At 36.1% G+C, this 144179-nt stretch overlaps 1 protein-coding gene and 1 long non-coding RNA gene across 2 annotated transcripts; both read left to right on the forward strand.

Annotated features, from left to right (window-relative positions):
* The first annotated feature begins 17824 nt into the window (after window positions 1–17824).
* Window positions 17825–23855, forward strand: LOC149784907 (uncharacterized). The gene is made up of 3 exons (XR_016413470.1): window positions 17825–17978; window positions 22776–22805; window positions 23761–23855. It is a non-coding gene; the product is annotated as an uncharacterized LOC149784907 (long non-coding RNA).
* A 16067-nt stretch (window positions 23856–39922) lies between these two features.
* LOC149784908 (uncharacterized) lies at window positions 39923–107573 on the forward strand. Its single transcript, XM_089931264.1, has 14 exons — window positions 39923–39945; window positions 40925–41059; window positions 48062–48204; window positions 51997–52119; window positions 57669–57818; window positions 58517–58648; window positions 69092–69217; window positions 69689–69761; window positions 73203–73404; window positions 78435–80652; window positions 82248–82370; window positions 87547–87833; window positions 90202–90408; window positions 107457–107573. Exons 1-14 carry the CDS (start codon window positions 39923–39925, stop codon window positions 107508–107510), a joined length of 3996 nt encoding a protein of 1331 aa, XP_089787390.1. The 3' UTR covers window positions 107511–107573.
* The last annotated feature ends 36606 nt before the right edge of the window (window positions 107574–144179 follow it).

Genomic DNA, 144179 nt, shown 5'->3' on the forward strand with positions numbered 1-144179 from the left:
TCCTGGGAGATGACTGTCGTCCGTGTTGATCACGTAAGCTTGATGGTCTTTAGGTTTGCGATGAGGGAGTTCATCTTTAGCACAGACGACAGGATTCCAAGAAGCCGTATACGAACTATGGTTCAAAAGGTAATAAAGTTCCCAGGTATCCATTGATTTGTGTTTTTTTCTTCTTCACAGGTAATAATAAGTCGTCAATTCGATCCTGACTTTTTGCTTGAAAATGTCTGACGAATAAACGGTTATTCGTTCTGTTTCCTCACTCTGATTCAGGAGAGCTTCGATACGATGGATCTCTTGAGTGGTTAATGGTGGACAAGAATGTTCACGCAAGTCTTTATACCACTGGTGCAACACGTCTTTGTTCGAGATGAGACTCCAAGCTTCGTCCAGATACTCGTCCAATTTTTCTTCTTGACTCAACATCAGGCATTTATCGTGTTGAATTTGACTGGGATGATCGTTTTGACATCCATAACAATTTTTCTTGATCAATTCCGTCATTTTGTCGACCAAGTGTTTGGCAAAACAGGAGACTAAATGGGCTTCTTGTTCTGGCCATCTTGACTTCATCATGATCACTTCTTCTTCCACAGTCTCCTCACATTTCATGTCCAAAGTTTCTCCACTTTGTAAAGAGGGATAGCAGTCTTCCATGGCTTCTAATAATCTAGAATGACTTCTCTCAAACTGTTGATTTCTATGGTATTATCGAATTCTGCATACAGGATGACGTTCACCGTTTCATCAGGGATTCGGTTTGCAAATTGAATTTCCACACGAATCTGGCCAGATTTTATAGGGTGGAAATGTCCCTCGTCGCTGCCTTGGTCTGGAGTGAAATCGAAAGCCCACAAAGTGTAGCCTCCGGCATAATCCTCGTACGTAATGCCGTGACTGGTGTTGGTTCCTAACTGACCCGTGGCTTCGTACAGGGACAAGTACGATCTCAAGTAATTCTTCTTGGCAAAGTCAGGTTCAAAAGGTCGGGTACACAAGGTCTTGCCGTCGCGACTGACTTCGATCTTGGACACGCCAAAGTGTCGAAAGTAGAAAGGATTTTTACCCAAATCTCCGTTGAAGGCTGTATTCTCGACGATACCAACGATCAAACGTTTCGGTAGCTGTCCTTGGAACAGATGATCTTCGATCATGGATCGCTGTCCCTTGGGAATGGTGAACGTTTTCACTTCCACGCGTCGTATGGGATACTTGGCGGTCGTTCTGCTCAATGTTTGACTGATGTCGTTACCCACTTTAGGTAACACTTCCACGCGTCGTACGTAGAGCCTGGCTTCCTCGATGACAGTTTTGCAAGCAGTACTGCCTATCAAATGGAAAGTGGCACTGCTCCGATTCAGTCTCAGGCGGACATTCACCCCGTTCAGCAAATACTTGTCTTGCAACCACATGTCCAAATGCAAACGATCCATCAGTTCTAAACTATCTCCACTTTTGATTCTGTTTCTTCGTTCTATAAATCCATCATTTGTTGATTTAGTTTTATCCTTTGTATCAATTTCTAATTCTTCAAACTGGCCTGCTTCGTCAGCTTCCCATAGCACACAGGCATTGAGATGAGTGTTCTTGGCGTCTATTCCGTACGTCAAGAGATTTTCCAGGTACGCTCGATAAGGGTAAGTATCGATGCTGCTGCTGACCAGTTTGTTGTTCAAGTACAATTCCACTCCGCTAAACAAGGAATGCATGAAATTGTTGACGGGAGCTATTACCTCATCGCCATCTAGGGGTGAATTGTCCTCATCGACAACTTTAACTTTCAAGTACAAGTAACTGCTATTCAGATCGATGTAATCTTCGGGCTGTCCTTTGATTTCAAACTCGATGGGAGCTGAGGCTGTCAATGAGGAGACGGGGTGAAATTCCACCCATTGGGATTCTTGCATGGTCATCATCGTGGGGGGCATGGCAAACAGATCCAGTTCCGTCTTGGAACAAGCGCAAGACTCTCGGTGCATCATTTTTTGGCTCTTTTCTCAATAATCGAAAACGTCTAAGTCTCGAACGGTTCTTCTTTTCTTGGCCTTTCTAGCTTGAAGTCTGGTGAAAGGGTGTTTTCTTCGTCGTCGTCGTTTTCTGCCTTGTCCTTGCTGAATGCTTGATTCGGTAGCGTGCATGGCATTTATAGGTGTGTCTCGTCGGCCCAAAATGTCTTTGCCCGTTTGCAGCAAGACATTTTTGCCTGCCCTCATGAAGGCTTCTTTAGGGTTTTGTTTGTCGATGATGACATTTTGGAGAAATTCTTTGCCTTGCGTCAGTGCCGCATCTTTCAAGGCGTGCAATCCGCGTGTCACCATCGGTTTCAACACTGGGGCCACAGAACGAAAGGCCGATTTCAGCATATCTCCTAAACCGTGTCCTCGTTGTCGAGCCACCCCTTGGTACACTGGATACATGACTTACTTACGAGTCGTGAGAGAACCGTTTTCGAAAATGGAGTTTCACCGTGACTTTTCCTTTGGTGAATGGAATATTTTGTCCCAAATCTCCTTTTATAGCAATGTTGACCGTGTCCAAATACGACTTGCTGACAGGCAAATAATGAGGATGGACAAATTCGCGGTGGACGTGGTAAGTGTTTCCACCTTCCTGGTCACTGGCCGTGGTATTATCCACTTTGAAAGGAATGACACGCAGTAACGGTACAGAGGTGTGTCCCACCACGTTGTACTCCACCACATCGGAGTACACGAACATTAAATTCAGTCCTTGATTCAGTTCTACAGGGAATCGAAAATACTTGTAAAATTCCGTATTGCTGTTGATCTTCGGATTAAAATTTGGAGCCATGTTTGTGTCTCCACCTAAAATATCAAACAAGTCACGATTGAAACTGATGGACATCGTTTGGGTATCCTGAAATTTCATCAGTAAGCGACGAGCCACTTTATGGTACTCCAGGGTGACACTTTTTTTGGCTCTGTTCAGGGCTTTGCCAAAGGCGAACTCGAACCTGTCCACAATAGTGTCCACCAAATGTTGGCCGCTAAAATAAAACCCTGGTGGAATTTTCACGGTGTAGATTTTGAAGGCTGGATTGCTGGTGGATGTTGTTGTGATCCCTGAAAACCCGATGTAAGTCATGGCTTCTTGTAATTGTTGGTTCAGGATTTCGACCTCAAAAAAGTTTTGCTTTTCGGTGATGTTTTTGATTTGTGTAGGGTGAATCATTTCTACTAAAGCCACTTCCCAATGGGCTTCGTGATCTAAGGGGATGGCTTGAGGTAATTTGGCCGTGTAACAGCACAATGTGTTATTGGGAAACACCTCCATGGAACTGTCACTGGGTAAGGTTAAGTAAAATTGGTTTTGGTGACTCATAATTCCAGAGTTCTGTGGCTGTCCGAGGGGATATTACTGGACGTCAGAGGTGTGTCTCCGCCCAAAATGGGGTTCTGGTTGTGGTTGTTGTTGGAGTGGTGACTGGCACTGGCACTGGACACAACGTTCCCGTTCGAGGAGAATTTCAGGGAGGGATTGGGAAGCAGGTAACCGATGCAACTGCTCAATAAAATGGTCCACAATTGTTTGTCTCCTTGTTGCAAACTCAAATTGGCGATGGCTGCCCCGATGACACAATACACCACGAAGATTTGGCAGAAAAAGACGATTTGCGTTTTAGGCACACGTTCTCCACACCACACCCACAAGGGTTGTTTTTGTAAATCTTGCACAGAAGAACTAGGTGAAGGAGGATTGGTCGACGTAGCTGCGTCTGATGTGTGAAAGGGCATGATGGTCACTTCTTTTTATAGTCGATGACTTGCGAAGCGTCGATCCAAGAATCGAAACTGGGTGGATATCCTTTCCAACGTACTTTGACTTCTTTGACACGTCGTTTGCCCACTTTACGGGTTCTGCGTTCGAGAATGCTTTCGATGTCGTACACGTCGTCTTCTTTTTTGGTGACACGTTGTAACTCGGGCAAATAAAACGTTCCTTTGAGCACTTCTCCGTTCATGTCTTCCAATTTATAGACGGCAGGATGACGGCCATGCACTCGTCCAGTGACGCGAAACAATTCGGTCGTCCAGTTAGGTAAGTAACCTTTGTCGAAAGTGCGTTTGGTTTTGCCAATGCGCACCCAATCTCCTACGGCCAACTCTCCACTTTTCTTGGGGACAGCCCTCGTCGGGGACGTACCGAACAGACGCTCGAACACCAACACTTCATTGTCGGGAGTCACGTCTTGCGGGGCACGTCCGATGCTTCGATGGTAAGATTGGTTGTACGCTTGCACCAGGTGCGGTAAGATGTCGATGTACTTCAGAGTGTGATGATGCGTAAAATATTTCCACATGCGTTCTTTCAAAGTGCGTTGAAAACGCTCCACGATGCTGGCTTTGGTTTCGGGATTCTCGGTGGTAAAAAAATGAATGTCACGTTTCTTTAATTCTTTTTGGAAAGCTTGGTTCAGAAATTCGGTGCCTTTGTCCGTTTGCCATCGAAGAGGGTGACGGCCACTTTGTTTCAACACTCGTTGCAGGGCTCGCACTAACTCGCTGCTGGATTTGGAAGTCAAGGGCACGACCCAGGCAAATTTGGAAAAGACGTCGATGACACAAAACAGATATTTGTAGCCACGATTGTAGCTGGCCAAATGAGAGACATCGGCTAAATCGGCTTGCCATTGATGATCGATGCCTTCCACTCGGGTGCGACTTCTGGCAAACTTGCGTCGAATGGGTTTGTGCAAAGTGTAGGTAGCTTGTTCTTGTAACCATCGTTGCACTTGAGGTAAACGGAGACTTTTCATTCGCGTTTTGGCAGCACGATACAATTTTTGAACTCCTGCGTAACCTGCAGGATGCGAGGGATCGTAGTAAATGCTAGCTAAGACTTTTTCCATTTTTTTGTGTTGATTGGTGTCTTAATAAGGCACCCACTCTTGGAAGAGGCTACTCTTTTTCTCTTGGGGTATTTTCTTGGATTGCAAGGCTTTGCGTGTGCGACCGGCAATAGGTGTCGAAGAGGAGGATGTCTGAGCAGGGGATATCGGTTCTTGTTTCACTTCTGTCTTCACTTTCTTTTTCTCTTGTGAGGAAGAAGGGGTGGCCATCATCTTTTTAATCCATCCAATTCTGGAGGTAGGTGGTGTTGTTAACTTGCGTACTTTTTCTGGTGGAGTTTGAAACCCTTCTTCTTCTTCTTCTTTTCCTTTTTCTGTCTTGACCACTGGTACCGGTACTGGTACTGGTACTGGTGATGGTGCTGGACTTTTCATCAAGGTCTTAAAATCTTTCAAAGTGGGTAGAGCTGTTTCGTCTAAAGCTTTCTGGTGAAAGAGTTGCAGTCGTTGCAAGAGTTGACCGTACTTTTGCGATTTTTCTGTTTCGGACAAATCTTGGCGATCCATCAAGGATTGCAATTCGTGTTGTAACTGGGACATCTCGCTCAAATGGGGATTGGGAGGTAAATGCGGGGTGCGTTGTTCTTGCCACCGATGGTATTCCATCCATCGTTTGTAAGGCACTAAAGCTAGTTTTCGTCCTTCCATGGGGTTGTCAGGGGTCGATTCTGAGATCTTGTAACTTCCGAGGCCTTTTTATCTTGCTCCCACCAGTCCTCCCAACATGGTTCCCAAGACTCCTTTCAGTATGGGGCCTAACAAGAGAGGTAAAATGCCTCCACGTTGGACCAACATCTTCTTTTTTTGACGAATGGGAATTTTCTTTTGAACCATTTGGCGAAGAACGTGACGATGTTTGCCTAAGCATTGTTTCTGGTGTTTGGACAAAGGGATCGTGCCTTTCAAAACGTTCAAACAACATTCGCACACGGTATCGATGACCTCTTTGGAGGCCGTTTGAATGAGTTTTTTTCGTAGGGGTGAAGAAGCTTTGGACAGGACAGATAACAGGTCCCCATGTTTAGCTAAACGTGGTGGCAGTCCTTTCCTTTTCTTTCCTTGGGGTTTTCTGGAGGGTGACATTTTTTGCTTGTGGTTCCGGGACATTCACCGAACAGACACTAACGTCGATGACTTAACGCACACCCTTTTATCTTTTTTTTGGGACTATCGCTTTGTCATAAAGGTGACAATGTTTTTCCCAAAATCACCAAGGAATCCTCCCCTTTGTTGACGCCTCTTTTTCTTGGAACGACTGTGTCTTTTCTTAGGGTAATGTCGATGTTTGGCTAAGCGCTTTGTCGGATGACGCGTCTGCCTTTGTCTCTTTCTTTTGTGGCTTCTTGGAGGTGACATCTTTTTTACAAGTTCACTGATACCCCGACTTGGTCACAGGCTCTTTTTATACTGGAACGCGTCGCCACTGATTGTCTTTACGTTTTATCAGTTTGAGGACAGGCATGACACGTCGTGCAGGGGTACGCAACGGACTAAATCGAGCCAGTTCTTGCTTGGACAAATCCAGTAAACTTTGTAACATGCCCGATCTTTCTTGGACTTTGATTTTGGGAGAAGGTACTTTGTGAGCAGCAGCCACTGCCACTAAATTGGAGGGTCCTGCCACTGGGGAAGTTCTTTTGGGGGTCATCAACGGAGATGTTCTTGGTGTGATCAACGTCTCCAAGTACTCTTCAGTTCTGGGTGTCATCAACGGAGAAGTGGATGAACGTGAGGATGCCGGAGACGCAGTCACTGCCGTGGCAGGTCGTGGTTTGCGAGTGTAAGGTTGCGTCCTGGCCGAAGTGCCTCTCTTGCGACTAGTTTTCTTCTGTGGACTTTTCTTTTTCTGGGGACTTTTTCTCTGTTTCTTTTTCTGGGGGCTTCTTTTCTTTTTCCGGGGTGGTGGTGTCTGGTAAGAGGAGGGTCCTGCCACTGGAGAAGTTATTCTTCTTGGGGACCTGGTCTTTTTCTTTTTCTTCTTGGGGCTTCGTTGGACTTTTGTCTTGGGGATAACTTTGGGGGCATTAGGATCCCATCTTAAGAGTGAGCGAATGATGACCCCTCCTAGAGTACCGCTCCCTCCAGGTTTCAAAATGATTTGTTTTTTGGTTTGAGTGTCGATGCGGGGATCGGCCAGTTGGACCAAAGCGACTTTGTTTCGATCGAAAAAGCGTTGGGTTTGATGAGGAATCTGAATGATTCCTTGGAGTAATTGACGTGCCGTCACCGTGAACCATCGTAAGACTTCTTTGAGACTAGCTTCTAAGACACGAGCTCGTGTTTGTGGATCTTTTTCTCGACTGATGCCATACAAGGCACGAATCAATTTGACGGGAAGATGCGACTGAAGGGACGTCATGTTCACACTGTGTGAGACAGACGAAAAAGGGTCTGAGGTTTTTATAGATTTTTTGATGGGGAGTGAAATGAAGTCGAGGACGGAGACGTGTACAGGACAGGCCCTCCGTCTTGGCACCAGTGGTGAAACAAGTGGGTACGAAATCGCAAATCCTCGGGGGTCGTAGGTTTCAAATCGACGAGTAAATAGGCGTGTGGCGTTTGAGTGGCATCGTCGTACGCCTGAGTCAGCCAAGGCGTTCCTAACTGTTTGGCTAAGACTTGCACTTGCGATTTATCTCGAGGGCTTTTAAACAAGACCACGTAATGCGCATTGAGACTGATGGTGCGATGGGCTTTACTTTGTTGAAACAAATTTTGGGTGATGTAAATGACACTGGCATTACGGTGATGCCCTTTGCGCGTGAACCACAATTTAATTTCTTCTTCGTCTTCTCCTAACATGTCGTCGAAAATGACCAAATGGGTTTGACGGGAGTCAGAGACGATGCCGTCGTCTTCTTTAGGAATGCCTTCCACAAACACGATGGAATCGCCTTGACTTTCTCGCAAGAGGCTGTACGCCGATTGCCACTCTTTGTAACACCACACGATCCGTTGAGGTGGCCGATCGATCAAATGATGTTTATGTTCGATCAAACGTTTGACGAATTCGGTTTTGCCTGAACCGCTACGTCCAGCAATGAGCATGTTAAAGGGATGGCGAAGATACAAAGCCTCCCAACTGGCACGATCTAAGTGTTCGTCGATGACTTTGACAGTAGAGGAAGAGGGAGCAGAGACAGCAGAGGTAGCCATGGTGTGAGAAATGTCACTTGTGACACGAAAACGAACAAGACAAGAGTTTATATACTTTTTCAGAACACGTTTATTGAATGTTTTTTATCAAACATGAATACGAAAGACAAAAATACATAAAAGCCAAAGGCTTAAGTACAAGGATAAAAGGCACATGATAACGATGAACGTGGAATAAACACAAGTGTCTGTACAACAATCACATCTTTTGGGTAATGTTCTAACCAGTTCAACAGGGGGTAAGGTCACACAAGTGTCCTCCCGAAAGGGTCTTTCAGGTCTGTCCACGACAGTCCTGTCCTGGGTGACGGGTTCTTCTGGCACCGTCACTAACACGGGTTGAAAAGTAACTTTTTTCCTTGAACAACTCTCGTGCATACTGGGCCACTTCTTGGGTCCAAGCCTCAAAATCCCATTCTTTCCAGGCACGGACATCTGTCCAATGGGGATGTAAGTCACAAGCTACACACATATCGTCATACACGTCTTGGGTAGCTAAAAGTTGACGAATCTTTTTTTCCCGTAGAGGTCGAGAAGTATCCAGATGAAAACGCAAGGCTTTGAGCAAAAGGAGTTTTTCGTGACCATTTAAGGCCATGGAGGTGGTAAGTACTGATCGTAAAGAGTCCACAAAGAATCGGCTGGTAAACGAAATCCCAAAAAACAAGTCACTAAGACACACACCACTTGTCGTCCCAAATTGAATGGATACAGTTCTTGTAATAATCGATGGTAATGATCCACGGTTTGAATATGGTCATTGAGTTCCTTCCACGGAATCTGTTGGATGACATGTGACATAAGTCGTGGCATGGCAGCCTGTTTTTATAGTCTCTTTGTTTCGGAAACAATACACGTACTTTCTAGCCAGAGATCTTCGTTCTCCAGTAGGGAATCTAAATCTTGCATACTGTAACCGAAACTTCAGAGTTCGTTTAGAAGTTTCCTCTTCCTCTAAGTAGATTCCACGTAAAATATGTTGATAATCCTTTAACTTGTCTTCCTCAATGTATTGCTGTAGGTGAATCTCGAAGTAACCAAAATAATGAACATTTCCATCATTCACTAACTCAAAGTGTTGAACAAGGTGTGACCACTGAAACAATTTCTGACGAATCAGTTCTCTTATACCATTCAGGTACCAGTGGTTAAAGATCTGGTGACGTAACGGATGCAATTGTTCTTTACGTTTGACTTGTATTTTCACCAGCTCTCGGTAAATGCGTTCTCTCAACTCCACAGGCAAAGCACGAATGTTCTCTAGCAAAGTATCCATGAATAGGTCATACTAAATCCTCTTCGGTCTGACACAAGAAATGTACTGTTTGCACAAACATGGTTTTAATTCTTTGTCGAATCTAAATCGTTTCACCACTAATCTACACATGACAATTCGTTCAGAAGTTTCCTCTTTCACTAAGTTGACATTGTGTTCAAGATGTTGGTAATTCGTTAACTCTTCCTCTGGAATTCGATGCAGTACGTTTACAATGTAGTAGGTAGAATCGTCCATACCAAACCATTCCTTTTTATAACCAGGAGGTCGTTGATCAATGTCTGTCCAATGGAACACTTTCAACTCAATCAGTCCTTGTATAGCCTGAAGGTACCAGTGGTTCAAACACCGGTGACGTAACGGATGCAATTGTTCTTTACGTTTCACTTGTATTTTGACCAGCTCTCGATAAATGCGTTCTCTCAACTCCACAGGCAAAGCACGAATGTTCTCTTGTAAAGTATCCATGAACAGATTATTATTATGGTAAGAAGTTACTTCAATGTCTCGGTCCCACTAAGGGTAAGTAATGACAATTCGGTGACCATCGAGCATGTTCTACGTAGGCCGAATCTTGCGGTTCCCAGTGGTGAAGTGTCACATCGCAACTGAAGCACCTGACTTTATCTCCTTCGCCCAAGTAGAAAAATCCGGCTCTGGCTAATTCTTCAGGGGTCGGTCCTCCCAGATACTTAGGCCATTTTCCTTTGAACGATTGAAGACGATTTTCAAAGTCGCAGTATTCCGACAAACGCACAGGAAACGAATATTCGTTTTTCACAGGTTCGTTTCGATGAGGGTTGAGTGACATGGGTAGGAGTTTGCTCAAGGCTGGATGACATCCGTAGGGGGGTAGACGTGAAGGTGAACATTCCCCTTTAAAACGAAACCCAGTAAAATGTCCAAGAGGACGAGCGGCATCACTTTCGCATCCGACAGGTTTGACACGCACAGCATCACTTTCCATGATAGGGGTAGGGGCACTAAAGTTCCCATGATGCTTTACGGCATCGCTCAGGTCACAACGTACAGCATCGTATCCATCGCAAGGCTCACAATCGCACTCGTCTGCAAACTCCGTTACGCAATTACAATGGTAACCACATGGACAATCGCAGTTTCCTTCCGGACATTTTCCGTCGCAATGCCTGGGTCTTATCCATCCAGTATTAGTCACACTAGAGGAAGATACAACTTTTTTACAATCCCCAAACTGGAACGATGTCTCTTTCAAAGTATTCATCTTGTTTGCTCGGTCTTGGTAGTCACAATGAACTATCGATCTTGCCTAGGGTTCCTTTTTATATACAGACCAATACCGACGTGACCGTACGGTAAGGTGAAATGATTGGGAAGTCGAACTCGCTTCTGGTACACGATTTGATAAACTTTTTCCAAAGGTCGACTGACGATGTGGTGAGTGGGTAAACGTACAATCTTGTTCGGTTGGTAAGTGGTCACTTTAAAGTTTCCATCCTCTTCCGATTGCAAGGCTTCTTTCAATACCCCAAAGTTGACCACACGACTGGTACGATGATTCAGAGTCAGTCCTTTCACTTTGCACGTTGTGTGCACTTCTCCTTGTTTGTCCCGGTATTCGTAGCCGTAATTTTTGGGACCGCCACTGACGAAACTTAGAATCTTGTCGTCGGGATGCTCGTCTGTCCAGGCTCCTAAACGGTCTCCTTCGATGTCAGGGTGATGTTGAATCGGGTGATGGATGTAAATGCAACTGTCCGTGTCAAAGTACAGGACGCGTTCTTCTAACAGTTCTAAAGCTTCGTACAATTTTAAGCGAGCATGAGCTGTCACGTAAGCCGCAATGATGACATTTCCAAAGGGGTCGTCTTGTACAAAGTCCAGATCTTCTTCGTAATTGACTAAGATCAAATCCTCGCGAACGACGTCCACGTGTTTCATGAATTTGGTTTTGTCGTGAATCATCTGAAAGTAGCGGGAAGGTTCTGTCAAATATTCCGTCTTGGGTAAACACGGGCGTTGTGCCATTTTACCCCACAAGCAATTTAACATCACTTTGGCAAACGATCGCCTGCCTTTGTTTTTCTCGATGTGGTCTAAAGTGATGCCTTCTTGTTCGTAGTATTTCTCTTTGAATTGTATTTGGTCTTCGGGAGTGTGACACCAGGAAGGATAGCCGCTGGCTTCTTGCTTCAGTTTCAAAAAGGCATCCACGTAGTCTGCGAAAATGCTTTTCTGAGTGGGGTCACCCTTGTGGTATTGTTGTGTCTTGGGAAAGTGGCAAATTTCGTACACTTCTAACAGTTGGTATCCCATGTCCATAGCTTTGAACAATTCTACGCTGACCCAGGTTCCCGTCAAGACCCGTTCTTCCTGGCTGTGATGACAAGGCTGGTCTTGGTTGCACGTTTCGGCACAAGTACGGCACAAAGGAAACATCAGTTTGCCTTGACAATGGTGAGGTAAGACGGGATGGTATAGGTTCGTGGGAGGCAAAACTTTACACTTGATCAAGCCTTCGTATTGTCGAATGTTGACCAGGTCGATGTGTTCCGTGAACAATTGCGGGTGCCCTACAGGAAAGCGACAATATTTGCACACGTAGGGATACAGCGAACACACGTCCAAGTATTTGATTTCTTCTCCGTTCTCTTCGTCGGCTTGGTACAGCAAACAGGTGGCATTGGTCCTTCCTCCGTACAAACTATCCCTCGGGTTCAGCGGGTCCATGAACTGGTAACTTTCCACGAGGCGTTTAAACTCGGGATCGGTTTTCATACGGTGATCGTACTCGTGTTCCCACATTTCCACCACTTGGTATCCTTGCTGTTCTAACTTTAGGCGTCGCTGACAAGTGTCCTGGTACAAGTCTTCCATGGTTCGTTGCAAAAACTGATTTTTAGTGCCACGGTCAGGATAACAAACGGGACATCCGTGAAATAAGCAACCGTTAAACTCGTACACGATCTTGGGGTTTTCTAAGTCCCAGCCATCGACCGAATACGTTCCGATGGTCTTTTCGCCCCCTCCGTTGCGGGCATGCTGAATCCACTTGTCTTCCTTGTCGCACAAGTAATGTAACCAACGTAGGGCTTTGACCGAGTATTGACGCTTGACATAGTGGGTCGTTTGAGGACTGATGACAGCCACGGTGTTTTCAGGCATGAATCGTTGTCGATACACTAAGGAACACGCTTTGGCAATGGTGCAAGCTTCTTTCAAAGGATCGACCCCTCCGTGTTCCATGAACAGTTCTCGAAATTTTCCACAGCAACGCCGTAAAATGTCCACGTCGGAACGACAATACTTTAGCATTTCTTCCTGAAAGTCGAAGGGGTCAGAGGCATGAGCCTGGTACCAAGCGTAGAAAGCTTCTCGTTGTTCGGTACGCATGTTGTCGGGGTCGTAATAGTGAGCCTCAGGTAAATGGGGTAGAACGGCGTGTTGATTGGCTTCCGTATTGAAAAAGTGTGGAAAGTACCCTTTAGCCATTTCTGTCATTCCAAACGTTTTAGGCATTCGACTCAAAGGCATGGCCAAATAGCTCATCGAATCTTTAAACTGTACTTGTCCCACTTGCATGAAAATGATTTTGGCTCCGTTCAAAGTCACTTTAGGACGTTCGGTGCCATGTTCCGTATAGTATCTGAGAAGAAACTGTCCATCGTATCCGGAGAAATTGTGAGCCATCACCGTGGCATGACGATGACAATCTCCGTAAAGTCCGATGTCCTCTTGGCTCCACGTCTTGTCGATGGGGTCTAAGACCCATTGGGCAAAATCGGCTAACGTGTTTGGCCCCCGAAAGATTTTTTCACGCCCTCCAGGAATCTTGCTGCAGTGAGGGCAATGACTGAAGATAGGTTCTTGAATGCACTTCTCGCACGCTCGATGAGCCACGCAGAAATTAGGAATGTGAATGCCAGTCTCTTGCATGCATTCGAAATCGAAAAAGATGAAATTGCCTTTCTTCTTGTGACCGTCCTCTTTCTCTGGTGGGGGTTGGTATTTTTGCACGTAACATTGGTGTTCCTAGTCCACGATGTGGTGACAAATGTGACATTTCTTTTTTCCTGAACATACGTGTGCCTTGGTACTATTGGTACGTATGCCTTGTCCACACGTAGGGCACAATCTCAGGAGTTGACAAGCACATTTCTGCTGTGAACCTTGCGTTTTCAGATGTTGTTGGTAACAGGTAGGGCTGACAAACGTGCGCAGACAAGTGGAACAAGGCACTGGTTCTTCGCTCAGACAGGGTGAAGAGGCCAAACATCCTGAGCATTTCGATCCACAATGCTTGTGTTGCTCTCGATTATTATAACCATGGTCACATTTCTCACAGTAATAACCGTATCCCAGGAATCCGGTGATACTGGTAATGGTATCGAAATGGTCATCGTGATGATAAACATGAATGTATTTTCCGTCCTTAAAATCTTGCCCTCGAAACAACAGAGACCCGCGCACTTCTTGAGGGTGCACTTTCAAAGTGTATCGTGGAGCTAGGGCATCTTGCAATTTTTGCATCTCAGGAATGCCACAGGGTGTGTCTTTGGACATGCCAGCTTTTCGTAACAGGAGTTCTGCTTCACTTCGTTGTTTGGCTCGGTCCGATTGTCGAATGTTCTCCCAGTCTCTTTTCCATTCTACCGTGTCGTTCTTGTTGGCATAGGTTCGTCCCACCACGATGGCACGGGCTAAACACATCTGGTCATGAGGATTGTGAATTTGGACAAGGCTACGCTTAATGCTGCGAAGGTCGTTCACCAATAACATCTTTTTGCGTCCGGTCCCTTGAGGAGGAGAGACGTGGGTCATGTCCAATGTGGCTTTTCCATCGGTGATGTCAAACTGGTCATTAGATTGTTGCACGTGTTGAATCTTGTCCATGACTTTGGAAGCGGTCAATTCTGCAGGGGTGCTAAACTCGATCCAAACAGGGGATTTCAAACCGTCGTGTTGTATGGAAAGTCTCAAGCGATCGTCTTCTTTGGGTTGACATTGTCGTTTGAGTGCAGTGAGCAGAGAATCCCACACTCCGGTGATGAACCCTTCTGCTTTCTCTAACGGTACTTCGGACTTGAAATCTTTAAACTTCACCGTGTATTTGTAAGCCGTGGTTCTAAATTTTCTAGAGGAGCGCTTTTCCGTCTCTCGAATGGAATAGTACTTTTCAGGGTTGACAAAGGGTGGTGGACTTGGTTTAGAGGGTTCGGATTCTGGTTCACTCATGTCCTCTTCAAAATCACTGGCATGAATTTGTGCCAATATTTCAGCCCTGGTACGAGGCGATAGATCACGTTTCTGCCTCTTACTTTCTTCTTCTTTCTTCTCGAATGAATGGGATCGTTTCATCTTGAAAGCAAAAAGTCAAATGACTCAAGTTCAAACACCATGAACTACTTTATAGTCATAGCAGACCAGTGTATATAAAAGGGTGTGTGTCTTGTCCTTTCACTATTCATTTCACTCTCAAGCCGAGCACAACGATGGAAGAGACTAACCAGATGGAACGTTTCGTCAGAGCTTTGCGAGGGGTCATTAGAAAATTCTCTTCAGACCATCCTACGGACTACTCTCCTTCCTTTCGAGATAAAAGTCAAGATACTTGCTATATCTGTCAGAAGAAAGGGCATTGGTCTTCAGAGTGTCCAGACCGTCAAAAAACAGGAGCTAAAAAAGACAAAAGTAAAGATACCTGTTATTATTGTAAAGAAAAAGGACATTGGTCTCCAGATTGCCCAAAAAAGAAACAAGAGGAGTCAGAAGAAAAGAAGGATTCTTCAGAAGAAGAGAGGGATTCTTCAGAGGAAGAAAGCAGACAGGTGAAGAAAAAGAAACAGGAGACGAAAAAAAGAAGGGAAGAAAGCGAGGAGGAAGAAGAGGAAAAGAGTGTGACGGTGAAGAAATTCAAAAAACAGAGAGACTAAACAAGGAGAAAAGAAGAAATCAATGAACTTTTTATTAAAGTGTTGTGTTGTGAATTGTGAATTGGATTGTAAAAAATGGAGAAAAGAATAAATGAATGATATAAGGTAAGAGTCTTTGAGTTTTGATTTTAAAATAAGAAGCTACACTCACGCACTCATACACAGACACGTACTATAAGGGTAAAATGGGTGGGTTATTTTTTTTTTAGTTATTGGCAAAATTGAAATTGTATTTCTTTTCGAGATATGTGGGTGGCCCTGAAAAGGGCCTTTTTTCTTTACGATGTAGGGGTGAGTTTAAGCAATCAACTTTAACTGCCTTATGCCTTTGCCACGGCCAAGGCCTACTTCTGGACTGCGTAATGTTGATGATGATGATGATAATGATTGGCTTGAAATCACTAAGGGTGGTACGGTAGGCTTAGTCACAGGGTTGACGTGTTTAGCTCGGGAAGGTCGTATTCTCTTCGGTCGTGATAAAGAAGTCTGATACATTTGTTTCAGACTTCTTAACTCCGCTAAAATATCCAACAGTACCGTGACCGTTTGATTCTCACCCTCTTGTTTCTTTGCTGCTACTTCTTCTTGCTGTTGTTTTTTTCTTACCTCTTCTTCTTGTTGCTGTTGCTGTAGGAGAAAAGCCTGTTCCGCTTCTTTTTGTCGTTGCATAAATTTCTCCAATTCTTCTTTCTGTCTCTGTCTAAAATTCTCCACTTGCGGTAATGAAGAAGGTAACGAAGGTTCCGGAACAAATTCTTGCGAGGAGAGAAAATCCACAAAATCCCAATTCACCTCTTCTGAAAGTAAGTCCGGGTTCCCTTGGGCGGTCTCCGCTGCTGGTGCACCCCATTGGATCGTTTTCTGAGTTTCCGTCATGTTGAATAACTGTCGCATAGATTGACTGCACACAAGCGCTAGCAGATCTATATTGACTACGTGACGTCACAGACTGCTCTCTTCGGATTGGATGCGGCTGGCTGAATTTTGTAACGCGTGTTCGGATTGGTGAATGAACTCAATCCGTTTCAATCCTACCTGTCCCTATAAATAAGCGCAGTTCAGTGCATTGATTCACCTATTCTCGGAGCCTCAACATGTGGACCGACGTTGAATCTTCAACCCTTGTGTCAACAATGATGTTCAGGACGGACATGCTCATGTATGTCCGATCCAAGTGGACCGTTGTCCACAGGACCAGCAGCAGCCTGTGGATAAGAAGAGTCTATATAGAGAGACAAGGTTGCCTCAAGAGGACTCTGATGTATGGCCCTGCTGTAAGACGAAGTTTGAGGAAAAGAAGATGTCGCAAATGCCCTTTATGTTAAGGGCATATTAACATAAACCAAAGGCCCTTTTCAGGGCCAGCCATATTTCTCGAAAAGAGATAGTCTTTGAATTGCCTACCCCTTTTTTATTTTATTTTTTTTTAAAAAAAATAGAGACCCTCCCTGTTTCAATTTTACATAGACCCTATACAGTCCCAAGGGTTTATGTCCATGTTAAATTTACATAGACCCTATATTGTCCCAGGGTTTTTGGCCATGTTAATTCCCATAGACCCTATATGTTCCCACGATTTTTCTCCATGTTAAATTTACATAGACCCTATATTGTCCCAGGGTTTTTGGCCATGTTAATTCCCATAGACCCTATATGTTCCCACGATTTTTCTCCATGTTAAATTTACATAGACCCTATATGTTCCCAAGGGGGTCTGTAATGATAAATCCCATAGACCCTATAAGATCCCCATTAACTACTTACTTTATTTTTTCAGCTACTATTTCAAACTGAGGTTTTATTAGTACAATCGTCCATTACAGAAATAAAACATCTCAAGGAAAAGTTCATTTGTAAAATCTTGACCTTTCTACGAGATGATTTATTTGTTTGTTTTATTTGTTTTGTCGGAATTCTATGGTCTGTTCACCCTCTCTGCTGCTACCATACATGAAAAGTGTAGTGAAACATATGCTTTGTAATAAATCTGTTAAATACCAAACTGGTCACACCTTCACAGGATACCAGCTGGAAACATCAGAATGTGAAAAAGTGATTTTGGTGGATTGTGTTAAAATCAATTTAGGTATAAAAAAATCTGAACTACAGTACCTTACCAATTTGTTTCTGATATTTTCATCAAATACATGGTACCCAATGAAATGCAGATTTTGGTGTATTTGGGGTATATTTATGCAGACTCAAAACCACACAAATATACCTTTATCTTTAATACCTTTGGTATGCTATATGAACAAGATACTTGTTTTTTTTGGCATCATATAATGAAAAAAAAAGAATGAATTCTAGATATTGAATTTGCTATGTCATTATAAACAATATAAAACAAAATAAAATAGAACTTTTAAACTTTTAACGAAATTTTATATGTATCTGTATATAAGAAAATATACGTTGTATATTACGCATATAAAATGCATATCTGGGTACATTTAGTGTGTATTTTGAGTGGTGTTTCATGCAACCGCAAATAGCCATATCCTAGCGACATTGTTCCATCCGGGAGGAAATATGCCTGCGAGAAAATCTGTCTTTGCAATAGCGCACTGCGCTAGTTCAGACATCGTCTGCAAAAGTTACTATGTGACAGCAATGCTGCGTTTTTCTCTTTTTTTTTGTGTGTCTGGCTCTGTGTGCGAGCATTGAGCAGTGAATGGATCGTAAAATGAAAAAAGATTAATATATGAAGGACCCTTAAGGTTTAAAAATACAAGAACAACACAATAAAGACAGTCTTGTAGCGGTACAGTACAGTAGGCTCAGTTTTCGAGCAGTCAGATGGATTTTAATAACCGATCGTCACTGTTTTGTTCAATACATTCATTTCCTCTTTCCTAAGGACTGACCCAGCGTATCCGGCTGGTTTCTGTATTTCTAACTTGTCGCTAATAAGCTAATGCAATTTTTTTTAAATATATTTTTTTCCCCAGAAAGAAATGGGAGTAGGTATACTGTGTACCCATTAGATCAGCAAGTAAATCTCCGCTTTTGTTTCTGACATCACCGCTGCCAGTAATGTAAGAAGAAAAAAAAATAGCGGAGATCTACTTGTTGGTCTAGTATAGCCACCAGATAGAACTGTGTTGTCGTCTTTTACCGCTGCTTTTTTTTAAAAAAAACCACACCATACTATATGCTTGCTCTATCATTGAATAATTAAAGGCTGATGATCAAAAAGAAATCTTTATTTATACACAACAGTTTTTTTTAATTATAAAAACAACACCCCCAACAAACAACAAAAAACTATGACACATGGTTTTGGCACAGTTTTCAGACTATATGTCATAAATTAAATCCATCTGAGATGCATCAGCTCAATTTGCAAATATCTTTCAGTTGATGCCACTAAAACACTTGTGTGTTCATTAGTACTTTCAAGACTGGACTATTGTAACTCAATTCTGTCTGGTTCATCTCAATATCTGCTCCAGAAACTTCAAAAAGTTCAAAACACAGCTGCTTGGATCATACTTAGAGTACCACAATCAGAGCACTCCTCCCCTCTGATCTGTACCCTACACTGGCTATCCATTCGATCCAGAATCAAACACAAAATTTGTTCTCTGTGCTACGTTTCACTGTCGGACTCTAGTCCAACATACCTATCCGACCTCACCCATGTGTACACACCAACAATATACTTACGCTCCTCTTCTGACAATCGTATGCTCATTATTCCCACTATGAAAACAAAGTCATATAGACAGCATTCTTTTGCATACCAGGGCCCAGCAACGTGGAATGAATTGCCCACTGAACTTAGACACAAAGACACAGTGATCCCATTCAAGAGTGCTCTCAAAATTCACTTATTTCGACTGCAAGAACAAACTTAAAGACTTAATAATGTTTCCTACCTGAAATATTCTCAGCATGTTTTTTTGTTTTCTAATTTCATGGTGTTTGTTTTTGTAATCATATCATTATATGTTTTTTATCTTATAGGTGTTGTCTAATGTTGTAAAGCGCTTAGAGCTTCTAAAGATTAGGCGCTATACAAAGTCCTCATTATTATTATTATCTGCCTGATACATCAATCTCTCTTTATAGAACAATTTGGAGTGCACTCTCAGATGCATATGAAGAGATCATATTTTATTTAGAAAATAATTGCAGGCCATTAATTGAAAATATGTCATTGCTGGAATTTGAATTGCATTTTAAGTGATAGAAACAATAAAGTGGGAATTGAGATAAAGGATGCTTCAATAATATGGACTGTGTATTCCATAAAATTTAAAGTAACAGGCAAAGATTTTAAAGTTACAGAAAGGTCTGCAGGTACTTTCCAGCTGGTTTACAGTGGACAACAAAAATAGCTGGTTGCTTTGTTGGACCAAGGTTGGTACATTACCTGGCTAGAGAATGCCGTGATGGAAGAGCACATGGATAAATTATATGAAAGATGAATGATCCCATGAAGTAAATGTATCAGAGTTGGATGATTGCAGACTAGCCTTGAAAGTTGCAAGTCTGGTCTGTGCAGGAAGTTAGCTGGTCCAGATTTTAGCAGTTATAGGGTAGATAGACCATTTGTAAAAACCTGTTTTAGAGGAGGGAATAATATCTTACCAACCAGGCTATTGCCGAGTTAGTTGCCTTGGTGTCTTGTTGGGGAAGACGCCTGTTTCCCATTTCCATGGCATCATATAACCATTTATGTGTCAAAAGTGCCATTACAAAATGTTTGGTATAATGGATGTTGTTTTGGTTTTAATGCCATTTTTCAGTGCAATATAGGCTATACATGGCAGCCAGTATAACTGGAGGAGGAAGAACCTGGGAAACCCTGGTAAGAACCACTGACCCAAGGTAGACTGCCTGCAAGCTTTATCACATACCCACATTGGCTGAAGCAGAGACTTGAACCCACATACACAGTAGTGAGATGGCAATGATTGGTTAACATCAGTGCTTTACACCACTTGGCCGTCCGGAGCCCCTATATAGATGTACAGTATAGGAAGAAGCTTAGTTTTGACTTGTTTGTTCTTAATTTGTAGAACATGCAAATGCAAAGACAGTTTGCTTCTGTCCTTGAGTGTTAGAAAGTTTTGTTTGTCTAGCATTACATATGGTGTTAATTTTAGTTGTTTAAGAAAATATGTCTGATGGCCCTATTTTCAATCATTTTGATTTGTTTGATGTATTTTATTTGCCCGAGTTCCTCAACAGCGGAGGAATACAATTAAGGAAGTCTTACATATGTTTTGTATAGTGTTACTCTTTTGTATGTATGTTAATGTTCTTTTGATAAATGATTGCATGCTGTTCAATCCATTGGTTGTAATATTGTGTTTTTCTAAGATGGGTTTTTTGAACAGGTGAAATAGTTATTCCCTAAATACATTACTGAGTCAGATATCAGGCAAGTATGGTTTATTTTTTTTAATTAAATATGAATAATTTCCTCTGTTTTGTAATTTTGATAACCTCCAATTTGTCAGTATTGATAGACATTAAGCAGTCAGATTCCAATTTTTCTAATTTTTGTTGATCAGTTTGTAAGCATTTGCCATCACTGCCAATTAATTTCACTGGCTGAGTGAAATGTCTTAATAATTATTTTAATTAGCATGGGTACCATTTAAAAACACTGTTCAGACATTAAACAGTGTGTCTAATTTGCCAAAAATTCCTGCAAGCCTATAGGACCAGTAACTTGGAAATGTTACTAGTCCTATCCATAACCAACTTGTCCTGCATTTCTTCATGTTAGAAGACAAAATGTAGTGAATGACTCAGTGGTGACATAAATATCAGCCTTTAGCACAACGATTTAGATAGAAAAACAGGGAAAATAAAGAAAAACAAAAAAGACATTTACATCACATAGATTTATTAAATTTATTAAATTCTGCTTAGCATGGCCCTGTTTACTGACCAGGAAAATGATGTTTATTGTCCAGCTGATCTAAAATCACACATAACTCATTTATAGGCTGTGCATCAGAATCAATTGCTGCCTTTGGCAATGAGTCTGAATCCTGTTCAGATAAAGAAACACCTCCGGAGATAAGGCTTTTCTATCTAAAGTGTAGCTGCTCAAGAAATTAAATTTGTGGAACAATGAGTTCCAGCAGTGTATTGCTGGAACTGTTTCAAATGCATCCACATCAGCTGAACAGTTAACAGCATTGTCATGGCCTTAACATACATCCTATTTCTATATTCCACTTGAATTTTGTGCCCCTGTTTTTTGTGTGTAAACATATCTTTCATTTCATTGTATTGTATTCCTTTTGAATAGTTCTGTTTTCTTTGATTCTTAGTAGGGATGGACAGATAGGGATATTTTGCTTGGTACCATGTTTGGTTGGGTTGGATTGTACTGGGTCAGGTTTCTCCACTCCTATTTTTGTTCGGTTGCACCCCTCTCCTTTTTTTAGAAATTACTGCTGGAGGTGGGCTGAGTATTTCCGAGTAGTGCAACACTGGGGTGGCCTGGCCTGGTACCCATCTATCTCAAATTTGTATCCTCTGGTGGCTTCAAGGCATCCAAATACCTCTACCTGTCCACTTTGATTTTAACTAAATGTGACATTTTCCCAGAAATTCCAGCTGGAAATTATTGCTTCATTTCAATTTGAAGGTTGTTCCAGTACATCTTATTTTAAAGGCCAATCTCTTTAGGTTTTTGGTTATTCTTTTCTGACTGGTTTCTGAGTTGTGATGGACAATAGCAAGCAATGTTACTCAAAGATGGGAGAATGTGTATACATGTATTAGAAACTAATGAGGGCTGATTTAATAGGAGAAGGTTTGGACTTTTGAAAGCGAACATTTGGTTGAATATTTAGTTGACATTTGTTTCATTTTCTTTTTCGTTTTCTAAACTTCTTGATGGATTTTGTTTGTACATTGGATAAGTCATTATATGGTTAAGACAGTTCATTTAGCAACATGCTCTTTCTCCCTATGTGACCTTGTTAAGGTCACATGTTTGACACCAGTGCTTTAATCATGGGTTCATTATGCAGACCCAGGCCTTCTAGTTTTGGCAATAAACACAATACATAATATCAGATATAGAACATATTATTGAATTAATGACTTGGAAAAGATAGGTTTGGTAAGACGACACCATAATTTTTATAGTCTGTGAGAAAAACAATGATGACAGATTGTGTCAGTGTTGGACTGCAATGAGTTTGGATGTTGAGTGGCTGCATCCCACATGATATGTTCTCGGTCTTGCAACCTTTACAGTATGAAATTACTTTCAGAACTGGACCCCATTTTGGTTTTTTTAATCCACAGAAAATCTTCATTCAGCCCAATCATTCTGCAGTATGAGCTTATTATAATTATGAACATGGTGCCTTATCATTGTTATTTTATTGAAAAATACTAAATTTAAGGTCTGTACATTTTTGCTTCCTAACTATATTTTGGTTTTTGTTGATGACCAAAAATAGAAATAAACACCAGTATTAGCTCATCTTGTATTGTACTAGTACCATAGTTGCAGTCTATTATACTCTAGATTTATGTGTATGGTTTCTGACATTGTTTTTTTCTTTTCTTCATATTCTAGAAAGGGAAATGGATAAGCAGAAATTACGTGGTGAGAATATTTTTCTTTGTATATTACTAGAGCAGTAATTTACTATTTGTTATCTTGCTTCTCATGAAGGATGATCCTTGGAAAGACAGAAATTGCCTCAAAGATGCAAAAAACAATAACTCAGCAGTTGCTTTTTAGTTTGGTTTTAGTATAACTTGGCAGGAACCTGCTCCAATCACCAAAGGGAACAAATTATTACCGACAAAAATACCTGTAATCACTAAACCTGACAAAGAACCAACATTTTTAGTCAATATTTAACTTTTAGAAGATAATGGTGTATGTTAAACTTCTTAACATGGACAAAATTTGGTGCATAAGCAGATATGTTTTTTGGTTAAAGGCACTTCTCAACACATTCTTTAATGTGGCATACCAAAGAGTGGGAGCTATGTTTTTCCCAAGGACACACTGAAGCACAGGGGTTCGTTACAAAGAAAATTGGGAGTCTAACCTGTAACAATATTGTTTCAGGTTAGACTGGTAATTGTTTTAGTAGTGAATCCCTGTGCACTGTGAGGCATGATACTTCAGCTGCATCCTTTTGATCATGAATCCAATGTTCTACTAACAGAGCTCCTGCAACTCCTGACAAAGGCAAATGACAGTTGCAAGTGTATGTTAAATCAGTAGCACTAAGTTTTAAGATATTTGTAGTATAGATTTTGCCAGAAAGAGATGATGCAGATTTATATTTTGGATGAAAAATTAATAATATTTTACTAATTCTGAAATTAATTGTTTCTTTCAACAATATCATCAAAAAATTATTTTACAACCTTATGACTTGTCAAGTTAATCATCATACTGTTTATGTAATTATACTAATCCAATTATTAATTTTGATTCCTGAGAAATTGAATATGAACATTAAAATGACAAGTTTACAAACAATTAGCTGTACATAATTTTTGGCCCAGATTTGTGGTCTAATGTGGGAGTTTTTCTATTTCAGAGCTGAAGACAGACATCAGTCTTCTTGTGGACTGTATGAAATTTCAAATTGACAACCCAGATGCTTTAAAACAAGCACTCATCACTCTTTCATCCATTCTTTCAAGTTATTGTAAGTGCATTTATCAAAAAAATTTCTTTTGTTTTAAACTCTTAAGCTTATGTGACATATAAATGCTGTTCTTCAAATTAGCTTTTGAGAAATGATGATCACTGGCCACATTTGATAAATTCTGAAATGATGTTTTATAGTTTCCTTGCTTCCACCCATCTGTCCTTCTGATATGAAACTTTAAACCTGTATGAGATTAATGGATGAGCCTTTTGGTATATTTATATATCAGTACTAGAAGATGTATTGCATATCACCCTGTGATCCTGTCATGAAGGTCATGGACCAGTATTTTACATTTTCCATCACACTTTCCTTTTGCTTTCTAACTTTATAGTCTGTTGAGATTAAGAGATGAAACTTGGTATACTTGTAATTCAACACTAGAACGTGTGTCACATATTACTTTGGTGTGTGCTACTTTTAAGGTCAAGGTCTTAGCTCAATATTTTTTATTTTCCATTGCTCTTTCCATTCACTTTCTAACCTTAAAGCTGCTTGAGATAAGGTGATGAACCTTGTTGTACATCATCACTAGAAGGTATCTCATGTACCACATTGGGACTTCTCTGTTCAAGGTCAAGGTCACAACTGAGAGTTTAACATTTACCATGATACTTTCCCTTCCGCTCTGTAACTGTAAAGATGTTTGAGAATAAGGGTTGTATGGCACAATGGGGGTTCTGTTATAAAGGTCAAAGTAGTGGCTAAATATTAAAATTTTCATCAGTTTTTTTTTTGTGTAATTTGCTATATAATTTTTAAGCCATTTGAGATTAAGGCATGAAACTTGGTATGCTTATACACCATCACATGTTGTGTACCACATTGAATTCCTGTCTTCAAGGTCAGTCACCGCTTAGTCTTGTATGGTTTCCATCACGTTGTCTTTTCCACTCTGTATGTTTAGGGCTGTTTGAGATTATTCAGTACAGCATGATATACATATGCCGTATATACTCTTGTATAAGCCAAATAATTTAGGAAAAAATAAAGGCCTGGAAGAAGGGGGGGGGGGCTTGTCTGTGGGCCAATGTCTAAACTAAATTTTAGTCTTACATAAACAATCAAGAAAGCAAGCACGACTATTAAAAGTTAATCCTTATCGATGCAACTATTTTGTGAAAATGACTGGCCCTCCGTCATAATGCAGAGAAATCATGTTCTACACTACTGTGTGTTAGGCAATCACCAGCAATTGATTGGAAAATAAATGATTCCCAATTTTTTAAAAATAAAAGTTACCTAAATAGTCAGCCTCACGGTACTGTATATGTGGCAACTATTTTTCCCACATATATCCGACCATATTCCCTTATTGTCAACTCATGAGGCATTTAGTATTGTTTACTATAAAACATATTTACTCTGAATTAGTTTTTTTGAAGCCACATTTGTTTTGTGGTATGTATGTACTTTCATTCCTTCTTTTAATTTAACGATGGTAATTAATGTTGGTATATACAGTATAATAATGCCAGGTGTTCACTCTTGTAAGTTTCTTGGGTGGGAATGGCGCTGTAGCATATGGAGTTACAGCTTTCGTAGTGACCATTCTTGGGATTGAAATTAGCTGTCGACAATTTTATTGTTTTGGTTTATTTTTTGTTCTGGTTTAATTTTGTATTTTTTTAATTATTTTTGTAGAAGTAAAAATGATAAATTTATGAGAATAATGTTTAAACTTAACAATCTATTTAGTGAAGAAGCTAATTCCTTCTAGTAAAGAAATTATTTTGTCACAACAATATTCACAGTTGATACAACAGAACATGTAGGACTTTTCTTTTTTAGGAGAAATGAAAATAGAAGACATAACATAATAATCAAGAGTTCTCTGCAAAAATCAGGAGATATTATAAAATTGAGAATTAGGCATGGAGCAACCCCCAAAATCAGGAGATTTTTTTTTCTTCCTCCTAGCGTGAAAGTTGACAGGTATGGTGTAAGGTCGTTTACATCAAAGCAAGCTGCAACTCAGCTTTTACAGCATTAGCATAATTGTCAAAGCATTATTTCTGAAACTTCATTACTGTATTTTGGAGATATCATTAAAGTTTAGCACAGTCGTACCCATGATTTGACTCCAAGGTATGTACTTCATTCAGCAGATTGTGCTTCATTCAGTGCGTGTTCAAACTTACAGTGTACATGTGGTGGCACTATTATGTAAATACGTTCAGTAGTGTGAGTGTTGACACAAACTGTATTGTTGTTCATTGTGTTGTCATACTGGGATCACATTTTAATGAGTTAATTATTTACGATTTCAAGGCAAAATAAAAACGTAATTACTGGTGCACTGATATAATTGTCCAATGCAAAAAAAACCACAATAATTAAGTCAAATGGGAGAGGTAGTGTTACAGCAACTTGTGATTGCTAAATTCTTGTCATTGTTTGATCAAATTATACACAAATGTAGATTATGCAGAGACAATAAGAAAACAGAAAATTAAGTATATTTTCAAATAAGTTTATACCAATTCTTTTTCATCCATGCCAGCCCCGAGATAAGTATATGTGTAATTTTTGTTAATATAATTTTGTCTAAATAAACGCATTTAGATCTTACATCATGCATCTTGTGATGTATCAGAATTGTGGGTCAGCTTATATGAGGGTCATGCACTTTTTAGTGTTTATACCTGTTCTGTTTGGGGGTCAGCTTATATGCAACCGGGCTTATGTGCGAGTATATACGATATGTCATAATTAGGAATCTTTAAATCAAGGTCAGTGTCATGATGATATCAGCTACATTTCTCTATTTCACTTTCCTTACCACTCCATAATTTTAGAGTTATTTCAAATGAAGGGATGAAACTTGTATAACTATATGTCATCACTAAAAGGTATGTAGCATACCACATTGATGTCAAGGTCACATTAGTATTTTAGGCTTCATTCACATTTGCTGTTCTGCTTTTATACTTAACAGCCTTTTAAGATCAATGGATGAAGCTTGGTATAATTATATTGTGTAAATAGAAGAGGTGTTCCATTGCATGTTTGAGATCTCATCCTGAAGGTCAATGTCACAGTTCAGCTTAGTATTATATAGTTCTTTTTTTTCTGCTTTATATCATAAAAGCTGTTGGATGAATGTTGATTAACCGTGGTACACTTATGCTTCTCAGTAAAATGCAGTCTCATGTATCACATTTAAGGTTTTTTCTCTCAAGGTCAAGGGCACATATCAGTTTATTTTCTGCACTTTTCCTCTAATGATCTTTAAAGCCCTTATGCCGTTGTTATGTGCAAAATGTTGCATGTGCCAAATCATTTGAATAACACTGAATCTTGAAAGATATTGGTTCTAAACATCATTGACTTCCATTAAAACCAGACAGTATGGATGTTTCATCACATTATGAGCTATGTCATTTCTTCCTTGAACACAAGATTTGTTAACATAAGAAGCTAATACCATTCATTCTGTGTCAAATTGTCTTCAACCCAAGTTTGCCCTTCAGATTATTCCAGCACCCCACCTGATTACCAGTATTTACCCAACTCTTATTTTTATCTAATGCATACTATTTCTTCTCAGATCTGCTTAAAAAAGCAAGCCTGCCTCTCTTCATTCCCTCTTGAATCAATTCGTGTACCACATGCAAATGTTGTTATTATTAGATTAGTCACTAATGGAATTTTGAATGTACCACATCACTACTTTGGAGCACTCTAGAAAAAGAACGGAATTAAGAGCAACTTCTGTAACTGAATTAATGGGTGGCACCTATTAATTCTAAAATGAAAATTTGTACATCGTTTAAACCTTACATATTATTTCAAAGAACTGTTTATTTCAGATAGCTTATTTAATAAATCATTTCCTTCCGTCCAAACTTTAGTTAGATTGGAAGAATGGTGTAATTTATGATAAATAACTGCACTGAGGTTTTAATACATTAATCACTGGTGATGAGTTAACGTGGCAGTAGGTTGTAGCCTACTGCCGAGCTCTATAGTGTCATGGTCATGCATGATACACTAAAGTGAGTGGTATTATAGAAAGGTAGACAGATGTAGCTCCACAATGATACCAATGAATCTGGAATTTCTAGTTGCACTACAACATACAGAGGGAAAAACCTCGCTTTTTGGACCCAATTTTTTTCTACCCAAAATTCGCCCATGGTCGGAATCCAATTTTGTGTCCGAATTTTAGATTTTTTGGTCTCAGATCTAAGGCAAACCGGCCTGAACTGCAAACAGACAGATGAACCTTTGCAAAAAGTAGGATAAGATGGGTATTTGGAATAAAGAGTGGTCTCGATACAAAAATAATGGCTCCATTTAGCAAAAAAAGGGAAAAGAACTTTTACCCTTCTGCTCATGCACGAGACAAATAGCCAGTGAAAAACAATGTTTCTAACACAACTAGTCAGTATGTTATTGGATGATCACCTGGAAGTTGGTGTTTTTGGATGTATTCAGAAATAGCTATCAAAATGTGTTTCCTACTCCAATTTCAGGCGAAAATGACAAAACCTCCAGGGGTTAATGTGTTAAGATCGAGCATTGTGGATTAGTTACTTTCAGTGTCTGCCTGGTAACTTTAGAGGTCATTGTCAGATTTCAGGATTGTGAACTTTTATGACCTCACCATGGTAAACAGGGACAAAAATTCACAAACTTTGCATGTTTGAATATGGGTGTAACTATTTTTAGCATATCAGTTCATGGGAGCAGAATATAAAACTAAACTAAACCTAGGTTACTCTAACAATATTAGCTCATATGTTCCATTCTGTTATTTATTTCTATCATGCCTATTGGTGTATCTTGAATGGATGAATGGTGCAACACAGTGCATTTTTATATTTGAGTACTGCACTTCCAGCAGTAAAATCTATTGCAGAAAAGTTATAATTTGCATCAATTACATATTTATGGGAAAATAATTACTTCTTTTAGCAGTACTTTTAAACCTAAATGTGTCAGTATTATTTTTCTATTGTTTTGTGATCTCATTATAACTTGGCTTAAAAGCTTTAGTTCACCTTTGATACAATATTGACATCTAGTGAATAGAACCAGATTTGCTGGCTCATATTCAGTAGATCAATTTTTACATTGTTCACTTTAAATTGTATCCAGAATTATCAGCATAGACCCTGACATGTGTAAAATTATGTGACGGCAGATCTGTATCTGTGCTGTTTGTAATTTGATGTACATCATCAATGAGCAACAACAGTATTGTTCTCTTTAAAACTGATTAGAATTTACACAATTTAAAATTTGCAGTTTCTTTTTGCAGCTGAGATCAAAGACTATTTCAGAGAGTCTCAGAGTCTACAGTATGTCTTTGACATGCTCACATCCACCAAGTATGGAGATATCAGGGAAGCTGCCTTATTCTGCTTGGCAAGTGCTGTGGAATCAAATGGTAATTGAAATTACCTTGAGTTTCTTTATGCAAAGACACAAATTTCTTGTCTTAGGTACAGTGATGTAGAATTATTAGTTTCAGAGTTTCTGTAGTTTTAGATGTGAATTTCATGGTAACTACAAATTATGAATTTAAACATTAAAAACAAATTTATTCTTCTGTGGAAATAATATCGCCAATCTGTTAATTTAAGTGCAAACAAAAATGTCATTTTAAGCTAAACTACAAAAATTGATATCATGAAAAGGAAATGAATTCAGTTGTTGACATAATTAAAGTGTCCATCACTTCACCATGACACAGCCTTTCCAGCATTTTAAAGTAAAATTATATTACAGCTGATTAAGAAATAATCATCCTAGCACAGACATAGCCTTGTTAGAGTTCCACTTGACAAATTTGGTGGATCCCTATAGTAATTGCCAGTCTGTCCATCTCTCTGTCTACAGATTTGGCTTCTACTTCGATTATGTTCCTGCTACCTCACAAATCCAGCCAAACTAACAGTCAAAAGTTGTCTTATCTTATTTCAAACAGACAAAATGCAGTAAATTTGCCCATTACCTCCACTTGGCACTGCAAGCTGTCGCAAGTGCTTAGCTTTGCTGCTGTACTAAACATGTTGAAACAGTTCATTCTCCATTTTTTGTTCCTATTGGCCCAACCAAGTGAGGATGTATCAATCTGCTGCATGTTGTATTATTTATTATAAAATTTCTGCCAATTTAAGTGATTTTGTCAGGTTTCAGGACTTTGTCTTTTAAGACCCCCATCCCATCATGTTGTCTTGGACCTTCTACAAGGTTGTTATGAGTGAGCACAGCTTAAACTTTTTTCACTTACTCCATCCATTACATAGCTCTTATTAGTGAAATTCTAAAGTACTGCTTAATAATTTTTGCTTGGTTTATTCATATTTCATGCTGATTTGATAGAACTTTGGTTTCATTATTAACTAAGCATTGGGCATAAGTTCATAACATTGCCATAGGTTTTTGATATGACACTTTCACTTTTCTGTTAGTTGCAGCAGTGATTTAGCGAGTTAGTAATTTCAAATACATTACTTGTTTCCACTTTAATTTTCTTTTTTGTCTTTGAAGTGTAAGAAGTTTAAGGCAAGGGAGGATACTCATGACCCCTGCATTGCCTGTACGAAATGTACTTCATCGTCACCATGCAACATATGCAGCATGTGGCAAGAGAACACTTGACAGTAGTGCTTCAGAAAGCAGACAAGGGGAAAAAAGGTCAAAATCAAAGGACATCCTCAGCCTTTACCCCAAATCTACTTATGTTGCATGTCTGGTGGGGGATGCTCAGGTTCCCTTCCCTCCAAAAGATCATCTAGTGCAACCAACAGCTACAGTTACTTTAGCAGCATGGGAAGAAGAGGATGCAGGAAGGGTACAGCTGTTGTTCAAACAAATGCATTATCTGTTGCAGGAGAAGATCATGCAACTTCTTACGTATGGGCAAATTTTGCCTCTTTTTCCATTGCTTGCTTCTGCACCTTTTTCGGATTCACTGGGGGAGTATCCCCCCAGTTTTAAGCAGCCCAGTGGGCATAAGTCCCCCTGCATGTCTGAGCATGGCCTTCAGACCTGTAAATCAGGGCTTATGTTGGATCTTTTGGATCCAGCTCTTAATATTGCTGCAACACCACCAGCCATCCCAACATCACCAGCCATCTAGCCAAACCAGTAGTTCATATGGGGATCGTAGTGATAGATCCGTTCATCTAGCCACACCATTTGCATCTTACCACTACTATAATGGAGATTTCAATGAGAAATCGGTCCGTTCAGCCAACCAGACCATCTTATATCACACCAGCATTCAGCCCAATCACATGCCGTTTACACCAGCTTGCAGTACTTGCTGTGTTGGACTATCGATTGCTCACTGTGTACCCTCATGGGAGAGCTAATGATGTTGCCAAATCCGACTAGCCAAAGTTAAAGATGCCACCCGGCATGAATTATGCAGAGCTACGAGCTGACCTGCAGTGAGTGCATTGAGATTTGGCACATCAATCCTATTCAGATCTGAATATGAAGTTGACAGAATTCAGCTTTCAAGCTGCCATAGAGGAAATATTTTGGGTGCTGGCCAATTATGAATGCCCTCCACCCTGTACAGCTACCAAGGATTATAAAGTCAAGGCATTGTTGACATTATCTACCATTACGGCAGCATACCTGTATGACATCATCCAGAAACACATAAGTTCATCATACTCCAAGGCAGGAAGGTCTCCTGTCTTTTAGATCTTCTTGGATTATTTGTGAACTGGCACAAGTCAGACCTCTGTCCATTTCAGAATTGTGTCCATCTAGGTATGGAGTTCTTAATCAATTGGAATCTGGTGCAGATTCCTCGTGTTCGAGTAACCAGAATTATCAAACTTGTCAATTATATTTACAACAGGACTTGAATTTCAGTGAGACAGTTCTTGGAACTCCTTGGTTTATTCAATGTGGCAGCAGACTTGATCCTGCTTGGCTGTCTTTTTATGCGTTCCTGACAAATGACATTGTTGGCAAAGTGGTGCCCATTTTCAATTCCCCTCAATCAAACGATCATCCACAAGATTTTATCATTCCTGAGTCAGTGGTGCAACCCAGGTTGGCTGACCATGGGAATCCTGCTGGAGAAGCTCCAAGCGGAAATAATGGTATGTACCAATGCCAATGCATATAGTTGGGGTGCCAACATGTTACTGGATTTCAACAGCATGTGGAAGCCAGGAGAGCAGTCTCTTTACATTGACATTCTCGAAATGAAGGCTGTCATCAAAGCCTTTCACTTCTGGGAAGATCAACTCTCAGAAAAACGGGTGCACCAAAACACTCGACCTGTGTGTTCTGATTTGACAGTTTCTATGTTGGTGCGACAATCACCATCTCAGTGTACAAGCAAGACACATTTCCAGATGACTCAATATCTTGGCTACCACTCTGTCCAAGATATGTCAAATCCTTCAAATGGAATGGTCTTTCAATCACTAGGTCTTCACTTTGATCTGTGCAGTTTGGGGACATCCGATATTGAGCTTTTTGCGATGAGGTGCAATGACAAGTTACTGACCTTCATCTCTCCAGTTCCAGACCCAGAAGCATGGGCAGGGGATGCTTTGTCAATCAGTTGGGATGGTTTTTGGTCTACTGCCTACCCTCTCACAGTTCTGATACCAAAATAGTCCAGAAGTTATGGGATCAAAATTGTAAGATGATTCCAATAGTCTCTCTCAGATGGGACAAGTCCTGGGTCACTGATCTACACAATCTAGTGATAGATCTGCCCAGGATGATCCTGGCCAACCAGAATCTTCTGAAACAACCATGGTCTTGGGTGTTCCGTCCCTGCTTGGACCATCATTTTTTGCATGCTTGGATCTTATCAGGATGATCTTGTGAGACAAACAATTTAAATCTTCGACTGTGGAGAGCATCTCAAGCAAGAAGATCCTCCACTCTGAAAGCTTACCAGGGAAAGTGGCATGTTTTCAGGGACTTGTGCAAGGCCAATAACAACAATGTCCCTTTGAGTGCCTCAGTCTCTCAACTGGTGGACCTTTTTATCTCTCTCTTTGAGGAGAAACATTTGGCCTCCATCTCCATCAAAGGCTACTGCTCTATAATATCAGACACATCCCGGCATCATGGCAGACATGACATTGTCATGATCAAGATATATCAGATCTTTTAGTCAATTTTGATCTTGATTTACCAAATCCCTTATTTTCCCAGAATGGAACGTGTCTTGCGTTTTAACATGACTCCGTTCGAGTAAATTTGAGCCTTTAGCCCACAGTTGACAAAAGTTTCTATCATATAGATATGTTACCTGATAGCTTGAGATTCTGCATGCAAGGTAAGCATGCAATATGCCCTTTCCATCAACACAAACTATCTTCAGTTCAGATCAGATGGTTCGTTGGTCCTTTTGAAACAACCTGGCTTTGTAACCAAAACCAGGTATGTCACAGAATTAGGCAAAGAAATAACTTGGTTTTGTCTTAAAACTATTCAACTATTTCTCGTTGTACATGCGTACAACGTTATCTAGGGTGAATGTGTTTTTCCAGGTAAGCGACTGTATTAACATGTACCTAGCCACAGAGATTACTTGTGACGAGGTGACATGACTAACATGATATGCACAGGTATTCTACCCTGACTTGTACTCACTCTCCTATGGATTTAATTAAGACCAATTTCTAAAACCACACTGGTCGTTTTTGGATCACATCAAGGAGTATACACTCTCCATTGCTCTCCAGCCATAGGGGTCAGTGTTAAATTTACATTTTCATTTGATATGCGAAGCTTATTCGGTTTGTAATGTCTTATCGCATAATAATGTATTTATTACAATGCAGATTTAAAGTATTATCATATATCTCGAGATTATACAGAAACTATTATTATGACCAATTTGGTTTTATTGTAGCTGACTGTGTTTGTAGCTGACTGTGTTTGAACCTGATTCTGACTGTTATTGTAGCTGACTGTTATTTTAGCTGATTGTGACTGTCACTGTGATTGTGTCTATGAAGTGTGATTGTCAATGTGACTGTGAATATGACTAGAGCGGTCTGAAGCTGTTCGAAGCTGTCTAAAGTTGCTTAGAGCTGTCTGGAGTTTCCAGAACATTTAATGCTACATGCTGTCGATACGTATGTATGTATGTACGTGTGTCTGTGCCACAGACGTAGACGTAGTAAATTAGAAAAAGTGCTGTATGCTGTCTGTACGTGTAACATATGACTGTACTCATGGTGGATTCATAAAGGGTGCGAGCGGTCGATAAGAGTGTGGACCAACCCAAGGAATCGTGCGACTGTACAAGGGGTCTAGAAGCATACGTTTGGATCAATTGTTGTTCCATTGCATTTTTTATATCCATAAGATTATTTTGAATCTTCGTTATGTTCATAAGATTATTTTGAATCATAGTTGTGTTCTTAAGATTATTTTGAATCTTAATAGAATTCATGTTCGAGATTATGTGAATCTCTTATTGTGTAAAATACTGTTTGAAGCGTATGTGCAGTCCATGAGGTTTCTTGGATCTGTACTTCATTTTGATTTAATATTTTTGGTTTATTTTCAATGTATGAATGTTGTGTAGAGTGATTTGAGTAAATCGTATGTTGAGAGCGTGAGAGATTCATCGTATTTTTACATCATATATTTATCTTTATTAATTCATTCATAAATTTCCATCTTTCTCACATTGTGTTTGTCTTATTCATTTAGTCCAAAAACCCACTCAGTTGCAATTCTGTGACAAGGTAACCGTCCATTGTTAACCAAACAGTCATCTTTCGCTCCCTCTCTCCCATAGACAGGTCGAGAGGAGGAGCCATGCAAGGTCCTGTTTCACACTCTCAAGCACTACTTGAAATGCATCGACAAGTTGTGGCCTGTGCATATGCCTCTACTTCCTGGTGAAAGCTGGGAATCAGGATATCAGCCCTCAAGCCCTTGCTTCATGGCTGACGTGGGTTATACACTTGACATACTCTGAGGTCTCACAAGATCAGAGTTGAATCATGAAGATTACCACTCACAATATTAGAACCATCTCTGTGAGCCTCGTGCTCGAATGTAACAGATCTGAGATATAATAGAAGCTGTTGGCTGGCATGCAAGCAGCCCTCTCAAGTTTCTGTCTGAGATTTAGTGTCACAAAGGAAAACCTTGAATCTGATAGGGCTGGTGGCAGCATCACAGATAGCTACCAGTCCCAAGTAAATCAATCAACACAGCCTGTTAGTTTCGCTGAAGTCACCAGTGAAATTGTGTAGTTAAGATTTTAACAAGATAAGTCACATGTCAGGCAATCCAGGCTGTGTTGCTTATGTAATAGAGAATGGATTATTGTTCACATGGGGAATCCAGCTATTCTTCCCAGAAGGATACCCCAGGTAAAGGTTGGATGCTCAGCATCCCCTCCTTCTATTACTTGTTCTCCTAAGGTATTGTGATTGGGGAATGTATTTGAAGGAGAAAGCAAATTTTAAAATAAATTGTTTATCTGAGAATACTTACCGAATTACATTACTTAAAAACCCTCCCAACTACAACAGCATGCAAGCATCCTGATAGTATCTCACTCAGCTAACAACTATGAATACCTGGCAGTGCCAAGGGGATGTAATGGGCAAGAGTTACTGCCCTTTGTCTATTTTGCAATAGGATAAGACAATTTTCATCAGCAGGTCTGGATTTGCAAGGTAGCAAGCTAATATTCCTAATATAATGAGATTGGGTAAGTGTTCTCAGAGAAACATAACTTAAAAATTTGCTTTTTGCAAGGTATGTTTAGTGGGAATTGTTGCATTTTAATCAGATTTAGCTTAGTTTTTTATAAGGAGGAGATGAGATGGATTTCCTGCCTTTTGTTTCAACCTGTAAAGGATTTATGGCCTCTGATTGCCATGCACCTAACTGAAATTTGTGTGACTTAACTTTATGAACCAAGCTTTGGCATATAGCTCTGTACTAATGAGACCTTGAAACGAGTTTGAATCCCATCCTTCCACAACCTGTACATGATTTATGCCCCCTGATTGTCTATCCTACTCTATCATCTGTACCTAATTTTGCCAGCATTTGCATGAATTATGCCCCCGTTTGCCAATCCTACTAAGTTTGGTTCTGCAGCCTAACTTTTTCAAGGTTGACTTTTAATGAATTTTGTTGGCATTTTATTAATGTGTCCTTGAATAAGTTGCATTTGCAGCATTCTGCTGCATCATTTACAATATTATTTCCCCTTATCATCCATCCATCCACTTTTTCAAGGTTGACTTTTAATGAATTTTGTTGGCATTTTATTGATGTGTCCTTGAATAAGTTGCATTTCCAGCATTCTGCTGCATCATTTACAATATTATTCCCCCATACCATCCATCCTCCTGACTTTGGTTTCTGCAGCATTATTCAACAAGAACTGTTGGATTTTGAACCAAAGTTAGCAAGCTTTATAATGATGATACCTTGAATGAGTTTTATCACCAGTATTCCACACTATAATTAAGAGGAGTTATGGCCCATGAATTCCCATCCTCCTAACTTTGGTTTCTGCAGCAGTTTCACCAAGAATTCTTCCATTTTAACTATATTTAGCCTGCAGCTTTATATTGACAATACCTGGAATAATTTTATCATTCCACACCATTATTTACAGATGTTATGGTCCCAGATTGTCTGTCCTCTTGACTTCAATTTCTTCAAAAGGATTGCTGATTTAAACCAAATTTGGCTTGCAGTTTAATATTGATGAGACCTTAAATGAACTAATATTTTTAGCATTTTACATTATCATTTACATGAGTTATGGCTCTTGATTATCTTCCTAGCTTTGGGTTCTACTAACTTTACTTAGGAATGTTGGATTTCAGTCAAATTTATCATGCACCTTTATACTGATGAGTCCTTGAATGAATTGGATTTCACTTAATCTACATGAACATTTAGGAGAGTTATGACCTGTGAATGCATATTCTAATTTTTCTTTGATAACACAAACTCATGCAGCCAATTATGTGCTTAACAGTCTGTTATAAACCATGAACCAGCTTCTGTTTAAGGCCCTTACAAATACATTGTGTATGAGCTGGGCCTATTACGGTGTATCCAATTCAAGTAGCTGAAGTTAGACATTTTAATTGAATACTGTTTCTGATTTATTACTGATTTGATAATTTAGCATACAAAAATTCAGTGTACAAGATGTGTGCAGTACAGTGGAATAAAATTAAGAACAGTCTGCATTCAGTGATAAAGCAGAAGTTACAACCATTTTCATCTGCTAAAAGATCAGAATTTTCACTTGGCAGATATATTCAGCAAGATATGTTTAAGGTAAATTTCAACGGTTTCTCTATCAGCTAATACATTGTTGGAAATTTCTAGAATGTTTGAATCATGGTCTAGTGGTGGATACTTTAGAAATATAATAAAAATGTTTTCTCTTGCAGTGTTTTCACAGAAGCTTTTGACTTCAGCCAGCACCTTCACATTTCTTCATTCCCTTCTGTCAGCGACCAACAGCCCTGTGCGACTGAAGCAAACAGCTGCATATCTGATTCTTTGTTTAGTCTCCAACAACGGTGATTCTGAATTTTTTTAAACATAAATATTTTGTCTAGAAAGTAATGAATTCAAAAATGCAATCAAAGGCTGATAGTTGGTACTGTACATAACACTTAAGTATCTTGCAGGAGTTGTGTGAGGGTAGTTTTATAAATTTGAAACTTTTAGACTTGAACACTTTGGTCTAAAAATGTATTGATCCATTGACTTTTACAGAAAATCAAAGACAAACTGAGAGGCAGCTAGTATACATTTAGTCTGTCATTTTCATAATTTCTTTTAATTTTTGGCATAGTTAATATAATTGTGCAGTATTTATGGAATACACTTTACGGCCATATGATTTGTTAATGCCTTATACAGGTACTCCACAAGATACATAAGGGTTACATTTCTGGGACCTCTACATATGTCGGTATGTATATTAATTGAGTTTTACTTGGCTTCATATGGATTTGACATTATGGTGAAGGGTAACTTTAACAAAACACAATACAGATTCTTGAGATTATGAAAAAATGTAATGGAAATGATTTACAGATTAAAATGAGAGGAGAAGCTGAACTATATACTGTGGGTGCACTGGATTCGAAGATCAAAAGACTGTGCACATGTTTATGGTTCATTATGTATCCGCGAGTTTACATATGTCACAGTTTACATATCTTGGGAAGTACCCATACTTTTTGCACTTAAAAGTTTGGCCATCATTGCCTTTCATTAATAGTGGTGTCATTTCATCTGCTGATATCACATTTGAAATTCCTTAAACTATTTGTTAGCTTCAGTTTATCTTCCAGCATTTGTTATGCCTTTATTAACATTTTTTTGGTAGCCTTCATGCAGCTAACCATGTCAGTTTAATATAACTTAAGCTAACTAGATTAAACCTTATGTATATACCATTTATAGCTTGGATTATATAAATGAAAATCTTGAAACAAAGATAATATGGTTTCATTGTTCTCTGAGGTTACTGATCACACAGTAAAACAGGCTGACATTTTCATATGTTACATTGCATTTGATGAACTTATATACTTTTCATATAATTTTGTTTATTTCATTATATAGCAAGCAGTAGAATTTTGATGGCCTAATAGCTGTATTATTGTTCAGAACATTGTTGATCTAACTGTAGTAAATATAATTACCAGTGTTTTTTAAAAATTATTTATCTCATTATTTAATTACAGGTCATGGCCAAAACCTTGCCAGAATTTCTTCCTGTTTACATGATTTATTAACACTTATAAGGTAAATAAGAAGATACAATTAATGATATTGATACATTTTGCTTTGGTCTTCACTTGCTTACTAGAATGAATGCTCATAACCAATTAATTGTGTTCTCATACATCTTTTTCTATTCTTATCTTCAATACTATCCCTTTCCCAAATGAATGTCACTGTATGAAAAACATAAGGTATAGATACACTTCTAAGTCATGGTATTATACAGGACAAATGGACCTTTCTGACATATCAGTCAACTTTAGTTAGCAGCTCCTTATCTGACAGTGATTATTTTCCTGTTTTAAACCAGAATTCTTCTGGCCTGAATCAGATTTGTCTCAATTTTATTTATGTTTTCTATCAATTTTGTCCTTGTTTTCTATCAGTTTTCTATCAATTTTGTCTATGTTTTCTATCAGACTGATTAAAATCAGATCTCTACAGTCCTCTGTAGAGGTCTGGCTGACACTGATTAAAGTTCACGTTTTGGTGATCTTTTGAATTCCCAGTTAACTTTTTTCAATAGCCTATCAGATAATACATTACAAATTTGTGTTAGGAAGAGTTATCATCACTTTAAATATGTTTAAATGAGAATGGCTAGACCACAGATTCAGTGGAAACTTAGTTGGTCATAAGAAAATTGAATGTTTTAAACTGTGCATTTTGTTTTGCCAGAAGGATATGAAATACTCCAATTGCAGCAGGAACAGTTTGGAAGTACATTTCCAAAGGAATGATTACAACTGAATTTTAGCATGACAAGTAGATGTGCCAACAAGTAGATGTGTCAAATATTGTTTAAAGTTGGGCATGTTGTGTTGTTTAAAGTTGGGCAAGTTTTTATTTTTTACCACTTGGACCCCCTTATCAGGGCACTGCCTCTTGAAACCCTGCTGGGGGAGGACCTCTAAACCCTCTCTCTTATGACTTTCAGGTTCATTTACAAGCACTGTAAATCACATCTGATCTTGATCTATTTCCCCAAATCCAATGGGAGGGCTACAACTGAGGTCTTTTATGAGTAGTTAGGTAAGGGGCCATCCATTTAGTACTTACTCCTCCCCCCTCCCTTGTACACATGCATACTTTTTTACACCCACCCACCTGCATATGTATGCTTGATGCCCCCTCCCCAATTCTATAGAATGGCCTATATTTAATCCATGCAGAAATGATCAAGGATTAATAATATTAACATGTTTAATAAAACAGTCCACCAACGTTGAATGTCTGGCTGCATCAAAGAAATAAGCTGCGTAACTTTAAAATGTTTGTCTTGTGTCTGCTAAAATTCAAAAGCTGAATGGACCAAGTTGAACAGGTTAAGTATTAGACTAATTATTATCGAGATTTCACCCCTCCCCCCAATTCCTATGTGTATGTACATTATCAGTGGACCCCCCCCCATATGCAAGAGTATGTATTTGGGTAACCCCCTCCCCCCTCCATGCATATTTACTTAATGGACGGCCCCTAATGTTTCAGAATGTGGGACAGTATGTGGGAATATTTTCTACTTACAGATTAAGATATAGGAATATATCATAATTTGAGCAGAAACACCTTGAAAACTAATTCAGTATTTTCTGAAATTTGAGTTATCTGACATGCAATTGAAGATATAAGTCTATAAATTTTGATAGCATAAAAACATTCTTTTGTCTAGGAGAGTGGGAACTGGCTTAAAACAAAATGTCAGAGAGTCTTAGATCTGTTTGTTAAGGCATACATGAAGACTTGTGTGAGGACTGTGATACAATATGGATAAAACTGTCTTTTTCTCTTTTTGTTTGCCAAATAAGGGTTCCCTGAAAGCCTTTTGTCTGATCTGCATGCATTGGCATGGATTATATCCTTCTTCATGATTTTGTGACTTGTTAACATGAACGCTAAGCATTGTTCATGTTGTCATTGCCATAGACCAGTAAATCTGTCCTGACAATGTAATTATTAATCCGACATTTGTTATCAGGACATAAATATATACCTTGACTTTGGCGAAAGTGCTGGAGCAATTTCGCATATGTATCACTTGAACATCATATTCATAGGTACAGGCATAAATAGTAATCCGTTTTCTATTTATTCATTACTAATTTGACACCAAAATCACAATTTTATTTACTTTCTGCAAGCTTTATATTTCCCCCTCGATAGGCAATATATGACTCATTTTTGTGTGTGATTATTTCATCTAGTGAAGAGCCAATCAAATTCTGGATGCATCTTACCTTGGATGTTGATGTCATTTGAAACTATAAACAAAGTCATGTTTTGCTTCCACTTGCTTCTTTTTATCATTCAGATTTACAGAGGTCTCACTTTTTGAGATTTTACAAACTACAAATATTGAGGAGAGAGCCATTGTGGCTCATTGGTTAGGATGTTGTGCTCTTGACCAGAACAGTGCAGTTTTGAATCCTAAAATCAGACCAGCCTGGTCAGCTTCTTTACTCCAATTGCCTTGACACCAAATAACCTATTTCTGTTGCTGTACCTTAAAGCACTAAACAAAACAAAAATTGAAAAAAGCGAAAGTTTTTTCATAAATGGACATTATGTTTAACTTGATAAAGTCTGCACATTTTTTTTGCACTGAATTGAAAGACAACAGGGGAGTGTCACTCATGCTTTAAAGTATTAGCATTACAGGATGCATATGGTCTTGGAAAACCCATTTATTTGATGCCTGGTCTTCAAAAACTCTTGAAAAATAGAAAAAGTGCCAAAAGCTCTTGAAAAGATCATAAATTTTTATTGACAGCTCCTTAAAGCCCATGAATTTTGCTAATATTTGATATAACACTTGTAAGTATTTCATTTTAGCACTATTAATCACAGACCAGAAGAGCTTATGGGATGGCCAGTTGTCTCTATGTCCTTTAGCACAAGTTTCTTATCACCACTCCTGATAAACTACTTGGAGGATTACAATGAGACTTTATACACATGTTCATCCCATGGACCAATTGGTTCTAAATGAAAATAATGTTGCCAAATATATCCATTATAACTACCATTGCAGCCATCTTCAAAATCTTATAATCACTACTCCTTCGTGATGGAAAGTCATAATTGCATGGGGCTTGCAGCAGAAGACTTTTTATGATCATGTCTAGCTGGTTCTGAATGAAAGTTGACATGAACAGAAAATCTAATCAGTATGGCTTTTCACCAGAATCCTTCTTTTGGTGTCTAATTGGTTGTGAAAAATATTGTTCTGATCAGATATATACCTAGGTAGGAAGTCATGATGATGTTGAATTTTCACCAGAAGACTTATGAATTTTCTGGTCAGTGATAGAAAATGATGCAGCTCTGGCATACAGTATAACCATCATGGTGGCTGTCTTTACAATTTTGTTACTGTATCTTCTTTCAAACAGAAAGTTATATTGACCTAGGGGTTTTGCCTGATGATAAATTGTGATATCTAGTTGGTCCTGAATGAAAATGGTGCCAGTCTAATCACAGATATGACCACCATGGCGTGATCTCAGCAATACTCCTACCTGGAAAGTCATATTGATGTAGGAGATTTACTATAAGTCTTAATTGCAGAGTCTACCAATAATTAGTATTCCAGAATTCATGGGCATATCTATGTAGGGTTTCACCAAAAGATTTCTTGTGATTCCTAATTGGTCCTAAAGGAAGTGGTGCCCCACAGACATCAAATGTGGATGCCAAAATGAACATATTAAAAATCTTGTCACTAATTCTCCTTGATGGATGATTTTAGTCGCATTGGATTTTCACCTGAAGTCTTATTATACCTAGTTTGTCCTAAATGAAAACAGTGCCAATTGTACAGCCAATATGGCTTTTATTTTATTACACATTATATTATTTTTGGATACTCTCAGTATTTTTCTTTGTCTTAAGGTCTGATTTTGATACATATTTACTCAAAGCAGTTTTGATGTTACTATTGGTAAACAAGTCAGTGCAAATGGTGGATGAAGTGCAGTGAATGTCAACTTCATGGTCTGCTTTATTGATGGGGAAAATGTAGGTTCAGTCACAAATGGATCACAGATCCCAAATTTATGAATCAGAAAGTTCAAAGGGGATAAATCCATGATAATGTGTAATAAGTTGATTGATTTTGTGAAAAGTAGAAGAATGTGCCATTTTCCGTGCATTTAAGAAGTAAAGATTCACAGAATTTTAATGTACACTTGGGACTCCTTTGACAGTTGGTGAAGATTTCATTTTTAAAACCGATTCTGATAAAAAAGGGTGTCAGTCAGATGCGGATTTTCCTCCAGCTACTGATGCAGTCTGTCAGATCAAAACCTATGTCATGGTCAGATCTCACTCCCTGCAGTCCTAGTTAAAGTTCACAATGAAATGGCATAAACCACAAGGCAACTACCATTCCGTCAAACTGTCTTGCAAATATATTGCAAGAAGAGACCCAGGAATTAAATAATCTGGATAGAAAATCAAATGGTGTGGTAGAATCCCAGAAGTACAATTTAGAGATTTAGAGATGTAGCATAGCTTGAACAATAGAATAAGCTTGCAGGTCCAACTGCCTAGTTGTCTCTGGACAGTAACTATATACATCTTGTCACATATTGTTGTTCTGGAAGTACTGGTTAGTGTTCTGTTGCATGCACTGATGGTGAGAGTGATGCTCTTCATCAGTGTGAGATATCATCAAAATTCACATGACATAGTTACAGTTATTCAGTGATCAATTGTGCATTATTCATTAATTAATATTAATTAGATATGAACAAACACATGCAAGTACATGGGTGTCAGACATCTCAGTGTTCCTGCATAATTCCCTAAGGATAATATAGCAATGCAATTACCAGCTAAAATAACTAATGGGCACCTTTCAAAGATTATTATTTTGATATGCAAATTAATGACTTTATAGACAAAATTGTAACATTATGGAACCGATTTCTCACCATTACTATACTCAATTTTTCTATGTGATAATTGATCTGTAGTTTTTGCTAGCAAGATCATGAAAACTCTACCTGTATGTTACTCAATTTCTTTTGCAAGCTTCTACAAGTTTGCTAGCTCCCACCTAGCCTGCTAGCTAAAGCTGGATCATTGCAAGCTTTAAAGTGAGCTTCCTACTAGCCATCACAGGCTCACACAAACTTGTTTTGGGATCGCATTTATATAAGGGGATGAGAAGAATTGAATTTTCCTACTCTGTTTAAGTTTTCTAAAAAATTTACAAGAAGAAAGAAAATTTCTTTTAAAAAAAACAAACATAGAAGATAACAATTAATAAATTGATTCTATAAAAGAAAGTATTATAAGAGCAACAATAATTTTGATGATGTTTATCATTATTATTAGTATTGTTGTTTTTGTAAAGGATTAGTCACTTGTCTGTTCAGTTAAAGCAGTACATATATGCATGTGAAATGAATGAAGTTTTTATGAGCATGCTTTGTCATTGTCATCATTTTTGTTACTGTTGTTTTTGTAAGTGATTCTAATGCCAATTTTCCAACATAATCATTTTCTAGTTGTTGTTATTATTATTAATATCATTATTATTATTATTTTTATTATTGATGATGGTGGTGCTAAGGCATACATAGAAAGCAAAAGAAGATTCTGTATTAGTAAAACTAATGCAAATTCTCTAAAACACCAGTTGTTTTGTCAGTTTGAGAATTTCTTGTGAAAAATTTACAAGCGTTTTATTTTTAAAAAATTAAACTTTTTGAATAGGTTCAGTAATGCTAATTTTTACATTAATATATAATTAATAATTATAATGTTAAAAAACAATAATTAATCTTGATTTTATTCATTATTATTAGTATTAGTATTGTTGTGGTTGTTGTTGTTAAGGATGGACCCGTTGCCTATTGTAGCAGAACATATATGAAAACAAAATGTTTTTGTAAGAGTTATTTAAATACCAATTATCTGTCATCATCATCATTGTTTCTACTACAGCTGTTGTTGAGGATTGGTCCCTTGACCAGATATAGGCAAAGAAAGTTTGGAAAGAGTAATCTGGTAATGCTAATGCAATTATTTAAATTAACAGTATAGTTATTAACAAAATAAGCGACACCAACACATAAAATCTGTGACCAGTTTAAATAAGGTGACATCATAACTTGAATAGGTCTGAGGAATTCTAGCAACCCACTTCAATGCATAAACATCATGGAAAAATGGTTTATTAAAAGATACAGTGGTCCCATGAACGATCCTCCTGACCAGCAGCCACCCACTCTTTATGGCCAGAATCCCTTGGCACTGACAAGTTTGTGTTCAAAAGCACCCTTCAAGAAAGGCCACCTCTCTAACATGACCAGCGGCCAACATACTAGTGCACATATGTAAAAATTTACCCCTCACAAGCGGCCACATTTATTATTAATATATGTGCAGAACCAATATTTAATTACTGTAAGGTAAGTAATCTGATTATCTTTCCCAATGTCAGTATCCGGATGTCAGGTTTTCGTTACTGAAATAAGTGTTGGCTAAAGTACATATACCACTATGGTTATTGTTATATCATTAAAGCCAACATTTGCTTGATATGGGGTCAGTAATGTTTTGATAGAGCTTTGGGCTTCACACAGCGGATTTTATTTTTTATTGACAATTACGACTGGAAGTAATTGTCAAGACCATAACATGGTCAGATAAAAATGAAGTCACCAATGTTTTGATAGAGCTTTGGGCTTCACACATCGGATTTTATTTTTGAATTGACGATTACAACTGGATGTCATTGTCAAGATCATAACATGGTCAGATAGAAATGGAATCAGCAATGTTTTAATAGTGCTTTGGTCACACAGCGAATTTTTTGTATTTTGTATTGACGATTATGGCCAATGTAATTTTCAAGATCATAGCATAGTCATATAGGCTAAAAATTGATTTTGTGGATTAATACATACACACAGAAACAATTAACTTTGAACAAAACAGGGTACCAGACCAAGACATAAAAATCATGTGACAGTACATGTATCACTTCCTTTATAAAATGGTTTTTCGTGTACAAAAATGTCATCTGCAAAAATAAATTGCAGTACTGTACAATTAGCAACATAGAAATAAATCGTTACAAACTTTAACATGTCATCACGTAAATGAAGAAATAATACTTTAGAAGAAAAAGTAAGTTATTTGACTTGACGACATTGAGGAGAGTTCACTTTCCAAAAGATTTTATGTTGAGAAGACTCAAATAAACAAGATCATAAAAGATAAGGAAAATATTCTCTAGCAGTAGGAAAATGGAGTAAATGGGAAGAGAATAATTTTAACTCATTTGGGCCCAGAGTTTTTTGTTGTTTTTGCCTGAAATGTGCGTAGGAAAGACATTTGGGGGGCTATTTCTGAATACATCATAATACATCGGCTTTCAACAGATTTTCCATGAGACTAAAGACTAGTTGTATTAGAAACATCATTTTCCATTGGTTATTTTGCTTGCGCATGCATGAGCAGAAGGGTAAAAATTGGAGTTCTTTTTTTTTTTTTTTTTGCTTAATGGACCCATCATTTTCGTATGGAGACCGCAGTTTATTCCAAATGCCCACCTTATCCTAGTTTTTGCAAAGAATCATCTGTCTGTGTGCAGTTAAGACCGGTATGTCTTAGTTCTGAGGCCAAAAGTTCTAAAATCCAGACACAAAATCGCATTCCGACCTCGAGCAAATTTTGGGTGAAGAAAAGAATGGGTAAAAAAAAGTGAGGTTTTTCCCTCTGTATTTTGTAGTGCAACTAGAACTTCCAGATTATTTGGTGTCATTTTGTAGCTATATCTGTCTGCTATTTTTAAATACCACCCACGTTGGTGTATCTTAAATGACCTTGATGCTGCAGAGCTTGGAAGTAGGGTACAGCCTCATCACACCTACAGACGGGATCGGGGCCGAATTGGTTAAATACGAAACAACATATTTACCAAGATTTAAATAACGTTTTTCATTGGCTTTGCAATGTGCATGCCAACAATATCCCACTTACATTTCATGCTTAATTTTAAGAACTATTAATTTATGTTACTTGAAATAACATATACATACATGTCTCACAAATATAGTCCCCCTCTGGAAAGGCCACTTGTCTTATAAGACCACTTTCCCAGTGCAGAAAGGGTGGCTGTATATGGGGGGACCACTGTATATAAAACGGGGTCATTATGATCCATATATTTCTATACAAAAATATAACAGTAGAACATGTATGTAGAAAGAGAGATAAGTTGTTTATTTTCCTTTAAATTTGTATAATTTATTAAGTATAAATTTATAAATTAATGAAGATTATAAATAATAATAGATTTAGAACTTTTTAGATAGGTTTGCCTGTAAGCAAATTGTGAACCCAATGTATATATTTTTCTTAAATATATTCCATTTCAGAATTAATGTTGAATTACGTCTCTTTGAACAGTTTTGTACAATGTTTTCAGTATAGTTATAATTCATAAAATTAAATTTACAATAACAAAAAAAATAATATTACTGAAAATTGTTTAATATTATGGTAAATAAATATTTGTAAAAAGTAACTATAGAAAGTAACAAACATTTTTAAGTTGTACACCACTTTTGTTTTTATATTATTGTCTGTTTTGTGCAGATAAAGAAATTATAAAAGTTCAGTTCCCAGTTTAATGGGTTAGGCAAATTTCCTTATATATAAAGCGCTAGGGAAATAATACATAACCAGATATTACCAAATTACTAAATAGTATTCATAATATTGTATAATTTATACATATTTAAAGCTAAATTAAACATGTTATCTCTATTTTTTGTTAAAATAACAGTAACACTCCCATGTTGTTTTATTAGTTTATTGTGAAAGTAACTTTATTGTAGCCTTATTATGTCCATAGATTTAAAAAGCTTTCCTCAATATTAAGTTTGAGAAAATCTCACAAAGTGAGAACTCACTAAATCTGAAGGATACTAAGAATTTAGCACTAGCAGAATGTATGAGTTTGTTGACAGTCTCAAATCACTTGATGTCAACACCAACCATTATTCTGTAAGAGGATGATTGGCTATCTGCTAGAGGGAAGAGCCAGAGTGGAGAATCTTAAGTCTTAAACCATCAGTCAGGGGCTCATGGAAATAAAGCTCATAGAAAGTTAGTAAAACTACCATTTTTAGTCTCAACCATAGTGATGGATGAAAAAAAAAGGACTACTTTTTATGCTTGTGCTGTGAGTGTGATGTTCAAGTGACATGTGAAATTACCCCTAACACTTTGTGAGCCAGATTGGGTCTATCTCCCTACATGCCCATCTCTGTCCCATTAACGTCTATCAGAATAATATTAATTGGACAGAATTATCTTTCTGCTGCTGCTACAGTAGCCCAGCAGCAAGTTTAATACACATTTCACATTTTACATTTCTTGTAATTAATGAAAATTTTCCATGATCAATATTTCTTTGAATTTATTGCAGGACAACATTGCCCAAAAAGCTTCCCCCTAATAGCGACACTGAGAAGGATGAATGGTTTGAAGAGCTTGAGGAGAGTCATAACTTACAGTTGTGGTCTAGTGTCACCAGCACTATTAGTGTGTGTGCCAACAATCCTCAAAATGGTATAGATCTGACAAGTACCCAAAAACTTAAATATATTGATTGTTTGTAACAATTTAATACAGCTGATATGGTAATAAGGACTGTTAATCACTCATCTCTATGACAATTTGTACAGTAACTTTCTGTTTGTTGCTGTACACTCTACTGGTTAAAGTTTACACTCTACTGGTTAAAGTTACACATGCAGGATTTACATATGATAAATCTGTTGGATCTGGAGTATTAAATAACATGTTTGAAGTTGAGTGCAGATTTTAAGGTGAATTGTTTCATCACATTGGAAAATTTAAAAATTGATTGAATCTCTCTATCAGGAATTGGCAACCGTTAGAAATGATGTGGCAAGTCTGTTCATTTGTAGAGTGATGCATGTCAAGTCGTATTCATCCTTTTAATTTAATAATTGTTGTTTGTACATACAATACTGAACTACAACTCATACCACATGCCTTCCAAAATGTTTATGGTGCCACTATTGGCACATGTGCCATTATCAGGATGCCAACACCTGCTTTAAGTAGTTATGCTAGATACATTCATGCATTACCTCCTTCACATTTTTATATATGCAGTGTTGCACCAAAAGTACTGGATTGTGTGTTTCCCACAACTTTTTTTCCTATGTCCCCCATATATTTACCCTAATCACCACTTGGGCATGATTTTTGTTATGAAAAAATAAAAAATCACACCTGTTACGTTTCTCCAGTGCATGTCCATCAATGTGTATGCAGAAGCTAACGATGGCCAAGATCACTAAAGGTGATGAAAACCATATGATGGCAATTAATATCCATTTTATAACAACCTATTTGGCAATCAAGACTTTCAAGGTTTGAGTAGACCTCTGATTCGTAATGTAAACATAATGTATTTTGAAGGTTAAATGAATACCTGTGGTGATGAAGATTGTATTTACAGGTTGAATTATTGACAAAAGGAGTTAAATTTATGCAGCTGCCCAATTTTTCACTTAATCAATGAATTAATTATTTGAAAAGTAATTCAGAAACATCAGAATTACTATAATAAATACTGGTAGATAATAAGTGAACATTAAAGTTAGATGAGAGTAAGATCCAGAACAGGCAATTCCATGGTACAGCTCATTTCAGGTGAACCAGATATTCAAACATGGTAATATTTATACAAGTGACTTGAGCATTTGATAAAACAATTTTTAAAGTAATGCAAATTTCAAAGGAAAAATGGTAGACGAGGTGGCAAAACTTAAATAAGATTATCTACATGTTTGTATTGTCTGTTGTGTGTGTGTGTGTGTGTGTGTATGTGTGTTTGGACTTTTAACATAGCATTAAAAATTTGAGTCTGATTGCTATGATGTCTGCAGTGTGGCAGTTTATAGTAATGTCAAACATTGAGGCATCATGTTGCAGACATGTAACATCATGTCCCAGCCAGTCACATTATCCTGACACCAGGCTAACCAGTCCTAATACTAACTTGATAATGCTGAGTGCCAAGCAAGGGAGCTGCTAGTACAATTTTTAGAAGTAGTTGGTATGACTTGACCAGGGTTTGAACTCCCAAACCCCTGCATCTGTGCCTTTTAAACTTTTTTCTTCCATTTAAGGTTCAGTGTTGTTGGAGTTATTACCCTTTTTGTATCATTATCAAATTTACATCTCCCTTGTAGCTGATTCTTGTAACAGTATAGTAAAGGAACCAGTCAGCATATTTTGAAACAGTTTGGTGTGTGTTGTCCATACGTGCCAACCATTACGCTTTTGTCATAATCATTACAGTTTTTTCACCAAGTTGCATCTTACAGTCAACTGTATATGGATTATGCTTCTCCAGCACATTGAAAAATAAAAATAAAACAATAAAAAGTTGTTTGTCATTTATATTATCATCTCTTTAATTCTGCTCATCATGAAAATATGAGAATATTCTAAACAAGACTGCTGCATAAGAATAGTGTAAGAGCTACATTTGTCCATCAGAGATCTATGTGTACTTTCTCAATTTTCTATTTATATCAACTGTATATGACCCATTTCCAAGATAACAGACAGGTTTCTTTAATTTGAAACATTGGTTTGCAGATTTGTTATATATGAGACCAGTCTGTATTTTTAAAGACAATGGCACCAGATATTTATTTATTTTAAGGTTTAATTTTGGATGAAAATTCTTGGAGTAGATGGGTCTTTCTAAACTTAAAAACTTATCAAATCAGTAAAAAAGACAAATCGACACTGCTTTGCAAATTTGTAAAGAAGAATATGAGAGTTATGCAATACATGACTTAGATTAAGCTCTTCATCAAGAATTTGTTGACTTTATAATCTTCACTAGAAGCTAGATATGTAGATTAGTTTAAGTGACAATTGAATATGAATAATTTTTCAGTATGGCTTGTGATTATATTTTGGTTTTAATCCACATGGATTTTGCTCATTATTGCCAAGTATTTTGACCTGCAAATCCAGGTTATTTTTTTAAAAAAATGTTCATTTTTCATACTGTGTACTGTAATTATGTTATGGAATATATTAACTATGATGCCATAGCCTCAGCAAAATAGGGGTGATAATATTAGTATTAGTAATACATAGATTACACTGTTGTTGCTCCGATTATGCCTTTTTGCCACTTATATTAGCAAAACTTATGTCTATACCTCTCCCAGGGTTGCCATGTATGGTTGTCTCGGCTGTGACTTAGATTTGCCATTTATGTTTATTTGTCTTTCCCATCAACTCCATTTTTAGGTAGAATTATGGCCTTTGACAATTAACTTCACATCTTCACATGGGATGTTGTTTATAACTAATGTTAAATAATTATTCAGAATATTCTGATTCAGTTTGGTATGAACATTATCTCAGAGACCTCGATGTGCTTTTTACATGTTTTGTCACAGCCACATCATCTTAGATTGAGTTATGGACCATGACAATTTACTTCACATTTGATGATGCATGTAACTGGCATAGCTCAAGAACAAGTCAACATGTTCTGATGCAGTTTGGTACAAACATTATCACATAAGCCTTTATTGGTTTAGTCTCGTGTACAGTTTGGATAGTGTTATATTCCTTATCAAGAATATTTTTGTCTTCACACAGAAATCTTGAATGTTGCATGCAATCAGCATTCCTCAAGAACCATTTAGAATATTGTAACTGAATGATAGGAATATTGTCTCTCAGTCATAGATATGCCTTTTATAGGTTTTGTCTGATCTCATCTATATTGACAAGATTTGTTCATAATATTTATGATTATCACTTTTGGATGACTTTCACTTAGGGTAATAAAGAAACCTTTTGATTCTGAGTAACTTTAGTTCAAGACCTTAAACTTGTCCAGGTCATTGAGACCCATTGATTAATAATCTCCAGAATCAACCATGCCCTACTAGTACCAGCATATAGTCCTATACTGTTCATGGTACTCTTGTTGTTAAAAGATTAATTACGGATTAAAACAGACATAGACTATGGATATTTCTTGACAGTATCTGAGACAAGTTCCATAAAATACCAGGTTCAGGGTCAGATTTTTGTATTGCACTTTTTATGTTGACATGTTAATTTAAACACATAAGAAAATATTTTTGTTTTAAAAAATTTGTTATGTTGGAGTTTTGCAAGAATAGATGAAATGTTTTAAATACTCTATTCTTTTCAGCCAGTAGTACATCAGTCCCTTCAAGAGACTTTTGTTTGAAAATCTTTTAAGTTGAAGGAATGAAGCATATTACACAAGTGGAAATGTAGAATTTGATTTAGATGATTTTACTAAATCTTTGCTTATTTTAGAGGAAAATCAGAGGATTTGTGCCACAGTTCTTCCATATGTGTTCAGATTGTTGCAGCAGTACACAGATTTCAGGGTTGTCCGACCAATCCTGTCTCTTACTTGTTTGACTGTAGCCAACAATGGTAAGTGAATTACTTAGATTTGAAATTCCTAATGAACAGACTTAAATTTATACATCAGCACAGCATTAATGGCATCATATCATTCCATCACAAATCCATAACAGCAAAACTAAGTATCATTAAGTAATAAAATTATCTGAATTTAATTATTATTCAACATCACCCATTACTTTGTATTCACAGTCTTACAAATAAGCATAGGGTTTTCACCAGGAGATTAATTATGATATGTAGTTGGTTCTGAATGAAAATGGCACCGATTTCTGACTTCCAATATGTCTGCCATAATAAACATAATCATAATGATGTCACTAGTTCTTCTGAATGGATGGTCATATCAATATGGGATTTTCATCATCAGACTTCTCATGCTGTCCAGTTTGTCCTAAATGATAATGGTGCTATATTACATCCAATATGGTTGCTTCAGTGACTAATTTAAAAATCAAATTGCTCAAGAATATCAAACATGGATTCAGCACTCCCAGTTAAAAATAAGAAATATTCTTGTCTGAAATTCATAGAAATTCTTTACTAGTAGAGCATCAGTCCCTTCAGGATTGAACTCTTGTATGTCAGTAATTGTATAAGCACATCATCATTGATACCAACCTTAAATTATAAACTGAAAAGCCTGAAATGTTTCCAACCAAAATAACATTGATGTTTTTTTCACATGTTTTGACAATGACAGTGAGAGAATTTTGTTTCTGTGTGCTTGTGTGAAATAAAGAGTCAGAAGATGCAATTATGAAAGAATGCATATGTCTTGGTTTGGGACTTTCTGTGCTTGTGTGAAATAAAGAAAGAAGATGCAATTATGAAAGAACGCATGTGTCTTGGTTTGGGACTTGATGTGCTGTGTGAAATAAAGAAAGTAAGAAGATGCAATTATGAAAGAACGCATGTGTCTGTGTTTGGGACTTTCTGTGCTTGTGTGAAATAAAGAAAGAAGATGTAATTATGAAAGAACGCATGTGTCTTGGTTTGGGACTTGATGTGCTGTGTGAAATAAAGAAAGTAAGAAGATGCAATTATGAAAGAACGCATGTGTCTGTGTTTGGGATTTTCAGTTCTGATGCTTAAATATGAAGATAATGGTCCTAATTAGACATACTTGACAAGCTCACTGACCTGGCTGACTCACTGTCAAGAAGGGGCCTAACCCTTCACACCAAATGGTATGTCTATCCATATTCTAACATCAGATGGAACACATCCAATGATAGACCTTTCTGTGACAAGGTGTAATCATAAACTGCCCAACTAAATCATCTCCCCAGTTATGAACCCAAATGTCTAGTACCAAAACTAATATAGAAAATCACAGGTCAGAAATGCAAAGCAGTTCTAATAGCCCTCCTCAGATGTAACAAAACCTTGGTGAAGAATCTGCTAAATCTAGCAACCGACATCCCCAAGTTCAATGCCCAACCTGCTCAAACAGCCTTAGTCACATGTGGTTCATCCCCTGCCAGATAGGCTTCTCCTCCAAATTTGACTCTTTGCCAGGAGAACCTTGCATCAAACGGAAAATTAACATTCTATTTTGAAGATAATCTCATGAGCTAGAAGGTTCTTCACTTAGAAGGAAAGCAGTAGTTTTGTGGGACTGGTGCAGTATCAACGGCATCTGCACACCAAGTGCCTCAGTACTTAAAACTGACAAACTTCATTCTGTTCATTTCTATAGGAGAAAAGGTTAGCACCTGTTATGATCACTTGGTATCACTCCATATCTCTGAAACAATCAGGCATCATGAATGACGAGTAGTTAGAGCACAACAAGAATCTGTCAGACCTGCTATCAAATTGTAGACCAAAAATCTCTTGCTCTGTTTCATAAATAGAATGGCTGAATGCAGATCGGTTTGAGCTTTTAGCCAGGACCTTGCTGAAGCTGCAATCATGCCAAATGTGTTTTTTTATTATAGACTAAGCTGAGGCATGCAGGATGAGCGAGTTGCATGCCCTTTCAGTGGACCCGACATATAACAAGCTCAGATTGGATGGTTCTGTATTCCTAATGACATGGGGTGAAATGATACACCTTTGCCACGTATTGATACGATTCATGATATGCAGCCTGCTATACAATACATATCGATACACATATGAACTTGATGTTCTTTCCATCTTTGTAAAATAGGTGGTGCCCTTTCATGTATGTTGACACATTTGGTTGTATTTCCAGTATGCAGACTACAGATAGACATATAGTTATCATATATTTAAATGCAATTCTCATTGATGAGAAGATAACAACAATACTTTCAAAGAGACTGCCTGTTGGTTGCAGTGAGTTTTATCCAACGTGTTAGGCCATTTAATGGTGGCTCCATTTAACTCCCTTTGTTTGAACAACAAAACATATTATTACCAATTTCTTGTCTTACTTACACTTGGAAGACATTAGGATGCTATTTTCAAAACAGAAGAAATAATGCAGTTTACTTGTGCAAAGAAAATAAATCTCATCTAAGATGAATCCTTGCATGGGAATAATGTTGAATACCAACAAAATCTATCACATTTTATTTCCTGCATACGCAAAAGACTGGTGCAGCCACAGGTACTTGTATTTGCTGTTGAAGAAGGAAAACTATTGACTACACCCAGTCCTTATCTACAATTTTCTTTTAACTTACACAAGGTGAAAAAGTTGAGCAGTTTGAAATCTGCCCCATTGTTCATTCTATGCTGATTTCATTTATTCCATCAGCATCATTCAGTGGTTAAATATCCCTGCATAAAAAGAGAAATTCCAAATTTGTTTCCCATGGACAATTTAAGGAGATATGATGACAGGATTTTATCTTAAGGGAGATTTCCTCCTTTATCAAACAAAGATGAAGGGGTGGAAGAAATGGTCATAGGTCAATATTTATATAAACTTCAGTATCCATCTCTCTCTCTTTCTGCTCCACATGGTTATAGCGCTGCTGAAATCAACATCTTTGGCAGATGTCACCTCTAGTTGTAAAAGCATTAATCTGTTGATTCTGTTCATTCTCTGCTCCTTTTCTTTGTATCAATATTGTTTTATGCTTCTTTCTATATATACATAGCTAGCTTTGTCAGTTTGAATATGTTGGGAAACTGATTTTTGGAATCTTATGTACAGTTTTCCAGAGATCATTATCTTTTGGATACAGCTGCTCCAAAATAGGATTTTTCACTTCCATAAACTTCCTTTGTTAAATCAGTAGTTTACTGATTACAATGCCAAATTTCTTAGCTGTTCCATAATGCTGTAAAAGGGTATTTAGTCCATCAATGCTTGTGCAGACAGAGGTATTAAAATAAATATCTTTACTTCTTAATTGCTTTTTTTGACCCTTATTTTATTCAGTTTATCTTAACCCTGATATGGATACATGTTTATGGTTTTGTAGCATATGATCTGCAGGGAGAATGTGATTAATTAAAAGAAATTAAAAATTGCATAATGATTTTAAATTGTCTGTATTTTAATTAGGTTCAGTATTCTGCCCTTTGTACATTTAGTTTCGAAATACTGCTGAAAGGTTCATGCCATCTATTTTTTGTCTATCCAGCATGTACATCTGACTCGTATTTAACACCATTTTGGGCTCAAAATCACACACTGGTGTCTCCATTAACACTTTCCCACTTCCAGTAATCTGATATACATCATAACTTATTGTCATCATTACTATCATCAGCAAGTATTTGCAGAATGAAATCGTTATTAACCATGCCGGCAGTCAGACATTTTGGGATTTTCTAGGTAGCCCAGATTTTAAACATGCATTTGTAAAACTTACTTCATGAATGCTTCAAACTGCACCATAATTTTTATTCCTGGCCATGTTTTTCTAATCAAATTTGGTTTCACAACTGTTACCATTCATCAAGAACCCATTGATTTCTGATTGGTGGTTATTGTTTAACCTGGAGTGGAACAAGCAATAACCACAAAATGAGAATTCAGTGTAACATATTTCAACATGCAACACACCAGTAGCATAGCTTTTAAATTAACCAAAGGAGTCAAGATACAATTCAAAATAGAAACTTTGCGTGAAAGTGGTTATTAAATAATGTGTGAAGTGCTTCATTAAACATGTGGAACACATTTGGAATGTATAGTATATGTTGAACATACTTCTGGGTTAAGATAAGTAACATGAAATGGGGCAGATTATGAAACATGTCACTTTGTGTTAACTTGTTGATGGCAAGTGAGTATTCTCAAATAATCGTTTTTGTTTTTACCAATAAACATGAGTACCTGTGACTGCACTTGCTGTTTCAGATGGATTATAATTTTACAGAATAACAAGGCAACTAATAATGATTATTAATGAATGCTGAAGACTAAAATAACATTATACAGTAAGGATCATTTTGTATCGATTCACCGTCTCGTATCGATATGTGTATCATTTCAGCAAAAGTGTTGATGCATCAGTATATCGACGAATCATTTCACACCTGCTAATGATACAGCTGGACCTTGTAGCTACGAATAGGTTGCTGGCAGTGGGCAAGCAAAGAGTGGTCATCCATTCACACTTGTCAGTCAGTAAGCTGAGGGAAGCAGCTATGCAAGGCCTGGTCTGTGCTCTCAAGCACTACTTGAAGCACAAGGGGAAGAGTCAAATCCATACCAATGATCCCATTCCACCATCAGATATGACTGTGTTCCTAAAAATAGAAAAACATTAAACAATTTCTCAGGCAGAAGCTGCTCAGCAGAATTTGACCAAATCTTACAATCCATTTTGGATAAAGACTTTCTGATTTATACAAATAATGCTGAATCAGCATCAGGCTGCTTTGGCCACCGTTACAAAAAATGGAAAAATTCTTTAAATTACTGCTTCTCGGAAGCAGTTCAACAGAATTTAAACAAATTTACAGAAAGCATCATAGATTGAAGGGCTCATAAATTTATTCTGTCAGTCTGAAATCAAATATGGCTTCTATTACCAAAAAAATAGAAAACCTTCAATAACATCTATTAAAAATTGAGTTTTACCATAATTTATATAAAGTATACTAGCTTGAACAATATATGCCATTACAAAAACAAAGACATTTACTCAACATTACCTGCTTTAAAAAAATCTGAACAGAATTTGACTAACTCCAATGAAACAAAACAGAATTTGACCAAACCTGACAAAAGCATCATGGAATACTGGCCTTGAAATCTTTCATTATTTGACAAACTATGTTGATATGGCATAAAATATGGATGAAGGTTTAAAAATTAAACCTTGAAACAGTTAACATTCAATCAACAGCATGGAAGGAATTATAAAGAAAGCATCCAAGTGACCCAGACTTCATAGTAAACTGCTTTTCCATTTGGCTGTTAGACAAATGTTGGGGTGGTAAGCTATCAAAGGCCCACTTGGGTCTCTTGCTGTTTATCCATACAAGGGCATTACCATATACAGATTATTGACAGATAAGGTTTTCGAGGCAGTTTTGATTCCTTAGTTATCTATTTTTCATTGATTCATGCATGATGGATTGATATTACTGTTAGACTAAAACTTTTTCTTGCCTTTTTTCAGCCAACAATCAAAGTAGGGTTAGACAGTGTGGTGGACTGGAGATAATGGTCAAACAGCTGCAAAATATTGTCTCCCAGTTAAGCCTTTCAGAATCAACTCCCATGGCTATTTCCTTTATCAATACTCTGGACTCGTGTATTACAGAAAATGGTAAACACACACACAGACACACACACATCACTTATTACATATATTGGGCCAAAGGGGAGGCTTTTTTGTTACATATATACATTGGAGACAAAATTCACTCTTTGACTATTGTTCTTTGTCAAAGTCAAGGATGTCAACATGCTATGATGTACCCTCACAGATGATGTTATTTCATGCATATGTACATATATGTGTGATGTATGACTGAAAATATCTTTATTTTCAAAGATTGCAGCCTGCAAAGATACCTTCTTATTTTATGTCCATCATTCTTTCAGATAATGACTATTGAAGAAAGATTAAGGAAAAAACACTTTTGGATATATCTACTCTTTGCAAACAATTTAACTTTCAAAGTTGGCTTCAAGAGACTTGAGCCTGAACCGTTAATTCTTGCCTTATGTTATATTAGATGTTTTGAAATGTTTGTGAGCGAATTTTTCAATGATTTATTGTAGTTACAGTTAATAACATTCAGATTTTATTATTTGTATCCTTGTTGTTCATATACAGAAATATTTTCTAGTAATAAATACTGTAAAATTGGTATCTAAAGAGTATTGATAAAAGTCATAAATTGAAATCTCAAAATTAAAACTAAGGAATAGAAATTGAAAATATATGAAGTTAAAAGTTTTGTGTTTTTTTATATTTACTCACATGTATGTTCATGGACTTGTTTTCTCTTGTTGTCTTAGAGGAAAATGCAAAGAAACTGGGAGAGCTTGGTGGCTTAAAGCTGATGGTGGACATACTGAAACACAGACATCTCGACTCTCAGGCCAAGCTGAAAATTTTGGTCACTTTAGGACATTCGTTAGATGTTTGTGGTCAGTTGTCTCTTGTAGATACTTGTTTTAAGTCATGTCTTATCTGGTGTGTATTTGAACATCACTGCAATGCATAGCGTTATGGGTTCAGTTTTCAAGTGATTCATGCTTAAATCTAACCCCTTTTACATCGCATAAAAACTTTGTTTCGTGTATGAACTGTTTCACAGGTTAATGTTTTATCAATGCTTTGTCAGTAAATTAATTATTTTAATTTAAATTGATTAGTTTTTGTGGATATCACTTTATGTGTGTTATGTCTTTGAATACTTACTATTTACCTGTATGATATCAGGTAATGAGCATATAAATTCTTTGGGCAATCAGTAGTACTTACATGTGTTTAGCTTGCCAGGCCATAATTGTGCCTATTGTATGACCCTGTGTCTGTTATGCATTGTTTGTGCATTCATTCATCAACATATGCTTGGTACCAATCTGTAGTCCTTGATTCTGATTTGATTTCAGTCAAACTTGGAATATGGGTGTGTATCATCCAAATCCTTGATGAGTTTGATATTTAGTGAGATCACTGCATATTACTGAGGTGAGCATGCATCAGATTAGTTAACCTTGTTACTACACCGATCGGTTAAAGTTATCACCACAATGGAAGCCTTATTTATGAACTAATTTTGATTAAACTGAGAATATCATTAAGATCTCAGACAAGTTTGATAATAAGTGAGATCAGTGTATTCTAATGAGGTATTCATGCATCTGATTAGCTGAGCTTGTTACCACTCTGGAGGTGGTATTTCTGATCTGATTGTCATGAGACTTACGATATATGCCTTTATTATTCAGATTTTGTATGTGTTTGATAATGAGCAAGATCCAAGCATTCAAATTTGGTGATCTTGCATCTGATTGGCTGAGCTTGTTACACTTCTAAAGGTTATATTTCTGATCCAATTTTGATCATGCTTGGAGTACATTTTTGTATCTTTAAGATCTCAGACAAGCTTGATTTTGAGAGAAATGAGCTCATTCTAATTAGGTAATCTTTAACTCTTTAACTACAATTGACAGGTATATCTGCTGCATGCATGTGCCTTGCCTCCTCAGTGACTGATAAATTCACTTGTAAGCAAGCACTACTATCTGCCAATGCATGTATATCTGTTCTGCTGCTGTGTGCTTTAGATGTCAGTGATGGATAGATCCACTCTGTATATTTGTTATTAATTATCCAATTGATCAACAATGGGCAGTAAAAGAACATCAGTCACAAATGATTTAACTAGTTTTTACAGATATTTCTTCCAAATTGCCAATAAATGGCTATTTTTGTAGTTTCTTTAAAATATTAATGCACAAATTATCAAATTTGCAAGAATATTCAAATTTGATGATGTTGTTGAAGTTCACTGATTAACTCTTTAACCCCTGGAGATTGTATTCATTTTTTGCCTGAAATGGGGGTAGAAAACACATTTTAGGGTTTAGTCATGAATGCATGCAAATACATCTGCTTCCAAGAGATTTTTATTTAGCTGGATGCCTGTGTGTAAAAAGACATTTTTGATCAGCTGGATTCCTGTGTGTAAAAAGACATTTTTGATTGGCTAGTTTGCTTACACATGTGAAAAAGCTTATAACTTGTGGAGCTTTAGGAAAATCTTCTGAATCCTCTGTCGTAAATATGTTATGTAATTCATTATATCAGTGCTGATTTTAAATGGCCCGCTAGAGCTCAAGCAGGTTTATAGTCATTGCTTTTCAGTTTTCTGCTGCGGCCTTCGGCTTCAAGAAAAACATTTTTCAGTGGCCCATGGTGTCAGAAAGTTTGGACAGCACTGCATTATATGCTGTGCTTGCATTTTTCTGGAATGCATTTCAAGCATTATCTCACTTTTGCCATAAAATCTAACCATCAAATGAAAAACACATCTGTATTTGTACTTTTCATCTAGGTTTACATGGGACAAGTGTTCACACCCAAGTTAGTATTAAAGAAGGCTCAAACATATTTATATTTATTAGTTTCAAACCACCTTCAAAATATTCTTTACACAACAATTTTCTTTTAAGTTTATCTTTTCCACCACCCCATACAAACTCTTGGAAAGTGCATCTGACTTTTGAAGATTAGCTTTAGGTAGGTTTTGGTAAACTTAGAATATGGCCAAACTTTTCACAACTACAATTTGTCCAAGTTGGGAAAGTGATCTCTTCAACTGCTGCACCAGTAAAGATTTAACTTCTCTAGTTTTGCTTTCATAATTTGGCTAGATGATATTATCAAACTATATGGAGAGTTTAATTCCTAATTATATAAAATAAGATGCATTTCAATCTAAACAATATTTTTGACAGTATCTTTATACTACCTCCAGCTGCACTTCCTATCCATACATAATTAGTTTTTTCAGTATGTATATACTGAGACCTGAAAATTGAGAATATTGGTAGATAAGATCTAGAGCTGACTTAAGGGACTTCTCTTAACCATTTTGGGTGCCAAAATTGTCATTTGCATGATGTGAAATAAGGTATTCTGTGTCTTTTATTTTAGTTCCTTTAATTGCATTTTCCAAATTGATTGGGCTAATATCTTCGCTCAGAAAATAAAAATGTTTGGAGAAAGAGGATCACCTGAAATTCCATGCTAAAATGTAGAAAACTTAAACATCTTTGTGAATAAAAGGCTGTACAACATGATTGAATGTTTTCTCAAAATCAGTTTTAAAAAAAGACATTGCAAATTGAATTTTTTGGAATAAAACATAAGGCGATTAAAAGTACAGGTATTTTCCTCTATGTATCTGCCTTTGATAAAACTTGTTTGGTTACTAGTTATAATTGATGGGATTATAGGTTTAAATCTGTTTGAAACTTTATATGAAGAAATGGGTCTCCAGATTTCAAAAATTGTTTTGACTTATTGTTGATGATAGTTCACTCACCATTATTATAGACAAAATTAATTGCTCTTACAAAATATTAACAAGTATCTCTCCAAAAGATTTTTTAGACAACTCAGCTGTAAATCCATTTGATTGTAATTTCTATAAAACATGGTAAATAGTCATGTCACGTTTGCTCAGCCCAATTTGTAAGTTGTATATAAACTAAGGTTCAGTACAAGCCATGTTTGATGTCTGAACATTGCCACAGGCTAGAATTAATCTATTATGCAAAGTTACCGTGACCAGAGAGAAGATCTGGCATCTTGAATCGGCACAGGCATTAGATAGAGCGATTTCCCAGCTAGGTGTTACAGCTTTGTCCCAAGATCAGAGAAACCACAAGTGACCAGGCCCGTTCTAAATCTGTCTCCATGTGGACAGACAGCGAGGAGGACATTGCCCGCTATGTTTGATTGGAACAAATCAAAGAGACATCTAATCGGAATTGAGAAGGAGGGTGTGGTAACAGTTTCAATCCAAGTTATAACTTCTAACTAGCAAGCAAAAATTTAGCTCTCCTGGGAAGATTGCTGAGCAAATAGGATTACTCTGAGAAAGCCACTTGTAATTTGGCAGGAAAACTTAAGATAATAAAGAAAGACAAAGCTTCGTAAAGGTCAGTAAGTTATTTGCTTGATTTTTGCAGAATATTACAGCATTGTAATTGTAATTATGTGTAGTATGTATACTTAATTACTATGATTGTTTAGTACGTAGAATTACCTTTATAGTGTTTAGTTTATGTGCATATTTGAGAAATGAGTTTGAGTATTACCGTATTTACCGCATATGTTGGGACACTGTATTTGTTGGGACACCATAAATTAATTTTAAAAGTAATATTTTTGTGTACTGTATGTTCTGAGACACATCGTTTTTTTTTCAAGTCGTAAGTTGTGGGACACCTTTTAATCATTCTAAAATTACATGTCGGAAATTGCAATCCAACTAAAATTTTATTTTTTAAATATAAAACTGTACTTGAGATAAAACTCTTTAATCCACTGCAGCAGCATCTCATCAACACAACCTTTCTCCTGCACACATACAGTCTATTATTTTGGTACGTGAATACTTTTTTAACTTTCTCATACCGTGAAAAATTGTTGGAGGCAACACACCACCTGAAGTGGAAACTGCAAGAAAAAAGGAAGATTTTTTTCAAATCTGCACTAGTCTTGCTAATTGTCACACTTTTGATGCCCATCTTATCGTCAGTCCATCCAGGAATGCGATCAAAGTACACTAGAGTTTCATCCATGTTAATGATCATATTGTCGGTGAAATGATCTGTTTCTCTTCCGGCCATCACGAATTCATCACGTGATTTTATTTTCTCCACATCTTCTGGATGATGCTGGGTCATCAATGTTCGTGCACGAAGCACTGTATTGTGCAGCTTTAAAAACTGTTCCATTGTTTTACTTTATTGTCAAAATTTTTGTGAATCCTGTTGAAAAGGAACCAAAGTTAGCTTCCATATCTCGGCCATCTTTGTATATTCAAAGCTAAAAAAATAAATCGGTACACTTAATAGAATCCAGTAGTCGGCATCTGAGGTCAGCTTGCTTTGCAATAAAATAACCTTTGTATTGATATCCTTTAAAAAAGTTCGGCTTCCGAGTCCAAAGTTGGCTTCCAACGTCTGCTTGCTTTGTAATAAAAATAACCTTTGTCTTTGATGTCCTGTCGGCAAGTTCAAAGAAGTTTACTGCTGGCTGCCAGTTGTGTTTATTTACCACCAGGGCTTATATGTGCTTGGCATCTTTAGTAATAATACAAAGGTGCACTGATGTCTGCGGGTAAATATTAATGATACTTATGTAACCTGCGCTGGCGAAAAGATTGTCACTTGCACTCATGTGAATGTGTTTTCAAATAATGATTTTTATTTGCGAGATACTGGCATATAATATAGTCCTCTTCTGGCTTTAACGAATTCATCACATTATTTTATTTTCTCCAAATATTCTGGGTGACGCTGGGTCATCGACATCTGTGCACAAAGCACTATATTGTGTCACTTTAAAATTTGTTCCATTGTTTCAATTTAGTTTCAAAATTCCTGTGAATACAGTTGAAAAGGAACCCAAGTATGCTTCCATATCTTGTCCATCTTTGTATATTAAAAAAAAAAAAAAAAAATCGGCTCACTTCACATAATCCAAAGTCAACTTCCGATGTTGGCTTGCTTTGCAATAAAATAACCTTTGTATTGATATCCTTTACAAAATAAAGTAACCGGGGTCGGCTTCTGAGATCGCCTGCTTTGTAATAAAAAAATAACCTTTTGTCTTTGATGTCCTGTCGGTAGGTTCAAAGAAGGAGTTAACTGCTTGCTGCCAGTCATGTTTATTCACCACCAGGGCTTATATGTGCTTGTTATAGTAAGGATAATTATGTAACCCTAGCTGGTGAAAAGACTGTCACTTGCACTCAAGTGAATGTGTTTTCAAATGATGATTTTTTTTTGGCGAGATATTGTCATACAGTAGACCTGGATATAATTCAATCTTGATTATTTTGCACCCAACACCGTGTCATGCGTGAATGGCGTCTTCAAGATATCAGTTGACTATTTCCCTCTTGTATGCTATTTTGTTGGCTCCATTTTTCAGTCTGATAACATGTTCAAACCTTTGAGCACAACCACTCACAACTGTTTCTCAGTGTTCATGTCAATGAACAACATGGTGTGTGGTATATGACATAATTGATACATGCTACTGCATGGAAGCCTACGCTACTTATACAGATTTCGTGGAAATATTTTATTCTTTAATGCTCATGTTGAAAAAAGGAATAAATGATAACAACACAAGGTTAGTTTCTTTCTTTTTATTATCAATTAAGCGTTTTATTTATCTATTTTATTGCGACGTGCAGTGGGGGGGGCACAAATGCAATACAAATTTATTTCGTTTCTTAAGTCTTGGGACATATGACCAAAGTGAAAAAATGTTTCACAATAAGTTCTGGGACAGGAAAAAAAAATTTATTTTATCGTGTCCTAAATATGCGGTAAATACGGTATGTAGAGAATTATGTAGATTGTTAGCTTGTGGTCAGAATTAATTTTGTAATTTGCTATTAGGCTACTTCATAGTAAACTAGTGCATTTATTCATGTGATATATTAGATTTTACACATGCTTGAATTTGGAATATGGTTGAAGTGTGTAAGATTGCTGTATATACTCGCATATAAGCCCGTTCGCGAATAAGCCAACCTTCCAAACTGAATAGGCATAAACACTAAAAAGTGCATGACCCGTGTATAAGCTGACCCACAACTCCGTGACATCATGCCGTAAGTTCTAAAGGCATTTATTTAAGCACCCTTATCTTGACAAAAATTATTAAAAAGTTTGTTTGAAAAGTAATTTATTTAATTTTCTGTTTCCTTATTGTTCATGCCTAATTTAGATATGTGTATAACTTGATCGAATGATGACAAGAATTGAGCATTCATGAGTTGCTGTAACACTACCTCTCCCTTTTGCCTCAGTTATTGTTTGTTTATTTATTATTGCACTGGACATTTTATATCAGTGTACTAGTAATTATGTTTTTATTTTGCCTTGAAATTGTAAATACCTAACTTATTAAAATGTGATCCCAGTATGACAATACCGCTAACAACAATACGGTTTGATTCAGTGCTCACAATTAGGCAACAGAACATATTTACATATCGTGCCACCGCATGTACATTGTATGTTTAAACAATTACTGAATGAAGTACATTCTTTTGAGTCATATCATGGGCACCACTGCACTAAACTTTAATGATAACTCCAAAATACAATAATGAAGTTTCAGAATTAATGCTTTGAAAATTATGCTAATGCCATAAATGCAGTGTTGTAGTTTGCTTTGATGTAAGTGACCTTACCCATACTTGTTAACTGTCACGCCAGGAGGGGAGGAAAAGAAACCTCCTGAATTTTAGGGTCATTCCACGCCCACCTCCCAATTTCATAATATCTCCCAATTTTTGCAGAGAACTCCAGATTATTACATGATGTCTTTGATTTTCATTTATCCTTTAAAAAAAGTCCTACATACATAGATATATCGTATGCAATCCATGGAAGCCATGTTCTATTGTATCACCTGTGAATATTGTTGTGACGAAATTATTACTAGAAAGAATTCGCTTCTTCAATAAATAGATTGTTAAATTTAAACATTACTCATGTAAATTTACGATTTTTTTTGTCTACAAAAATATAAAAATCAGAAAATAAACCAGAACCAAAAATAAACCACAACAATAAAAATGTTGACAATTAATTTCAGTCCCAAGAATGATTACTATGAATGCTCTAATTCCATATGCTATAGTGCCATTCCCACCAAAGAAATGGACATGAGTGAATACCTGGCATTTTTATGCTGTATATATGAACTTTAATTACCATCGTTAAATTAAAAGAAGGAATGAAAATACATAACACACAGCATATGTGCCTTAAAAAACTAATTCAGACTTCATATGTTTATAGTAAACAATACTAAAATGCCTTACGAGTTGACAATAAGGAAATAAGGTCGGATATACAACGAGGGGAAAATAGTTGCCACATGTACGGTACCATGAGGCTGCCTATTTAGGTTCTTTTAGTTCACCAGAATTGGAAATCCTTTATTTGCCAATCTATTGCTGGTGCTTGCATATCAAACATCAGTGTAGAACGTGGTTTCTTTGAATTATCACGGAGGGTCAGTCGTTTTCACAAAATAGTTGCATCGATAAGCAGGATTAACTTCTAATTAGTCCTGCTGGCTTTCTTGCTTGTTTATTTAAGACTAGTCATAAGATACTTTGCAGTTTGGCCACAGCTGACCTGAATATGAAAATAGAGCATGTCCTGGGGGAAGATAACGGGCATCACAGGGAAAAACATTGTGTCGTTTGCGAATTTTACGCATATTGGACCCGTAAGATTGGTCAATATTTAGTGAAAAAAGGTTTTAAAATAGCCACAAAAAACCTCCTAATTTTAGGTCCCAATCTCCCTATTTTTTTTATTCAATCTTCCTACTTGGATTTTAAAAAAAGTACAGGTATGCCTTACTACCCGTTGTACAAAACTACGGTAATCGTGCTAAATTCCCTCTTAACACAAGCCACTTTCAGGGTTTTAATGCTTAAGTGGCCTGTATTGCTGTCAGAAAACAAAAGACAAGTCAGGCCAACTATCAACAAAGGAGACACTGAAACATTCAAGCTTTCCTTTGTGTGGAAAGTTATGATGTTGTTCAGCCAAAACACAGAACTAAAAGTAGATTCATGATGATCTTAGTTGATTATAATGAGAATTTTAGCCTTTATTATTACCACTCTTCATGAACATGTAAGTTATGCTGGTTATGATGCCTTTTACAATTAAATGTGCATACATTTTCATAAATATTACCTAAGTTTGAAAATCGCTTATATCATTGAAAATGAGTAACTTGTGAGCATGTTATTCAACTTAAATGAAACAGTTATTATGGACTAGCTGAAATGTTATCTGGAAGAGAGCAATTTGGTCAGTACAACGAATCAAGCAAAATCTGCATCAGATACGTTTGGGAATAAATAAGGATTTAAATGATGCTATGCACGCTTTGCACTGTGTAAGTACTTTACATTATAGTTCAGCCTGGTTGCCCAGGTAAACTCAACCAGCCTGTGAATTATGAAGTCTATATTTAACTTTATTTAAGTTTGTGTTCCGGAAATCAGAAAATATGCACATACAAAGTAATAACAAAATCAGTCATAGTCCTTTATAACAGTTTAATTAGTGTTGGGAAACCAAAAATGATTTTTTTTTTTACATGCATGTTTTAGGACATGGAAAAAGTTATTTTTTCCTGTCACAAGATTTACAGCCATTACAGTAGTCAATAAAAAGACTTAAAACTGTCAAGTTTAGATATTGGTCTGGGGATAAGCTGACCAACCCCCCAACCCCTTCTTCCAGGGCTTTATTTTTTTCCTAAATTATTTGGCTTATACGCAAGTATATATGGTAGTTAATATGGATGTATGGATATATCAGAGCAAGGGTATTTGAATATTTGTGTACTTTGTATGAGTTTTAATGTAAAGAAATGCATCTGATTGTTGTGATATTGTATATTATAATGGGATTAGGAATATGTACTGATGTAACGCAATTTATTGATGTATGTATGAGAAGTAATTGATACCATGCTTTTATTACGATGTTGTTTTACTATACAATGAGGTATGAGTATTTCGATGTGAATGAATGTGTGATTGAAGAAATTTAATAGCCAACAGGCTGGGTGTAGTGTGAGAATAGAGGGCTAAGGAAAATTTGTACCATTCTTGTGGTTTCACATGAAGCTTTTTGGGGGACAGAACTTCTGGTACAGTGAGTCCCGAGTCTCTAAGAAGGAAGACAGAAGTAAGACTAGCGAAGCAGTTACATTCGACAAGTCTAGTCAGTATAGAGTCGAGGAGGAGGAGGAAAAGGAGTCAAGGAGGAGAAAGTAGAGAAGGAGGAGGAGTATCGAGAAGTCATTGGAGAGAAGGAATTTGGAGAAAGTTGTCGGGAGAAAAGGAGAAGGAATTGGAGGGATAGGAGAGAAGAATACACAGATGAGTAGAATACAAGGACAGGTGGAAAGCTATCTCACACTACTAATCAAATGATGCAATAGGCTCTCACATGATTGAGCAGAAGGAGAATACTTGGGAAATTTTAATCATTTGATTATTGAATTGTCATTAAATTGTTATTAGTTGAGTTTCACTATTTTGTATGTTCAGTAACTTAACCGTTGGCATTACTGACTGGGGGATTGGAGCTTTACATATATCTTTCACTAATTTTCCTTCCAACCAAAATCAAGCCTGGATGGGACTTCTATAATAATTTGAATAAATATTGGAAGCACCCCACCCCACACCTACCACAGTGATGGCATAACAAACCCCAGCATGTCACAAGGCATATATCATTAGGATTCAAGTATGAACAAGAAACTGTGCATATCGTGCCATTATTTTTGGAACAAATTTTTATCAAGAAATAGTGAAATAGTTAATTAAAATTAACATGATATAAAGTTTGGGAGATAGTTTTCCTCAATTTTGTTATAATACTACATAAACCTGCTTAGTGAAATGGTCAACTGTTACGTAAGCCAGGTGAGCAATGTCAGCTGTTTTTTTTTTAATTCAGATTTTCAGTGAGACTTTAAGAGGCAGTGCTATCTCCAGTTTCGTGTACTAATCTGTATTCTTTATTAACAGACCAATGAAATAAATTTCACTCAACCAGTCCATGCAACATGTGTTAACAATCTTCATGAATTAATTCTAAAGGGGTCATAATTGACCATTTATTGAAATCTTTTCATTTTGAAGCTTAGACAACACACTGCATTTGGAACATTCTGTTTATGAAATGGTAGTTGTATATTTATTTAATTAGACTTTTTTGTACTTGAGTTGGTGTATTTTTTTAAACATCTCAAATCTGACACACAGCTGGCTTATTATTTAGAGAGCAATCAAAAGTACATAATTGAAGATGGTGGATTGGCCTGTTTGATTCAGCTACTCACAGATTATGAAGATGAAGAAATGTCCAAGGCAGTCAAATACATTCTACATTTCTGTGTTTCCAAAGGTAACAACAGATGGATAATGATGAATAATGTTCGAAATCTTTACCCATTTAACACTTTCTTTTTCTTCTAATTCTACAAGGTACCTAAAGAAAACAAAGGAGGGTTGGGGGTGGGGTGGAATCCATCTAACTTCGTAAATGTCTTTTAGAAGAGGAAGAAGTGAATGTGAGTAAATGTATATGCATGACTGTATCATTTATTTTATATTAATCACAACAATTTCACAGCGAATGGGATTTTGAATGAAAGTTTAAAAGTTTAAATATTTAAGGAGTTCATTTGAGAAATCTTAAGATTGTGAAGAATATTAGCATACATTTACAAGTATTTCAGTTTACAAATTTGGGATTTTGGACTGCAAGAATTGCATGAGATGTGTCTGTGTTTGTATGTCTAGTTGGGTTCAAATCAGAGATCTTTACCTCATTTATTCTCATTACCATATCGTACACTTTTTATTTTGCAAAAAGATGACAAGATTGTAGAAGATCCAGAAAGCAAAGATTTCAATGCCTTAATGGAAAATTTTGAGAGAATGAAAAGGTTTGAAATTTACATTTTTCAAGATTTAATTATGTAAATTTGTATATAATAAACTCATGCATGCACACAATGTGGTAAATTGGAAACTGAATAAATTACAAAAATAAGGGGGTGTATATATAGAGGATATTTTCTTTTCCTATGCTATTACTAGATATATTTCATAGTGTTGTACCAAAAACGTATTTTAATGAGTGGCAAAGTCACACATTAAAAATATTGTTTTTGGTACCACAAGATGAATTATGTCCAGTATTAATCTATGAAAAGAAAATATTCTTTTTATTATATACCAGACTTGCTCCAGAATCTAAGTTTCAAAGTTGGGAAGATTAAACTCACTCTTAGCAGACAATGCTACCCCACCCCCCATTTCATAATTCACCTCACTTTCACAGTCTGATTATACAAGTACAGTGGAACCCCGCTATAACGCGCCCCGCCATAACGCGAATTCGGATATAACGCGGTCGTAGCATGGCTCCCAAAATTTCGTATATTCATTCACACATGGAGAAAAAAATTTGGAGAAAAGTAAAAAAAAACAAAACAAGAAATTAACTTCATTTTGGGCATGAGATTAGTTGTGACTTTTAAAATAATATGATCGTGGCATGGTTCCTGAAATTTGAAATTCATTTACGTGTATTTTTATCGGACCGTGAAAATATTTGTTTAACGTACGAGAAATAGTGTGTAAAACGTTTATTATAATTTGGTGGAAGAATTCGCGTATGACTTTTAATAATAAACGATCGGAACTTAACAATTTATCCAGGTTCTTTAAGTGATTTTGGAGAAGTGATCGTGTATGGATTCTAAAATAATACGATATATATAACGTACGAGAAATAGTGTGTACAACGCTTGGCTTCTGAAATTTATCAATTTGAACAGGTTGTGGTGAAGCTCCGTATTCTACTCTAGAAGAGAAAACTGGTTTCATTTAGCAGAAGAAGCACTCAAAAAATACGAGCACAGTCACCATGATATCCTTAACTGGTATTCAGTAGATGACATCTGCCCTATATACGAACACATATCAGATGACGAAATTGTTACAAATGTCAGCAGGAAGTATGAAGCTGCACAATCAGAACCTGAAACCAGTGACGATAATGATAACGATGACGATGGCACCCCAACTCCCCCACCAAAAGTGTCTGAAGCAGTAGTACATTTAGAAGCAAGTTTAAGGTGGCTGGAAACACAAGATGTTGACAGCGTCAAAGTCCTTCAATTAAGAAACATTCTTGACTTTGCTAGAACCCAACAGTTCGCGGCAAAGAAGCAAACGTCATTGGATATATTTTTCAAGAAATGATGAAATTTAAATTTGGAACCACACTGACTTTGCACTTTGCGCAGTTTTCACATGTTTCTTTTGATGTTCACAAAATCTGAAATAAAAGTTATTTGCACGCTGAAATCATGCGTTGATTGTTAATTATTCTTGCAGTTGTCGCATATGATAAAATTTTAGCGGTATGAAATTTGTACAGACACCGTATGTAGACCCGGGAATAGCTGCATGCAATGACCGTACAATATCAGACGGCAAGTAAATGGTTTCAATATTTTGTTCATCCTATATTTTACACGACGAATTCAGACTATTACAAAATTATTGAATATTTTAAATCTGTACAATTTTCAATGAAATTACATCCATTATGGATGAACTGCATGCCACGACGGCACGTTAGCATACGGTGTTGATACACTTTTCATGATATAGCGATAGTCTGGTATTATCGGTCAATCTGTATTATCGTTCAAACAAATAAAAATTAGTAAATGTTTTTAATGCACAGTAATAACCTATAAATATATTAGCCATCGATTATTTTGAATATATCTTAATTAATGCATTCCAGTTAATATTCATCTGATGATAAGCCGACTTTTGATCATTGTACATGTATACACGTATATGTTCTCGGAAAAAAGTTAAATATTGTAAAACCCCGCATTAACGCGACCCCGCTTTTAACGCGATCCGATTTTATGGACCCCGATCATCGCGTTATAGCGGGGTTCCACTGTATACTTAAGAAAACAGTAGGATTTTGTTGACCTAAACTGTCGCAGTAAATTACATTTTTGTCATTTTTATACTAGTTGACCCCATCTGAAAACTGCAAGTCTAATTAAACAATGCATCACAGCAGGTTTGTCACTGTTGTCAAGGAAGTAATGGGAAATAGGTCAGAGAGATGTGAACAGCTTCTGGTCAGATTTCTTTATCAAAGATTAATTTCCATGCCTGAAAATGTAAGGGATTTTCTATTTACTTACTCTAGCTCACAAAGTACACATTTTTTTTGTTGCAGGTTCAAAGTTTGTGAGATCACACAATCAAATGTCACATAGCATAATGGGAAATCTTATATTTTCACACATGAAAACGTAAGAATATTTTTTTCACATGTGAAAATATAACAATGTATTTTTCACATGTGAAAATATAGGAATAAAAAAAAAAGGAAAATTATTTTGCCAGTAAGTCTCTATATTGTACATTTAAGTATATAATAAAATTTAGTACTAGTGCAATTTATTCCTATGATTATGGAGGAGCAATTCCTGTTAAAATGAAAGAAAAAATATTAACTTGACCTTTGTGATAGATTACTTTACATTTGAATAATCTCTATAAATAGTTGTAATAAACCAGTAGTTGAATAAGGAGTGGTTTGATTAGAAAGACTTTACAGTGACATACATGCCAATCATTATGTATTTTTTTCACCAAATTAGACTATGTTTTTCCATTGGGGTGCTGCATATTCTTTTAGGTCAGGTGAAAATGTGTATCAAGAGTGATTTGATAAACAAATAATTAATTCCTGTTCTATATTAGTCTGGGTGAATCCGTGAACAAAGTTTGCTTTTGTATTGTTGACATTAGATATAATTATCTATTTAAAATATTGAAATTACTAAAGTGCTCATGACATTGTGTTGATAGCCATTGGATAAACAAAGATTTCTGTAAGTAAGGTGTTACTAAAGCTATTAAGAATTTTATTTATTTATTTGTTTGGCATTACCAGGGGCAGATTCAAGAAAAGATCTTTCATTTTATACACTTCTCTTGTCAAGATTTTTGGTGATCTTGTTGTTATTTTTGGTGATTAAAAACATTGAACACCAAAATTATTTGCAAGGGTCAATTTATAAAAAAGAAATAATGAAAATATTTTTAAAGTGGTCAAAGTTTTACAAGTTTTACTTTTTCTTGTCATCAGTCAACACTTTTCAGCATGGGCATTGACAGATATCAGCTTAATATTGAAATATTGAGGTTTCCTGTTTTGCCTGATTAATCAGAATGCCTTTCTCAGATCAGACATTGAATTCCTTGAAACACTTTTTGGAATTAATAGCTATCTTATAAAGGTCACTAATTTACTAGAATCCTCAAAATTCTATCTTCAGACAAAATGATACTATGCTGCTTGAGAAGATTAATTATTTGGATAACAAACTTGAAGCTATTGAAAAAGAAGCCAGTAAGAAAAGCCAGGATGTTTTTGAAGTCTTGACGGACCATGCTAGTCACAGAGATCAAGCCCATCATGAAAAATACAGAGGTCAAATGACACCAAGAGAAGAGTCACTTCTGAGTGCTTTGTTTAAGGTTACCAATAAAATATTTGTACATTTCATGTAAGAAAAACATAACTCATGAATGTTAGCCTTTTATGCCCCAGCCATACCTTTAGAGGAAGTGCAGTTGCATGAATTTCTGCTAAATTTGCTGAATCACACCCTTTAAAAATGAAACAGCATGGTTTAGTCATGCAGTCTGTTCATTGCAAGGGTAGCAAAATCTATAACATTAGCAAAGCTTGATCTGAATATGTAAGCACTTCCCTTCTTGATCGGCCACCATAATCAGGCTTTTGTGATTGATCTGTGAGACACTTTAGACACTTTCATTGATCATCTAGGTATTAAAAGTATTTAAGCATCTGTACTTGACAAGCTTATACAATGGAGGACATGCTGTTAGCAAAGCTTATACAATGGAGGACATGCTATTAGCAGTATTTGGTAGTAATATTGCTTCTGTTATATGTGGTGCTAATGCATACATCATAGTGCCATTGTCATAACAGACGGTCTCTTTATCCACACCATTGATGAATATAAACAATTGTAGTTTCATTGAAAGTTATTTTATACATGTTTGTTGCAACATACTTAAAGAGGTAAATCTAAAAAACCACCAACATCTCTTTAAGAAAGTGAAAATTCCCCCATTACAAAAAAGCCAGAGGCAGGCAATTTCCCCTCTGCATTAAAATTATAAAAATCGTTGATGGATGGAGCATATAGTGATGCCTACATCTGTCCATCCCTTTCTATATAATGCTGATTCATGTTCTGTCCATTACTGTTTTCATTTATGTTCATGGTTTTTGAAAAACTGATTGACTGAAACCAAATTTGAACTGAGGCTTTAAATTAAAAAGAATTAAATTAAAAAGGACTGGGTCTAGGTCATTTCTCATCATTTTCCGCAAAAGTTCATACAGTTCTGACCATCTTTGCCATAAATCTTTGCATTGCAGTTTGCACTAAATAATTTTTTAAGAATATCATGGATTAAACCAAATTTTGTATGAGGATTTGAATTGAAATGGCCTTAGTCAGGTTTCATTTTCATCTCTGCACACAATTTTACAGAGTTATAGCCCTGTTTGAAATAAAAATGTTCACTTTCATTCAACTTTTCAGTGATATCAGGGTTTAAAATGAAATTTGTATGTAGGTTTTACATTAAGAAGAACTATAGCAGGTGTGATTTTAATGGTTTTTCAGCAAAACTTTTAAGAGTTATGACCCCTAGTTGGTTTAGAACTTTTCTCTTCAGTGCATCATATTGGCAAGGGCATCTGTCTAGTGGAGCATTTCATTTTTGTTTCCAGGTACCTTACTCTGACTTAGATCCAAAATTAGCTATTTGTCTGGTTTTTCAGATATTACTGTATTATTTTGTTGGGTGGTCCTTCAAGTTTGAGACCTTAATAAATTGATAATAAATATTCAAATCCCAGTTGACATTTTTGTAGTGGTCTTTTGTTGCCAGTTGATGATAAATGCAGTCATGGGAAGAAAATGTTAACTAAAATGCATATTCAGCAGGTTGGTAGGTAAGATTTAATGCCAGGAAAGTTAAAGTTGTGCAAAATAAGCATTAATTTCAATGCATTTGCTTTCAAACTACAGTGAAACCTGTTATGAGTGACCTCTGCTATAAGCAACCACCTGTCATTTACGACTACAATCGTAATGCATGGATCACTTTTATTATAAAAATGCTCTGTTGTGAGCGACCACCTGCAGAACGCAACCAGCACCCATTTTATTTTGGTAAAAAATACATTTCGACACTGCTATGAAAGACTGCATCGCAAAAACAGATCATCACCACTGACCTTGACTTAATCCTTTGTATACATGACAGCTTAGGATACATGTAGTATGAAAACAAAGTGCACATTAAATAACACTGCAGTTGAACAACCATATCACGAGATAAACACCACTAACCAGTATTTAATCCTTTGTAACAATGGCCACATAATAGTAAAGATCATTCTGATAATTTAATTATTTAAAAAAATGGCTGGTTACCAGTTTTGTGAAATTTACTAGTCAAGCAAAAGGTGTCATTTGTAAAATAATGTAAACCAGACTAAAGTATATGTCACTAACCACCATTGAAGTGCCAGAGTCAAGTGAATACAAAAGATTAACCTTTCATCAAAGGGAGTAATCATGGACATACAGTCAGTTTAGAGGTTTGTATTTTTTTTTTATCTTTTGTGAAAACCCATACAGCACAAGTAATGGCCTAGTGAGAAATCTTTTGAAAGGGCTTCTGAGTGTAGGGTTGAGTACATCGTTTGTCATTCGAGTTAATCCGTAATGCCTGGGGGTGAATGAGCTCTTTGTCTTCAGTGCTAGTAAATGAGAATCATTTCTGGATTCGATTGTTATTGTCAAAGGATGGTGTGTTTTTTAATACTTATTTCTTTTGTTACAGTGTGCACCAAGCCACCATCTGTATAACCGGGTGCAGATGGTCACAACCTTTGTTTATTGAGCTATAACACTGGTGAATTAAACTTCATCTCAAAATAAATGTATTGTTTCTTGATGAGTTAATTATATCTTTTGGTTTCATTCATTGGTACATAAATTTACATTTATTCCACATTTACCAAAAGCCTGATCAAAACCGAAATACATCTAGTCATTATTACGTTAACATTTTAAAAACAGTAATTGAACCTCCCATGAAAATGAGAAAAATTCTAACATCGGAGGAAATAATTAACAGAATTTAAAGAAGTGAAAAAGGGGAGACTGCTTGCAAAATAGCAGCCAGCTTAAACGTTGGCAAAATGCAAGTTCAAAGTGTTATCAAAGGCAAGGAGTCCTTTAGAAATGAATGGCAGAAAGGTGCACAAGCACAGAGGAAATATGTTAAGGCATGACGGACAGTATATGGGGTTCTAAACGAGTGAGTATGGAAGTCGTTTTGTGTTGCCAGGAGTTAAAACATACGAGTAAGTGGAAAGCTGATTCAAGAAAAGGCAATTATTGTCTCAGCAGAACTGAATTATGATGACTTTGTTGCATCTAATGATTGACTGGAGAGCTTCAATAATAGATACAATATCACAGCTAGTGTGCTCAGTGGAGAATCAGCTGATGTGAATTTACAGACAGTTAATGACTGGAAAAAAAGACTTCCATCCATCACTGAAGGGTATAACCTATGTAATATTTTTAATGCTGATGAAACAGGACTCTTTTACAGAGGACAACCTGACATGTCTCTAGTGCAGAAAGATGTTTGCAAAGGAGAGAAAAAGCAAAGGAGAGGTTGACACTATTGTCAACATGTAGTGCAACTGGAGAAAAACGGGACCCCTTAGTTATAGGCAAATCACACAGGCTAAGATGTTTTAGGTCATTTAATTTAAGAGCTTTGGGTACTGCTTATGAATCCAACATTTTGTAACTGGCTTGCAACTGTCAACAATAAAAGGAAAAGGAAAAATTGGAACATTTTAGTTATCATAGACAACTGCACTGCACACACAGATGTTCAGTTTAGCAATGTAAAACTGGTCTTTCTGCCCCAAAATACAACATCTAAACTACAGCCCTGTGATGCGTGATGCAGGGATAAATCAGGCTGTAAAAATGAATTATCAGAAAAAACTACTGCGACACATTCTTTCTAAAATGGATGAGTGCTGTACAGCAACTGAAATATCTGTCATTGTTCTGGATGCCATTTTTTGGATAAAGTTAGTGTGGGATGCTCTGTCTGCATACACCATCGAAAAGTATTTTGCCAGCTGTTGCTTTTCTGTCAGTATTTAAGCCATAAAGCCAGAGAGCGAGGAGAGTGAACAAGACATGCATTTATCAATGGAACCTCTTCTCAGTGGCATGACTTTGGAAGAATATGCCAATATGGATCACTGTCTAGAAACTTCTAATGTCAGGGCCAGACTGGAAGAAGGATATTCTTCAGAGAGGTAAATAGGCACTTCTCCAACTGCAGACAGTGATAGTTGCAATGAGTCATCTGTTGGTGAACTTCTGTCTCAGGTTATTTCATATTCTACAGTCATAGAACATTTAATGAAGATTAAAGAATGTGCTTTACAACATGGCAATCCCAAACTTTTGCTTCTTTGCTTAGAAATGGAAATACGTGTTCAGACCAATCAGCTGAATAAAAAAAATTCAACAAAGAAGTATAATGGATTTCATAAAGAAAAATGATTTAGTTCATACAATAAGATAAATACTTCATAGCTAGCTATGCAGTTTTTATTACATTTAGAAACAACTCTAAAATTTATGGACTTGTAAAGTTACCTTACAGAAAGGACAAATATTACCTTAATTTATTTCACCATTGATATACTAATCTGATTCACATTTTATTATGTATATAAAGTTATTTTTAGAGGAATGCATGCAATATTTAACAAGATTTATGAATCAAAGATATGATACATGTACAATGAGTGTGGGTATTTTGTTCTTCAACAGTCCTAACTATTGACCTTGGAAACCAGTCCTTTTTAATAATAATAATAATAATAATAATGACCTTATTTAAAGAGGGTAACACAATTAGCTAAGAACTAATCTACCTTGAGGCCCTCATACAAAGGAATTTATTTATTTTTCACACACCTTTTATCAGAGACCATGTTCAGTTGGCAGAAGGGGCGGTCTTTCATAACAGGTTTTACTGTATTTTCAAGATACGAAATATCATTATAATATGACCTTTTTTGTTAGAATTACATAATATTTTTTTCATGCTGCTCCTGCTTTCCCAGAATGTGAATCTATTCAAATTCTATCTATGCATTTTATCAAACTTATTATTATATCTGTATCTGTATCCATCACTTGAATTCATGAAGAGAACAAAATAACTATGAAGAATCATCTTTATAAATGACCTCTTTTTTATGTACTTATTTGAATTTTTGTTGATTCCTTATATTTTGTACTCTTTGTAAATTGCCTAAAGCAGCTCCTGCTTAGAACTTCCATGCTATAGATTTTGAAAAAAACTTGTATGAACAGGTTAGACCTTGTGTCTTTTTATGTCTTTTTCAGGAGAAATTAGAGAGACAAAAGCTTGAGGTAGCACATGATAGCATGAAGCAGAACATGTTTAGGCCACAGCTTCACCCAGGTGGAGACACTGCAATGAAATCAGAGATACAAAAGCTTGAGATGGCACATGATAGCATGATGAAGAACCTATTTGAGACACAGGTAGGCCAAGGTAGAGACACTCCTATGAAATGCACAGAACACATCCATACCAAGTACTTGTGTGAGCATGCAGTGCCTAGTCTCACTCAGAACTTCAGTGATCATTGTTTGTCATATAGGCTTCCTAGGTCAGACAAAGAGTTAGGAACCCTGAATTCTAGGGATAGAAATACAGAAACATCTATACATTATCATTTCAATGACTCCAAATCGTACAATGGTGCTGATTATTTGAACTTAACTCCCTCCAAATCATGTGATACAAGGAAGAACCTTGACATAAGTGATGGTGCCAGTGCTGATTGTAGACTTGGAGTTGGTTACAAACAGGCAGTGCTTCAGGAAACTAGCTGTAGAAACCTTGATTCCAAGCAGAATATATCTGGTGATTTTACTGAAATATCTGTTGTTCCTGGAAACAAACCTCACTGTCCTCATCAGATAACAGAAAACATGTATCCAACAACAAATCAGCTGGAGGACCAAATGTTTTACAGAGATAAGGACAGTTTAAATGCGAGAGAAAACAACCCTACAAAACAGTCAAATTTTTCTACTGGAGAAATTGCTGTGCAGAATGACCAATCCAACACTCTTCCAAAAATCAAAGAAGGAAGCAAAGTTCTGTCTGGAAAAGATGACCTGTTCAGTAATACATGTCAGTTGAGTCCTGGGGATGCTCAGTACTTTTCTACATTAATAAGTAAACAGCTGATAGGAAGCTGCCAAGCACATGATGACATGTCAGCGGTCAATTTAGGAACATCTATATGTGAAAAGAAAGATAAAATAGACTCAGATGCTGAAGCAGACTTGAAGCAGGACCTCGGTAAAACAAGCATGTCTTTCTTACCCCAAGTTGTCCACGATGTTCTTGGAAATGTCATGGATATGATCTCCTCAATACAGAAATGCAAAGACGTATTGAAGGGTATGTCAGCCCATAATAGTGATACAATAGCAATAAAAGAGCAAGAAATAAACAAGAATGAAGAGAGTAAGAATCTAATGACCAATGGTGACCATTTAAAGGGTAAAAAAATAGTCAATTCTGTCGAAAGTGACAACATAAGCTTAACACTATCAGGCACTTGCATGAAGGAATCTGGAGTGATGGAAGATGTTAACAGTGGTGCTGCCCCAGCAACATCAATGATAAAAAACATTATAGGCATAAGGGACGGTATGGAGACAAGTTCAAATATGTGTCAGAAAAGAAAATTTGATGATAATCATAAACTGATTGATGATGACGAATGTTGGCCAATTACCTCTCCAGTCAGGAGCAACACTTCACAGAACCACATCAACAAATGCCTCGCAAAAGATACTAATTCAGAGATCAAAAAACATATTTCTGAACCCAAAATGCTAGTCCTGTGTAATGAAAAAGGTGATTCTATTGTTTTGGAATCAAAAGTCAGTACAGAAGATTCTAGCAAGAATCATTTTAATGCAACAACAGTTGCTATTAAGAAGTTTTCACATGAGGAAGGTGATAAAGATATTTGCCAAGAATCAAAACAAACATGTTCCCAGTTTCCAGTTGTATTTGCCAAGCCAACAGCTGCACCACCAAAAAGCAGGACCCGAAGAACCCCAAGTCTAGGCTACAGTAGTATTTCCAAATGCATTAAAGGGTCACATCCTAGCCCAGTGTGTTCTTTAGGAAAATGGAGTATGATTACATCAAAGTCTGACTTCAGTGAATCTGAATCTGATCTGCAATCTGAATTTGATCTGAATCTATTTAAAAATGTTCGAAAGTCATCTTCAGTATCAGTGAACAGAAACACATTTGTTGAATCTCAGCAAAGGGTAGCTGTTCATTCCAAGAAGCCAAATGTCTGGAATATGACCCTGTCTACCCCAATACAGCAGAGCACATTTCCCATTAGAACAGCGTTCAGTGACTGTTTCAGAAGTAAACCAGCATACCTGATGGATCAGTCTCCATGTAGTGTGAAGTCAGTGGGAAGGAGGCATGACACACTTAATTGGAGCACATGTAGTTCCCCTGTTTCAGATATCAGTTACAAGTTTACTGACTTTTCAGGTATGTGCCAGACTCTTTCATTTTGACAACACCTCTGTCCCCGCAATTTTTTGTATATTTTTATGTTTTACCAAAACATTTGGTGATGATCCTTTTAATATTGTGAATAACGCTATTTTTATACTATATATACTCACTTATAAGTCGTCAAACTTCAAACAACAGAGCTCCTGATCCGCCATAGCATAATGCACACCTGCCAGCCCTTATGATTTTGCCATAAGCCTTACAGAAATTTCCCTTAAAATACAGACTTGTGGAATAAAAGCACAAATGACAGAATTACAGTTGTTTATGGTAAAAAACAGATTCTGGCTTGTCCATGTTTAATTTGGATCTGGGTTTCATATATATTAGATTTAGTGGAATTGGTTAGGGAGCCAGAATGACTTTATCGGAGTATTTCAGACATTTTAAACTGCACATATTTTATGATGCAAAATGTCTGCTTGATCAGGCAATGTTTTTATAAAATAGCATTCAACAAGCGAGAAGTCAAGACAAAAGGGACAGTAAACATTTAAAAAAGTTTTAATAGTACTAAAAAATGAAATGGAATATTTTGATTCGGGAGGGGGGAGCAGGAAGGGCAGCAGTTACATTCAGTGGACGTAATTTGTTGATTGGAGTATGTCACATGGTGGGAAAGTTAATTGCCATCACCATGACTTTTTTCAAATTATTACATCAAGTTGAGAGATATCAAGAAGCCTTTGAACTCCTTTGAGTTTGGAACTGCAGTTTGTGAAACAGTGCTGGAGGTAATTATGCTTAAATTAAACATTCCAAAAGTTTGAGTTAAACACGATGTTTATCCTCTGTACATCTGTCTTGAATCACACTTCTGGACTTTTAAATGCATGTGTTTCAGCTTGGCAATAGCAATACATTATATTTTCTTACACCTTTTCTTACAAAATTGCCTTACTGAGGTCTTGTTAGGGTTGGCAGGTCTGATAATGTTCATGCAGATCAGGATACGTGCTGTTTGTTTTACTGATTACTCCTAACAAACTGCACAGATTCAGATCTGCAGGTGCATTATGCAACAGTAGATATGGGTCTATGCAGTTTGCAGTTGGATTCATCTTATAAGTGAGTATATATGGTAATTTATTTTTTAACATCAATTCCAGACTTGTCCTTTGTAATCAGTGCAAATAACATTTGACATGTATGATTCCTAGGACAAGGTAAACTGTACTGGCTGTCAGAACAAATTTTTATTTCAATTGTTTTGAAAATTTTTATTATTTCATCAAACTCTGTCTACTTTTTGTCGCTTAACCAATGCTGCCATGCGATGGTCAGGGGTGGATATTTTTCAACCCTCCTCTCACACCTTTATTCTAGACTATGCCTTCATGCAGTTTGGTCTCTTTAATTTCAATGAAAAATAATATAGTAAAATAATGACTAATTTTCTTTTTCTTTCTTGTATTTCTTCATATTTGCTTGTGGTACTGCATTCACATTTCATGTGAATTGTACAATTTTAATTTGATTGTATAAGAGCTTGACATACCTGTAATTGAAGGATGTGCTTAAAGAGTGTACTTTTTGGTGCAGTTTTTTACTTTTTAAATTTTTTACAGGATCTGGAAATAGCTGTGGCAGTAGCGAGAGTGACCCTAGTGAAAAATCAAATTTAGACAGCAAATCTGCAGATGAGAAGGAACAATCATTTAAAGAGGCAGACAGAAAAGGAAGATGCCCAGGTAATAATGCGTGCATTGTTAAAAGCAGTACTCATTTGAACCTGTAAGATCCATGTCATAAATATTTTGATAAAGCCCATTTGAAGGAGAGAAATTTTAAATCCAGTAGTCGTAGCAGATGCATCAGGAAATTCTAGTAGGGAATTAGCTAAAACAAAATGCCTGATTATTAAGGAAGAGCCAGATTGTTAATAAAGTGAAGCTGTTTACTTGTTAATAATTTTGAAGTGTTTTACAATATTTAATCCATGACATCAGTTTCCTCATGGACAAAATCCTAATTGCCTGGTTAGAGGAGAACAAATATTCAGAAATCTTAAAACCTCTTAAGTAATAAATACATATATCATAAAGAATAATAACAGCATTTGTAAGTGGTACACAACTATTTGTTTAATATTTTATACATGTATTACCAGTGTAAATGAGACACAAGTTTCCTTTGTGAAAGTTCTAGCTGTTAAACTGCTTTTATAATCTGCAGAGGCAGGCAAGTCCTGAATGTTTTCATTTTCTCCTTGAACACATTCCCTGATAACATTTACATAAAGGATATAAATTTGCTACCTTCTGAATCCAGCCATACAGAAAGATGAAAATTTGTCTTTCTGTCTTATTATGTAGACAAAGGTCAATAACTCTTGTACATTACCTCCCTTGCCACAACTTTGTGTTTCCACTTTTTAAGCTTTGCTTCCATTCAACAGCATTATATGAGACACCTCCCACCAATCAAAGCCAAATTTGTGTTAAATGTGAACCATCTGTACAAGGTTTTAGATTTATTTGGATTAATATTCATTCCTAAATAGGTGGTAAATATTGTTAATGTTTAAATTTTGCAAAAATTTTGTGACATTTTTCACTTTCTCTGACAGTGTCCAAAATTGACTATCACCAATGCATGTTGTTTTTAACAGTTTTGTGCACACTATAGTTAGTAACAGGTGTAGTTCTAGTGACTTATCAACATGCTGCATCATTAATTTACACATTTTTGTTATATTTTGTTTTTATCTTGTATCAGTGAAACCTTCTGATGAAGTGTAATAGATGCACCAAGTTCAAGGCAAAGGAAGACAGCATGAGTTGTGCCTTTCAGGTACAAAATCTTCATGATCAGCACCATGCAGGGTGTGCACCATATAGTCCAAGTGTGCATGGAATACAATGTTATAAAAGTTGACCAAGGCAGAGAAAGAGGGTGACAGCAACACAGATTTTAAATTCCCACATGTAATTATGATACAGTGAAGGAATGTACATTTTTAGACAGCCTAGGTCCAAGCATGGGTCTATAAGTCTGGTTGCATGGGATTTTTAATGGATCCATCCTATATTACCATGTCGCTGTCTGGATCCGTCCATGGTTGTCCAACCATTGGATTCAGTCATCGAGCCAGTCCAGCTGTCTTAATCGAGGGATATTACTGAAAGATCTGTCCCTCTTGCCAGGCTTATGGTTTCATCTTTCTACAATAATGGAGGTCTTAGAGATAGATTTGTCCATCCCACCATGTTATGGCAGTATACAGTTACAGTTATCTTAGTGATAAATCTGTGTCTATCTCACAAGGTCTATTGCTTCATCTCTTTACAACTACCAAGATCTTAATGATAGATCTGTCCATCCTTCAATGCCTAGGGTTACATTCAATTACAATTATGGGGATCTTGTACCTTGCTAGGCAGACATAGTATGATGATTTTAGTGAAAGATCCGTCCATCCAGCCATACCCATTGCACCAACCAGATCACCTTCCACAAATCCAGCAACAGTGCAAACAGTACTCCTGGCAAACCAGCTGTCTATACCAGCAACAGTGCAAACAATACTCCTGGCAAACCAGCTGTCTGTACCAGTACACCAAACTTGGCTGGCAGAGCCAGCTTATGTTCAGTGTTTATCTGCAGGATATTGGCCATGAATTATGTAGAGATGATGGTATTGCATCATCATTGCCATATGGAATGGCTAAAGGCTGCTGTCAAGGAGATACACTGGGTATTGCCTGCTTTGGAATGCCCTTCACCCTTTGCTACCACACATGATTATAAAGTCAAAATGTTTTTCAACATCAATGATGAAGAAATCTCCATCCTTCTGGCTGCTCCCCCTCTCATCAAAGATCAAGTTGAGAGCCAAGTAACAGCAACATTTTCCTCATGTTGTACAAGACAAATTCTGCTACCTACAATACTAAACTCCTGGCATTAGATAAAAACTTAGTGGAGGTTAACATTTCTGCCACACTTATTTTATAAACTGGATAAAAATGTATTTCTTGCCACATCAAAGCATCTTCAGAACATTGTCAGCTGATTCCAGTGTTGGATGTGACCTCCTTGGTGACCTTCCAACTGACAGAAAATTCAGCCAGCCAACATGCATGGGAGTTGACAGTCTAAATTCCTCAGGTCATTAAAACAGCAGCTTACCATTCAATTGCAAATGCATTGACTACCTCTCCCAGTCGTGACTTGATAGGTCATGATGCCTGTTTGTGTACCACTTTGCTAAAGCTGCAGCATGCTTTTGCATTAAGATGACTCCATTTGGCTAGCCATTGATTTTTGGAGGCAAAATTAAAGAAGTTCAGAGGAGGCAGTTCAAGAACTACTTCTCCAACTTGCTACTTGACCTGTATAATTTTTTTTTTAAAAAAAAGCTGTCCCAGCTACGATGGAGAGATGATATCTGAGCCAAGAAAAAGGGATTTTTACATCCCAGGTGTCATTCTGATCGCAAACTTATGCCAGCAGACAACAGCTGAATCCATCTAGGAGGCACCCATACAGGGGAGGTAAGAAACCAAGTTTCTCTACAACTCTGCACTTACTTTACACCCCACCATGCACAGACAGTCTACCTGAGGGTGTAGCACTGAGCACATGGTTATCCATACAGAATGGTCTCTTCATCCATTTGGTTTTCATCAGATTTGCAGTATAGGTAGCATCCAATCATCCACCTTTTTGCATCAAGGTGGAGTCACAAATGGCCCACCTTTGTATCACTGGTTCCAATCTCAAAACCTTGGCCATGGATGTATCGTCAGTCAGTTGGGGAGGGGAGGTTATAGGCTTTAAACTACCCACCCCAGTCTTAGTACTGAATATAATACAGAAAAAGAGGTCATAATTCTGGTTAACTCTCTCAGATGGGACAAGTCCTGGGTCAAAAGTCTGTGTGATCTAGTGATAAACCTACAGCCAAACTAAATCTTCTAAACAACCATGGTCAAAGGTGTACCACCCGTGCCTGGACTGTCTTCTCAATTGCACTTGACTCTTGTCAGGACAACCATGTTAAAGAAAGAATTTAGACTTTCAGTTGTGGAGAGAATCTCAAGAGCAAGAGAGCCTCCACATTAGAGGCTTATGAAGGGAAGGTAGCATTTTTTTCAGGGACTGGTGTTGACTCAATAACATTGTCACTTTGTATGTGTTGATCCCTCAACTAGCCAACTTTTTTTCTCTGGCTGTACAAAGAGAAAGCGGGCACCAGTTACCACCAAAGGCTATCACTCCATAATATCTGACACATGTAGGCATCATGGCAGAAGACATATTGGTCATGTTGTTGTTGTTGTTGTTCTAGGGTTTAATGCCATTTTTCAGCACAAGATAGGCTATACATGGCGGCCAGTATAACTGGTGGAGGAAGAACCCTGGAAAACCAAGGGAAGAACCACCAACCCACGAGAAGCTACTGGCAGGCTTTCCCACGTACCTATGTTGGTCATGATATCATGAGTCAGACCTATTAGCAAATTTTTATTTGATTAGACCAAAATCCCTCACCCTGTTTCCACAATGGAATCTGTTCTGGGTCTTAACATGGCTTAATTCAGATAAATTCAAGTCATTAGTCCATACCTTGCTGAAGCTGTTATCATACAAAACCTGATTTCTGATAACTTTAGCTACTGGTGTACAATGTACAATTCAGGAGCAGTGGTCATGCAAGATCTGGTCTGTGCCCTCAAGCACTGCTTGAAAAGTCCAGTCATGGCAACAACAAATAACTCTTTCTCCCCATGAAGGTGGGAAAGTAGGCTATCACCTCCAAAGCACAATCTTTGTGGCTTAAGTGGATTTTATGCATACTCTAATGTCTCAAAATATCAGTTTCCTTCTGAGTTCAGCTCATGAATTAGAGCAATCTCTGCAACCCTCATGTTTAAAAAGCATGATAGCAGATAATATCATCATTTTTAAATAAAAAACAAAAAATTTAGAATGCACATTCTAGAGTTTGTACCACTACTTATAATAATTCAACTCCAGTAAGTATTTAGATTTGCTTTGTTCTTTTCACACATTTTCAACTAGTATGGGCAGCCAGGGTGCTGCAAACAGAATATACATTTTTGAATTAAATCAGTCATTGTGATGTATAATGTCATACCTTGTGAAAAAAGTTTTTGAAATCACTTTTTTTAGTGTAGAATCTGAGCTTTGCATAAGGACTTGCTTTGAGAACATAATGTACAGCTTGACCCTGTAGAAATCCAATGAGCTGGAATTTCCTGCATGAAGTTCCTTGCTTCCCTTCAGTTGTAGATAAGCATCAGTTAATATAACAGTATGACCTTAACTAGACTACTGTGAACAGTATATTAACACAAACCATTTTCATTCAAGTAACTTTGACTATGACTTTTTAACTCAAAATCGATAGCCATTTATCTTACCCCAATACAAGCCATCCCTAACGTTTAGGACCGACCTCTGAGCTAGAGCTGATGTTATTATGCAGAAAACATTTTGTTCTTGCAGTGAACATGACCTTTGACATTTAGATTCCCAGAATTGACGGCTTTCTTCCTTATGCCAAGTGCAAGGAATCTGCATAGATTGGCCCAGGTCTGTGATGTTGAGCTAATTTTTATGGTATGGAAGTCATTATTCATCTTTTCGTTACAGTGACCTTAACCTTTAACACCAAAATTGATAGGCCAAAAAGTGATCTTGACATTCATAGTATTTTTCCTTACTCCAAATGCAAGTTATCTACAACATTTACTAACACTGCATGGTGGATAACTGAATTTATTTTGCAAAACACAAAATAGGGAATGTATGGATAGATGGTCAACATCATAACATGAAACACGTTACAATTAAAACTGTATGAAACAGCTTCATTTGAGCCATCTTCTGACCTTTCAGGCTGTAAGGAACCACTTTTGATCAATGGGCCAGTTTTGAACAGCCGAACATACAGTACGTCTCTGGAGACTTCCCATTTTACCTGTCTTGCTCACAGAAAACTTAGGAGGCTGGAGAGGAGGCACATTCAAGAGGTCCTCACATGCATGCGAAAGAAAAACTTGGATATAAGAAGCCATGGAAACTTTAGTAAATGGAAAATACAAGAACAATGTTATTCCAGTAATAATAGAAAGAGAAGAGGATCAGTGTATGACTTTCCTTATTCTGATACTGGGAAAAACAAGGTGTGATTTTTTTTTATGGTTTCAGGTTTTAGTCTTTGTTGTTTAGTTGATGACAGCTAATGCCACCATTGTTTCAATAATTGTCTGCTAGTAGATACTTTGTAGAACTACCATTACTACTAACTTTATCAAAACGTCAGCTTTGTGTAATATTGCAACCAACACAGCAACATCTACATCATTAGAAACTTGGACAAATCTTGGAATGGCAATATCTACATCAGTTATTTTAATAACTATGTTGATTCTGCAGAATCATTTTTGTTTTCTTGACCAATTTCACCTCGAATTAAATGATTCAATTTTGTTTTGTTCTTTTTGCTTTTATTAAATAAGTATAGGTTCACAAGTTCATAATATTTAGGAGAACCTGCATCCATCCACAAAATGAAATAGCATACACAAACTGTGCCACAAGTATTGATGAGGGTTTCAGATCTTTTGTCTGTTTTGATGTTATTCAAAATAACAATGATAATAATGTGACTGTTACATAAAAAGGCACAGTTGGAAAATGAATACAGAATTATTCAAAACCCCTTTTTAATAGGATAAAGGATTGAGTCTGGAATTTGTATGCACACACACACACACACACACACATTAGCAGAACTAGTCTGGCAGTTTTCATATTTTGCCATTACACTTGCAGTATTATGGTAATCACCTGAAGATGTGCATATCCTGAAATCACTCTGCTCCTACAAGTTTTTTAAGAGTCGTTGCACTTTCTGACATGTATTCAAATATGACACAATCTTGTTAGCATAATTGGTCTGGCAGTTTCTAATGGATTGCCAGGCAACTTGGTAAATATTATGGTCATCACCTGAAGATGTGCATATTGACAAATCACTTTGCTCCTACCAATATTTATTAGTTATTACCCTTTTTGTTTTTGCAGCATAATGCAGTGTATAATACAATATTTATTAGTGCAACTAGTTCCAAATTTATTTGTGAATTTTGTAATGGGTTGTAGTGAAACTATCATAGATACATATTTGGATCATCATCTAAAAACTGATATTGACAAATCGTCATGTTTCCATGATTTTGTAAGAGTTATTGACCATTCTAAGTTCTAGCCTGATGCCGTGTATCATTACGACACAATTTTGTGAATGCAGTTACTCTTGCAGTTTGTAATTGATTTTTGTGAAAACGTAGTCATAATCATCTAAAGTGAATGTTGACAAATCAGTGTTCTTGCACTATTTTCATAAGAATTGTACATGCTTTGTTGCTATAGATTCATCTCTACCTTGGGGTAGTGGATGGATGGCAGGATCGTCTGTGTGTGAGTGAATTGCTTACTATTTGACATTTCAAATAATTATTAATTCTCATTTCATGCTTTATTGGTACATAGATACAAGTACATTCTTTTGATAACTTTAAACACAAAACTTCATTTTGCATCAAAAAAAAAATTTTATTGGGTGTGTGAGAGATACATATACATATATTTATGCCATGAAGCTCAGTGTTGATTGCAAAATGTAACTCTTTGATCTATTCTGCAGAGTCCTGCAGATTGCTTGCAGTTAACAGGGTGACTACATTAGATTCAGTAAGAAAAATATGTGTATGCAGATTAAAACTATCAGGATAATGAATGCTTTTGATAGAGATTTAAAATTTTGAAGTTAAATTTAGTGGAAATGAAACTTATGTATTAAATCCCGGTCCAAATGGTGAAAGGATTCTTAAGTAATCAAGTGGGTGTGAAAAACTCAGTGGCAGTTGATTAGTGTCAGTGGATGTATATCCGAGTCAGCAAAATATAGTTTGGTCTGATGGGTATGTTTTGCACAATTTACAGAAAAATCCAGTGGTGTGCTGCCAGAGATAACGTTTAAAAAAAGCTTTATTGCATGACATTTGTTCATCATGAACACAAATCGATATATTATACTTCCAGCAGTTATAGCAAACAGTGACTGTTATTTCGTGGTTATTGTTTTTGAAGGGTGGGGTACTTAGGGATCAATATTAGGCCCTAATTCCAGTGTAAAATAGTTTGAAGTAATGTATATTTTCCAAATATATCAATGAACTCCTTAAAATGTTATATCCCATTTGATCTGATTTTTCCCCACAGTCAAATCATGCTAGAGAGGTACCCATTTCTAAACATGCCAGAAAGAATTGTTCCAGTTGTTAGGGTTCATATTTTAAAAAAATGCAAGAAAGTCAAAAGTGTTGTGTCCTGGTTATTTCACATAACTGATTTAAAGAATTTAAGGTTTTAAAAATTTATATTCATCTTTCATTTCAAGTTCCCAGAATCAAACATGCCTCCTTATCATTATCTTTAGAGAGTAAAACTTTATGGTATTCTCTTAAAACTTATTTTAACTTTCAGATTTCCTCAACAAAGATAAGCTGTTCCTTACTTGCACCCAGAACTTCAAATAGAAGGCCCAGAGTACCATATACGGAAGAGGAAATAATAAATCTGCAAAAAGGTGTTGCTACTTTTGGAAAGTTTTGGAACAAGATTTTGTCCATGTACAAGTTTCATCCTAATAGAACTGCTGTTGATTTGAAGGATAAATATAAAAGGATGAAGGTAAGCAAAATAAAAAATTTCATTTTTTTTCCTAGCCAGATTTAAATAATATTGCCAAAACTTGGAGCATTTGGTCTGTTTCTCAGGGATCATGAGGGATTTTAAAGAAGACTAAAGATTCTATTCTTCATTTTGTTACATAATGTGGTATGCATGCTAATCCACCTTAAGTTTGATGTTTCTTTCACCTGCAGTGTTAACCTATAGCTCTCAAGTTCTCACCATTCAGTGTTCTTTGCAAGTCAGTTCTCTTCTTTCCAGCTATCATTTTACTTTTATTCACCACTTGTCATAATTTGATTTTAGCTTATTTACTGGTTTGGCACATTTAAAATGAAATATCTGGTTGGTTATGACTTAAATGGTTCCTTCATTTGTGAGTGCTGCATCTATCCTTTATTCGTCAACACTCATCAATTAAGCCACTGATAAGAATATCTCTGCTTGGCTGCTCTAGTCGCTGAACCATTGGGGTGAACTTTCAGGTTTATTTGTTTACTTGCTCAGCTTGGTCTGGAATATCGGAATCCTATATACTCATCAGTTTTATGTCATACAACTCTTTCTTAGAACTGAAATTGTACATCTTTGAAATGAATGCACTTGACACTAATTTAGATGCTATAAAGGAATTCTTTGGTCATACAATACTTTAAAAGTTAAGTTTGTTTTTCAGAAAACAGTAAAATGTTACTTACAAAATTGTGATACTTTTCATTCATGAATTGGATTTGAACTAATTTCGTGGTGCATGAAGCAGATTAATTTGAAGTGTGAAGCTTAAGCATGGCAGTTAGGAAACATGTCATAATTATGTCTTCAGTATCAACTGTTGGTTTGTTGTTTGTTTATTTTTGCAAAAATATTCCGGATTTTTATACCTGCACTGTGATAACAGATGGGGGCATATTATCTTCCTGCTAATAAGTCCATATCCTAAATTTGTTTTAGTGCAGTAGCTCAGAAACTATTAAACCCAAAGTCAAGAAACTTGACACACTTTATCAAGGTCATAATTAAATGACCTCATTAGACTTTGCGGCAGGACCTCCGGTACTCAGGGTTCCTTCCACCAGACATTTTCCAGACCAAAAAATAAAAGTTCCCAGATGTAATAGTAACTCTTGAAGGGCTCAAAAAATGTATACTAGAGACTTCTCCCAGAAACAAAAGAGGAGTCACATTAATGCTTTCCAACTAAGATGGTTGCAATAACAAAACTTTAAGACTTATTCAAGACTTTGTAGTCATTTTTCAATTTTTCCAGTCAATGACAAGAATTTTCAATATGGCTGGACTTATGGGTCAGCTTATGCAAGGGTCAGGCACTTTTAGCAGCAGGGAGGGTGAACCCTACAAGGTTAAGAAGGGTCCATTTGCGAAAATAAAGCTTCCTACAAAAAAATCAAAATACAAGGTCAATAACACCAAACTGCAGCCTCTAATTGACCAAGATTTTCTCTAATTGGGTTAGCTCATTTTATTATTGTGCTTTTGACATTTGTATTTTCAAATTTTTGCATGTGTTTGTTCACCCACCTGGACCCTCATTTTTTTTGTCACCCTCCCTGCTGCTGTGTCTCAACCAAAATTTGTATCAAGACCTACAAAATATCATGACCAAGGATCATATAATTTTATTGTGATAAATCCATGTGGGGTAGCTTGCACACATGAAAAAACGTTTTTGAACTTAGTCATATCCATATCCCCAGAACACCAAGTCTGATGAATGTTTTGCAGAGTATGTGTATCAACTCCATTAAATACAACTAAAATATTACAGTTGTCTCTGATCACTTTAGGTATTTGTGTACATTGTTGAGTAACATGAATCACCTGTGTTTTTGTGCCTGCCACGAGAAAATATCTGAGCTGGATTTGATTGTTTGTACAGCATCGCATCATCATATACTATATTATTAATAAATCCATCTACAGATGGGACTTCATCAATATCGGTGATAAAATCAATAATATTACTATCCTCATCCAACAATTTCGCGTTTTTATTAAAATCCTTAAGCACATCATAGCATATCTAATCATCTACAGATGATGCCGCCAAATATAATTTAACCCACTTGAGCATCTCATTATCAGATTAAGCAACAAATGCTGTCCTACCAGACCAAGATGGACTTTGATAATTGCTCTGATAGAATAGAACTTTGTTGATTGATTGATTGATTGATTTTATTTTTAACGGCGCATCAGCACTGTTAGGCTATTTAGCGCCAAACAAAATGTTATTTGTATAATCTTTTTAAAAATTATAAAAGGTCCTATATTGACCAGCGATAAAAAAGAACAAATGGTTGAAATTAAAACGGTAAGATGGTAATGGTGCAAAATAAAGCTTCCCGATCAATGGGGTATGTAAACACCCTATGTCAATGAAAAACGATGAAAAGCATTAAAATGAGATGGTATATATAATGCATAAAACTGCACAAGGTGATAGCATAAAAGTTAGAGTTTAGCATAAATATTTACTGCTTTCAGGAACCCTATAATACCTATAGAACTTTGTAGTGCTGGACTTGCTCTTGCTTTCATGTCGCTGAGAAGTCAATGTTATCCATGTTGTACAAACATAATAAATAATATGGATTTATATTGTGTTCAATGCAGAACACCCACCACCACAAGTGGATTAACAAATTAATAACAAAAAATAAAAAGTGCGCATTTACGTGCAAGTTTGTGAAAAGTGGTACAAAAAAATACAAATTTATTTTGTCTTGTATGAAGACAGGTGGTGATATCACTGCTTCACTGGGAAAATTACCAGGAGCTCCATGGGCTAAATACCCAGGAGAAAAACATCTTCCTGGATATAATTATTGTGGTCCTGGAACCCGACTTGATATCTGACTTGACAAATGAGACCAACCAAGACCTGGGAAGTATCCAATAAATGCAATTGGTCAAGCGTGTCATATTCATGATGTAGCATATAAAAATAAGGATTTACAACAACATATTGCAGACGTGAAGTTGATTCACTCGTTAAATTCCTTTTAAAAAAATCTCTCAGAGAATCACTAGCTATTTGGCTGGTAAGATCTTTGATGAACAATTAACTAGTGCTTGGGGCCAGTAATTAATCAACCAATTATTATTATACAATGGAATTGATTTATTATGGCCCAAGAGGATATTGGAGAGGTAGAGCAATGATTAGTAAACTTGCTGATGCAGCAGGTGTCACACATTCTGTTGCTGCAAATTGGTTAGCATGACAGGCAATATGGCAAATTTATATACCACCACCTAAAAAAATTCAGTACACACATTTTGATTTCAGCACTCCCAATGAAGTTCATCAAGCAGATATTTTGTTTTTACCACACGATGCTGTTCAAACTGGTAGATGTGAATCACGCACATATAAATACGCGTTGACTGTCATTGACGTTGCAAATAGATATAAAGAAGCAGAACCACTATCAACAAAAACAGCAACTGAAGTTGCATCTGTGTTTGAACTAATTTATCAACACGGCAGTCTATGATGGCCAGTTTGATCCTGGCAAGGAATTTCTTGGTATGGATCATCTGTGATGAAAAAACATAACATCAAAATCAGATGAGGACATACCGCAATTCATAGTGATCAGGCAGTTGTTGAATGATTTAATTGAACACTTGCTGAGCAATTGTTTGGATATCAGCATGCGCAGGAAATATCCCTGAACAAAGTTCAGAAAGACTAGATCTTGTGAATGGGTTGCAAGACTACCAAGTGTGATAGCTGCATTAAATAATGAAATTACTCTTGTAATTTCTGTGAAACCCATTATTGCAATCACAAAAAAACATATACCAATACAACAACATGACTCCTTCTCAAAACAACCAATTCTAGGTAATGTGACTATTTGTATGAACCTGGAGAACTTGAAGGGCGTAAAAAAGAGCAACAGATCCTATTTGGAGTGTGATCACAAATAAAATTTCCAGTGTGGTAAGATCCATGGGCAGACCCACAATTTACAGACTAGATTCAACTGCTCCTAAACGTGGATTTGTACATGAACACTTACAAATAATTCCTAAGACACACAATTACCACCACGTTCACTTTTGTGAAAGCAGGACACCAGCACCCTGATGTTGATTACATTCAAGACAGGTCATCATCACATTTTCGCATGTGTGACCAAGACCTATTAATTCTATATACAGTAAACTGTCTTGGATTATTATTTGAATACTGCCACAACATTACTGTGTTACAGCTCGCACAATGATTATTCTGTCGTTGTTTCAATGTCATGATAAATTCAACATCGAGATCAAAGTCATTTTTTTGTTGTCACGCTGCTTATAACCAGTTAATTTTTTTCTTACTATATCATCTCCATTGCTAGCAGTTGATTATTATTTTCTGTGAAGTCTATTATAACCATCCACAACTGAGACATTCTTCTGACTCGGAACACTGCGAGATAAACTAAGTTTGAACATTCAATACGATCAACAATACAAATATTGGTATTAGAAATAGTTAATCCTTGTGACAAATGAATCGTTATAGCATATCATAGAGTCCAAGGAGTTTTGTCCATTGTTAACATGCTCTCAAGAACACTCACAGGAACTAAAATGGTATCATTTAACACAAGATTTTGTTTACTACCACAACCTGGAATTTCAACGTCGATATTTTACCATTGAGTATCTGCTGGGCAATAACACAATAGTACAGGTAGATTTGAAAACTTTACTTTATGTAACAGAAATAATTGTTATTCAAGTGTATCACGAACTGTCTTTTTACTTGCAACTATCAAATCATCTGGTCTCCACATATTCCTAAAATCATTCATAGGAGTTTCTGAAATTATCTCACACATTATTTCACACTGGTTGTAGTCTGATTAATTCCTTAAACTGTCTTAATTCTGGATTAATAGCTCTATGATCACCAGTTATCTCTTCATAATAATCTGCTAACTTTTTCAGCCATTCATGTGGGGATGATCCAACAAAAGGTGGTGGTTGACAATGATCACCACATATGATAACAGCAGTATTTTTTGTCAGTAACCAATCAAGAAATATTTCTAATGTTTCCAGCGACACTGTACACACTTCATCCCAGATAATGATCTTTGGAATATATTTTTCACCCATTCATTCAGGAGTCCATGTATTTCCCTTCCATCAGAAGAAGCTGTGATAAGTATGAGTTTTAACTTCTCCTCTGTTCATTTCTCTGGCAAGTCTATGTGTGGGTGTTAACACAACCATTTCTGAACAGTTGCTCAGGAATAATTTGAACGCACATGTTGTTTTATCAGAACCTCCCGGTTCATTGAGATAAACTGTTAAACTGTTTTATATCTGGTCACAGTATCATTTACTGATGGTGCAAATGACATTTCTGGTATATGATTATTTTTGTAATGTTCTTATTTTAACATCAGCAGATTCAGAATAACTAAGTATCTTGTTGTATTATCCATTCGTCCCTATATGTAATTGTTCTAGCAATCCTGATTTTTTTTTATTATGATATAAATGACTCTGTGGCGACTGTGGTATCAGGAAAAATCTGTCCATCATCGATAATAAATTTATCAAAACGTGCCAGCATCGAAGATCTTAAATGAGCAAACTGTGGTGAGTTACCATCAGTGTAACTCACAATTGTACCTAATTTAGTTCTGTCTGATAAGTTAACATTACTACAATTTATAAATGTGTTTCTCTCCATTGTATCAGCAATTATAAAATCGAGTTCAGCGTTGTCTACAATTAATCTTGTACAATGTTCTTTATGATCATATGATCCTCCTTGCTTAAATTTACCAATTATTTTTCTGCCAAGATCCTTTGTGATTTTATTCTCAGAATCAGTTATATCAGGATTTTCATCAGAATATTTCTTTTGTTGTGGTAACCAAACCTTTTTTGTGGACAATATGATATAATTACTTCACCTACAACCAACGATATTAATATTTTTACATCAAGCATATATCATAATAAAACTATTGTAGCCCTGCTCCGTGGCTAAAATGTTTTCCAAACCAAACAGCAACAATTGGATGCAAGTTTTTTCGGTGTAAGTTCTAATGACTCGATACAGGCAAATCCAGTCAGGTCAAAATCTGGTAAGGGTCCATTGTTTGCAACTCTGGTCATCTCATGTTGGGTGTCCGAATCTCTTAAAATATGCAGAACACTCTCCCCAATCCAAGAAAACTTCCAGGATAACATGCAACCATATCAGTCGAGATAGCGTCCTTATAATCATATTTAGTATTCTACAATCCGCTGTGTCTGTATTCCACACAACTGCATTGTATGTCTTCAAGAAATTCCAACTGTGTATGTTTTCCATGAATTTTCCTTCTGAGTAAAATGAGCAGCAACTGATAGAACGGTAAAATAATTAGTAATTGTTCAGCATCATCGGTATATTTCTGATAAAATCGATAATATCACCATCATAGAATTTAACAGTTTGATTTTGTGGAAATATTGTTATATCTGAAGTCTACGCATGTGCATTGTGATCAATGATCTCTATCGAAACTACACTTTTTTATTATTTTGATTCGTACAAAATCTCTCCGGTTAGTGTCATCACTCTTATTGGAAATCTTAATATTTTTTCTAGTTCAACAATGTCTTTGATGTATGCTAGGGGATTTTTAATTATTTATGTTCACTCATTTATTTTTTTAACCTTGTAAATCTGTAAAACTGTTTCCATGTATCACATTTGTGAAATGTCTATAACTTGTTCAGCAACACAGAGTAGTCTTGAAGTTTCATCGGTTTGAGATCATCGTTGCTTGGCTTAACATTCAGCGGATATATCCCATGAACAACTGCATTCACAGGATATGCTCGTTCATAATATGGTTTATCAAATCTGGTCAGTATTCCTGGTTTGGAATTTTTTTTTTAATGTAACAATATTACCAGTGTGATGTAATCGAATGGGTAATGTTTGTCATGGATAATCTAAGTATTGTCTAGCGCCACAATAAATATTATTCTAGAAAAGTATCTTTGATTGTCTAGGTAATTAATAATGGTCACTGCTCATTGTTCATTCGTTGTAACATTGATGGGACGTTTGTCAACATTGTGCATAATTCTGAATGTTGACCACACATGAACCGCAATATTGTTGCAAAATTCTTTCTTTGTGCTATGAATACTTTTAATCAGAGTTTCATTCATTGGATCAACCAGAGCTCACCTTGGCAAATCAGGGGATATTCCCTTAAGATTGAATCTAGCTTTAGAGGGTTTAATCGCAGATGATCTCTCAAACTCCTCCATTTTTTAATTAAGTCAAATATATATTTAAATTGAAGTATAATTATATATATATATAATGATTCAAGCTTTGAAATAATGCAAATGGCTAATGATTGATTCTGCAACTCCTTGTAATCTGGCTGCATAAATGAATTCTGTGGATATAACCTACAAAGCGTATAAAGAGATAGTCTAGGACCAAAACCATGTTTGAAGTGTAGTGTTGGGGTTAGAGGAGAAACACAGCTGTGTGTGCAACTTTCTGGTAAAAAGTACAGAGAGCCGAAACAATAGTATGATTAAAAAAATAACTCTGGCAAAGACACTGTCATTGGAGTAAGAAATGCTAAAGACTTTCTAGCCAGATTTTGAAAATAATTATTTAGACAAATAATATTATTATATAAATGGAGCAAAAGGAATTTGTGAAACATTCCATCATCAAGAATTTTGAAGCATCTCAAATGGTATCATCAGGAACTGTTGACTGATAAAATCAGTCAGTTCTGTCACTAATGCTGGTTATCTCAAATTCAATACTAAGGGGAATACAAATTATTATTTGCATAGGTTTGTATATGAGTGTTTCCACAGACTAATCAGAGATGGTCTTGTGATGGATCATATTGATTCAAATCCGAAAAATAACTCTTTAAATAATTTACGAGCTGTTACACAGAGTCAGAATTGCAAATTTGAAGGTACTGGCAGTAATTGTAAGACTCCAAGATCAGTTATATCTGTGAATATAGAGACAGGTGAAAAAATAATATTTCAATCAATGAATACAGCAGATAAATATTTTTATATTTGCTGGGCTTCAGAACAACTTGTCACAAATAATATATATAGATTGACATTTTCAAAGAAATGTAAAAAAAACAATAACAATGCAGTATGCTGCCACTTCTGAATTAAGACAGTAAACACACTCCTGCATTTTAATCAAGGGAAATAACTCTGTCTAGGATACATAGAGTGGTTAAAGAGTAATCTCACTTGCATTTTACAATATTTTCTCATAAACTGTTATATTGGTTAGTTGTCGCAGATAACCAAATTGGCGTTACGAACAATGAATATTTCAGTATTTCACTTCTGAAATAAAATAGGAAACGCTCCTATTATAAGACAGAGTAATTTAACGTTTTATCACTTTGTCGATGACAAAGTCCTGATATGATCCTTGACAGCATCCTGATAAAGTTTTTTTAAGCTGATCAAATTTGATGCAAGAATGTGCATAATTCAGAATCTGACCTTTATCGCACACAATCATAATAATATGTTCTCTCTACAGCTCATTTAACTGTTCCTGCATTAACAAATATTTTTCATTGCCATATTCATCAATAATTGTATTAACACTAAATTTTTCTGCCTTGACTTTGTGACTTTGTCAAGGGTGGATAGTGTCAATATTGCTTTGACAGCACTTTTGAGTACCTCCTTGTTGTATACAAAAACTTGTTGATACATATGTATATACTACACTGTTGGTGATCTTTTTGATTTTGGAGAGTTTAACACTGATAACAGTTACAGTTTTCCAAAGAAATCATCAACCATTCCATTAATTTTTTTGCGAAAATTTACAAACGCGGTTATATGAATAGAATATTCAGATCTAAATATTGCGATTCCATCATTGATTGTCATTAACAATGTCATCATCAGGATGTTGCTATTGTTGATGTATTTCATCATTGCAGCATCATCATTTGATTCTGGTTCTCTAAGAACAGCAAATTTATTATTAGACATATTAAGAGAACCAGTCATTGTAGCACTTGCAGATAGTAAATGATTATCAATCTCAGTTCTGATAGTGGCGTTGTTCCTGTCTACATATCTCTTTGTTGCCACATCATCATCTGAGTATGGCTCTCTCACATTAATAATTGTATTTTTACTCTTGTTGGTATCACCATACATAATGTCTCCAATTATTTTGTTGCGTCCAGCTCCCATGAGTGTTAAGACTGATTCATGTGAATTTTTAATTTTACCATTCTTGGTAAATATGCATAAATTACCTTCAGACACATCTGGAACTTTCAGAATAATATCTGTCAATGGGATATTGCTCGTCTTTAGTCATCCTTGTTTATCCTGAAAAACAACAACTTCATTTTGGTCTACATTTGCGAGACTCAAGATATCAGCAGGTTCAGTCTTCACCTCATTAAGAGTTGCATATTTGGATGAGTTGCCTTGCTGAGTTTTACTCAGGCGAGAAAATGTTTCATAAATATCCACCATTATATATTAACTTAGACCTGTTTGTTGTTGTTGTTGTGTGGGGTTTAACGCCATTTTTCAGCACACGATAGGCTAAACATGGCGGCCAGTATTAATGGTGCTAAGACCTGTTTAAAATGTTGGATGATGTGGTATACTCATGCACAAGTTTATGAGGTGGTATTAGGGACTTTGGCACAGCATATAGTACAGCAATTATTTCATGGCCACATATTGGCGGATCAGTTATTGTCTTTGTTGGTAATGTTGAATACCAGACTGAGGTTCAAAACCGGCTGATATATTTTAAAACTTCCTTCAGTGGCACCAACCCATATGAATCTAAATAAACAATTCCATGTGGATCAATCGCATATTCATCCCAGTGAGTGCCTGGACCAGAACTTCCATCGAGATTAATGATACTGGTTTCAACATTGTTTGGTTGTTTTAGTAATTCATCATGTATAAAAACACCTCTGAACTTTTTTACGTTTGATCGCTTAGCAGCATTAAGCAAATCAAAATTGGACATGGGAAGAATCAACGAATTGTACCGATAAGTCTTAGATCTATACCGTACCACGAATGGGGAGTTCCTGGCAGTCTTAGATGCTTTCTCTTTTTTTGGGAAGCTTTTATTCCTTGTCCTGCTGCTTTCTTTAATGCCATCCCAGCAGTAATTCCAACAGCTCCAAGTGCAGCTTCTTTTGCAACAGCTGGAGCTGCAGTGGCTATTAACACTGGTATAGCTGCAAGAAGTGGAAATATAACATCTGTCTTGACTGTGTCTTTAATGGCACCCGCAGAAAGCTTAAGTCATTAGCTGGTCTTTGATCATTTGGCTTCATTGAAGTGCCTGAGTTGGCGTTCTGACAATGATAGTTTATTTGGACCACCTTTGATTTGTTCCTTTTTTAGCTATATTTTTATTCCACAGTCCCCTTTTGATACTGATTGTAGGTTATTTAATTACTGATCACACGCGATCCAATTACATGTTTTCTACTGGGGCATCAATCACTCTCATTTGTCCACCAGCATGTTCAAGTAGCATTGTTTTGCCTGAGAGTATGACAGAAATTGCTCTATAACCACCAGCAGGCAGTCGAGCTACACGAGCTCAAAAATGCATATCAGTGACTGATTGCCTGAACAAATCTAAATGTTCCAGTGAAAATTAATCGATTGGATACAGCGTTGTGAAATCCCACTGAGATATCTGCAAACCAGAATCAACATTCAGATCACTCCCCATACATCCATAAATGTCATCAGATGTTAAGCATGTGCAACATGATTTTGATGAAAATTAGCAAAAGTTCTTCAGAAGGTTCTTGATGTCCATTTATCCTCAAAGCAACTTTACTAACCCCAAGCGTGTCAAACACCATTGAATTTCATTCCTGCAAATCAACTCTGGCATTTTGTTGAAATGTGATGAATATATGTTGTGGTGCTGACACCCCTTGCTGTGATGCTATCTGCCATGTGAAAAACCTGGCAACATTACTTTGAATACTGTTTATGGTTATTGTCAACCATGATAATGTTGATTTACCACCTTGATCCATGAAAGAAAGCAACCGTTGTTCTTTGGCGAGCGATGGCTTCATTACTGGCATCCACAGCGAAAGTGTTGTTAGTATTACTTTACCTGCATCAACTGCATTGGGTCACCAGACTGCATCATTGTCAGTGGCTTGTCTTACAACTACCATGGTGTGTTTAGCGCCAAATATACTTTTCTAACATTTCTACAGAAACCAAATATATGTGATAGTGGAATCACACATAAAAAAAATTCTTCTACATTTGACATTGATCTACGTGTGGCAAATCCTAAGTTGAAATCATCATTCATTGATGCAGCTGTGTTCCCAGCTGCATTCAGTTTCACGTTGCTGCTCTCGGGGTTATCACTGGTATCCTTTACAAACATCATTGACGAACTAGCTGACCTTGATTAATCATCGGAATATCTTGCCAGACCCAGTATTGTGGCAACATCAACATTTTCAAGAAACGAGTCAATATTTTTTCCATCAATCATGTATGTGGTGCTGTAAAATAACACTATAACACCATTGTTAACAAAACCAGGTCAATCTAAAAGTCCGTATGCAGTATCATCTGCCTTCAAAAGTCTACCTTTGATCACAATGGATGTCTCAGCAGGTAAGAAATATCTACTTGTATCCTGAACTTGCAACTCAATTCTTTGTGCATTAGGTACACGTGCGTCATAAGAATAATATTGATAATCGTGCACAGGCTCATCCTTGAGTATTGGTGTGTCCATAGCAAATGCTGGATCAGATACACGCTTAATCATTTTATTATAATTGTTATCGTCTAACAAGAAGACCACTTCCTGCTATTAAACTTAGTTATATTTTTTTCTCTTTTATGTATGGGTCCACCAGCCAACTCTGCTAGTTTTTGATCTGCAGCTTGATTTATTATTTTGCTAACATTTGCAGGCATAACTTCAGTGCTGGGCAGTTCTATTGATTGCGGTTTTTGTTGTGTTAATTGTGCTAGTCTGTCCTTGATTGCAGAGAATGCTTTACTAGCAACTTCACCAACAGCACCAATACCTTTATCACGAAAAACCTCAGGATATTTCATTCCCAGTTTCTTTGCAATCGGTATTTCTTTTGGGGCTATCCTTCCATCCCCGTAAATCACTTTATATGTTGGTAATTGTGAGTTTATCACCCTGACCATTACAGCATTATGTATGATCATCTTATTTTCTTGTTTATATCTAATTGCATACCTCAATCACTGTGGCAATCATCAACGAGGGACCAGTAAACATTAAAGTCCATGATACCACCTGTAAATAATCTCTGACAAATGTCGGCTACTTCATTAATGTATCTGGCGAATTATTACATGCTCGTCTTCCGCCAGTCAGAATCTCTAGTCGTTCAACGTCTGCAAGGACATTACTGGGACATGGAGTAATAAGACCACCATAGGACAAACCACTTCCAGTGTTTTTGTTCATTACAGGCTGCTTTTGATAATTATCGATTTTCTTCTTAAGACGTTCTTGGTTTTTTTTGTTACTTCCTTTGCTACTTCTTTTATACATTCTTGATTTACTGGCTGTTGTAGTTTATATAATTTTTCTTCTCTTCAAAGATTTTTTTTAGTAGCAAGACCATTTCCGGATTTGTGGCTGGTTGTTATAATACTGGCTGAGGTTGTTGTTTCTGTGGTTGTCGTTGACGTTGATGTAATTGTAGTTGTCGTTGTAACAGTGCAAGATGGTTATCTATTCCATTAATAAATGCAATATATCATGTATAACTATTTTGGGCCTGATCAACTCTGTAGCAAAATATCCATTTGTACCACTTATCACGACTTACTGTATTATTAACATACTCGAGTTTCAAAGCTCTTTCTCTTTGATCAAAACTGTGCATGGCATACGCAGATAATATTAACACACTGTCAGATTTTTTTAATGGCAGCAATACTTTATTCGTTAAATTCATCAGTTATTTCAGATTTCTCTCTTGCTTGTTCTGTTTCTGGTTCTGATTCTGATATAAGATCCTTTGTATCGGCCACTTCAGAACGTTGCTGGTCTATAGCCTCAGGTATTTCTTGTCTTTGTGGTTGATAAGTAGCACCAGCTATTTCAACTGGAAGTTCTCTTAGAATCTTTTTGGGGTTTTTTTGTTCTTTCTGCTATTTTTCCAGTTGCTTTAGCGGTTTGCTCCAACATGGGAAGAAGACCTTTGGTAACCTTTGTAACAGGTTCAAATGATTGTTCTGTACCCTCCGCAAATTCAACCCGAGACTCCTGATGAGCTTGTAGTTGTTGTTTGACAGAATAACAGACTTGAAGCTATTTCTTAATTGCTTCAAGTCGCTGTAGAGCTAACTTAGACATGTGAGATTCCATGGTTAGTGTTATTATTAATATAATAATGATTTAATTACACCACACTGGAGCAGCAGGGAGGGTGACAAGAAAACATTGAGTGTCCGGTTGGGTAAATGAACACACATAAAAATTTGAAAACACAAACGTCACAAATAAAATAACAAAATGAGCTAACCCAATTAGAGAAAATCTCTGTCGGTTAGAGGCTTTGGTTTGGTGTTATTAATCTTGTATTTTCATTTTTTTTCATAATAAGTTTTATTTTTGCAAACGGACCCGTCTAAACCTTGTATGGTTCACCCTACCTGCTGCTCTTTTTAATATTTGACCTATTCAGTTTGAGGAGTTGGCTTATATGCAAAGGGGTTTTCATGTGAGTATATACAGTACTGATTTGCCTTGTTCAGTGTACAGTATCATCCACTGTACTTAATATGGATGAAAAATTTCAGACACTTAACAATTAAAGTAAATTATATTGTAAAGCAAGTCAAGGTCTCATATATAGAAAATTCTAATTTTGATGTGTATAACACATCTTCTTGTATTTTCAAATTTGTTTGTTTGAGAACAATTTGAAAGCCCCCAAAAAGATGCCATTCAGAAAGGAACTTTTTAAAAATGTTATACGTATTTACTTATAAGCTGAAAAATATGTACTTGTTTAAGGGCCTGGATATGTATTGTGTATTGTAATATATTTTTAACACTATTCAATCAACAATGGTCACCCTCTTATATGCCCACCCCTTCTGCACCTGGAAAGTGGCTTTATAAGATGGGTGTCCTTTCAAGAGGGGGACTACATTTTTTGTGGGAACAATATGTAATGTACGCATTAAGAAAGATACTTACTTCAAAGCATTTAATATCTTCATTTAAAAGTAGCATTAATTGTTAAATGTTTCTTCTTGTCTTAAGAATAGACCTACTTCAACTGAACATAATAAAATAATAGTTTTTATTCTTGATGTAAGCATGAAATGCAAGTGGGGTATTGTTTTCATGCACATTGCAAAACCATTAAAAAAATTCATTTACCAGTAAATCTTGGTACATGCATAATTTTTTTTTTATTTGCTCCATTTTCCCACTGCTGCTGAATATTATTCTTGTCTGTTATGATATTTATTTGAGTCCTTTCCACAGGTGCTTGACACAAGCTTGATGTTGAAAAAGGCAATAACCTGAAGGAAAAATATCAAAATGAGTGACAAAATTACCTCAGATTACCCTGATGGCCCTTTCTGACATAGGACTATGTCTGTGATACAACATTATAAAAAAGACTTTTATAGTATGATCGACAGGGTCCTGTCAGAATGGGTAATTGGGATAATCGGAGAAATTTTTTTACTTGGTATGAATTTTTTCCTTCAAATTATTGCTTTTTTTTAACATCAAGCTCGCTTCGAGCACTTGTAGTCTGTTCGACATATAATTGTTTGACAATCCCCCCCACACTGTTGTTGAAATGAATAACTTTGACTTTATTCTAAAGTAATCAGTCCCTGTTTGTATAATGACATGTTTAAGTTTTGCAATGATTTATTCCTATTTGGCTAATTGTACAGTACTGTGATTTAATTATGCAGACTGTCACATGATTTTTTTTGTGGTGTGGTACCCTGTTCTGCTTAAGGTTAATTTCTCTGCCTGTGATAATCCACAGAATCTACATTAAACCTATGCTAAGTCATGTTATGATCTTGACAGTTATGTCTGGTTGTAAACATCAAAGAGAAGAACTCAACAGCTGTGTGAAGCCTAAAACTCTTTCACAACATCGTTGAACCAATTTCATGTAAACGTTGGTTTCTACAGATAATGATACAATATTGATGTACTTTAGCCAACCCTTCTTTCTGTAATGGAAACCTGTTAGCAGGATACAGGTATAGGTAGAGTTAGATATACCATATGAATTAATTATTGGTTCTGGACATTTAAACTAAACTAGGACAGCTTGTGAGGGGAACATTTAACATATTTGTACTAATATGCTGATTATGTTAGAGGTGTGGCCATTCTTGAGGGGTACTTTTGAACACAAACTTGTTGGTGCCAAGGGATTCTGGCCATTTAGTAATTGTACACATGGAGGGGGGTAACTCAAATGCATATGCTTGTGTAAGGGGGGGGTCTACTGATAATGTACGTTTGCACAGGAAACGGGGTGGTGGTGAAACCTCAACAATAATTTGTCTAATACGTAACCTGTTTGACTGGGTTCAGTCGGCATTTGAAATTTAGTGGACACTTGACAAACTGTTTATTGTTACACAGCTTATTTCTTTGATGCAGCCAGACATTCAACGTCAGTGGACTATCAGTTTTATTAAACATGTTAATATTATTAATCCTTTATGGTTTTTGCATGTATTAAATATAGACTGTTCTATAGAATTAGGGGGGTCAAGCTTACTTACGCAGGTGTGTGTGTGTGTGTAAAAATGTATGCATATGTACGGGGGGGGGTCAAACTTTGCCAGATTTTTGCGCACGTGCTAAATGGATGGCCCCATACTAACTCCCTCTCTACCCAGCAACTCAATCAGATTATAATGGATACTGGACCAAGAGCTTGGTTGGAGTTACATGTGTATCAACAAAAACATGTCTTTTACGCATAAACTGTGCCCAAATCCTCCTCAGATACTCCCTTGACCACTCAGTAAATATTGTCAGCTGGATTGTAATGTCTCACCGCATACAAAAGGTTCAAAATTTTTCATCCTTTCCTTGAGAATTTCCTACTCAAGATTTTTTAGTGACTCTTTATCTATTCATCTAGGGTCAGTACTCCTGCTTACTGTTTTATTGCATAATTTTGTCACTTCTCATAAATGAATGTCAGACTATCTTCTGTGTTTGTAATCCTCTCTTTCATGGCTTTAGTTTCCTCTTTAGCAACTGCAGTTCTGATCTCAAACTGTCAACACTACTTTTAAGTCATTCAGAATAGAATCTATTCCTGTCCATATCCCGATATTTTTTCTATGCATTTCTTTAAAGTTCTTCCAACATTTTCTGAAATACGGACTTATATCCATGGATATATCTATGCTAATTTCACTTGCACCATTCTTCCAAATTTTAGACTCACCCCTCACATTTACTGATGACACTTCTTTAGAATTTTTTGTAATGGATTTATCTTAAACTGTAATTTTCTTGGATTACTTTTCAACATGGCTGACATTCACAGGACCTGATGTGAATATACCACTCAAATTATGGCTGGATGTCATTTTCTTTCATAGGTGAAGATGATTCTTGGTAAACAGAAATGGAAGATTATAAAAGGTTTTCATTGCATGTGCACTTTTATACACTTTCTTGTGAAAAATACCTGCACATTTTAATTACCAGTCATCAGTTTGTTTTAGAGATATAACTGAATTACATTTTTATGCATTAAGGCTCTCACTTTATGAGATACCCATCAAGGCAAGCCAAGCATAACTGCTTTCTGCATTGAAATTTTACTTTTGTGAAAGCTTTTAAATTGAAAATGATAGAGTGTATATGGTAAGAGATGATGAAAAATGACTAAACATTTTATACAAGGTATCCAAGTTAATGTTGTTTTCTTTCATTAACTACATGGCAGAAATGGGGACAAGGAAAACTATCTAAAAAAGTCTCCCAACCATTTGCAGATTGAAGATTGAGGGAAGGAGTTGAGAAAGTCGGCTGCAGCTGGAATCGGTTTTGAAGCAAGGCAATTGATACAAGCAAAAATTCTGAGAAAGTATAAGTGTGCATCCCAGAATACTTTTTACAGGTTCTACTTTCAAGCTGTGATATATATTATATTTTCTTAATAACTGTTATTAGTTTATGAGTGTTTTTTAATTCTGTTAATTTGCAGTATTAAATACTGTGAATAGGGACTTAGTTATATTATTGTTACATAATGGAAACAAGTTTTGTCCTTGTGTAGTATAAATTTGAATGAAAATAAACTTTTAAAAAAAAACATCCAGAGCTCAGGTTACTGTGGTTGTACTTTGTCATAACAAGCAAATGGCAGACAGTGAAAGTAATTTTGTGTTTTTCTGACAAATAGTGTTTAACCTTGACCACATTTCCTCTGAATAAATGTTTTTATTGTAGGTATTAGTAAAAACAAATATATTCATTGCATGATCTTTTATATCAATAACTCAAATGAGTTCAGTAGTAAGCAAGATCCTTGCATAATAATGAGGTGAACTTGCATGTGATTGACTCATTTTATTGAGACTGTCTTTTTATCGGATTTTGAGTAAACTTGGTAAATATTCTTAAATCATCGAGATGCCCATTGAGTTTCATTATAAGCATGACCTGTGCATATAAATGAAATTCATTGCAGTTAAAAATAAATCTCAAATTATTTGCAATTCTCTCTCTTTCTCTCTGTCTCAGTCAGGGTAGATAAGTTTGTAGAGCATTTTTCTTCCAATACAAGGGTCTCGGTGGTTGATATCCACCCAGGCCAGCCTTGGAAATAACACCTGATCTTGAATATTAAGAATCAAAGGTTTGTGTTTACCATGTTCTTTCCCTTGCCAAAATTATGAAAACCGGATATTTTCACCCAAAAAAAGAAAATTTTAGGATACAAGATGTATGCATTTTAATAGGGAAGTTTTGCAACTTAGCAAAACATTTTATCTTTGGGATTAAAATGAATAATTTATAATTAAAGAAAGAGTGACAAAAGAAAATTGGTAGAAAAAATATACACTTGAAGGCTAACATACTGTGTGCACAATATTATCTATTTTTGTTTGCAAGTAATTCAGTTGTTTTATATTGGTTTTGCTCAAATAAGAAAAGATTTCCATTTAAAACCATGTGTAAGTTTATAGATTTATTTGCAGATACTGTAGTTGAAAAACATTGCCACATTGGAAGCAAGTTTGGTACTTATGCTGAAGTGGAATTTGACTTATAGTAGCATTTCTTTGTTAAAGTGCTTGAGCATTTCTTTGTTAAAGTGCTTGAAATATTTATTTGTTTATATGTTATCACATGTATTGTGCGTAATTGTATGGCATTTCATATATTCAATGCCATTACTCACAGATCTTTTGGAATTTATATGTTTTTATTACCTCTACATGTTCATAGACCAAAGGAGCTTGTGTGATGACCTGTGGCCTGTCATCCATCCATCCATCCATTAGACCCATCTATTAGCATAAGTTTGTTATCACTACTCCTAAACTGCTGGGAATATTGTCAACAAACTTTACATACATATTCATTGCAAGATTTAGATAGTACTAAATGAAAATGGTTCTGCTTTTTATCACTTCTTCTCCAGAAATGATGATGATATCAAGATGAGGTTTTAATGAAAAGACATCATGTGACATCTTGATTGTCCTAAATGAAAATGGTGCCAATGTGAGTCATTATGGTCACCACAAGAGTCATCTTAAATTCTTATCACTGCTCATCCTGAACAGAAAGTTATATCAACATGGATTTTTCCAGAAGACATTTTTTTTGTGTCAAGTTTGTTTTAAATGAAAATGGCACTGATCTACCCTCCAGTATGGTCACCATGATGGTCAGCTTGAGAAGCATGTTATTGTTAGTGCAGGATACATGATCATATCAACATGAGGTTTCAAACAAAGTTTGTCCTAAATGAAAATGATGAAGATCTGATATAAATATTGTCTCTATGGCAACCATCATATAAAGATTGTATAGCTACTTCTAACTTGAAAGCCATGTGGTTTTAACCAGAAAGACTTCAGATGATGCCTCCTTGGTCCTATTTGAAAATTATGCTAAGCTCAAATCCAGTATGACACTCCTCCTGAAACGATGGCCATACTGACATGGGAATTTCACCAACCAGATCTCTAGTTGGTCTTGAATGAGAATGATACTAATTACATCAAGTATGTTTACAACAGTTGCTTCATTTGAAAATCATGTTATTGCCCAATAATATCATAGATCGTTTCAGTACCTTCAAGTTACAACAAATAAACATTCTTATCTTGGATTCCTCAAAATTCTTTTCAGCCAGTAGAGTGTCAGTTCCTTTGAGGTACTCTTGTTTCTAGCTTTTAAAATAAAAAAACATACCATAGTATATTGTTTCCTGAAAAATTTCAAAAATTTAATTACCAGTTGTAAAGAAACCCATGGTCTAAGAAATGAAAATTGTGTGAATTCTATCATTTCAGTTCATGTGAGAGACATTCAACTTGATTAAGTACAAAGTTAGGCTTCATCTCTATTTAACTTTTGAAGATCTTTGATGATTTCAGTAGGAAAGACACTATGCTTATTACTTATGCTCTTATCTTTGGAAATAATGTTAAATCAATGACCATATTTAAATAGATACAATTTAAATCATTCAGATTTTGGGAGATTGATTTGCATTCATTGTCTTACAATGCTAGATAAGCCTGCTTGTTGAAATGTCAAGTGTTATCTTTCTAAACCAGGTAAGTTGTATCAGGCCCACTTATGACTGTAGTTGAAAACATTAAGTTGCCTTTGTTTTCTATTATTTTTATGGTCTTTTATTTTTGTTGTTATTTGCATGGAGATTAAAAAAATTCTTTGAAAAAAATAGTTTGCATTTTTTGGGGCCGAGGTTTTCTCAACATTTTCATTACTGAAATTATTTAAATTTGAAACCCAAGTGAAATAATAATAATTATCATCATAATAAATTTATTACTGGTATTATCATCATCATCATCATAATCATTATTGTTATTATTATTATTATTATTATTATTATTATTATTATTATTGTTTAGTAGTAGTAGAAGTAGTAGCACCAACAGCAGTAGTACATAAACAGGTGTTATACCTGGTTGATGGAGGGATTGGAAAGTTTTACAGTGTTAAAACTTCCACACATATTTAGTTGTTTCTGGACACGAGAAAGGATGGACCCATGGAAGGTCATAAAAGTCATCAAAATTGATTGAGGACCAACAACTCACATCTCTTTGAATCCAGAAACATGTACTCTTTTACTGTTATTTCCCTTTACCCAGATTTACTCCAATTTCAATAGTTTCAGTAAAGTGTTGGATTGGTTTTAAGGATCAATGTAAGACTTGTGTATCAACCTTTCCTGTTCTTCCTTTTCTTTCCGTGAATGTGCATATATCATTTTTGTGTTTGATGACAAAAATAAGTTAAACTGAAACTATACAGTACAAATGATGGCTTGACTTCTGAGCAAAGAATGACTATGGAATCTTACAATAGCTGTTACTTCAGAAATTTCAAATTGCACATTTTCAACCGATTTGGATAGAAAAGTAATAGTTGATATGTTTTTGAGGTGACATATTTGCAAGCTTTATTTATAATTAGAGCTAATTAATTAGGCAAGCATGAAATGTCCACATTCATGCAAATAAATTATACTGTGTCAATCATCCTACCACCATTTTAAAACTGAAACAGACTTTACACAACAGGTAAATAAAATATGAATGAAGAATACCTTGCAGGTTAAGCATGTCACATGCCAACTCCCCTTTTACATATAATGTCTTGCTGTAGCAGCTCTGCCATTGCATGTATGGTAAAACTGATGAAGATGGAAATGACATTTTCTCTTTACTCACTAACTGAAAGTAGTAAACAGTTCCCAAGTGTTTTTATGACTAGAATCAGAATGCCTAAAAATTGTCTTAATCACTCTTCAGAACTTACTCATAAGAAGAAAAATGTGTGTTAATTGGTCAGTTCACTTGCTCATTTGTTCCATACACCATTATATGATACAAGTTACATTGTACTAGTTTTCTGAGTTCTCGACTTCAGTAGTTGTCTGAACTCAACAAAAGTTGAACTTTTAAATCTAAAATATCCTCATCCATCATCACGTTCACCAATTTGACTACAGGATATATAATCTTATGGATCATTAAGGTGTTTTGAAGATCTTCGAAAAGATGAGTTGTGATGAAAAGTCATAGCCTTTGAAGTACTCCACAGTTTAAGTAGCATTGATGGGTCCAGCCAAGATCATCCAAACTTTGTTATGTTTCACAGAACTTGCACAAGGACATAAAGATGATTCATATGCCATCAAAACTCTAGGATCATTTCTAATATAATAGGAAATAAGTTAAATAAGCACCAGATGGACCAGTAATATAAACCATAGCCTAGTGTTCATTAGTGATACATCCAAGGAGACCTTATCCATCTAAAATGATACAAATGTGTTCATAGAAATATTTCTTTATTTTTACTTTTGCAAGATATGATTTTACTGCCATGCTGACCTAGATGCAAATACTTTACCAAAGCCAATGAAGCATGAATTTACATCACAGTGGCAACATTTTGATACAAGGGTGATGTACTCAAAAGACACAACCATGTTCAGTGTTGCTTGATCTTGCTGCCAAGGGTGTACAAACAACTGACTTAACCACAATGCTTATTACCAAAGTAACTGAAATGTGACATACAGGTAACACTGGTCTACTTTTGATGGAAGTGGTGTTGCACTTACAAAGAGGAATCCACACACTTGTATGACCCATCAGCCAGGCCCTCAGCCAAGCATGCATGAAAAACTGATCTACTGGTAAATGTGATGCTTCACCAATTTGTTGTGGATAAAAGATAGAAGTACATTGTAACACTGTATACATGCACTGAGCTTGCTTAGTTTAAGCTGCCATTGCAACACCCCATGGTACCATCTCAAGTCAGTTAATTGATAAAGCTTACATTTTTGCTGCAGAAATTAGTCATACTTGTACCAATTCTTTTACACTGCAATTAAACCTCTCCAAAGAGAAAATTCATCATCATTTTATATTCCCTTACCATATTGATACCTTTGCGAAAATCTTAAATCTAACAACTCATTAATATCCAAGATATTACAGAAGCATCAGGATGTGCTTACATAATGTGGGGAAAAGTATTGTGTGCCCTTGGCTGTCGAGTTCCATTGGTATAAAGGATAATGAAAGGGCAGATAAAGCAGTTAAAGCTGAATTCTGATACTGCATAAATTAGCATGTTTGTCATATTTGGCAAGGGGCCATGAGTGGTCTAAAGCGCCCTCCGTTACGGATCACTGCCATCTCACCTCTGTCTGCGTGGGTTCGAGTCTAGGATTCGGCTAACATGGGTATATGAGAAAGCTCGCCAGTAGCTTTTCGTGGGTCGGTGGTTCTTCCCGGGGGTTTTCCCGGGTTCTTCCTCCACCATTAATACTGGCCGCCATGCATAGCCTATCGTGTGCTGAAATATGGCGTTAAACCCCACGACAACAACAACAACATATCTGGCAAATGTGTAGAATGAAGACTCCACTAGCAAATTTAAACCACTGTGGGGATTGGCACCCCTCATTTAGATCACATCACAGATGAGGTGATATTGTGCTGATCTTTGGCACATTCCAGACTTGTTCTGAAGGGTGAACCTCGACCAGGGTGCATGCCCTGCCAGTGGCCTCTGACAGTGAAATACATTATTGTCAAATGTGCCAACTTCCACCCTCTGAGACAAGTATTTTGATGTTAACTGCATGAAAAAAAAACACTTTGATGATTTACCAGCCAAGAGATACACTTTTTGAGGGAATATGATTTACATAATGATTTTTCACATGTTATGGGATTCTATTTTTGTTACCTTTATCTTTTATTTTAAATGTACAATTTACAGAATTTCATCTTTGTTTTACATTTTATTATTTTTTTACTTCATATTTATAATTATTTGGAAGGGTTTAACTTCATAAATATATATGCGGACCATTTTAACATTTTGTTAAACTTACCTTTAATTCACACTCATAGTCACTAACATGCTGATGTGCTCTAAAACAGTACTAATACGTACATCTTACCTTTGAGCAAGGGACCTAAATGGGTTTATGACACAGTATCTAGTAGTGATAACTGTCTAGGTAAAGTGTCATGCTGATGTGCTCCTGTAAAACAGTACTAATACGTACATCTTACCTTTGAGCAAGGGACCTAAATGGGTTTATGTCACAGTATCTAGTAGTGATAAATATCTAGGCAAAGTGTCATCTTCTACAGTTGGAAAAAAAACATAAGATGCAGGGAAAGGGCAGAAGATCACATTCGATTTTGTTATTGTCAACTTTGAGGAAGATACATGAATATTGTTTGTGATATACCATTTAGTGTACATCGGTAAATTGTTCTTTAAATTTCAACTCTTGTTACAGACTTGACATTATTCATCAGAAGCATATTTTTATGTTTTCATCTTTGACTTTGACATGAATATAGTAGGTAAATTCAACTCACCATTAATAGATTATTTAGGCCTTGGTGAAGTTTTGTCATTTACAGTTATTATAGAAAAAGAACAAAGTCATATTGTACTTTGATATGAACTTTTACATTTATGGTTGGGAACATGTGTGGTTTACCAAGCGTTGGAAATAAGATGTTTGTTTCATGTCAGATATTAAAGCTTTAGCTTTCAAGTGCTATTACTCCAGCAATCAACTAAAGGCAGTTACAGATATAACCACATGAGTATGGTAATTTAGATGTCAAGATGTGCAGATGACATCACCAGACAATGATACAGAACGTATATAAAGTATCAATTTAAATGGACGTTAAACATTATTTTAAGGCCCATATAGTGCTAAATGTGCATGTAGGATACATAAAATACATGGATAATTACATTCATACGGACACCTGTACTTGCTTATAAGACGAGTGTGACTGCAAACTGCACAGACCCATATCTCCAATTGCATAATGCACAGGCAGATCTGCATCTGTGCAGTTTGTTAGGAGTAATCAGTAAAATGAATAGCATAGACCCTAATCTGCAGGTACATTATGCTATGGCAGAGCAGGATCTTTGTAGTTTGACTCGACTTATAAGCGAGTATGTATGGTACATACAGTATTACTATACCTGCTACATACATAGTTTTTCTTTTTGATGACAAAGTTAGAATTAGGGCCTATTAACTTGGGATAAGAAAATTACAGAATGTTTTATTTAAAATGTCTAACAGTGGCTGCTGGTAAACTAGGAGACTAAAAAGACCAAAATCTACATAAAAAACAAATACTGAAAATGGTCTAGTGGCTAAATTAAGCACATATACAAACTAATGAAAGTAAATTACAACTATACTGCAATTACTGATAACAGGTACTGTACAACAAAAAGCCCAACACTGAGCAAACCTAAAAGATTAAAAGGAATGTAATCAAAAATAATTTGCATAGACCACACTTCCAACTGAGTCCATCTCGTGTCTGCAACAACCTGCTGAAAACTCCATTAAATTCACTTCAAACGTCCTTTGGCAGGCTGTTTCAAACATGAGGAACAGCAGGCAGGCATGAATTAAGCCTTGCCATATCTTGATGTTCTCTTAATAGGGAGATCCAAGATAGTATCATGCTTGAAATCGTAACAAAAGGTGGTCTTTTAAACAAGGTTTCACAGAATCCCACGTACATTTTTATAAACTTCAAGGCCATGGTTTGAGGACAATTTAAAAATATAGCTGGTAGTTGCATTTTTTCTGTCTTAAGAATATGGTAATTATAGGTTACTGTATTTATATGGGAAAATATGAACGTGTTTTTCGGATGGAATACTGCACGACCTTGGGAGTGCATTATATCCATCCGACAAAACGAGTTCATATTTTCCCATACAAATGCAGTAACCTTTTTATTATATGCTCATTTTTCTACCAAAGGCTTAAATATATAAGCAAAATACACTACAAGAAACAAAGTAATTGAATGTATGCCGTATTCCAAACTAAATATACAAACGCAGATTCATCATTACACAACAACAGCATGATTAATGTGCACATAACTCCGCCCAAATAAATTTAACTTAGTCGCGCGCTAGACATAACTTTTGAAAGAAAATGTCGTTTTGGTCTACTTAAAATTAAAATTTAGATTTATATTGTGAATGAATGCGCATTGCAACAACTTTTCCATATGATTTGGAATGAATAGATTTTTGTATTTTTGTGGATTCTACGAAATTTCGTGATTATGAACTGGATTCATCCGTGTAAATTCTACATGAAATACGTCGGATTGAAATAGTGAGGGAGAAACGTATTGACATCTGCAAGTGTGTTTCTGTTCTGTCATTGAATATTTGAAATCATAATCTGGGAAAAATATGAAGTCTTTCAATTGCAATTATCAAAAAGACGCTATGGAATTTAATGTTCATTTCATTTTGAATGCAGTAAGGAGGATGTAATTGCACTTGGAAGATAGTCGAAATTACAGTACAATTTCGAAATGTGTAATCAAGCTTGAGAACCAATGACATGGCTCATGTAATTCGGATTTGCAGAACTAAGAAAGGAAATTCAGATGTAAAACTAAGTATATTTTTTGCCATTCTTATTACCAGCTAAAGAAGACAGTTTATGCCTTGTCACTTGCATGTTATTTTTAGGCACTCAGCAATTTTATGAAATATGGCATCTCCCGCCTAAATACGAAACATTGCATCAATAAAGTTAATGCGGAATGTAGAAAAGTAGCTGGTATGTGGCAGTCCACGAAACATCTGCTTTAGCTAATTCAGAACAAATGTAATCATCGAAAATTAAACCGCCTACTATGTGAGTGTGCTTGATTTGTTTACAAAAAGTGCTGGCCATCTGCGTCCATTTGTTTGTTTACAATAGAAAGTAGTTTCTTCATGAGTGCAATATGAAATTGCGCGCGAGTTCAAAATCGTAAAACACTTAACGATTCTGACAATGCAAAGTTAACGGAGAAAAAAAATGAGCATATAATAAACATCGGTATTTAAAGTTAGAATAAAAGAGTGAAAAGTTATAATTTGTTATTTTAAATTAGATACAAAGTTATTTTAATGCTTTTCTACATATTTCACTGATTAAAGTGTTGTCACAGTCAACCAGATTTTCCCCGGTGGAAATAGATGTGCAAACCTCGTGCATATTTTGGCCAGTGCAAACCAGTCAACCTCGGCTTCGCTCTCATGCAGCACCACATCCTTAATATAGGTAATTTCTAATTGTATACAAGGTAGGGTATTATCGTCTGCCTTGTTATACAGTATTGTATGTTTGATAAAGTAAAATTTCTGATTTATGCAGATATTCAGTAGGAAAGGACCAATAACAGATTCTTGTAGAACACTCGTTTTTATATTATTTTGTTTTTCTTTTTAATGTCTAACCAGTCGTTCTGAAAGGTACCAAGTTTTACCTGTTGTATTTTGGTTTGATACCTGACATGAAATTAAATTTACAGAATTTATTATATACTCCATTATATTCCATCCTTCGAATTAAAAGCCCTTGAGACAGACAGTCAGATATCTTGAATAGATCACTAGCATTGCCACCGCACATTTGTTTTCGTCAAGAGGGCGACGTCAGTTAATATATTGCCCTATGTCACTCAAGCTCGAACAAGAAGCGATATATGTGGATTGCCTACCAATATTATAGCTGGCAAATGTCTTAGTGTCAGGTGATTTATAGGCGCAACTTGTCGGTTTTTCAGGTCTAATGTTCGTCACCTACTCGTCTACCTTAATTTTAGTCATTATAATTTGAACATTTTTAAAATATATTTTATGAAAGTTTAAGTTTGCGCAAAAAATAAAACCATTTCACACGGCGTAAGGACAGGCCCGGCCCTAGAATGTGTGGGGCCCAAGACAGCATTTGGGGCCGCAATGCAGCAAGCGATGAAAGGGGACCCAAGGAAAAAAAATGCATTGCAGAGTTGATTTCCTGAAAGCGCGGGACCCAAGGCGGTTGCCTTGTTCGCCTTGCCAAGGCCAGGCCTGGGTAAGGGCCGACGTAAAATAGTTTAATTTTATATGATATGCTATGCTAATGAGTGGAACGTCGTTGTTTCTGCACTATTCATTTGTGAGTCCTTAATGAGACCATGAAGGATAGTGTTTCCTCCATATCCTGATCGACTAGCAGATAAATATCAGTGGAAGATATTGTTCGAAATGAGATACAAGTTCTGTTTCATATATTTTGGACATGAATTGAAGACTGCTTGCAGGTCTATAATTTTCTATAGACAAGGTGTCGTTTTTCTTTTATAAAAGAGTGACCTGACTTTTCTAGAGTCAGAAAAAAAAACAGTTTAGAAGAAATTTATAAATTTTCTTTCAAGTCCTGACAATGCCATTTTACCGTGTACTACAAATTGTACAGGTATGTTGTCCACTCCAGTCGCTTTTTTTTTAAAGATAATGCTTACACTAAGGAGATATTTTCCTACTGATTCTACTGCTGTATGATTACACGAGAATTTCGGTTGAACTTGGTTGTTTGCTTTAATTGGTGCTGTCCAAGGATGGAGCATAATTTGATCCCACCAGCGTCTATTGCAACATATACAAAGAAATCATTAAACTAGATCATGCATCAGATTGATTAGATATCATTTTGATTCATTCAATTATAATAGTTATGTGGTTATTAGTTTTGTAACCGCTCCGGTGGCCTAGTGGTTAGAGCGTCCACCACGGATGCGGGGAGGTCGCGGGTTCGAACCCCGCTCAGCATTAAGAGGTTAGTGTTAGAATTGGTCTTCCTGGTGTCAGGATAATATGACTGGGTGGGACATCGCGCTACATGTCTGCGGGATGATGCCCCGCTGCTAGACATCACTATAAACTGCCGCCACACTGCAGACAACGTAGCAATATGACTGAAAAATTGTTTAAGCTACGTTAAAATCCAAATCATGCACACACACACATTATTAGTTTTGCCATTCTTGGACTTAAATGGTTTGATGTTGGCCAGCTGTATTTTGACCTTATCCCCAACCTTCCCATCATCACAACATATTTTTCAAAAAAGTAACATTATGTTGTGTTAGTTTGTTTCTTTGCATTTTGTACTTTTACAGTTGATAGCTTTTATAACATTGTTTTGAAACAATTGAACAGCATTCTCTTCATTAAATAAAACCAAACTTTGTGCTATGAGCTGTTCATGTCGGGGCTAAGGCCACATAAAAAATCAGCCCTATTTATATATTCAACGAAATGCTATTAATCAAAACATTTTTTAATCTGTGAAGTTTATATTTAAATTGTTACTAAGGTTCACTTTATTCCAAGAAACGGTGCAAACTATTTATGCCAGTCACTCTAACTACGATTAAAATTTAATGTTTGTTTCTAATTGAGGACTATTGGTAAGTATAGAATATAACCATCCAATATACTCGTGTCAAACATATGACGATTGTTTGCACGATTTCATACTTTTGCCACACTCACTGAGTAGATCATGATTAATATCACCAACTACTAATATTGGTCACAGTTTGAGAGACATTTGTCTTGGGCTGCACTTGGGTCCTTTTTTTCAAACGTGAGTCTGAAAAGACAGTGGTCTATACAGACCGTCTTCCATCACCTTCTACCGTTGACATCAAGTTCAATACGAATGCTTAAGGATCAGATCGAATGAATGACAGTTATTATGAATATTTAATGTATATTGTGTCCTTAATTTTTGTGTGTGATTGAGGGTTGTGGAGTTTTTTTCCTATCCGATTTTTGTCATGCTTCTGAGTAGTAGACACGATTTTTACTAAAATGAGATCGAGGTCAGTCTTATTTACAGTTAAACTAGTTTTTTTTTTTTACCCTGAGAAACTATTACGTCTTCGGTCAAGTGAAATTTGTTTATGTAAAGGGGACTTGATTGACAAATTATTAATTCCTGTTTCATATCAGTCTTTGGCAATCTATGATCTGAGTTTGTAGCTGTATTCAGATATAATTTGAGAAGATTATTTGATTTTCATTATCTCACTCTTGGCCAACTCTATAATTCCATACGCTTTTGTATTAGATTTCTAGTTGTCTTGAAGTCTAATGAAAACGATGTAACTGATTTCAATGCCGTAGGTTAGAAACTAGATTTTTAAGAATGGGATTAGGACTCTTGGAATTAACAAGTATCCTCAACAAAAGTTTGTTGACCTACGCGTCCAAAACGGTTTGTATATACATCTCTAAAGGCCCATTAATGTCTACTTTCTAGTCTAGCTTTTGATATCCCAGAAGACGCATAATAACAGGATATCGATATGCACTTTGTATATATCGAATGATATTTGACCTGTGACATTTAATACAGGCATGGCCAAATTGGTTGCTGGTTTTTTTTGGGGTGGGGTGGGGGGGGGGTTAACGCCATTTTCAGCACAAGATATGCTATACATGGCGGCCAGTATAACTGGTGGAGGAAGAACCCTGGAAAATCCCGGGAAGAACCACCGACCCACGAGAAGATACTGGCAGGCTTTCTCACGTACCCAAGTTAGCCGAACTTGAGACTCGAACCCACGCAGACAGAGGTGAGATGGCAGTGATCCGTAACGGTGAGCTCTTTAGACCACTCAGCCACTCGGGGCCCCTGTCCAGACTGGAAACACATGGGAACTTTTTCGTGCAATATATAATTTAATCAGTTATATTGATAATTGAAAACAAATACATATGATTTTCCATGTTAAAATTTGAAATCTACCCAGTGGGGAGAAGGGGAGTGGGCTTTTCATGGATTGATCTTAATGATATGCATTTTCGCTCATAAACTCAGTAAACTTCTGTCAAGGCTGGGAAATAATTTGGTAATGCGGTATCCTGAATTAACGAAATTTTGTTGCTGCAACGTTAATTTTTTCGTTTGCGGACGCATTGACAAAATTGACTTTTGTAATGATAGTTTTAATATTTGGACGTTGCAAAGATATCGAATGTTTGATATACAGATGTGACGGTTATTACAGCTATTGCATTGTTGCAACGGAATTATTTCTGTTGTTGTTGGAACAGTTTCTTTTACCGATGCAAAGGTGTATTTTTTTTTACCAATGCATGAACACAATTTAGCATTGTAACACAAACTGGATTCCGTTGCAATGATATTTTGTAACTTCTATAATGATAACGGTAATTATGACGCTCTTTGTACGCCATACAATTTCTGTCAAGGTGATTAAGCTGGATCGGGAAAAATCTGCTAAACTGAAATTGTAGCCGATGGCAAACAATTGTAATATTGGGCATTGGACGGTGATCTAAATTTTCGGTTCATTTTTGTTTCAAAATGCTTTACATTTTTTAACACATGTCCTGGATGAGAATTATAATACTGAGATTTGTCAGTAATCCAAATAGCTCGGTCTGCTTTAAATCTTTCCCTAAGGCGACGTATTAAAGTTAGCAAAATCCTCACGCGTTTTTTGTGCATACTCCGAAGATCGAGAGTTTCAAGTCTATATTATCGGCAATGTGGGAATAGATGGATTACGTCCCGGGAAGGGGGAGATTTAACGTACATTTTTGCAGATACAGAATTGTCATAACTTGCTGTCAATAAAGGAATGTATCTGTTCATTTATTGTTTGGAGTTGTTTTGGTACACTAAACACTTCCTTTTTTTAAAAAACCAGGAATTCGCAATAAATCTTGTAGTTTTTTTGATGTTATGAGTGTTAGTTAAGGGATCAAAACATGCTTGTAACGCTCAGTAATAATTTAGTTTTGCATTTTACTGCATTTCTTCTTCATTTTTGCATGTGCAGTCCACAAACAAAAGTTCATTCATTTATAGAATATGTACAACCACAAAAAGTAGGCTACACTGACCTCATTTTTTGCTTTTGTGAATATTGTACGTTATTGAGCATTGAACACTGGCATGTCAGAAAAGATATAACTTACATGAGAACATAATTTTTTGGTTAATCTCCTCTCCCTGGAAAGCTACATCTTTGACTGCTAGGCGAAATTCAAAGCACTGCGTACAATGCGGTATCAAAGTTTAATTTTTAGTATATTTATAATTTACTTTTTTAAAATACTGTTCACCGTATAAAGTTAGATTTTAAAACATTCCATTTTTATAAACACAGACATAGGGTTGATCTATTGACTTTCAAATTTCACCACCAAGGTCATTCTGCGTCATCTCGTGCGTTTGCGAGTACTCTGCGTAAATTGTCAAATGTTACAATGCAATCAAAGCAAAATAAATGAAGTTTGATTTGGTTTATTTGAGAACATCGTCAAAGCCGCCAATGCTAGCCGACCTCATCTGCAAGTACGTGATATGATCCTTATGAATGGGTGCGTTGAGAAATTAGATTTCTGCAATATTTGGCCAGCAAACTGCCTCACCAAAGTCTGGGGTCGATGAAACTATTTCTTCATAACCGCAACAATTGATCAATGGTTTGATTGCCTGCCTTTTTGATATTACTCAGGAAAGATATTATATAGTAAAGTTTTTCATTCACAAATAAAGAACAAGTTTGTTTTGAAAAGATATTAACTTGGCGGTACTTGCTCATACTGTAGTACCTTATATGTGGATATTGATGATCCGCCCTGAAACTCACCGCAAAAAGAGAAAATATTTTCTTTTTCTTTCAATTTTAAGTTAAGATAAGGCATGTCCAAAATTCATGGATCGTAAATGTATTCATGATTTCCTTTGACTACTTTGCGCCTGTAAAATATTGCAATATTTAAAGCTTCCAGCTGGCTGGAACTACGATTTCTAATGATTGAATTTCTAGATAAAGTCAGTCTTTTTAAATTCCAATCCTGTTGGAAGTCACAAAATATATAAGAACACAAATAATAAAAATCATGGGTCCAAAATATGCTAGTGCACTGTGAAGTTTATAAAATCTGTTTCTTCATTTCCGGAATGGAACACCAGCATTATATTTTGCAGAGTTTCCTGATTTAGTCTGAGATAAAATTCAGCGTGTTGATTGATTTCATGTGATAAATGATTCAAAATAAATTCTGTTTTAATACATGATACGTTATTTATTTGACCTGTTTATAAATTTTAATTTAACCCTGTTTCCTGTGGTACTAAAATGATTCCAATAAGCCAGAAACTAAAAACAAAAACAGATTGATCAATCAATTGAATAGCCAAATAAATGTATTCATCATTTATCGATCGGCAAAACTATCTAATATAAATGTTTACCGGTAGTACAGTAAATGAAAGATAAGATAGTGTTCCTTGTTTCCTTATAAATTGCCAACGTGTACTTTGAAAACTGGTATAAATGCATTCGACATTACCATCACCAGTCTCTCGAAGAGACAGCACCTAGAAGCTTTTTAACAAACAAGAATAACTGAACAAAAATCCTTATGGTGCCCTTGCTCTCTGAATGCTTCGTTTAGTTACAAGAAATGTTACCCAAAAACACATTTTTAACATTAGACACAATAAGACTACGTAAAAAAAAAATATCAAAGCAAATATGATTATATTGCTCTCTCTCTCTCTCTCTCTCACCGTACATCTAAGACATTACCCACTGGTATATATAATAAGTTAATTAACAATTATGGTTTGATACATCTTCATAAGCCGAGATTTTGAAAGCAATTGATCTATCTTACGTCTGACCTGTTGATTTGGCTATTTGTAATTAGTCGCATTCGATTGACTAATAAGTGCAGATACAGAAATATTGTGCCTGTCATATATATATATATATATATATATATATATATATATATATATATATATATATATATATATATATATATATATATATATATGCGTGTGTGTATGTGAAATCTGAAGCCTTTCCTATGATCGTTTGGTACCTTCAATATATCTACAAGTTGAATTGAGAATGTGTCTGCAGCTAATTGTGTCTACACTTTTTTATATTCTTGAGCCAGATTTCGGTGAGATATTCTCCATGTCAGACACTCTAAGAAGTAATTTCTATATAGTATTTCCTTTATTTCCTTTGATGTGCTTATTATGGAAGTGAGATAACTATCTTTGTGTCATTCTCCTCGTTTTCTTTATTTGCGACGCCGCCCTTTTTTATAGTTTCTTTAAAAGTATATTTAAAACGGCCAGGTAGCAATATCTTCCCGATCTTCTGAAGAATTGTTTTTTTTCTTCAAATAATAACAGGAGTAATAATTGCGCTTTGATGGCGAAAAAGTATTTTTCTTATTTATGTTCGTCTTCAAATATGCAAATGCTTTAGAACACTGAAACTGAATTATCACAAAACCATTGCTAAAAATAATTTGACCCTGAAACTTTGATAATATTGGAGATTGCCTGATCTAGGTGCTATACAAATTGCCTGATCCAGGATTAGAATTGCCATATTGCCAAAAACTCCAGACAGAAAAAGCGAAGGATAAAAATAGACAGCTTTAAAATTCAATGTTTAGTCGTCAAAAAGTGAGTGCATACAAGATTCTGGCTCTGCAACTTTGATAGCATCAACACGTCTGCTTCCCAGTGATCAGAACTGCATTACTGCCAGGAACTGCAGCACAAAGATGCCAAGGAAAAAATACGCATATAGCTGGAAGGAGCACCCATTCAACTTTGTAATAACTAATATACTAATATTCTTTCTCCAGCTATAAAACTAATATTCCATCTTCAGCTATCATCATATATGACAGATGCGCCGTCGGCTGGGTTTGCCGTGCTCTGTTTTCATTTTCTGATCGATGCTGTCAGCCGATGGGATCGGGTTCAGACAAAATACTGAATTACCTATTACGATCTAACAAACTATCAAAGTTACCATGCGATTGTTAGTCCATTATGTTTGATTGTATTTCGGGGGATTTTATTATGCGTGGGTGTTTTAATCAAATTGGGGAGTACACTCGGGCGCCGCCTGTAGAATTTGATTTTCTCTAGTCGATATTCTCAGTCGTAGCCATCCATACCGCTTTCTTACGATCAACACTTCGGCACTGTAGTTTAAGAGCATTAAATAAATGCTTTGGCAATGCTGTTTTGCACGCAACGTTTCAGTAGAGCAGAAAAAGACGAATTTATGCATTGGCCATTGACCATTTTATCTCGTGTTCGTGGGGCTCGCATTTTCCTTAAAGCTGTATCATCGTTTGTGTGTGTTCCTTATTAAAGACTCTTTTTCACTAAATAAAATCGACACAACAAAATGGGGCATGTGTACACAAAATGGGAGTACAAATCTTATGTCACGTATTTAGGCTCAAATAAACAGTAACACAAGAAAGAGTGAAAACAAGCTTTGAAAACAATACAATAATTTATTTCCCTGGAAACATTCTGTAAAAATGAAACAATATGAACTTACGGTTTTATAGAATCAAATCCAAAACTATTCCAAGAATAATCCACGAATAAAATTTTTGAAGTCCTAATAACAAAATGTTCTACTGATTTCAAGTTTGAATCCCGACGAAGAATCTAAGATGGAAGACGATAATGTGTGGTGAAATTTGTAGTATTGAATTCTACAGTTCATTGTAGAAACAAGAATTATCACTCCGGTTTCTGATAGTTGAATAAATTTTTATATAAAAAAAACTGTTCTTGTTCAACAATTTTACATGAGCACACGTATTTTCCAGAAAAATAACACGACTAATCCTTTGAATCCAACTGATTTGAAATAACTCCAATCTAAGTAATTTGAAATAATCTCCAAACAGCACAACATACAACATCCAGTTTAACAGCCCAGTTTCTACTGAGAATAATTTTCCAAAATAGACGTTATACGGTCTTCAGAAACGTAAACAAGGGGTCATGTGATCATCTTCTCGAAGCTTATAGCAACTAGATACTTGTTAAAGGTCACGTACATCCAGTGTGACCCTGACGAAAACCAATCATTTTACTCTAAGAAATAAAATTAAAAAATATTTACATCTTAAACAAGAAATCCCATCATGATCTCGACAACAACCAATCATTTTAAAATAAAATAGAATTTGTTTACGTGGTTGCCACTAATTTTCAATCAAGGTCAGGATTTAGATCAACACCTGGTGTTTATAAAAAAAAAACAGTCTGGGTCATACTATTTTCTGAACAAAATATCATCTCTAGTGAATAAATTTACATTACAGTTGCATGTAATGGAAAATATATAAAAAAATTAAAACTTACAAACAATTAAATTGAAATAAATGTATATTAAATCAGATATAATTAAATCAAATATACATAACAATACTAAATACGGGATCGCTCTGTTTGGCCTAGTGGTTAGAGCGTCCGCCTCAGAAGCGGGAGGTCGTTGAATAAATTGAACACACACACACACACACACACACAGAGTCGCACAGTAGCCATATGCTTCAAACTGTTAACTAGGAGAAAAATAGATGAACGGATACATGGGTAGTAGCTGTTGTTGCTGTTATGAGCTTAACGCCATTTTCAGCACATGATAGGCTATAAAATGACTGCCAACATATTTGTTGGAGGAGAGGCCAGAGAAGAACCACCAACCGATGAGAAGTTACCGAAAAGTTTTGTCGCATACCCAGGAGGTGTTCTACTGATATTTGCAAGATGCACAGTGGAGAGAATGTTGGTATACCTCAATGTCATTTTCATGTACTGTGGCTGAAATTTCTTTGGAAACTGTACATAATGTAAGCATACAGCTAACCAAAACGGCTGCTCCATGGTGCTCGAAAAATTAGCCTGATTTAGTACACAATGTTTAGCAGTTATTAAAACTAATTTTGCCAAACTGGACAATGCCAACTTCTGAAAGTGCAATGAATGAATTACCAAATATATAAAATAAAAATAAAAAGTTATGGGCTCTTTTTTTTCTTTTTTTTTACAATTTACCTCTGAAGTCCAGGAAGTGAAAATGACGAAGTGGAGCTAGCAGTTTTTTGAAAGGGGCACATCTGGAGTAAAGCAAAGCTGTTTACCCTATGACCCATATTATACAAATCAATCATACACCAAAAAAAGGGAATTAAATGTTCTTCGAACAATACGTACGATATACAAAGTCTTTTTCAAATAGCCAATATAGCCAGTGGGGAAAACCGGATTTTTGGTTGTTTTTTTTTTTTTTTTTTTTTTTTATCCCTAACTGTTGAGTTCCACCTCAGTTGACCAAGCAAGGGTCTGGAACCCACGCGGACAGAGGTGAGATATGCGGTCTATCCTATCAATGCAATGATGGCACTTGAGAACTTTGTGTCATTTTTGGTCATTATATGATGTATTTTGGCACACTAGAATTATATATTGTAATTTTTTTCTAGTGGCAGTTGATTGAATATTTCTAACTTCGTGTAATTATAATAATGCAATGTGTATATTCTCTTATCAGTTAGAATTAATTACAATGTAGAGTGTCAGATGCGTTTATATGAAGTCATACGGCACAAATACATGGTTACTACCAATCAAGGCGAATACACTTTAAAATATCGCTAGGGATGCAAACAAAACAAAGTCTTAATGCTAGACAGACCAGGTTAGGTTGTTTCTTTACGGCAGGTATCCTTTGAGTTCATAAAATAATAACTGCAGCAGGAAGACATTGATTTCGTGTATCCACGACATGTTGGTGATAAATAGGGTTTTGTTAAAGGCGTATTATGCGAGATTAGACTGCGTTAAGTTTTCCTATTTATTGTACGCTTTCAACAGCCCATCGATATTACTTGTCCGTATCCGTTGGAATGATTTGTAATTTTATAGACAACAGTCTCATTTCATACTCCATTTATCAAAGCATTTCAGACTGATTGGCAAAATCGACGTAACAATAAATTGGCAGTAGCACAGATTCGCGATGCGGAACTTTTATGGAGCGCTAAGTTTGATGGATTGTTAACTTTAAAAACTTGTATTTTTTACAACAGCTCCTCAGTTTGGAACATGATATAAAATTGCATATTATTTTACTTACTGTCCAAGTCTCTGAATGATGTTCCTGTCATCCATATGGTTTCATTTTCGTCCTAGCTTCGAGCTCATGGTTCAGCTTGTGGTTAGTTTCAGCTGTGCCTTTTTCGGTCATGTATTTTGGACATACGACTTCAAAAGGACAGATGAAAAAAGATACATTGTAATTTAATTAATTCTAACTTACACAAAACGTTGACTAATATCAACAAGTTCGAACAGATTCGCATTAAGTTTTGAATTGATCCTTAAATATGTAGTTGTAAGGTTGATGTGATGACTCACACGTAACTTGGGTGAGCACTATGATTTAAACTATATCTGACAATTTGTTTTCGCTGAAGTTTTCCAACTAAATAATGGTGTGTGTCTTGGCGTGTGTATGTGTGTGTGTGTGTGTGTGTGACCAAACATTTCAAAGCAACCATGTGACAGCTTGCACTGATTTACCAAAATTTAATTACTACAATGTGGGACCTTGACTACATTTAATAAACTGCTTCCACTGATGTGGCTAAATCAGTTATTAATTAATGTGCTTTCTGTATTGTTGTTGCTGTTAAAAAAAAACAACTTGACAAGACATCCACATATGGTGCTCGTTATATGACTATATCATAAGACAGCCTTTAAGAAATTTGTAACAGTTAAGTGTCATTTTCGTTTGTCAGAATTTTACTTAAAGGAACACAAGCACGAACATTCGCGAAGAATAACCGAGCTTCAGAAAACGTATGTGAACACAGAAAGTACCGTGCTTAAATGTTGTCAAGATTTTAGGCTCAGTTTCTTTATTTGTACAATCTACATTAATAAGTATCAAGACTTAAATACAAACAAATATCTTATAAATTTCTCTCTCTCTCTCTCTCTCTCTCTCTCTCACACACACACACACACACACACACACACACACACAGATGATTACATTACATGAGTCTTAACAAACAATAAAATTAAGCAAAATATTATGTTACTTAGAATGGGTAGTGATACACACACAATAATAGTTATAAAATAACCTGTTGTATTTTTCCAGCTGTTGAAGTTTCACGAAAGAGTCAACCTTTTCTCCGACCGCTCCGGTGGCCTAGTGGCTAGAGCGTCAGCATCGGATGTGGTAGGTCGCGGATTCGAACCCCTGCCGAGTCATAGCAAAAACATAAAAATGGTACTAGCAGCTACCTCGCTAGGCGCTCAGTCGTATGACTGGTCGGCCGTCTGTTAAGATAATGTTATTGGATGGGCATCATTCTACAGGACTTCGGCATGATGCCTAGCACTGGGGCATCATGTCGCAGTCCTGTAGAATAATGCCCCAGTGCTAGACATCACTATAAACTGTCTCACTGCAGACATCTTATCGATATGACTGAAAAATTGTTAAAGCTACGTTAAAAATCCAAATCACACATACATGCACACGCACGCACACACACCAAACCCTTTTTTCCAATGTTTTATTATACATAACATTATTGTATTGGGGGAGCATGGTCAATCCTCTTCATTTAAAACATTGTATTTTTTATATGTACAGGCAGTGGCGTTGTTTATATACTTCATTTGGAAAGCATTTTGTTTTTCTTTTCGTATTAGGTCATGTTCCAGCATGCAACAGACGTGGTTGACGATTGTCCAATTGCTGGAAAACTGCTCTTTGATGACGTCGTGAACAACAGCACAGCCCAAACCAAAACGCTCTCAAGTAATGAACAGCGTCTCAGCCTACACAAACCGTTTCAGCCAGTGTAAGCCTCATTTGAAAACATCATTTATTTTGTTTTAGTGCATAATGTTCGAAAAAGACGATATATTTACTATGAAAGCACTAGATTGGCTTGTTTAATCATTGAATTTCTATTTTAACAGTTACATTTGGAAAATTCTTTCGAAAGCAATGTTAAATCGAAAACGAAACTTTCTGCAAATTCGTCACAGGTTTCAGTTTTGCATGTGGTGACAGTGGCGTAAGGGAGTTGTATATAGACGTTACCCGAAATTTTATACCGCGGGATTTCGGAACATACGACAATAAGTACCGCAGTATGTTGTAACTATAATAGGGATTATTAATTTAGTGTTCAAAGGCAGGGGACTGACAGTTTTCGTTTTACATTTGTACCTCTGAATAGCTGGAATTTTTTCCCTCTGATTTATTGCCAAAGACCACCACATTATATCCTTTATATATTTTTTTAAAGAAAACAAAATTATCTTGCGATGAAAGAAAATAAACATCTAGGCTCAAAATCCAATCCCACCTCGCAATGAAATCGTCAGTGCCTTCATGTAAGTGTCCTTTTTTGGGGGGTGGTTGGGGGTGGTTGTCTTTTTCTCCATAGGTTCTAAGAAAAGAAAAGTAACTAAAGGGGGATGATGAAGCTAACTTTATTACTTACACTCTGTGAAAGAAATTGTTCTGACTTTTTAGAGCGGGTGTTGATAAAAAAGAGGAAGTGCTGACAATTAAAGCCAACAATTTACTCGCCACACTATTGATATAATAGGTAGGGGAACATTGAGTGGGGTTCCAACACCCGAACAAGATAGTGTTACGAGTTTATACTCATAAAATAAGTAACAGAAAAGAGTGAAGGCAACAAGCTTTGTAAAATTTAACAAATAATTTAATTCCCTAAGATACAAAGTGAAAAATGCGAAAATAAGAACTTACGGTTTTACGAATTAAATTAAAAAAATAATGCAAGAATTATAAACATAAGTCCTATCAGTGAAAAGTTCTAAGTGAATCTCAGTTCAAATCCCGATGAAATTCAATATGGAAGGCGATGACATCTGTAATAACCTACAAAGTGCAGATGTGTCAACGTTCTCTTGTTCAATCACAGAAAATATTATTCCAGTTTTGAATAACGTATAAATTCCAATGAATGTCTTTGTCCAAGAATTATCAGAGAACTTTTGTATTTCCAGGGAAAACAATCACATGAATTCGACAATAAAATCAGCCCAAACTGGTCACAACATAATACAACTTAAAGTGCTAGGTGTTAAAGTACGACTGACAAACCTTTATTCAAACATTAGTTATACGACTAACTAATACGCAAAACAGATTCCCGGATGAAGGTCAAAAAGTTCATTCTTCTGGAGAGAAAAAAGACGTGTTTTACCAATTGGCACATGGAAGTATCACGTAGTCCAAGTATGACCTTGACTCAACTTAATGATTCTCACTCTGAGAAAGATGAAACAAATTAAAATATTGTTTACCAAAACTGTCACTGATTTTGGAACAAGGTGAGCAACTGGTTACAATGTTTCATGATGCTATTATTGGTTTTTTCCATCAATGAAATAAAAAATAAAAACGTCCATCAGGTCAAACAGAATTGAACTCAATTCTGGACAAGGTCAAGTTCATCAAACAATGTTATATTATAATAGCATATAATGAAAGAAAACAAAATCAAAAATCACTACGATGTCTGCAGTGTGACAGCTTATAGTGATGTCAAGCATTGGGGCATCATGCCTCAGACATGTAGCATTATGTCCCACCCAGTGACATTATCCTGACACCAGGGTGACTAGTCCTAACACTAACCTCTTAATGCTGAGCGCCAAGGGAGGCAGATGTTAGTACCATTTTTGCCAATCTTTGGTATGATTTGGCCGGGGATCGAACACACGACCTCCAGCATCCGAGGCGGACGCTCTAACCACTAGGCCACCGGAGCGGTTTTTTAGCATATGTTAGTAATCAACTAAAAAATGACCAATCATATATTGTTTTCAAACTCAGTATGGTTTGTTACCCCGCCCATGTGTTTATATCTCTTTCTCTCTCTCTCTCTCTCTCTCTCTCTCTCTCTCTCTCTCTCTCTCTCTCACACACACACACACACACACACACACACACACACTTAAAAGTCTGAATTGAGTGCAATTAAATTCGCAAAACTTTTCTGGTTTCCACAGGGTCTCATATCGTTGCTTACAAGTTAACTATCAGTCGGTGTCCCACTTCAAATCAAGCTAAAGTTACAATTTCCTCAGTGCTCAATAAAAATAGGATGGTCGCCCTTGATTAGTCGCAATTTCACAGGGTTAGTTGTACGATTCTATTTTTAGCACTAAAAATAGTTCATCAGACTGTTTATTTATAAATAGTAGCATATCGTGATCATGTGGTGCCTTTTGACGAATGAAATCACTATCTTAATTAAATAATCGTATTTATTTTTAATTATTACGCCAATTTCGGCTAGTTTGGCGTGTGAGACTTTATACCAAAGGTTTATTATGTTAATTTGATTTAATTTAATTGTTTGTTTGTTTTAAATACTTTTTTTATATTCGATTACATGCTATTGTAATGTAACTTTAGTTACTGGATTTGACATTTTCCAGAAATTCAGTTCAGTTTGACCTGACTGTTTTTCGTAAACACTAATAATAGAAGCCTTCATCTAATGCTGACCAAGTTTCTGACCTTGTTTCAGAAATCAGTGAGAGTTGAAGTAAACACGTTTTTAAATTGTATTTAGTTCTTTCTCACAGTAAATTTAATAAGCGAAATCGAGGTCATACTTGGAGTACGTGACAATAACATATTGCAATTGTTTCAAACTCTGTTTTTATCCAGTGGACTGACCCTCATCCGGGCATCTGTTTTGCGCCGTAGCTAGAATTATTATTGATGATTGAGAAAGAATACTCATTCTTGCCATAACACTTGAGAAGTCAAAGTGTTTAATGTTGTGACCAGATTTTACTTGGCTAATTTTTTGTGTGTTTGTTTTCTTCAAATTATTTGGATTCTAAGAGATTATTTTCCCTGGAAATACTTGTGCTCTAAATTAATTCTTGGACAAAGACTGTCAGAGAAATTTACACAGATTTCAAAAGCCAGAATATTATTTTCTGTGGTTCAACAAAGAACTGTTGACACACCAGTAAAACCCTGACCACAGCAAACGTCATCGCCTTCCATTTTAGATTTCATCGGGATCCAAACTCAGTTTTATTAGGATATTTTATTACAAGGACTTCTATTTTTTTTAAAGTCTTGGGTTGTTCTTGGATTGTTTTGGATTTGGTACGTAGAACCGTAAGATTTTTCTCGTTTATACCTTGTTTTTCTAGGGAAGTAAATTATTTGTTAAATTGTACAAAGCTTGTGTTCACTCTTTACTTGTTGTTTTTTAAGAGCTTAAACGTAACAATATATCTATCTATCTATCTATCTATCTATCTATCTATATATATATATATATATATATATATATATATATATATATATATATATATATATATATATATATATATATATATATATGTGTGTGTGTGTTGATTGTTTTCTCTTTCGAGTTTCTATTTTTATTCACATTGATTAAATCAATACATTACACTCCAGATAATAGCTGCGTGTTTTGTCCCTTATGCATGAGATGGAAGGGGCAGGAGAAATCCGAATTGATGGCAATGAAATTGTGTACCTATATTAATGCATTTAGAAAACGGCTATCATTAATACTTTTCATACGTCACATATGATTAATGAGTTGAAATTCATCATTGATTTATAGCCTAGAATCAACAGCACAGAGTTGCAAGAATTTTTATATACGCGTCTTACTGCACCATGGGCGGATCAAAATTTGATAAACCAATAGTATTGGTATATCAAATTGTTTTGTACCAAAACTTTAAAAGCCATGTTTGTTTTATTGTATGTGTTAATCCAATGTAGTGGAATCGCTGTAATATTCTCATTCCGTCTAATCCAATATCGTAGAATCGCTGTAATATTCTCATTCCGTCTGATCCAATGTAGTGGAATCGCTGTAATAGTCTCATTCCTGTGTCCCCGAGTGGCCGAGTGGTCTAAAGCGCTCTCCGTTACGGATCACTGCCATCTCACCTCTGTCCGCGTGGGTTCGAGTCTCGGATTCAGCCAATGTGGGTATGTGAGAAAGCTTGCTAGTAGCGTCTCTTGAGTCGGTGGTTCTTTCCGGGGTTTTCCCGGGTTCTTCCTCCACCATTAATGCTGGCCGCCATGTATAGCCAGCCTATCGTGCGCTGAAAAATGGCGTTAAACCCCACAATAACAACAAGTCTCATTCCATCTGATCCAGTGTAGTGCAATCGCTGTAATAGTCTCATTCTGTCTGATCCAGCGTAGTGGAATCACTGTAATAGTCTCATTCTATCTGCTACAACATGATATTATTGGTCACACGTGTTTAATAATTTATTCCCTTTTAAAAGACTAACAAGGGGTAGTAAATCTTGCTGGAATAAATTTATATGCAGATTTACTCTAATATAGCAGAAGGATCGTAATAGTCTTGTTCCGTCTGCGTAAACGATATATAGTTAATCTCTTGCAAATTTTGACCATCGACCAGTCGGAAACCTTGTTACCTTTGCAAGTGTGTCGGACTACATTCCGCTTTTCAGTTAGTGTGTACTTTTGAAAGCGAGACTTGTATAAGGCGAAGTTGTGTGCGTTATGCCAAGATAGACAATAATTACTTTTGAGAGTGCAATAGATAATACAAATAACGTCAAGAAGGTATTCTCGAGGTTTTGTTTTTGCTTCCCCCCCCCCCCACACACACACCATTTAATTCTAAAGTCCTGGAAGTGAAAATAACAAGGCTGAGCAATTAGCCTTTTCCGAGGCGCAGATTTGAAGTAAGGCCAAGCTGTATAATTTATAACCCAAAATATTCCCAACAATTATACAACAAACTAATGGGAGTTAAAAGCTATTTCAACAATTCATACGATATCAATATCAACCAGGATAGTCAGTGACGAACTCTTCTAACATTCTTTTTCTGCGAAACTCAAACGATTTTGCAATATACGAAACTTTAAAGTGGAAACTTAATTATTAATCGTGTAAGAACAACAGTCATACACAGTTTCCTCAGTTCAAATGTTCGTGACTAAACATTGTAGAAAAAAATCAAAATCTTATATTTCTTTATCTTCCATCAAACATTTAAATAGAGCAAGCTTATGTTGTTCCTATCCTAAATAATCGGACAAGGCTGGCATTACAACGATAATACGTTTGTGATATTTGCATAAATTGAAACATGAATCTGCTCTTAGAAATTAAATCTATCGACAGTTTTCTAAATTATAAAATAAAAAACCATAATTAATGCAGAAATTTACTAGTCCTACAGCAAGAACATGAATCCCCACGTGTAATTTGAATTAATAATTTGTAATGCTTTGTGTTAGTCATGTACCCGAGAGCAATCGTAGGCGTTGTTATCGTTCATTATTCTTTTGACTGTCAATAATCTAGTGTGTGTGTTTGAGTGAGTGAGTGAGTGAGTGTGTGTGTGTGTGTGTGTGTGTTGGATTTTTAACGTAGCTTTAAAAAAATTTCAGTCATATCGCTACGACGTCTGCACTTTGGCAATTTTTTATAGTCATGTCTGGCACTGGGGCATCATGCCACAGACATAAAGCATCATATCCCACCCAGACACCAGACCGACCAGTACCAGTACTAATCTCTTAAGGCTCTTCGCCTAGCGAGGCAGCTGTTGGTACCATATTTATAAGGTTTTGGTATGACTCTGCCGGAATTCGAACCCCTGACCTCTCTAATCAGAGGAGACAGGAACGAATATCTTTTTAAGTAAACAAGATTGTGTATGTATATATATATATATATATATATATATATATATATATATATATATATATATATATATATATATATATATATATATATATATTTATTTATTTATTTATTTATTACAATTATAATGCAGAATGTGGTTAATATCATGTTATTCAATGGGAAATACCATTGTCATAGACCCGGTCCCAAAACACATGTCCACTTCTATCGAAAATGATCTTAATATTCAACCCACAGTCACATGGAATAATTGACCATGCATTATTTGTTAACAAAATACAAGTTACTGGTCAGGTAGACAAGGAACATCATTTTGGACAAAGTAAAGCCAAACATAAAATCACACACAACATATAAAAACTATCAAACAATGCGAATTCAATATACATAACACCTTCCATCATCAAAAGAAAGATTTATACACCAAAGCTTTCTTTTAACTAAAGGTAAAATATGCATGCGATTAAAAATTACACAAGATGAAGTCTTACGAATGAAACAAAATATACAGGAACCAGTATAATACTTCGATAAACGTTAATCTTTACCTGCAATCAGATTATCCTTTCCCTTGATATGCCTGATGTCAATATTATATTCATGCAACTTCTAATTCCACCTTTACAATCTCCGATTTTTGCTTTTTATCTTGCCAATGAAATTAAGAGTGAGGGTGCAAACAGTTCATCCAAAACGTCTTCACTTTATATTGACAGTCCAACTGGATTTACGAATGCCAAAATTTCCTTCCGTGGAATGTGCCAGAATCCTTTCTAAAGGTAAACTTGGTGACATATTTTGTATTTCCAATGTTATCAATGCACATATCTATTTTTGACAATGGAAATGAACCTGTCTTAGTCACACTGCTCACTTTTCTATAGTCGGTACAATCGCTGAAAGTATTATCTGTTTTCGGCGCAAAAAGACTTGGTGAACTACACTCACTAATACTAGATTCAATGAAATCATTCTCCAGCATATACTGAATTTCTTTTTCTCCCCAAAAAAAATTCCCGTTTAAGAGGGTTCATCCGGTACGGTTGCTGTTTCACAGGTGTTGAATCTACAATTTAAACGTCATGGTAGATTTTATTTGATCTTGTCGGAACTTCTAGAAATAAGTGCTCAGATTTAAATAATAGCTGCTTTACTGTATTTTTTTCTTGTAACTATAGATGTGAAAGTTTCTCATCCCGATTATTCAGTATTTCAGAATTTCGAAGATTTTTTGCTACAGTCTGATTGTATTCCATCGTTTAAATCCGCACTGTTTGCAACTGGTACAACTAAACTGACTCTGTGATTAAAATGGCTATCAGCATACTCCTTTAATATATTTATATAAAGCAAAGCTATTTTATTTCGCCTCCCAAGAGGGTTATTGATATAATTAAAGTCGACTATTTTCCTTTGACCTGTGTATGGACTATAGTAGTAAGCCTGAAGAGACCCAGAACTCAACAACAATCTGAAAACTCCTTTCTCTTGTATTTTCATCGTACTTTAATTTCCTTTTTTACTGAGTGCCAATTAGTTCGATCTACTTACAAGTCTTTGACAACTTATACTTCAAATTAGAAACATAGTCTAGAAGATTAATTTCTCTATCTTCATCTGAAAGAAGTTTCTCTTTAAACAGCATCAATGGTACACGGACATTATGTCCAAAATTAGTTCAAAGGGACTAAATCCCAAATTTTCTTAAACAGATCTACTAACAGCAAACGCTAGTAAATGAACACCATTCCGGTCATTCCGGTATCAAAACAATATGACTGAATCATATCTTTCAAAGTCTGATTAACTCTTTCTAAAGCCCATTGGCTTTCAGGGTGATACGCAGAAAATCTAAGTTGCTGAATGCCTAATTCCCGCATAACTTGCTGCAAACTTCCAGACATAAAATGTGACCCCGGATCCGACTGAACAGATTTGGGAAGGCCACATTGTGTAAAGAGAAGTTTTTTTTATATATATATCAAAATCATTACCATTGTTTTAGTTTTAATATTCCTCAAAGGAATTGCCTCTCGGAAACATGTGGACGCACTCATAATGGTCAACAAGTATTAGTTGCCCGACTTGGTCTTAGGTATGGGACCGACACAGTCTACTATTATTTTGCTAAATGGTTCGTCAAATGCAGAAATTGATTGCAGATGAGAACAATGTATCTTCTGGTTGGGTTTCCTACCATTCGACAAGGATGACGAGATACTGAGTATTTATAAACCTCACTTTTTGATTTTCGGCCAAAAATAAATGATTCAAGATCTTGTGATAAGTCGTAAGGACCCCTAAATGACCAGCCAAAGGAATGTCATGGGCCAGACAAAGAATTTACTGTCTATACGATTTAGTAATAACAGTGTGATAGCTCACTTATCACTCGTCACAAGCGTGTACCTCGGGAGATCTCAATTTTCTCACAAGGCATCCCATTGTAACAAAATAACAGACAGGTACGTTGTAGTTTCAGTTTCGCTAACAGCCAGAATATTGTTCCTGTTCGACAATGAGTGATTGTTGTTTGTCACCCTGATTAGAAAAAAAGAGAATAAGTAGTAACTAGAGGAATACTGTGATCATTACCTTGCGATTGATCCACACCAGGAACAAAACTGACCTCATCAAAAGCCTGACCAAAAATGTGCTAACTAAATGAGTAATTACCAGATCAACATCATACTTAAGACCTTTCTTCGCCATAGCTATAGTAGTAACTGTACAAGCAGAGTATAAATAAGGGAATTCGTTTTCAATAGGATCGACTTTCTTATCCAAACAAGGCTTCTTAGTTACAAGTGGATTAACCACACCCTCCAGCTAGGTCTTTGCCTAGTAATAAAGAAGACCGTTTCGACTGTCACTGGTGCTGAGACTAAGTCTGATGACAAATTTACACAATGGAGAGGAACATTAACAAAGCCGCACTCTACTCCCTGAATAAGAACACTTTCATTAGAAGAAGACTTCTCAGAAAAAGGCAATGTATCTGATAAAAAAAGACTTGGAAAATTTTTAATATGGACAGAATTGACAGAATGACTAATAAGTGATACAGAACCTTCTTCGACATTTCTTCTTCAAAATGATGAAAATATTTATCTCCTTTTTTTTTTAAAGGAGGTACTACGTTAATATGCCTGGTAACATCAGAAACGGAACATGTGTGTAAAGTAAGGGGAATGCTTTCCACTTGCCAGCTCTAATTCTTTTAATATAAATTGAATTCATCTCTCTTCCTTTTCTCTTTACATTTGTATTAGCCTATCTTCTCTTTCGCTATTTCCTCTTTCTGCAGCTGCAATTCTCTTTCTTCTCTCTATCTCCCCTCTTTCTCTAATTTCATTTGTTTCTCCCGTTTCTCTTTCTCTAACTGAAACTTTATTAACTCTTTTTCCATCTTGTATTTTAATTTGAATTATTTTGATATCATGTCAGAGCCAGATGGAGACTTACTAATCAAAGCACTTTTATCCAAAAATTTCTTTTCTACCAAATATTGGAACAAATGGGTTATTTTATTCCTTGTTTCATTAAAGAAGCCATCGCCTACAAACGTCCAAACGTTCTAGTTTGTAGTAGAAACTGGTTCTCTGCCATTATTCGGGACATTTACTGCACGTCTATATCCATGGTTCATCACATCTGGAATCGCAGAGGTAGTAATGCTTTACACTAAACCAGTCTAAACAGAACAGAAAAAAAAATGAAAAATAGAAACATGCAATCTCAACTCTGTTTTTACCACCACCTAGCTACGCCAAAGGCTAAAATATTTGACACACAAAAAGCAAACTAACTAGTTGGCACGCACACCATCATGCCATGTTTTGACTGTTAATTAAGCACGAAGACACCGAGACCATGACAACGTCTAATAATGAAGGAAATAAGTATCACAAATTGAAGACGTGAAATGATAAAATTATTTCTTAAATATGTTGTGTTAGGACATCTTTTTGTAATTTATAAATTTAGTTTCTAATTTGACGAGCCCAATACCGAAATGCTCCGAAACTTTCTCTTCAGTTCTTGTCAGTTTTATAATCAATACAGAGAACTTTACTGAATTTTATCACATTTGCTTACCCCTAAGGGAGGCCAAACTTTAGTATTGATTTCAAGACCTTATATGTATCGAAGCAACCATATATTTTGTATACATCTTCGCAGTTGTCAAGAAGATGAACTCATATAAATATTGAAAATGAGAAAAGGACTAAGTGAATAAAGTTAAAGTGTTAATGGAAAAGCAAAAAATTAATACCTTCTAATTGGATAGAGTAATGTCAATTAATTTAATTTCGTGAGTATAAGTTTTCGGGATGTTTTGGGACGGAAAAAGGAAATTTTAGTCGGTATTTAAATTCGCTCATTTGGGTTGCAATCCCGTTCTTTCCAGACAAGGGTCGTTTTTCTCTGGGTTTTTAGACACGTGGCTTGAAGTAACTAAGAATTTCATAAAACTGGTACCAGAGGAATACTAGTAAAGACACAATAGTTACTTGCAGGTTCTTCTAAATTTAGCATGTGTTCGATCCATACAGCTTTAAAACAACAGGATAGTTTTTACCACCGGTATTTGTTTAATGTAATCATCATTTCATTGAACCGAAAGCTCAGTCCCTTTTTTTTTTTTTTTTTTTTTTTTGTTTGTTATTGCTACAGTCTTCCAAATTAGGCTTCTAAATGTTCAGGTGAATGTGTTTAATGTTTGGTCTAAAACATTGAGAAAATGCCTTCCAGAGGTTTAGCAGAAATGTCAAGTTAGGCCCATTAGACAGTAAATTAATTTTCTTCTGTTGTTAATGGCTGTTGTAGATATACCGGGAAAAGATTTAGCAATTCCCAAGCTCAATGGCCGCATCACTCCAGCATCTGAGTAATCGAAAACGTATTTTACATGTTGTGAGAAATATTGTGCAATCGACAACAAATACATACAATTTAAATATCAAATGAGTCTTTTACTGCATCGAATAGGACGGTCATCCGAACGGAAATACAAATAGTAATGTTTTTTGTCGCAAATAAATGTCATGTGAGACGTTGCTAAAGCTTTGCACGACACGGATTGTGCATATTTTGAAAACAAGATATGCGTTAAATATTTGCTAAAACAGTCCAATCTATGGTATTAACAGACAAAAGGAAATGAATATGGTGGAAACTATCAAATACAGGATTATGTATTTCATCATTGTTTTCTAGTCTTTCTTGCACAAAAACGCGAGTTGGCGCATGGTGGCTTAAAATTACTGTCCTTACTGATGTGACATTTTAATAATTTATGGCTATCGAACGATGGATGACAACGCGAAATTGTTAATGTATATATGTATTTCAAGTTGTTAGTACTAAACCCACATTGAAAATCATTTGGTGTGGTATGGTACATGCTTTTCTTTGTAATATATAATACTATGTACTTATCTGTTGTCTCTATGTCCCGTGTTTCTAGGCATGCAAGTTCGCGGGAGTCACTAAGTACATATACACTGTCAATTTTTTTCAAATTTATTTGATAGAAGTTTCAAGTTAATCTGAGTTAATACTGACACTGTGTCAATACTTAAAACTCAACACCTATCTCTGTATCTGTTTGTCTGATTCAGTCTATTATCGATCTATTTATCCATCAACATGTATGTCTATCCGTTTTCTGCCTTTTTGTTTCTTTCTAGCTTTCTTTGCTTCATAAATTTTCTTTCTTCTATAGCTTGAGTTTTCTTTACTTTCTTTGGGACACAGTTTTTCTGTTGAAATAACAAAGTTTGGAAAGACAAACTCTATGATTTTTATCGTACAAGTGTCGAACTAGTAAATAATTTAGTTATTCAAACCGTTGAGCGGCGAGTAATTTTCAAACCATATATACAATTTAAGGGGAAAGACGTGCAACTATTCTTTCTTATATTTAAACAACAATATTGAAAATAGCGTTAAATCGTCCGATAAATATATATATTGAAAATATCTTTGAAACGTACGTTAAAGATATAAATAGAATTGCGATGCTTCAGCAAAATTAATGGTTTGTTGTCACGGCAAGAAAGTTCTTCATGATGTAAAAATAGTTACAGATAAACCAATCGAGTTCTCATTGAGATTTACTGCCGAAGCACCGGATGTAAAGCATAAACTCTATGGGATGAAGAACAAACCTTGTGAAAGAATTTCTTACGATAGTGATTTGCTAGCAACAGAGCACTAGAGAAAAGTATTGTTTAATCATAGCATATCTTTTTAGATAAAATCTTATTGCAATTTGAATTTAAGTTGAAATTTTTATGGTCAGAACAAACCTGCAAAATTACCAATTAAAATGTTATTTTGGTGATAGGGACAATGTAGAATCTCAATAACTGAACACCAGTAAAATCAATCGGTATTATTTTACTTCGGTCTTTATACCATTAGCTGCTGACGCAACTTTCTGTTTGCGTGTATTGAAGCTATACTCAAGTGGAAATAAGTTTGATGGAGAATGAATGATGTTTACAATGTCTAATAAAATTGTGATCGATACTATTGACAAGAGTATGACATATTTTACAAGAGAATGCAAAACTTCACTTTCAAACCTTTTGCATATGTTGCTTAACGATGTGAAGTTTCCTGATTCTTGCAAAGTAGAACTTTCATGCTGATATTTGAAAATTGAAATGTTTGCCATGATATAAATGACGAAACGTATGAACAATATAGGAAATCAGGAAATATACACCATTTTGCTTGCTGCATATAACAACCAAAATTTACGACTGTATTTTGCAACAATTTCTTAAATATTGGAACCAGTATAGTATAACCTTCTTACAGCAAACATCACAACTTTAATTAGCATGACTGAAAATGTATATAACACATGAGTAGTGAATGGGGGCACCCTAGCCTCAATGGGAATTAGCATTACAGACAGGGTCCCGGCACTCTAGCCTCAATGGAAATTTAACATGGGGAATACAAGCCCGGCACTCTAGCCTCAAGGGGAATTGAACATGGGAAAAAGTCTTGGGCAACTCTAGCCTCAATGGGAATTACCATTACAGGACCCCTTGGGACAATCTGGGGACTATGTAAATTTAACATGGGAATATATTGTGGGTCTGTTGAGCGACAAAATGGAACAGGGTCGGGACCCTATTTTAATAAGGTCCCGACCTGAGGGGTCTATGGAAAGGGAACAGGGGAGAGGGATAGAACACACACACACACACACACACACACACACACACATTAAATACAAAAGGGGTAGGCAATTGAAAGTCGATCTCTTTTCGAGAAATGTGGGTGGCCCTAAAAAGGGCCTTTGGGTTTATATATGCCCTTAACATGAAGGGCATCTGTGACTTCTTCTTGTCCTTAGGCTTCGTCAGTAGTGAAAGGGGTGAGATTAGCGTCAATGGGAATTAGCATTACAAACACCCCCTGGGCGAGATTAGCGTCAATGGAAATTTAACATTAACCACCCTGGGCGAGATTAGCATCAATGGAAATTTAACATGGGCAAAAAACCCTGGGTAAGATTAGCGTCAATGGAATTTAACATTGGAGAAAGGAAAAAAAAGGAAATATTGAGATTAGCGTCAAAGGCATTCGAACAATGGAAAAAAATATCGATTCTAGGGACAAAGGCAATTGAACATGGGGAATAGAGTTTGGGTCTGTCTAGGGACAAGGGGAATTGAACATGGGAATAGAGTTTGGGTTTGTCTAGGGACAAAGGGGAATTGAACATGTTAGAAAAAAAAACTACTTTAGGGACAAGGGGAATTGAACATGGGATTTTTTTTTTTTTAAAAAAAAATTTTTATAAAGGGGTAGGCAATTGAAAAGTCATTCTCTTTTCGAGAAATATGGCTGGCCCTGAAAAGGGCCTTTGGTTTCTTCTTCTTCTTCTGCTTCTAATTTCTTCTTTTTCTCCACCAACTTCTTATTTTCTCACCTACACTCTTTTTCTTCTTTTTTTCTCCTCTTCTTTCTTCTCTTCCTCCTCCTCTTCTTTCTTCCTCTTCTCATTTTCTTCTACTTTTTCAATTTTTTCATTCCATTTTCGTATTCTTATCCTTTCCTCTTCATCCTCCTTCTCCTCCTTTATTTCCTTCATCACACCACTTATCATGTCCTTTGCTTTTCTTAAGTTGTTAATCTCCATTTTTACTCTATGCGGACTATAAGAATAGTGGTCTTCATTGAGTCGTACTAGCATTTGTTCTATCATGCCCAAATTGTCAAGGACGTCTTGCAATGTTTGAAATTTATCGAGGTGGTTCGAAGCCATCTTCTCTGTAGAATGGTTTGAACGACGAATACTGTGGGTTCTTATACGAAAAGCGTGGACGTGAAGGAAAACATCCCCCTAAAACATAAAATTGATATTACCTAGATCATGACCTAACATCGTGCGGACGTGAAAGAAAACATCCCCTACTTTTCTCATTTCATATAATATACTATCCACATAAGTGAAGCAACAATAAACAAACCCCAAATCTACTATTTACACACGCAAATCATTAAAACAAAATCCATAATCTACTATCCACACAATCGTACGTGAGCGGTTACAAAACCCAAACTATACTCTCCACATAAGGTAAGAAACAATAAACAAAATCCATAATCTACTATCCACACAATCGTACGTGAGCGGTTACAAAACCCAAACTATACTCTCCACATACGCTAAGAAACAATAAACAAAATCCATAATCTACTATCCACACAATCGTACGTGAGCGGTTACAAAACCCAAACTATACTCTCCACATACGCTAAGAAACAATAAACAAAATCCATAATCTACTATCCACACAATCGTACCTGAGCGGTTACAAAACCCAAACTATACTCTTCACATACGCTAAGAAACAATAAAGAAACCCATAATCTACCATTCACACAAACTTACGTGAGCA

Source organism: Sinohyriopsis cumingii, chromosome 13 (assembly GCF_028554795.1).
Source record: "Sinohyriopsis cumingii isolate HCF-2022 chromosome 13, ASM2855479v2, whole genome shotgun sequence".
In the NCBI taxonomy this organism is placed as follows: Eukaryota; Metazoa; Mollusca; class Bivalvia; order Unionida; family Unionidae; genus Sinohyriopsis; species Sinohyriopsis cumingii.

Bases quoted from the DNA above. Each gene is read 5' to 3' on its own strand.
- LOC149784908 (XM_089931264.1), top strand. From the start codon at position 39,923: ATGGACCAAGTTGAACAGGTTAA. The intron at 39,946-40,924 runs GTATTAGACTAA...TTTATCATTCAG, and splicing joins GACCAAGTTGAACAGGTTAA to ATTTACAGAGGTCTCACTTT. The intron at 73,405-78,434 runs GTTACCAATAAA...TGTCTTTTTCAG, and splicing joins TTCTGAGTGCTTTGTTTAAG to GAGAAATTAGAGAGACAAAA.